Below are 116,700 nucleotides of genomic sequence, written 5' to 3'. Positions count from 1 at the left end.
ATTGAAACACAAATGGGTGAAGTAAGTTGCCCTAAAAGACATTCTAATAAGAGGTAGGGCAGGATCTAATCTCAGATTGGAGGTTTCTCAGGGTCAGAGACCTTAACCACAGTGATTATTACAATTCAAAAAATTCTTTATAGTTTTCAAAATGTGTACAGCATTTATTTGTGGACAATATCCTGTTAATCCTGAGAGCAGGGAGAGTAGACATGACTTCCTCATCTTACAAATGTGAATCTAGAAGTTTGAGGAGTAAAGAGACTTGCCAAAGGTCATGGAATCAGAACTCAGATTGAGGCCAAATTCTATTAAACAGTCTTGCTCCAAAGATTAGACATATAGTTAGCAGGGCAATGTAACAGCAGGCAGAGGGAATTCTAAGTAGAATAAAGACAAATGCTGTCAATCTTGCAACTTTACTGACTATTTAAAACCTGAACAGCCTTTGGTCAAGGGGAAGTGATGGTAGTTAGAATCATTAAAATCTGCATGACTTGATTTAATTAATTCTTATATTATTTAATTGCATATGCTTTGGACTCTCAAATACATTAATTTGTGCAAATCTGGATTCTTGTAGGCACACCTGATTACCTATGTAATCATCTTTATGCCCGAGAACTGCCTATTCATCCACAGCGATTGGATTAACCTCCTGTTATGGTTTAGCTATTAGGTTTCTTCCATCCCTCCACCTGAAGCTCATCTGTTAAACAATGCAAGAATGTTCAGAGGTGACCCAATTATGAGAACTGTGATCCCATCACTGGATTAATTCATTTGATGTATTAATAGTTTGAATGGTTTACTAGGTGATAACTGTCAGCAGATGGGTATTACTGGAGGGAGTAGAACACTGGGGGTGTGGCCTTGGACTCTATCTCGTTCCTGACTCCTTGAGCTCTCTCTTTCTCACTACTTCCTGTCCATCATCAGCTGAGCAGCTTTGCTTTGTCATGGCCTTCCACCATGATGTTCTATCTCATCTTAGGCCCAAAGCCATGTAGTCAATGGACCATGAACTAAACCATGAAACTGTGAGCCCCAAATAAACTTCTGCTCCTTTAAGTATTTTGTCATAGTGACACACTCCTACATGTGATGCTCTCTCATCCTCTCCCAACCAGAATTGAAGAGAACAGGATCCATGACCAATTCAATTAATTTCTATGTATGGATAAAATGGCAGACCATGTAAAAATGGAGGATCATTGGAAATGTGTGAGTTAGAGACTGAATTGAGAAACAGAAAAAATAGATATTAGAAAATTTTAAAAAATGAATCAATGAGGCAAGCAGAGATGAAAAATAAAAAAGAACACTTTTCTGGACTCCTAATGCATTTTCAGTTTCTGGTCTCACTTCCATCAGGATGCCTAATCCTTTTCTGGCCATTTGGCCAGAGATGGGTTTGGCTATTTATGTAGCAAGGTGTACTGAGCCAACTTCCCATTTCAGTTGGTTATTGTCTCTGTTTCTCCCTTTGGAGTTTGCCATGGTTTGAATGTTTTTTGTCCATCCCCCAATTCAATGTTGAGACCTAATCCTCGATGAGAAAAAATTTAAAAGGTGGGCCTTTGTGATGGTGATTAAATTATGAGGCCTTATGAATGGAATTAATATCCTTGTAACAGAGACCCTAGAGAAGTAGCTATTGCCTTTCACCATGCAAGGCACAGTGAAGGTACAATATATGAGAAGATGTGTCCTCACTGGTCAACAAATCTGTTGGTGCATTGATCTTTGACTTTCTAGCCTCAAGAACTTTCAGATAAATTTTGTTGATTCTAAGATATTCAGTTTATAGTATTTTGTTATAGCAACTTCAGAGAGAAGGGGGGTGGGGAGTGGAAAGAGCAGGCCCAGAGAAGATGTATGGTGGTTATAACTGAAGTCACAGCCTTGCAGTTGATGGTCATTGTACAAATACAAAAAAAACAGGCAATTCCTTGGGATAACTATGGATATAAAAATGAATAGAAGTCATGACAGGACTCACTTGGCTGGATTGTTTAGTGTCTCAAGCCCAGAAAGATGAATTGTTTCTTGAATCAAATAACTTAGACCTGTTTCTAATTAAACTGATGTGATCCTACAAGCAAAAAAAGCAAAAAAACAGGATGTCAGAAAAATATCTATGTTGTTTAAGAAGGGTTACTTGAGCAGCTGAAGAATAAGGTTCAAAAGCTGTCCACCTACAGATAAAATTTCTCAGGTTATCAAACCAATTTGTGCCATTTTAATGAAGCAACTAAGGACTTCTAATTTAAAAAGAAAAAAGAGAAAGAAAGAAAGAAAGAAAGAAAGAAAGAAAGAAAGAAAGAAAGAAAGAAAGAAAGAAAGAAAGAAAGATAGATAAGGGAGAACTCAGGAGTCTCTTCATACACACAGTGTGTGCTTCCTGGGACCAGCTGTTAGGTTCAAATTGACTGTGTCACTTTCATCACACATGACCAAGTCTGGAGCTGCCCATCTTAAAACTTCACAACAGTAGCAGCAGAATTAATGTAGTAAAATAAGTTAGAAGTAGGTGTATATTGTCATCACTTATGTGATATAACATAGCTTCAAAGAAAACCAGTTTTTTTCCCAATTTTTCTAGATACTTAATATAAATAAAATATTGATAAATTGATGTTTGATATAATGTTGAAAGACAAGTAGATAATATTTTGAAATTTCAAAATATTGCACAATCATCCACACACAGCTCTGAGCTTCTTCAGGTGAGCTTCTTGAATGGGCAGAGTCTGCACACTGAGCTTAAACCTTTTGGGACATTAAGACGCATAGTTTGTAGTGGGACACTTGGTGGCCAGTACACTATAGTGAAGAGTTGCAGAAAAATTTGTAGCTGTTGGTGTCTGCTCTTATATAAAGTATGGTAAGATGAGTGTCTGCTGCTCAGTATTTTCGTGTTTCACCTGGGCGTCATCATGTTGTTGAGCTTGGCAGAGCCAGGTTCTGTGCCTGTTACCAGACAACTTCAACCAGTCCACCACTGCTGCTCTTTACTCTAACTCCACAGGATTATCTTCCCTTTGCCACAATGGGTGGGTTTCTTCCAGCACCATAGACTGTGGCTACAGGGTTTAGTCTTTATATTATTATCCTGAGTTATTTCTAAATAGCACAGAATGATAGAAATGCTATGCAAAGAAGTGAGTTTTCTCCTCTATTATCTTCTATGAGACCAAGTAGGTGGAACAGTCAATGACAGTTAATTAAGTTAAAACTGGAATCCTGAGAAGTCCCGGTATGCTAGCCCTCAGGTGCACACCCTGGACCCATTTAACTGCCCTGTCAAAACTGGGCATGGTGGAGTATAACAAAGCCAGTTAATGGAAATAATGAGGCAGAGAATGCAGAAAAAGAGCTGCATTTTATTTAGATTGAGCTGGCTCTTGGGTGGATTGCAGCCCTGGGCCTTTCAGAGAGCTGTAGGCACGGCATGACCCCACTAACCCTGGGAAAGGGAAGGCTCCAGGCATCCAGGATGGGAACACTGCCTGGGTTGGGAGGACTGAAGACATTAGATTCCAGGGTCTGAAGCCCTCTCTCTAGATCTTGTGGTAGCCACAGAGCCTATTCAGGGAGTCTGGCATTAAAGTGAAACCACCTCATCACAAAAGACTTAAAGGGAAAGTGAGGGTTAGGTTTGGGTAGGCTTAAGGGTAAGGATTGCAGGGTTTGTCTAGGACTAGAGAATTAACATGATATTATTAGAGTTTGAGTTACTGTTGGTGCCAGAGAGGGTAAAGCTCTATGTGTGGAGAGTGGCAGTGTTAGAATTAGGGCTTGGGCTAAGGTGTATGTTTGGGGAAGGTTTGGGGTAGATGATTCTATACACCACTAAACCACTGAGTGTTAACTTTACCCATAAGGTCCTTGGAGAGGAGCAGAACTTTTCCTGGGCCCCTGTCTCTGTAGAAGCTGTTGTAGCTCAGAACTGAGGTCAGCCTGAAACAAAGGAAGAAAGATGGAGAAAACAGCTGTGTAACCTGCCTGTGGGCAGGGAAGGAAGCTGGCGGTGTTTTAGACTGCCTTAGGTTATATTTTCACAGGGCTTATTATTGAATCCCTAAGGTTCATTATCAGAGTATTTTGTTGTTGTTAATTGTGTGTTTCCAGAGAGAAATCCAGGAAATAGAAAGGGAAAAACTCTGAGACACACTCTCAGAATGGTACAGAGAATGCCCCAGGGTTCCCAGGCCCTGAGCCACACTGGGTCCTTAGGGGGATTGTCTAATGCCACCTTATCACTTGTGTTTATTCATGCTTCAGTTGCTTATTTTCTAAGTGTTAATATATTTAAACAGTATTGAGAACTGCATGTAGTAAACTCTTACATGACTCAGATGCAAATACGACATTTCTATAGAAGAGGAAACACAGGTGACTACAGTGCAGTTGAAAATGTTTTCTTCACCTCAACTGTTTTTCATGTGCTGGTATTTATCTTTTCTTAAAACCCATGGTCTAGAGACCATTCCCCGGCTGTCAGTCTACCTTAAAGATAATATTTACAGGAGGCTTTTGGTGGCTTCTGTTTTGGCCTTTTGGCCCAAGGGCACATGTATGACCAGTCAAGTTCTCTGTGCAGGTGTAAATGGCCACCCAGGACCTGGTATTTTATGACTTTGCTGTTTTCTGTCCCTGGGCCACAGCAGTGCTTGGCCTGCTCAAGTATTAGCATCTTAAGAAGGACCCCAAACTCAAATTTTCTCCTGTCTTTAATTTACTTTCTCTTCTGTTTTTTTCTGAATTTCCACTTTCAGTGATGTCAAAGATAAATAGCCAGACAAAAGATTATGGAGTGGGAAGAGATTTTATTCAGTAACTATATATACTAGAAGAAGGAGGTGAGCTTTCTTTTCACCTGCGAAGAGGTGATTTGGGATTTTTCAAAGGGAGAATGAGGGAGATCAAGCATATGACTTTGGAAGTCAGTGATGTACAAAAAGATAAAATGATCATTGGTGTGGGTGTGTCCAGACCAGTGGTGCTGGTAGTAGGGTCTATGGCTCTGCCTGCATAGACTGCAGATGGTTTTTTCTTCTGAATGGTTGTATTTGAGAGGAGTTACTCTCAGCTCTGAGCAGGACCTTCCTGAATCACATATATTCCAGTCTAAGTCCACTTAATATGGTCTTAAAAGGGAGGTCAGAGGGTCATGGACAGGGGTGGGTTAGGGCATAGTTGGTTCTCTGTCAGCCCTTAGTTTTCCTCAGGCAGACAATAAGAGAAATTGTGGAGGTAGTGTCCTTCTGGGGTCACCCCAAGGATACAGCATCAAAGCTATGTTAGATTAGCTTGGTTGGATTTATGGAGATGTGGAAGTGGGTAGATGGGGTGCTGTTGGCATCAACCTAAGGACAGCTTCAAAGCTTGGCAAGATAAGATTGGTGGCCCCTCTTAGTGGAAAGGTTTAGATGAAAATATTATGACCAGAGTTCTGCATTTCTCAGTGAGTTTCTTTCTGACTGTGTGTTCATGTATTCAAGTGTATGTTCTTATTAATTTGTTTGTGTTACTGTGAATATTTCATTTGCATGTGTCCGTGTGTGCGTGAATTTATATGATTGTGTTCAAATGTTCATATATCTGTGTTCATAAGTGTGTTTGTGAGTGTGCATGTTCATGACTGTTTGCATGGGTTGTGCATAAGTTCAAGAGTGTGTATGGTGGTCTGTGCATGTGTTCATGTACCTGTGTTTATGAATGTGTGTGCTACTTACTCAATACAAATTTTAGAAAGGACGCTAAATGTGCCTGAGTAGTATGGCACAGCTTTCTTTAATCATCTAAAACAATAAAATAATAATAATATTAAAAGACAGAAGTATATTTCTTTTTTTTCAAATTTAAATGACACCTTTATAAAAAATGGAAAAAACTTAAATGCAAGTTACATTTATGATATCATACCATTAAAGAGTACAATCTTAAGTAAAAACTTGGAAAAAATAATTTCCTCACATATGACAAAATGTATGCCTCACATATGAAAAAGGAGGAAAAGAAGCTAAGGCAAGAAGATTCCAAGTTTAAAGCTAGTCTTAGCAACTCATCCAGATGATAAGCAAATTAGAGACCCTGTCCCCCAAAAAATAAAATATAAAGAGCAGGGAATGTTGCAGAGTAGTTAAGCATCCCTGATTTTAAAACTGGTCACCAAAAAAGTAGAAAAAAATAAAAAGAATGTCAAAAACAGAAACTCCTAATAAAAAGAAGGTAAGGGCTATTCATGGTGGCACAATCTTATATTCCAAGCAGCTCAGGATATTCGGGAAGGAGAATTGTGAGTTCGTAGACAGTCACAGAAATTTAGTGAGGCCCTAAGCAATTAAGTGAAACCATGTATCAAAAGAAAATGTTAAAAAAAGAAGATGGAGTATGTTGTTCAGTGGTTAAATGCCTCTGATTTTATTCTGCATACCAATAAAAGGGAGAAGACTTCAATAGCCACCTTTTAAAGGGAAACATAAGTATTCAATAATTATAAAATATCTCAAAAGCTTTTGAAATTGGAAAATGGCAAATAAAATTATATCTGTGAGACAGAATTAAAAAGTATCAGTAAACACATGAAGCAAATAAATTATCAAGAACAAAACAGAGAGTAAAATTTGTTAATTCTATAAAGAAACTGGCTATCGAAAACACACCTTCATTTCCCAGAAGAAGCATATGCTTATGAAAATTACTGCATATCTGAAACATAATAACATATAAGTATATGGCAGTATTTGTTCAAACAGATAAAATTCAGGACATGCAGAAAAGGCAAATTACATTGAGAAAGATATAAGGAGGATAGGTTGAGAAAGACAAAAAGATTAGGGTGAGAAAAATAATTTCCAGATGCATTTTTATCATAATACATCCAGTTTGACAAATACGTAAGTCATCACATAAGTTTATGTAGATGTAACAAACATGTGATATTTTGCGTACATGCATATTTAAATATAGGTAGTTTGATAAAATAAAAATAGAAAAAAGAACCTAAAAGACTTGACCAAACACATCATTGTTTAGATGATAACAGTCATCATTAACAAGATGCAAAATTTCCTCTAAATCTACAACATCACCTCATTTAAAGGGTAATATATTTTACTTTTAATGGAAGAAGTGGCCAGAGAAAAAATTTTAAAATTCATATGGAATGTTATACATAAAATCATCCAAAAAATTTTAAAGTAAAAGAAAAACTTATTTTACAATAATAAAACCCAAGGAATCATAATACAAACCAAAGTCCATAGATTAATGTATAAGTATGTAAAACTTTATGTATAGTTAATAGAAATTGAAAGGCCAAAATAAATTTAAACACCTCAAGAAAAATATCACATGTGAATGGTTGACCTGGTCAAATCTAAAGAATGATCAACTAGGGGACAGAATTCACTGGAATATTTTGTGTAAACAACCTGCAAAGCACTGGGTTAAAATTTCAGCCCAACTATAGAACACATATCTTAAGTGAGGTCAATGTTTGGAATATAAATGAATAAGAGTTTCTGACTCTCCATTCATGGATATATTAAAAGAAAATATTGTTTTAAGTTCCTCAAAAGTAAAAAAAAAATAGTTCAGAGATTTATATAAACTGCAAAGCTATGAAAATATCTGCCACTTGATGATTTTAAAAAGCTATGCTAGACTTGGGTCTCAGTCCAGCCTTAGGCAATGTGCTATGTAATTGGAAAATAATTACCAACAGCCAGTGTCACCCTGAGAAGGGGAAGATTGAGACTCTCTCTCTCTCTCTCTCTCTCTCTCTCTCTCTCTCTATATATATATATATATATATATATATATATATATATATAACCCTCCCTTTAAATAGTTTTCTCAGCTTTAGATCTTAATTTTGCTCATGCTGAAAAAGGATCTTCACATTCATAAGTCCTAACAATACAAAAAATTTGATAGTTATCCATGAGCCTGCAAGGTCATCCTTGGTCTTAAAAACCCTGGGATAAGGACAGAGAAGTTAAATCACAAATAATTTGGTTTATGCATTTATGGGTGTTAAGCACACAAAGAGCTCCAGTCTCCCACTTGCCCTTCTAAAAATTCCATGACAGCCAATTTTGTCCCAGCAGGAAAATTTTTCTTCATTTACTGCTTTAATCACTTAACATCTTCCATTCAATGGAAGAAACTAATTACCTCAAATATATTAAAAAAAGAAATGAAAAATAAAACACTCTTTGAAAGAAAGATAGGAGGCTTAGGCAAAAGCACCCCAAAAAGAAAGTCATTACAAATGCTGAAGTTCTGGGAATAAAGATTTCTGATCTTAGAAAAATCTCCCCCAGATCACAAACTATTGGTTTTCAATTAGTTTGCAAATATCTCAATGGGCTGCTAAAATTCCAAGAAGTAGTTCATAGAAAAGGTTAGAAAGAACATATCTTTTTTAATTCCCCAAAATGATTTCCACACATTCTCTCTGTGGCTACTTGACAGAATGGACTCTTTAAACTTCCATGACAGATTTTATGCACAAGTCAAACAGTGGACACTTGTATACTGAGCACAGGTGTTACAGTGGCTTTTGTCACCAGGCATGGTTGCAATATGCCTATAATCCCAGTAGCTTGGAAAGTTGGGGCAGGAGAACCTTGAGAACTTTGAGCCTTAGAAAAAGCGAGGCATTAAGCAACTCTGTGAGACCTTGTCTCTAAATAAAATACAACATAGCACTGGGGATGTGGCTCAATGGTTGAGTGCCCCTGAGTTAAATCCCCAGTGCCTACCCCCCAAAAGAGATATAATAGTTTTGTCAATAATCTAATAAGTGCTAACAACTTATTAGAATCAAGAAACCATAGATATGAGAAAAATGAAACCCTTGCACACTATTAGTGAAAAATGTAAGTTTAGGAAAGTCATCTGGAAATTAATGTAAACTCCTTGAACTATTTGAAACAGAACTAACATATAACATGGTTAAATTAATTCTGAGTATATATTCAAGGAGTTCACATGAGTAAGTCAAAGAAATGACTGCATTCCCATTATCATGTAGCAGTATTGCCAATAGTTAAAGAAAAAATAATGACTTAAATTCAGGGTGTCTCAGGAGATTTCTTTCAGTTCAGGGCATCCAACTACTCCCCAGATAATCTTTATATTATATTTTAGACTGCTTCATCTTGGGAAGAGAGGACAAAGAGATTCAAATGGGCTATACACTCCAAAACTATAAAGACATGATAGCTGTAGATACCTCAGAAACCACTGACCCAGGAGAAAGTATGTGACATGAGGACCTAACATCCTGTGAAGTTTCCAATGGGGAATTCCTGCTTAAGTATATTCCAGTAAGGGATCTGTTTCTATGGAAGAAAAAGAGAGAACAAAAATGAGCATATTAAAACAAAGTATCAAGTCATTCTGTCTCTGTCTCTGTCTCTCTCTCTCTCCTCTTCTCATATTAAATTCTCACAAATCAGATGATAAAAATCACATATACCATGCCACCTAAGACTTGGGTTATGGTTCAGAGGTAGCATGTTCACCTAGTGTATGTGAGGCACAGGGTTTGATCTTCAGCACCACATAAAAGTAAAATAGAGATATTGTGTCCACCTATAACTAAAAATTAAAATGAATATTATATAAACAGTGCCATATAGTGTTACAAAATTATAGTTATGAAATAATGAGTCTATTTGAAGTATGAGAAACAGTTTTTTATGTTTTGCCATAATAAAGTTGTCATTGGGAATGTGAACAGAAAAATAAAAATAGAGGATTACATTGTAAGACCTTCAAAAGATATCACTAAAGAAATGTCCAGCATTCTGAATTTAAGGTCCTGCTTCCCAGAAATGTAGAAAGCTCAGGAGAAAAAAGACATTCAGTCACCTATATGTCAGCAACACTTTAATGCAGAGAAAAAAAAAACATTACATCTGAATTTTGAATTCTCTCCTGAAGATCATGCCAATTAGTACCACAAAGTCTGAGATGTCAGGCTTCCAGATCAAAGCTGTACACATATGCTTCAGGCCATACCTGAAGATGCCAGGATTGGATAGGACAGAATGTCTGGATTTACAGCTGCTGCTGTATTTCCCACTAAATTGGCCAGAGGAGACTTGAGAATGAACTTTTTCATAGAAGGATTTATTTTTGCATGTACAGGAGACTTTGCTCAGCTGTTCACATCTACCAAAACCACTCCCAGCCATAGAAATTGAGGTTTGAAATTATTTCAAGTGGTCTTCCTTTCTAGTGTACAGATACAGTCTCAAAATCATGCACAGTCACTATTGTCAGGCTTTCAGGGTGCTTTGCATTCTCCCTATAGATTTTTAATCATCTGGGTGAAAGCAGAACCTGAGTTAACTGAGCATTGATTAGGAAGCCTAGAAATAGATCTGAAAGAACAGCAAGCTCCAGAAAACTCGATCAGATAGTTTAAGCCATACCTTTTATAGTGATCATAGGTTATACTGAACAATTATCACCCACGAGCACCTGATTGGAAACCGCTGCCCTCATAGTCTGTATCCACTTAGCCTTCTATCCAAATGATAGTAGATGGTATCAACTTCAGGAATGAATGAGGCTGTAATTAGTAAAGATAGGCAGGTTCTTAGGTGCATTTACTCTACATTTTTTTTTAGGTGATGACAATTGAGTACAGAAGCAGCTTTTTTTAAAGTCAAGTTTTTCCTAAAGTGTTGGAGTCTAGCCTGGCAGTAGGATCTTTAAATTTAGCCTTTTATATAGGATATTATCACTGTATGAATTACATGCATACATATTGTTCATTATTGGAAACCTTACAATGGGCATTTTTTGTTTTTATTTTAACTTTTCTGATCTATTTTCTAAAAAGGAAGTTTGAGCTCTCAACTAGGAAGCATTCACTTAATGTCCAATAAAAATAATATGTTAGCCACAGGGGTAGTTTTAACTATTTTAGTATATACAATAAAAAGGTAAAAGACATAGTTGAAATTTATTATTATCACAAAACTGAATATATCAAAAGTACTATTATTATGTGACAAATATAAAATTTCTGATGAAGAATATATAAGTATTTCGAAGTAGATCCTCACAACTTCTTCTATTTTAAGCCACCAGTACATCTTAGTTAATAGTGGTCACATTTCATTTTGAGAGCTATGGCTCCTCTAGCCTTTGGGAGTCAAAGCGCCTGGACACCTGCATCCCATATAAGAGGTGTGCAATAAACTTTTTAATCAATGCTTTTCAACAAAACAAAACAGAAAGCGTGCCACTTCCCTGAGAAAGAGAAGGAAGATCAAACAAGACAGGGTCCAAAATATAATGATTTTTTTCTATTAGGTGCTAGAAAGAGATTTATTCTGATTTCAGATGTAAGACAGCAGAAAAGGGTAGAAAGAATCTCAAAAGTTTGAGATCTCATTTCAGTATATCTTTTCATAGCCTTGATTCTAAAACTTAAATATATGAAAGACAAACATATTATTTTGAAACTTAGCCTTTGACCTAATGCCTTGGCTGTGATATTGTTTCATCACTTGATATGAGGTACTGTGACAGTTTTAGTTAATCTAATATATACATGTCTCCATAAGTTAATAGCATCTCAATAAATGTCCAAATTTAACTTAGGGGAAAATAGAAAAGAAAAAACAGTACCAATAAGGCAACTGCTGTTTTCCACAGAATTTGATAAAAATATATGACAGAATCCTGATTTCCAATTATAATTGGTGGATGAGTCATTCTACATCTTATTAGATCATGATTGGGCAGGTTTAGTAATTCATGCTGGGCACATCTGGGTTTTTCTGCTATAAAAAGTTTTAGCTGATGACTGCTGAACTTTAGAGGGTTAGCTATCATCCTCACCAGGAACACCTTGATTCTCTGCTTTGATGACTCGTTCTCTAATGTGGGCTTGGTATTTTGTACATAGAAGGGTTTGAAAAGCAAAATCAAAATAAATCAAGACCTTTTTTGATTGTAGATACCATAGCATTCACTTTCATTTTTACAGGTTCATATGAGCCACAATAAATTTAAAAAAAATGTCAGGCACAGTGGTGCATGACTGTAATCCAAATGGCTCAGGATTCTTAGGCAGAAGGCTTGTTAAATATGAACCTCACCAATGTTGAGGAATTAAGAAACTCAGTGAGACCTTGTCTATAATGAAAGACAAAATATGGCTGGGGATGTTGCTCAGTAGCCAAGTGCTACTGACTTCAATCCCTGGTACTCCAATGCCCCAAAGAAGAAAAGAAAGAAATATTAGATATAAGGACTTGGAAACTGATTCTGCATTTTAATAGGTAAAGATAAAAAAAATCTTGTTTATAAATACAGAAAGGAAGGAAGAATTGATGATATCATGCACTCTATTTCATTCTATCTTATTTTATACAAGAAACATAAATAATGGTTTGAAAAAACAAAATATGTTCAAATATCCACAGCTATTAACCAGACAAGGTAGAATTCAGAATCAATTATACATGATTCCAAATTCCAAATATTTCCACCAGACCACATACTACATGTAAATTTTCTTACTCTTTGAGATTTTGAATAAAAACATACCAAAAAAGCAGGATCTGTGTCCATATTGTGTATATCACCAGTGAAAATATAATACTCAAGAGTGTACTTCTGAAGCTTTTAGAAAGGACTTGGGATAATTTTGAATAATGGCGGATGTCTCAATTTAGAAAACACTTAATCAACAATACATTTTTAATTTTTTGCCATGTGAGAATATGAAAATACTAAAATGCATTCCAGAGGCATGGTGATAAAATATTCTATGAAAATGTTAGAAAGAAAACACTTCATCTGCATCCCAAAAGTCCTAAAAATGAAAACTCAAAAACCCATAATAGACAGTGTACTCTCACTTCTGTACAAACCACTTTTAAACAACATACCAAAAAATTCATTAGAACTCTCTTATGAGGTTGTTATCTGGGCTTTTCTATATAAGAACATGAAGCTACATGGAATTTGTGTCAATACAAAATGATTTCTAATAGACATTAATGGAAAATATGTTCATGATTATGATATATATGCATTGATAAAGCACCATGTTACATTTAATTTCAAGAATTATTCTAAATATCTAATAGAGAGAAATCCAAATATGAGTTATAGTGAAAAAACATGAATATAAAAGAATGGAAAACAAATAATAATTTAAATAAAAATCAATTCTAAGAGCAACCTGATGTAATCCTAATGTATCCTGATTACTAACACTTATGTTAATAAGTGAGAATAATTACTAATAATGCAGGAGAACAATATTTCATCTTTATAAAGTATTTAAACTAACCAAGCATGGTTACACAAACTTTAAATTATAGTGGCTCAAGAGGATGAGGAGAAAAATAATAAGTTCAAAAAAAGCATCAGCAACTAAGTGAGGTTGTAAACAATGTTGAGAAATTTTGTCTCTATATAATATAAAAAGATATGGGGATGTGGATCAGTGATGCTGTGCTCCTTGGTTCTATCTCAGGTACAAGAAAAAAAAAGGGGGTTTTGTTTCGTTTTGTTTTCTTTTGTTTTATTTTATTTTCCTTAAAAATTTGTGCTTCAATTTTTCTCATTAGTTGTTCTTGTTCATGTCTCATAAAATTAAGTAAAAGTTTTCTGTTGCTACATAGTGTACCTTACTGAAATTGACAATCCTAGCAAACTAAGCATACTAATTATTTAAATATTTAGATAGCATGCATACACATAAAATCAGACAACATAACAATGAAAAAAATGGAAGTCTATAAGTAAACTCCACACCTCTGATAAATTTAATTTTGACAATATTTTCAGAAAAATTGAATAGAGAATAAGTAGTCTCTTCCTTAAGCAAGATTGATATAAATGCATATTTATATTTCAAGTAATGTTATTGAATTTTACATGAGATTATGTTCAATATTTAACATGAAATGTATCCTTACACTAGAATATAAGAGTTAAAACTTTAATAAATTAAGAAAAATTCAATTACATATTTATAAATCAAATTTAGCTGTGGAGTTTTAGTTATGCTTCCAAAAAAAAAAAAAAAAAAGAAATTGGACTTGAAAAAAACTTCTGTACAAAAAACAACCTCACCATGAAAGTGAAGATATAAAGTTTTCCCGCCCCAAAAAACTATCTGTCCCTGTTTTTACCTTGGCTAGAGGGCAGTTAATTCTCCTTATTGAGAAGCTGATTGACACCACACCCCAAACAATTTTCTTGTTTGGCTCTCTCACACCAGTGCCAAAATGCACCATTCATAATTACTCTACAAAAGGAACTAAACCATTAAAAATGTTTTACATCCAAGAGACCCCCAAATTTTTCAAGCTGTCAATGATAAGCTCTAAAATGTAAATGATTTCATAGTACTTGACATTTAAAAATTCCTGCCTCAGTTCTAAATTGTTTTTGTTATGCCTTTGAATAAACCATTATGTCTTTATTTTTGTCAGTATTCTTTTGTTTCTTTTGCCTATCCAAATGCATCTCTCCTATATTATGTAAACATTTGCAAAAAATACCCTAAAATGAATGAACACAGAAAATAAAAAATATATCAAATATGAATAAAATTGAAAAATTTATGCCTCTTTGATACAAAAGTAAAGTTACCTTTGTGTTTTTTATTTCTTTTGGTAAAAAAAAAGAATTTCTAGATGAACAGTCACCTCTAAAATTTACATAAAGTACCTGGAAATATGTTGAGACTGTAATTCACATAGGAATATTTACTGCAGAACTATTCATAAGAACCAAAAAGTAAAATCGATGCAAGGTAAGTAGATAAATAAAAACCTGTAAAGCCAAAAAGTAGAATATTACTCAGCTTGGCTGGGGATGTTGCTCAAGAGGTAGCGCACTCGCCTGGCAAGCGTGCGGCCCGAGTTCGATCCTCAGCACCACATACAAACAAAGATGTTGTGTCTGCCAAAAAATAAAAAATAAATAAATATCAAAAGTTCTCTCTCTCTCTCTCACCTCTCTCTTTTTTAAAAAAAGAATATTACTCAGCAATATTATCTTTGTTTCTCACACATGCTAGGAGAGCACTCTACCTCTGAGTTATAATCCTAGCCATATTGAGAAAGTAATTTTATGAGAGCACTAAATGTTACAAACCATCAACTAAGTGAGAGTAAGAAGAAAAAATATAATATGTTTTAAAATTAATATTATATGAAATTTTCTGGACAAGTAGATTCATGAAGTCAAAAAACAGATTAGTCATTGCCAAAAGCTGTGTGAAAAAGAAACAAAGGAAAAACTGCTAGTGAGCACTAATTTCTTTCCTTCTCAAATAGTTTCTGGAACTAAATTTTGGGGATTTAGTATATTTAAATAATAAATAATTACACCCTGAAAATATTTATGAAGTTAATTTTAAGTTCACATGTGCTTTGCAGGAATGAATAGATAAGTAATTTAAACAATGCATAAAGTATCCAAACTCCCAGCCAGTAAAATAGGAAAATAAAAATGTCACTGCTTACTCTTCAAAAAAAAATCACTGAGTTTTTACTATGAGATCCACTTACATTTATGTGAATATACTGTTTTTTTTTCCTTTTTGCTTTATAATTCCTGGAAAATATAAAAGAAAACTTTGTCTATACATCAATGATTATTGTAAAGTTGTCAAGTTTTTTATATACTTATGTAAATAAATATGCCTTTTGTGTGTGTGTGTGTGTGTGTGTGTGTGTGTTCATTGATTGAGATCAAACCCAAGATTTGCACAAGCATGGCAATTATTTCACTGTTTTGCCAAAATCTATGTACAAAAGTGCATTTTTAATCTTGGTTCTCTCTCTCTCTCTCTCTCTCTCTCTCCCCCTCCCTCTCTCTCATTTCTTCTCTCTCTCCCTGTCTCTCTTTCTCTCTCTGTTTCTCTCTCTCTTTGTCCCTAACTCACTCTTTATCTTTCTCTCACTCTCTCTCTCTCTCTCTCTCTCTCTCTCTCTCTCTCTCTCTCTCTCTCTCTCTCTCTGTTTTGTAGTTTTGAAACACAGGTGAAACCCAGTTTTTTTTTTTTTTTTTTAACCACTGAAGTACATCCCTAGTTCTTTTAATTTTTTTTTAATAGTTAAAGAGGGTTTTTTAAGTTGATTAGGCTGGTCTCAAATTTAAGATCCTCCTGTCTCAGGCCCCTGTCCTGGTATTACAAGCATGACTTATCATATCTGTCTATTTATCTCTTTTTGGAAAGATATCTAATGCCAATTTTTAACTTTTTATTGTTAAAATGAACTTTTATCATGTTCTAATTAACATTCTCTTACTAGTCTACTGCTTGTTGTTTCTGTTTTATGAGAGAACAAAAATTCCACATGATTAACCACTATCATCTATGACCTCACCATGTGATTTTTTGTATTACACATTTATTTTAGAGGGAGAGTCTGATCTATACCTTCTCCTACCTTCTGGTGGCTTGCTGCCAATCTTTGTTATTTCTTGACTTGTGGATTCACTATTCTTATTTCTGCCTCTGTCTTCAGATGGTATTTATCTTGTTGGAGTCTCTGTGTCCAAATTTTCCTTTTGTAAAAGAAAACAGTCATATTGGATAAATAGTCCACTCTAGTGTGTCCTTATCTCAACTGATGACATCTGCATCTACCCACTTCCCAGATAAATTTATATCTAGGTGTGGACTTTAACACATGAATTTTAAGGAAACAATATCTTGATGCATAACATCAAGAATGACATCTACCGCTTCTTACGAACAACCTGAAACAGGGCCTGGCACACAGTGCTTGGTACTTAATACAAATAAAAAAATAGATAAATGAATAACTCTTTGTGAGTTCCAACAAAGAAGTACATGGTTTGGGGTATTTTGGTTTTGATGGTCACTACTGAACATGAAACACTACTGAAAAGAAAAGTTGATGTTTTGAAAAGCTTTCTGAAGCTGTTTCCTGAAAGATCACGGCCCCCTTGCTTTCTGATCACAGCAGAAAGCTATGCATTTGAAGTTGAAATACTATAAATTGCATTTTGTTTCATCTTTCAAAATGTCACATGTACTTAAAAAAAAGATCTTACTGTCATATAAGAGTCCCTGAGTAATTTGATTTATAGGAAAGGGAGACCAGAGAGAACCAACTATATTATAATTAATTACATATGCAATGGTAGAATAAATTTAGGTACACAATTACATGTCTAATCACACTCTGCAAAGGTTGTAAACTGTATGCCTGGACTGAGGAATGAGACCTCTGCTCAGCTCAGGTGCTCAGATACTGTCAGTGGACTCCTCAAGACATCCAAGCCTTGCATGCAGAGAAAACCTGAGAACACTGTCCTAGAAGCATGCAGTATTCCTTCCCAGGAGCTAGGTTATGCCACTCAGCCTCTCCAGGACTCAGCCACCCTGCAGGGAGCATGAACATGACACCATAGGATAGCTGTGTGGAAAAGATGGGCAGCATGTGCAGAACCAGCAAGCACTTGCATCATAAAGCAAGGGACATAAAAACAACTTTGTTGTCACTTCAACAAGCCAAATATAACTGTGTTGGGTTGTCATTGCTACTTAAATGTAAGTGAGATCTGGAAATTAGTGGATTTTGGGAACTTTCTATGTACTTGAGTCAAATAACAGATGCCGGGTTCTTTTGGCAGTTCTGAGACAATTAGCTCTATGGACATATGATGGATAGCCACTGCCCATTTTCTGTAGGATAATAAGGGCACTAGCTGAAGATAGGTATTGATATATAAATGATGATGGTAAAGATATAAAGATATTTAGATGAGCTATAGAGAGATATAGATATATATGATAAATATTTCACATATGCATATGTGTTTGCATATGTATATGGGTGAGTGTATGTGTCTCTATATAAATAGAATAACAGAAGCCACATTGCTTATATCTCCAATTCCCACTGGAATGCAACTTCCAAGTGTATGAAGCAGATTGCTGGGGTTGTTATGAAGTGTATATAGCAAAGTTCATCAACACACACACACACACACACACACACACACTGTATCATTTCCATTTTCAAAATGTATGCATGTGCCTGTGTGTGTGCACATGCACATACTACCTACAAAGCTATAGAGCAGTGCAAAGAATAATGGCTGGGGGGTTCATCAGAAGTCCTTGGTTTGAGATCTAGTCATGCCATTAATGAAAAATGGATGGAATAATTTCTACTACCCAAAGTTTGAGCACAAAATGAATGGGTTCATGGGGAAGCACCATATAAAACTATTAAAAAAATAGAATAAAACTCATGAGCCTCACAGGTCAGCAAAGGCAACAAACAACTGAGGGGAAATGTTGCAGGCCACCTGTGTTCATCCAGGTGGAGATGTGACTGAGGCCCAGATCCTGCAGACACTCTGCACAGATCCTCAGCATACATTCAGCTGCTGCTGCTCTGCAGCTGTATTGAAATTGTGTTATTGGCTGTGGTCTACAGCATTTTCCTACAGAAAATGTGACTAGATTAAGTTCCTCTTCAGTGGCTCACACTAAGTCTTTCTATACCATTTCCTCTTCATAGGACACTCATTCTCTCACACAATCTTCAAGGAAAGAAACTTGGTTTGTTTATTCACAATTAGAGGTTGGAGAAAGAACAGAAAGTGCCTTTGTCAGGCACAATGATCTTCAAAATTAAATCTGCAAGTAAGAGTGCAAGGACTCTCTCACCAGCATCTTTTAAACACCCACTTGTCCCATGCTCATATAATCACATCTCTTCCCCTGAAATGGGACTAACAATGGTTCCTGTTATATGGAAATCTGGAAATCAGCAATTTATAATATGAAAAAAGGAACTTGGTGACTGCTTATCTTGAGACCCTTAAGGTGCAAGGCCTCCTCTCCTGTTCCCTTTGTCCACCCCTCCCCCCCTACACACTCACCTTTAGCACTAAATTCTTCACCAACACTACATAAAGTAGACTCCCCATGGAACCATTATGGCTACCTTGTAAAAAGTCTTTATAGAGCAGGGGCTCAATTTGTAATCTGGGTAGTTATAGAGAAACTGTAAGTCACTCAAAAATGTTAGCATTTCTAATTTCTGCTCCACACACTGTAGACCTAGGGCCACATATTTTCCAACTTAGGAGATAAAACTACAGTCTCTCCTTGAGTGCCAAACAGCTCCATGGCTGTGGAAAAAACTCTTATTGGTGTGGATCACAGTTTCTTTTTTTTTCTTAGAGAGAGAGAGAGAGAGAGAGAGAGAGAGAGAGAGAGTTTTATATTTATTTTTTAGTTTTCAGTGGACACAACATCTTTATTTGTATGTGGTGCTGAGGATCGAACCCAGGCTGCACGCACGCCAGTCGAGCACGCTACCGCTTGAACCACATCTTCAGCCCCTCACAGTTTTTATCAATAAGTGACTGATTTGAAATATGTGTAGATATGTATATACATAAACATATATGAGAGGGAAAGAATGTGGAATTTTGAGTTTTCCAAACAATGTTAATTCCATAGTATCAGATATATAAGGTGTATAGTTTTATGGCTAACACAGAATTACCATAGAACTACACATATTGTGCTACATATAATTATCTACTTTACAAGAATTATGTAAGAAAACCCAGATTTTAAAAATGCAAATACACAGAATGACATTTTAATGAATTTAAAATGCAATACCCCTCAAGGTCATTATAAACTAATTTTTAAAATTTATTAATGAATCTTAAAGTACCAGTAAGTGGAAATCTGAATCATTTTTGTTATTAGGCTTTTTGATACTTTTTAAAAAGTGTATGCATGCATGTGGGATTACAAATTCAGGCAGTTGAACATCTGAACGTTGCCCAATTATGCTTACATTTCACTGATTTTGACCTTAACATGTCTTCTAAACTTTGGTAGGGCATATAAACGCCACAAAATTAAAGTCCACATCTGTTTCACAACTAGTAGCATTAAGTTTATAAATATTCTTTAAATCTCCAGTGAATAGTCATTATAAAACTAATATAGAATTATGGTTCGTCTGATTAATGGGTTCAGATTCATTTACAGCCCCCCAATAACAACCTTATATTTTAATTGTTTTCAAACTCAAAAGTTAAAAGTGACCTTTACATTTTTTCAGCCAAGACTTCTCAAGAAATAGGCCACATTTCCTATGGCAACCTAGGTAAGACAGGTCGAACCCAAACAGGTGTAAGGAGGACAGGACCACAGAGGTGCTCTCAAACATTAGAACACAACAGGATGGAAGCACCCTTCCGTTAGCACACACTGGACTGAAGACTTCATGGGTTTGAGATGTGACTTATGGGAGAACTAAAAAGTACTTTATGAACACAGATATCCATTTCTCTGTAAAGGTCATGCCAAGATGTTCAGAGCATTGCCACAAACTCCTGGAGCAATTATTTCAGCAGCTTAATGCCTGCAACTTAGTGAAGTTAATATTTAAATATATTAAAAAATACTAAAAATTTTTGTTCCACATCAGTTTGAGACCATTTAATTTCATTAGTCACAGATTTTCCTAAGAATACCTGGAAATCTGAGTCAAATTAAACCAAGATAGTATATAGCTAAGAATTATAAAAACATATTTCCATATCCACTAACCCTTTTCTTTTGCTATCATGTTTTTGCTGTTGATGAATCAAGTAATTGGTATCCCAGGCCTGGGAATATAGGGTAAGCACCCCTGGGTTTGATCCCCAGCAAAAAATTGCTGCAATTTCAATTTGTAAATTTTTGTTAAAATTGCATGAAGGGGTTGGGATATAGCTCAGTTGGTAGAGTGGTTTTTCACAGGCACAAGGCTCTGGGTTCAATCCCCAGCACCACAAAAAGATTTAATAAAACTTGCATTAACATTTGACATATTTCAATATAATAAGAAATACTAAAAAAAATGTTCCACATCAGTTTGAGACCATTTTAATTGCATTAGTCACAGATTTTCCTAAGAATACCTGGAAATTGGAGTCAAATTAACCAAGATATTATGTAGCTAAGAAGTTTAAGAACATATTTCCATGTTCAATAACGCTTTTCTTTTGCTATCATGTTTTTGCTGTTGATGAATCAAGTAATTGTTATTACCAAAATCCTTTTTATTCATTTTCTTGTTATCCAACAAATAAATATATCAAAAGCTGGTTTCACCATGCAAAAGTCATTGACATGATATTATTAAGGTAATAAAAAAGAGAGTCTAGATGAAATCATATCACTAATATATTAATCAGATAAAATTTTCCAGGAGTCTTTTTTTTAAACCCTTTATTGACTTCTTTGTAAATAAAAACGATAATGTCTGAAAGGTTTTACTCTATTCTTTTTAACTTTTGAGCATCTAAAAAGATACATAATTTACAATTACAAATATTCTATCAATCAGGAAAAAAATAACCTCCTATGAGTAATAAGTTGCCATACCCTAGTGGGATTTGAACACTTGTTCTGAGATTAACTGGCTTTCCTCTCACTTGTTTGATAAACTAATGGAATTATATTTAACTCAGATCACAAATTATTTCACTAAGCCTCAAACTGCTGCTTAATAGGATCCAAAGAAAGATAAAAATCAGATGCATCTTCTTAAGATCCCAGTGTGCAGCATGTATGTATGTATATGTGTGTCAGTGTGCATTTGATATGAACTGGAGCATACACATATGCTTTATTTTTTGCTGTGTGTTCCCTTTTCTGATGTTGTGGGGAAAGATGAGACATGACAATGTTTGTCCAACCAGGGACAATAATAACAACATGAGACTTAAGTGTACCTTCACTGTCAGACAAAAGTGTAGAGAAAGAGCTATGAAAATGAGGGATGGAGGCAGGAGGCCCTCTCTCTAGAACCTCCCCCACAACAGAGATAGCAGCCTGCCAGTGTGGAGATTAAGAGCCTTAGGGTAAGATTGCCTGGGTTCAATTCTACTCCACCATTTATTGGACACATCCCCTTGGGTCATTTATATATCTCACCAAGCCTGCATTTCTTCATCTGAAAAATGGGCATTTAAATCCACTCATTAAACAAATGTGCACTCAGTACCTAACACATTCTCAGCACTACACTCCATGCTAGCTTATGACTGTAAACCAAACTGAGATTCATTTTCCTGTAGGTGTTCAAGCAAGTGGTCCTTTTGAGGATCAGATCAGATGACGCTGGGTTTACGCCTCTGGCACAGAGGCTGGGACAGAAGCGGCCCTCAAGCAATGTCAGACCATTGCTATTTCTGGATCTGGCACCATGAAGAATGAATATTCACAGGACCTCCAATCCTCTGGACAACTGCATACACTAGCTATCCACCCTGTGTTACCAGTGAGAAAGCTGAGGCTAACCTGGTATAAGCATCTCGCCCACTCATTATCTATTAAAGACACACATTGCATTTTAATATAAAGAACTATGTGTTCTAAGCACTGGACAAACATCAACACATTAAAATAATAACTCATTAAAACTCGTCCTCTTTTCATTTTATCATACCACTTGCCTAACCACTAACTGATATTTTTCACTTCTGTTGGTTACTACAGAAATGTTAAAGATGAATTTTTTTTGAAACTTTACTGTGATTCTCAATCTAGTATAGTAAACACAGAAACACAGAATAGCACAGTCATAAGACTAAAAAGTTATAAAAGGAAAACATTCTTGAAACTTCTTAGTATATCAAGGAGAAAATGCTCAAAGGAAATGGAAGAAATTTGAAAGTAAAAAATAGGGTCAGACCTCCACAAACAGCTACCAATCACTGCACAGGAGCAAGCAAAAAAGGACCCCAAGGAAAAATTAAAAATATTATACTGATTATAACCAACTCTGGAGGTACCTATATATATTCTTCTCTAATACACTCCTGTATTTTAGTTTTGTCTGTTTCCCCTTGTCTACCCAGATTGAATACTAACTCAATGAAGCTGTAGATTGTTTTGGTATTATTAATCTATTCATTGATGTAACCTGAGAGATCAAGAATAGATTCATTGCTCTCTCTCTCTCTCTCTCTCTCTCTCTCTCTCTCTCTCTCACACACACACACACACACACACACACACACACACACACACATACTTTAAAAACAACAGGTAGCATAAAGGGAATTGAAAAGATAAACCAAATTACTTAGAACAAATACTTGAAAGTGATCTGACACTCTGTAGACCAAGGGGAGCTCCTCTTCACTACTGTGAAAAAAATGAAGAAAGAGAACTAAATTTTTTCAGTCTCTACATTAATATGTTTAATTGGAGAAAAAGTGTTCTCCTCTCCTCTGTTCTTCCTTCTGGAATCAAAAGTAGTGAAGTTCAATTATTCTTTTTTGTACTTAAATTTTAACATGAATAAAAATGTCTGCAACATAATCAATCCAGTTAATAATCTTGAAGATATAAGTATTTTATAGATGAATTTATTATTTGTTCATCCATCTATTTATTAATCACTTTTTTAGGATACATTATGTATAAACTGTGTGCTAAGTGGCATATAACTTCCCAGAAATCCAATTCTTCACAGCTGACTGTAAAATTCTGTTAATTTTTTGGCTAAAATGTGCAAATTTTGTCCCCTTGATAGAATATTCTATCTACCATGTTGGAAGAAAACTAACCCCAGCTCCTCTCTTCTTCTCCCTTACCCCCATCCCCAAAACCCCCAGGTCCTCAGTACTGTCTGTGAATAGACCATTCTTACTGCCTTAAAACCCATCACTGACCTGCCATTTATTGCAATTATAGTACCAATCACAGGCTTCTATTTTCCTTATAGGTATTTGTTGGTATGTTTCCCTACCCCTCTAGGCAATAAAATCCTTTAAACAAGGACTCTATCCATTTAAGCACTCCCTTCTACTCCCTCATTTAAAGCACCAGTGTGCTGCCTGATACATTATTGATTCTCAGATGGTCTGCACAGTGTGATACATAAAGGTGCAGCAATAACACACTGGTAAGAGGGGAAATCCCCAGTTCCATAGCTGAGCATTCTCATAAAGAAAAGAGATGAGTTTCTAGGTAAAAATATCTTGTATAATTTAAGAAGTGACACTACTCACATTACAGGAGTAAGAAGAGTCTTGCAGATACCTTGGAATTCCTGGAGAAAGAGACACCATCATATGCAGGAAGGAAAATCTGGAAATCTTTATGCTCTTGAAAAAACTCCCACCCTCTTCTGCCCTCAGGACACCCAGCTTTACCACCACTCTCTGCCTGGAAATTTTTGACACTAAGCTTACTTACCATCTTTAAGAAGCCCTAGAGTTCCAATTCATTCCTTCTTTCTCAGATTATCAGACCACAAGTCTCCACACATCCTCTTCTTTGGCCCTGTCTCCATCACAGCCTAACCCTGCTGCTCCTACACTGTTTTCATCAAAGCTCATGAGCTTCTTTCTCCAAGATTGAGACCTACATGGCTCTCCTTTGAGAACTCAGCCCTTCTTTAAGTGAAGGCTACTGTTTCTCCCTAGACTACACAAACTGCATCCTTCTCCCTGTCCAATGTCCTCCTCATTGCTCTGTGCCAGACCATTCTCCCTTCTCCTTCAGGAAAGAACCCCTGCTCTCAGTCCTGCCTGTGAGCCATACTCACAGGAGAAGATCATTCCTGTTCCTTTAAAACCCACCTCCAACTTGCTGCTCATTAAAATCCCCTCCTGATCCCTCCTCTCCCTCATGGAGCTTACTTAATTCACCATCACCCTCCACACGAGCACTCAAAATAATTTTTAGTGACTTCCCTTTCCTATTAAAAGTGGCCTTTTAGCTCCATGGCCCCTTCTTCTTGTCAAAAAATCAGGGGGAGAAGAAGATGTTAAAGTGGTGAAGAACAGGAATTTCTGGCATGGTGAATCCACTCTGTAAGATTCCATCATGGAGAAAATTGACATTACTCTTTTTCACTGATTAAAAAAATGTAAAATTAGTGTTTTAATAAATAATTAAACTATTTATTGCTATTAATAATTACTTAATACCATCACTATTGGCAAAACATTTTGATTTTGTGCTTATGTAAAATGTTTCTCAGTAATGCACAAAGCAGAGAAAGTAGTTAGACCATGCCCAGAGTCCTGATCCACAGAAACTGCAAGATGATAAATGTGCATGAGCTTGCTCAATTTCTGGTAATATTGTTACAAAGCAATAAACAAAATACAGATTTAATCATTAGGTCCTACTATTTACTAGTCAGAGCACAGGTGGATTCTTGTGCCAGTACCAGGTGCTGTACATGAAAAGAGTCTAGTTAATAAGTCAGTGCTCTATGGAAGATACCCAGAAAGACCAGAGGGTTCTGGGCCATGAAGCTGACCAGTAATGTTCATTCTTGTTGAGAAAGAAATGTTTTAGAACAACACTTCAAATAGATGAATTACTGCACTGTCAGCCGGAGACTGACTTAATGCTGTACGGAGTGACAGGAAAATAAGGACCCATGGGGTAAGATACTAGTATACAAGAAAGAAAGGCGTTCTAATGGCAATGGCTGTTTGAAATGGAATGAATGTTCTTATGAGACTCTGCTTAAGCAAAGTCATGGGTTGGGCTGCACCACAGTTTGCATTGTGATGAGGATTAAATTCTACCTCCAGAAACACAATGATCACATGCACTGATACAATAATTCTGATTATAATTCTGATGTAATTCTACAATATATAATTTGAATGATATGACGAGGTCATGTATATAGGTTTACTTTTGTTTTTATTTGATTTCAATTACAACTAATAGCACAGGCATGGAGAAGTGAGTTGATTAGGACATTAGATGAATTAGATGAGGGAAGGTAGAGAAAGTACACATGAAAACTTTCCTTCCCCATTTTCTATCCAGGGGCAATATTTTTGCAGGTACTAAAGGAAAGAATTGGAGTTTTATGACACTAATTTTTTGACAATGGCTTGAAAGTTTTATGTAGACTTAAAAAAACTGCTTTAAAATGCTACAATTCTGGGGATTCTGGGTTGCTTTGCAGAGAGCCCCGGAACCCACAGAGACATGATACAGCAGCGAGCACTACCTGAGAACGGCCAGCAGAGGGAGCTCCTGGACTGAGAAAGTGAAAGTGATTGGGGCTTCAGAAAGGGGCTTGAATATTGGCTCCTCAGCTGAAGGTACAGGATGGAAGGAGATGCTGTTTCCAAAATATTATGCAGTGTTTTTAACACAGTCAAGGTTTAGAGGAAGAAAACAAAATAATTAAAGGACAGATTTTATTATCTTGTTGAATGTAAGTTCAATTTACCAGCCAGACAGCAAAGGTCTGACTTAGTGGTGTTGGCCAGATATGGGAACTATCTAGGGATCATCAAAAAGTACTCATTAAAAAGAAAAAAGAAAAAAGAGACCCACCCCAAATATTCTGCTCTAACTAGCCTAAGAAGCAGCCTAAATATGTGAAATTTTCTAAGCCACCCCAATGATTCTAATATCACTCTGGGTTAGACCACCGGCTGGCTCAGTGGTGATCTATCAGAGGCTGTTGTTTAAGTGGCTTTGGGATTTATCATTATTATTATTATTAATATTAATTAGTTTGTTTGTTTATTCATTCATTCATTCATTCATTCATTCATTCCAGTTTCTCGCCTGGATCCAGAGAGCAACAAAAGATTCATAGGTGATGAATAAACAAAAGAAGCAGGTGATTGTTAGGGAAATTAGAAAAAGTAAATTTAAAATAATCCAGTGGGGCATGGTGATGCACACCTGCAATCCTAGCAGCTCAGGAGGATTAGGCAGGATTGCAAGTTCAAAGCCAACCTCAGCAATTTAAGGAGACCCTGTCTCAAAATAAAATAAAAAAATATATATATATAAAGGGCTGGGAATATAGCTCAGTGGCAAAGCACCCTTGGTTCAATCCCTGGTACCAAAAAAAACCAAAAACCAAAAACAAAAAACAAAAAAGGTGCAGAAAATGTTCTTAAAAGCACAGTAAAAGCAACTCATTTCAAATATTTTACCCTGACTACATTTTCTTTCTTTTTGCTCTCTCTTTTTCTCTTATTGTCTCTATCCCCTTTCTCCCTAAACTCTGATTCCCTCATCAATTTCACTCGCATCTTAATGACTGTTCTTTTCAGACTGAGTGAAGTTATTGTGACAGGGTCTCAGACTGTCGGTCTCCAGCTGTGCGCTGTAGGAGCTGCAGCCTTGTAATGTACAAACACTCAGCAGCCTGAGGGTGGAGACACAGAGGCTGGAGGGGGTGATGCTGCCAAGCAAGGGCAGAAGAACCAGACCAGCTGCCTGAGCAGCACCTCCCAACCGAAAAATAGGATCAGGGAGAGGGACCTGAGGCAGGAGCCAGAGCCCTGTTACCCAAAGTGTGGTCCCTCGACTAGAAGCATCAGCACCACCCGTGAAGCTGCCAAGCTTCTGGATCTGAAGCTACAGTGCAGCAAGAGCCCCAGGTGATTCAGAGCCCACTGAAGCATGGCTTTGCAAGATTCTGTCTATCTGGACTTTTCAACCTCAAAGCACAAGTGGTGGAGAGGAAGTCTTGAGGTCCACCTTCATTTGAGGACTTATGTAAAATGACTTGTTAAAACAGCATCTGGAAGGAGGGGCTGGGGATCAGCTCAGTCCAGTGGTGTGGCGCCTCAGATCAGGAGCTGCCTCACATGTCGGATGCAGAGAGACGCTCTGTGCTCTGTAGATCAGAGCTCAACATGCCTGTTCCCCTCCACTTACTTGGACAGTCTTGTAGCCTGTGTGTCTTTTATGGCAAATTATTTCTGGAAATGGTAGCAAACAAATAATAATAAAAGAGCATCATCCTCTGATGCTCCTTTCTTCAGCTGCAAGTGGAAGCCAACTGAAATTTTGATACAACATATGTATCATGTATAACATGTAAACATTCCAAATTGATCATCATCTTATTTTTTTTAATGAAAATAGTTGTCCTTAGTAATATCTGTGTACCGAATATCAGGAGACACAAAAGTATTATATTTTTTCGCTCAAAAATATCACACTTAAGGGGCTGGGGTTGTGGCTCAGCACTAGAACGCTGGCCTAGCATGTATGAGGTGCTGGGTTCGATCCTCAACATCATACAAAAATAAATAAATAAAATAAAGATATAAAAAATGTCACACTTAAAATAAAGTATGACAAAGCCATCAAACTTTTGATCAAACTATGAAACCTTGATCTCCTCAAGTCTGATTTTTAAAATTATATTCAAAAACATATTTTGTGAATGTATTAGCTTCCTGTGACTGCTGTAACAACACAAACTTGTTAGCTTAAAACAAGAGAAATGCATTCTACTACAGTTCTGGTGTCAAAAGTCCAATATTGCTTTCAATGTGCTGAATCCAAGATGTCAGCAGGGCCTTGCTCCCTCTGAGGCTCTGTGGTGATTCCTGGATTCCTTGGTGTGGGGCCGCAGCACTCCAATCTCTGTCTCCATTTTCACAATACCTTCTCTTTTGTGTTAAATCTCCATCCGTCCATCTTCCGAGGACACTGATAACTGAATTTATGGCCTTTCTGGACACTCAAAGATAATCTCCCCATCTCAAGATCCTTAATGTCATTTGCAACACCCATTTTCCAAATAAGGTAAAATAAGGTTCTGAGTATGAGAACATAATTTCTCTGGGGAGCCAACATTTAGTCTATGAAGTAAATAAACATTTATAAGATGTTATGTAGAAATGATACTCAAAATGGGTAATTTATACACCTAAAACATATGAAGCAAACAGAAAAGGCTATGGAAGCATGTCTCCTTGCAGTGATAACTTCACATAAGCTACTTTACTGTTTGCAATTTTATTCTTACTATATCGTGAGTTGTGCATCATCCCAAAGAAATAGGACAATGATGGTGAGTGCAAAGAGGGGACCCTGCTGAAGTCCCGTAGAAGAGACGAACAGAACCAGAACATTGGGATTTATAATCCCTCATCTTGTGCCCTTCCCACCTCAGCACACAGACAGATCTGTGAGACATTATTAGTAGGACTGTAATTCGTCTCAGTAGACTTGTACAACAGCTTATGTATGCAAGACCAGCACTCAGATGAAGCTCACTGGTCAGCCAGGTGACCTCACTAGCTAAGTGACTCTCTTCCTCCCAGCAGGTGCTGCTGTGTTTCTGCTGACCTCCTGGACATTCCTTGTTTAGTTTCAAAGTCAAGGAGTGACACTACCATATGGCTATCTCCTATGAAAACCAGGCTAATTCATTACTATTTGACCCTGGAAAAGTTAAGAGACTCTTAAACCAAAGGAAAAAGAATGCATTTCGTATTCTTTTCCTTCTTCAGACCTGGTGCACAGGATTTTATTTCAATTAGCACTCATGAGTTCACCATCCCAGACAAGGGCTAGGTCATCTGAGGACTTATATCCAATCTTACCCTCCCTAATTTGAAGTAAGTTCCATCTTGATTTACTTTTATTATTTTTGGTCTCTTCTTTTTTATTTAACTTTATTTGTCCTTATGAAGATCATCTAATATTTTATATTAATTATAAAAAAATTTATGTTAATTATATGTTTCATTTACAACTTGATTATTCTATAAAATATATAACTTTGATGTTTGTGTACAGGATAAAAAATTATTTTAAATTTTATGTATTGGATATAATGATGTCATTAATCTTTTAAGGTTTTTAAAAATTTAACATTATACTGCTAAGATTCATCCAAATTCCTGTGCAACTATTATGTGAATAGAAAAGTTCATCTGCTTTCCTAATAATGGGCATTTGTATTTATAGTTTTATGCCCATGTTACAGGAAGGGGAAAAAAATGGCAATTTGAAAGCTTATCAGTGTTTTTATTAACCTATTACCATGATACAATTCCACAGTGTAAATATAACTTACTGGTGCTGAAAATGGAGTTGTGTTCCAACAGTTTCAGAGTTGTGTAAGACTCACAATATATTTCAAAGAAACAAAAACAATATAATTTTATACTTCTCTACCAAGTAGTGAGTCTCCTGGTTGATGCACAAGAGACCAATTAATTCATAGTAAATTGAAAAGAACAACAGAGACAAACCACCCTGGCATTTGTGATAAAATGCACTTACCTTGGAAATTACAACAGTCCCCAGATGGAGGCAGCCCAGGGAGCAGAACAGGGCTCCTGGTCTCTCTTCCCCATGTTGTGACCTGGGGGAGCAACTCCAGCCAAAGAAGGAAAAACAGGCTGGCCTGAGGCTTCCAGGTTGTAAAAGCTAGGATGGAGACTTTAAGACCAAGACCAAAATGGGAACTGAGACTTGGGAGAAGGAGCAAGAACTATAGTGGAAGGGTAAAGGGTGGTCAAAAGTGAATAGTTTTTCTGCATTTTTAGCACTGGTTCACTGGGGAGCAACAGCAAGGTGGGACCAGAAAGCTGCCAACAGGTGAAAGGCTTGGGTTTTCCTTTTCTTGTTCATCTTTCTTTACTCCTTCTTTTATGGAGGCATCTATTGCACATGGGTTGGGGCATTTGAAAGGCAGAATATGGTGCTCTTTTTAGAGGTGGAAAGTATGGCAAGAGGGTGTTCCTCCCCTGTGCTGTTATGTCAGCAGGAGAGGGGAGGAAGGATAACCAAACAGAGCCCCCAGTACTATGCAGGAATAAGTATACAGTGGGACTATGTAGGTCAAGGCATGCCCATGGAAAGAAAATCTATACCTTTATCTGTTCTAAAAAAGATTGGGTTATTTTTTGAGCTTTGAATGGGATATGCAGGAATGTGATTTACAACCAAACCTCTGATAAGTATACTGGCAGAAAATCTGTTAGGAATTTAGGTCAAAATAGTTTTACAAACATGGACTGCATTGCAACATTTTGTCATAGCTTTTGCAACTGTATATATGTCATTTAGATATATACAATTTTAATATATGTAGCTATGGTTACATATTTATTCATAAAAAGTTATCAAGAGCCTATTTTTCCCAAGATGGTGCTAAAAGCTAGGATTCAATTATGGAAAATAAGAATTCATGACAAAGGATGATGTCCTTCATAGACTACACCACCCATAAGCTGACTCATGGACAAGAACTGACTCCCACCCCCAACACATGCTCTCTTTGCTACTGACTTGCTGTCCTGCAGCCCTACAAGGAGGATACCTTATTTCTAACAGCCTCAGTGGTCAGGGATTGTTATTCAGAATCCCAACACCAAAAATAGGGGTTTGTAACCTAAAATTAGTAAACTCAGAATTGAAAATAAAGCATTTTACCAAGAAGTAAGGCTGTGTGCCTGGCAACTTTTGAATGCTACATACAACCACATAGAAAGAGCTGGATTTCCATAGTTCTCTGGGCATCACTGAGGTGTAGGTTCATCTTTAGTGTCACAGTGAATTTGTTGTGACCTTCAGCGCTGTTATACTTAGTTTAAAATTATAAATTATTTTGCATCCTCAGCACCAGTCTCAATTGTTGTGAGCTATCTGATTAACTTCAAATTATATTTTAATGCATTTCTGCATCAATAACATGTTTGGCCAATTGTCTTACAATGACTAGAAATTAGAACAGTTCTGCATTGTGGATTAAAGTAGAATCAGTAAAGAGACTATGTTAAAGCAAACACACATCTAATTCTTCCTTAATTCTTGATCAACTTTTTTAAGCATTGATACCATAATCCACACAATTCAATGAGAGAGCAGGGGCAGGTAGGCCAATAGATCTTTTGCATATCTAAGTGTACCAAGGAAATGAAAGGGGGACCCTGTCCTGGAGCAGTTCCAGGTGACAAACACACACAGCTTTATGTTATCCTTCATGGTGATTGTTTGGATGGGGAGGGGGCTTCATCATATACACTATGAAACAATAAACACTAACCCTGATTTACATGGAGATATACAAATGATGTCTGAGACAGAATAAGTCACATAGCTGGTGGTGACTGGGGGTGGGGAAAGGGAGAAGAGATGGTATGAATACTGGTATATTCCCATTAGATTAGACCATAAAAGTAATTTGAACACATATATTGACTTTTGATAGAATTTCACCCTCATATGAAGGATGAAATGCAGATCAAAGAGTCTCAGATAAATCAAGAGCAGTACTTCTATCATACTTGTATAGGTCCATCCTGTCTGGTTATTTTTGCAAAAGTTGTTTGTTTTCACTCTGGATTATCAACACTCCACAAAACATTACCAGGATGGTTTATTATTTTCAGCAAAGGATAAAGTTTCCCCCCCATGTTAGGATCTAGACAGTTGACATGGCATGGCCTGCACACGGCTCAGCTGCTGGCAGCTGCTCTTCCTCTGATCTCTGTGGAAGGCAGGCAGCAGCTCATTGTTGACTCCACTGTGCCAAGTCTCCTGCTGACAGGTTCCAGGGAGAGAGGACTGCCTTACCTGACTACCTGTCAACATAGGGGAGGGAGCAAGCGTCAGTCCCACCAAGGCGCAGTCTTCTGATGACTACATTCACTGAAAAGCCAGGAAACTCGGTCCTCTAGAGGTGCTCATCCAGATTTTTAATTTTCAGTCATTTCTGTTTTTCTGTTTCTTATGATTAAACTAATTGGCTCACAGTGCAACAAGCTGAGGAATAGCGACGGGTGGTGGAGAGGGATTTTTGAAAGACAAAACATCAGGATTTTTGACAATCATCCTGTTACCCAAGAGTCCTGGGGACTCGTTCTTTAGCACATACAAACTTAAATTCAAAAAGGGAGAAGACCCTCCCTGCTGCTCCTGTTTTCCACACTGCTTTGGAGACAGAGCACAGACAGCTGGCTTCGAGTATTCTTTTCTAGGGCTGTCTTTGGTAGATGCGTTCTCAGACTACACTGACATTCGCAAGCAGTGCCACTTGTGTCTTTCTTTCTCCTACTAGTCTTGTCACATGGAGGCAGCAACCATATGATCAAGGCCACCCACGGTCCCTTAAAATACTAGACTGGAGTCGAGCACAACCACCACCATTTTCCTCGCTTTCTCATTCCATGCACCATGTTTGCTACATGCGATTTAATGAGACTTAAGTTATTAGCCCGACTATCTGCTCCTAAATGACTCACTGAGTAGGCCTTAAATCACCTCCTACTTCAACTGACCGGCAAGGTTCCCCAAGATGCCTCTTAAAATTTACATTTCTATATTTGAACAATTCCCTGGGAGAATTCTCTACCTCAGCAGGCTCTTCTACAGCTGTCTTTAGAATCAAGAGCTCTACACAGAGAGACAGTCGCAACCGCAGTACAGAGTAAGGCAGTGCAGGTTTGCTGTGGTGTATTAATAACACAAAGCACAAGCCAAACTTATTGACATGCTCTATGAAACACTCTGTTCCTAAATTAGAAATGAATGCTCTGAAAATACAGACCCTCCCACTTCTTACCAGAAAAGATCTCACATGTTTTAGTGGGTGCCAGCAGTTCAAATCAAACACAACACCTACAACATATACTGCTCTTTATTTTCTACAGGATCAAGTTCAAACTCACTGACCTAATTTAAAATCTGGACCCTGTCTATCTCTCTAGCTTCAGGTCTTGCTGTTCCCCCATCCCATCTCTTCATTTGATCTAATATTCAAGTTATTCCACATACATGGTCCTTACTATATATACACATTCATTTATCTAGTACTTAATAGATGCAGGAATTTTGAGTCATTTAATCCTCATCAATTCTATGAAGTAGATACTATTATGAAGCTCACTTTATACTTAAGGAAATTGAACTACATACAGGCTCATTGCCTTATTGAAGGTCAAGCAGCCCAGATGGGATTTGAACCTGGACGTTCTGTTCCTGAACCCGTAGTATTCCTCACTACAAGACTACTGCCTGTGGATGACCTGTCCCTACAATTTTCTCAGAAGAATTTCTCTTCCTCCTTCTAGACCTGGCTCAAATATCACCTCCCCTGGGAAGTTAGGAAAGTGGGTGACTTCTTTCTCTAGGACTGATGGCACTCTGAACATACATACAGTCATCCCTTGGTATTCAGAGGGGATTATTTTTATGACACTCCCCTCGCATGGATAGCAAACTCCTTAGATGCTGAAGTCCCTCATATAGAATGGTGTCATGTCTGCATATATCCTACTATCTTCCCATATGCTGTAAATCATCTCTAGATACTTACAAAAACTAACACAATGTAAATGCTATGCAAATGGTACTGGATGTATTGTTTAAGGAACAATGAGAATATCTTCAATCCACAGATACAGATAGTCGACTGTATTTGGCAGGATACTTCATATTGTGGGTGGCAGGCTGCTGAGTCTGGCTCCCTACTAGAGTGTGAGGCCTCTGAACACAAGGCCAGGTCTTATTTATCTTGAAGTCCTTGGGTGCTCACTGCATGTATGATGAATGAGTGGACGGGTGGATAATTAGGTGCATTTCTCTCCATTTTTCATTTTCCTTTAATAAATTACAAAATCTTACCTTCCCTCAGAAGTTCCTTCAGGGTCTTACACAGCCACTGATAATCACTTGCATTTTTCTGTGTATCTCATCAGGCAAAAATTCCTGCTTTTGCTTTCCCAATATTAATTCATAGTATATTATGGGTAGGTATGAATTAAAAATATGATTTTTCATGTTTTCCAACTTGAAATGCCTCCCGGGAAGAATATGATAATCTCTGTCCCTCTTTGAGATTTATTGGCCAGGATAAGGGGGGAAAGTGGATTAAGATTTGCAGAAGCAGGATATGTAGAAGCAAGAAAGAATGGGTGAATGGGTGGATGAATGAGAGGATGGATAAAATGATGGGTGGTTATGTTGATGGATGGCAGATGAGTGGAGGAATTCATACATGGGTGGATGATGGAGAAGAGGATGGTGGAGGGATGCAATTTCATGAAGAAATGTGGAAAAAGATGTATGGAATGATGGATAAGTTGTATGGTGGATGAGTGGAAGAACTAGTGGTTGGATAGATGGTTGGATGTGTGGTTGATCTAGTGGATGTTGGGAAGACGGATGAACATGGGTGGATACTGGATGGACAGAAGGATGGATGGGAGGATGTAAAGAAAGATGGTAGATTGGTGGATGGGTGGATGAAAAACTACTTGGGAAGATGAATGAGTGTGTAAGTGAGTGGAAGGACTGAGGTATCATCCTGGGACCTGAGGATGAACAACACATGGATTTGGGGAGGCAAATTCCAGCCCTGTGGCTGGCCATCAGTAGCTGCCCCTGACCCATCTGAGCACCACGGACTTCACTACTCTCTTAGGGGAAGAAGGACGAGCGCTCCCACAAGCTCTCCACCCCTCACTCTCCACTATGGCCCTGGAAGCGCCATCTGGGCAGGATTTCACCATTGCCCCAGCTTCTCTCCCAGGATCTCCAGCCCTTCGCCGGGGAAAACCAGAGAATCCTTCCCAGCCTGACTCAGAGAAATTTAGCGGGAAAGGAGAGGCCAGAGGCAGAACTCAGCGGAGAGGTTTTAGGACTCAGTCATCCTCCGGCGGGGGGCGAACTGGCGGGAGAACCGGGCGGTGCGTCCGGTGGGTGGGCGCCTCCAGGCGCTGACACGGTCCCTTCCCGGAAGCTCGGATTTACAACTTCCATTAAGAACCGGGCGGGGGCGGAGGGCCAGGGCCGAGGAGGGCTGGTATATCTTTAAACCGCTGCTGGCTGCTTAGTCACAGCCCCTCCTTTGGGTGTGTCCTTCACTCGCTCCCTCCCTCTTAGGTCACTCTCTCAACCCTGGAATAAAAACTGCAGCCAACTTCCGAGGTGGCCTCATTGCCCAGTGGCCCCCAGCCTCTGACAGGTTCGGTCCGCCCATGTAGCCGCGTCCTCAGCCCGCACCCCGCCCCGCGCCCCGGGAGCCCCCAGCTCCACTTGCTTGCTCTCGCGGTTCACGCACACACACCATGGACAAGCTCTGGTGGCGCGCAGCCTGGGGACTCTGCCTCGTGCAGCTGAGCCTGGCGCAGTTGCAGATCGGTGAGTGACCGCGGCCATCGGGGCCAGCGGAGTGGGAACCCAGGACGGCGCCACGGGAGCTCCGCTGGCAGAGTGGCCCTAGGGGACTGTAGTCCAGCGGAAGGCGAGCGACTTGGGTTGGATTCTGGAAAGCAGGGCTGGGATTGGCGCTGAACTGCCGGTAGACTCTGCTGGTGGGAAGCACCCTTGTGTTGAGAAGAACCGGGAAAGAGAGAGGAGGCTTCGCTGGGCAGGCTGCCCGCGCAGTTCTGGGTGAGGTCCTTAGGGCTGGAGCACGTGGCCGCAAGTGAACTGTATTCCTGGATGCTTTGCTGGTGTCTGGACTAGCAGGCTCCTGCGCCCAAGGGCTCTCTGAGCCCCGCAGTCTGTGGTTGACAGGGCAGAGCTAGGCAGGGCACGGGCAAGAGGAGCTGAGGCAGGTACTGGCACTGGGACAGGAGGAGTAGGTGCCCGGGTAAGGTGGCCACGCACTTAGAAGCCTGAGAGCCCTTGGCAATGAGCTTTCCAGAAAGACAACTGAGAAAGTAAGGGTGGCTCCCCCACTGAATCTGGTTTCCCAAGCCTTTATCACCCCTCCAGTCACTGACCACCATAACTCTTGTGGAAACTTGAACCAGCTCTGAGGCCAGGTTGGATGTCTATGAGGGACCAGCCCCGGCAGCTGGGCAGCGGCAGGGAGACTGTATAGGAGAGGCAATGACTGGGCCAGCTGCGACCTCCTGGTTCTGCCAATCAGTCAGGGAAAATCCAAACACTGATAGGGCTGCCTCGTAGCCTTGGAGCTGGAGGGAGCTTGGATATCAGGGTAACATCAGGGACCCAGAAGCTAAGGTTCCAGTATCCCATCCAGAGGAGGTTGGGGTATTTATTCCAGCATGGCTCAACTCCAAGTGTTCCCTCTCTTTGTCTATATATGAACAGATAATTTTTACTTGACGGATTTTCTTATCACTAGCAAAATTAATTTTTCTTTCAAGTAGTGCCAGCTGGGTCACAGAGACAGCTCAGCCTACAGTTAATTCTACTCAGCAAATACTTATTAAACCCAGTTCTTAGGAATACCAGGAAAGCAAAAGACAACCCAACCTGTGGGAACTAGAATTTTGATTCCTGGAACAGAAGCAATGCAAATAATGAATACAACAATAACAACAATAATAGCACTGTGATACCACTAGTCACTGTTGTATACTTTCACTGTGTTAAATCCTTTACATATGTTATCTCATTTTACCCTTGCAATAGGAGGAAAACAGAGGCTCAGAGAGGTTAGGTGACTTGCTGAGGTTACACTGCCACAGGTGGTACTGAATATGAATTCAGGTTCATTGAGTTCTGAAGCCTAGGCTTAGAATACGTTAGAATGTACTCCAGGATGGGCGAAGTTGGATAGGATTTGGGGCAGGACTAGACCAGAGGCCACAGGGAACTGGAGCTCCAAGGGGCCTTTGAAAGGCAGAAATGCTCTTATGGGAGGGGAACTGGCAGGAGCCCTGGGCCCAGCCTTAGAGAACAGAGGCCGGGGAGCTTCCCTGAGGCTTCCAGGGAAGGTTGCTGGCATGTTACCCACCGGTGGTGTCTTCTGCTTTGTCTCTGAGTATCTTGATTCTTCTTAGCCTGTCTCATTCTAAAGGGCCCCATCCTCAAATACTCTTGACCCTTGGGGTTCTCCCAGAGACCAGCAGGCTCACTCCTGCCTCGGGTTTCCTGGTCTCTTTGGGTGCATCATTCACAGAAGGCACGAGAAGTGCCAGGCCAGCTGCAGTGAGCACCTGGGTCCTGACTTCCATGTGCTTGTGAAGTTGTTTAAAAGGAACTGAGACTTGAAAAGGAGACAGGACTTAACGGCAGACCCAGGGCTGGGTAGGCAGAGGCGGAAGAAGAAGGAAGGGAGAGAAATGGAAAGGCACCACCATGGCCCATTCTTGGGTGTGGAAGACTCTGGAAGACCATGAAAATGGAAAGGGGCAAGGCTTTGAGCAGAGGAAAGAAAGGTCCAAACTCTGTATCAGAAATCAGAAAGCATAGCAATAGTCAAAGCTCCTTTAAGCACCTTTGAACCTAGAAACTCAGAGTTGGAGAACAGGTATCTTGAATGAGGTGTGGGGAGAAGAATGTGGCCTTAGAGGCAGAGGAGTCCTCTGTACACCCAACGCCTTCCTCTGTGGTGAAAGGTCAGTGCTAGGGAACTGTACCCCTGGTTTTGAGAAAGAGGGGTGCTTCTGAGAACCCTTCTGCCTGGGGATGGCCGGTACCTTTCTGCTCCCACTGGGGCTTAGAGATGCCTCCATCTCTGGGAGCCAGGGCTTTGGCTGTGTTCCCATGAAAGGAAACCAGGAAGCAGAGCTGCATCCCCTCGGGGGTTAACACTGATTAATTCAGTGATTCCCCTGGCACACATGTGGCATCCTGAACACGCTTGGTGTGAGTACGTGTGTTGGAGGTCGCAGCCGCAGGAGAAGGGTCTATTTTCTTCCAAATCTTCCCACGTGGGAGGTGATGCTGGACCACATGAAATTCCTAGTTTATGACACATCCCCTTCCATTCATTCAAGAAATATTCCCTGATTCATTGTCATAAACTCAGAGCGGGGGACTCTAAGTATCATTTAGGGAAACACATACATAACACACACACACACACACACACACACACACACACTCACATCAAAAAATCCCTTCTTTTTCCCAAGGAGGAAGTAGACCATAAAAGAGAGGGACTAGTGACTTGCCCTCTGAGACTGATTAGGGCAGGATACCTTTCATACATTTGGTCTCTAAAATACCTCTATCTTGGAGGTCTGTAGGAGGCTGCCCCAACCCTGCCGAACGCTTGTTTAACACTTTAAATACTGTCTTACCACTCATCCCAAGTCTGTAGTTTGCCCCCACAGTAGTTCTGTTTGAGCTTCATAAAGAATGATAATATGAAGGGAAGCTGGGGGAGGAGGGGGGAAACACTAGGGGAGAATAGTGACCAAATTTTATGGCCACAACATGTACATGTACAAATATGTAACAAAGAATTGAATCCATTATTATGTATGATCATAATGCACCAATAAAAATAGGAATGAATATATATGTTCCTATTCCATAATGTATGTATATAATATAGTCCATGATACACACACACACACACACACACACACACACACACACATTATGGTAAAGCAAGTTCATGCTCAAGAACAATTCAGAACAATTCCACCTTGTCCTGGGGCTTCTGTTGCCTCCTGAGACATCTGTGGATGCCGGTTTTAAAATCTGGCACTTTGCTATTGTACCAGATGGTTCTATGCAAAGCAGGGTCCTAAGTTTCTAGGAAAATAGCACTCACTAAGCACCAATTCTATGCTAAACATTGAGCTGATGGTTGCCATGAGTCCTTACATAAGCCTCACAGCAGCCCTATGCATGAGTGTGTTCTTCACTCTATTTTCTTGATAAAGAATTTGAGGCTCCAACTTCACCCATCCTGGAGTACATTCTAACATATCCTAATTTGACTTGCCCAAGGATACAGTGGTAGAGTTATGTTTTCCCCGTAGTCTCAAATCCCCCCAGGTTGAACCTCAGGGCCTCTGCTCCGTCCATTCATTACTTGCCTTTGGAGAACTTTGGGAACTGTGTGTGGTCTTCCCATCCTCCTGTCTTCCGAGGCCAGCACAGCCTGGCATGAATGGCTTTGCCCTCCACCCTCGGGCTGGTTGTGGATTGTTGAATACCCTGCCCTGCCCTGCCCTGTCCTGACTCGTCACTCTGCAGGCCTGGCCGCAGCTGTCAGAGATGTCAGCCTTCTTAGTTGTTGCTAAAATAATTCAGTCGATTCCCTTATCAGAGTCCAGCTGCGCTTCTAGACATGCTCTCATTTGCAAACTTAGAAAAAATGGAGAGGTTGCTCCCTAAGAGAAAAGTCAGGGCAAAGTCCTCTCCTGAAATTGAGAAAGAGGCCCTGCAGATGCTCTCACACTGACCTTGCAGGCGCTTCTTACGCAGCAACCCGCAGGGGCCCTTGGTCACATGCTCATTAGCAGGTTATACCTGCCCCTGGTAAGGGGAAGTCTTGGTTCCCCCTTGGGCTGACATGGTTCTCTGCAAAAGACAAGGATTTTGAGCCAAAACTAGTGTGGAATGCCAGGTGACATGGGGCCACCCAAGAGATGGTGAATCAGCCTGGAGTCTGCTGATGGTCAGGAGGTTGCAGGAGGCGAGCGAGGCCTCCCCAGCAGCCCAGCCAGGGGCTGAGGGAGAGATTAGCTGTGGTTGTTTCCCCAACACCTCTGTTTTAGTCAACTCTACCCAGACCCTGAAAGGGAAGTGATTCTTGTGAAAGAAGGAGCTGAAGCAGGTGGCGGAGTCTGCCTCCCACAGCGTCGTTTTCAAAGGGGATCTTTTGGACCCCAGAGAGAAATTCTGGGGGTTTGCACAGTGAGATGCCAATGACTCAATTTCCGTTGTGTCTCCGCTTAAAAGAGGACACGGGTGTTCTTTAGGGAGAACTGGTTCCTCCCATTTGAAATTTAAACCCTACTCTCCACTCATGGAGCAGATGAAATTTTTTCTTAAAACACTCCCCCAAACTGGGTCTGAGAAGCCAGCCCCATCCGCCAAGAGAAATAGAAGGGGTATTTCTCTTATCTGTCTTCTACAGCTCTGTGGAGCCCCCTGATATCAGGGATCATATCTCCTTCATTTTTTTGGAGTTCCAGACCCTAGAGCTGGTACACCTTTGTGACCAGAAACTGTTTGTTGAACTGAGTTGAAGTTCTAGAATATAGACCTACTTCTCCATAGGAATGCTAGCTGGCTGGCTGGTCTGCTTAAGAGGCCAGTGCATTCATGTGCTGAATGTACGTGCCATCGGGGGCGCTGGCTGGCTTGGCTCTGGGCAGGGCTGAGGGGCAACTGCCTGCCACAGGGCTCATGTTTGGTCAGCCCGAGCAGAGAGCTCACTCATCTGCTTGTGGCTTTAGTGGCTGCTTGCTGTGGCCGGGGAGGGCAGGGTTGTATAGATGGTTAGGCCAAGAAGGGAAAGGGAGAGGATGACACCAATCCCAAACTGAAGCCTCAAAATATAACACTCCCCAGCAGTGCCCAGTGTGGAGGTCTGGCCATTTGGGAGCCTCGATGTTGAGGGTGGAATCCACAGGTGAGAGGCCAACCTAACCACCATGCCTGCTTCTGAAAGGTGGTGGCTGAGAGAGAAGCTGGAGGGCTTCACAGAAGCTCCTGTGGGGCTCTCTGGGAGAGAGAATTATCAAGCTGCCTTCCAACATGATGGTGCTGCAGGAAAGAGGCCCATGTGCAGGGAAGCCTGACCTCTGGCAGAGAGCCACACTGACCTCCTCTTCCCAGTTTGCCAAGTGGGAAGTTGTCCACAACTGGGCCAAGTCCTGCCTTCCCGTGGGTCCCCTGCCCCATGAGACTCAGACTGGAATTCAGGCACAAAATGAGTGCATGGGTATTACAGGGGACAGAAACTCATGGAACCAGATCTCCCCGAGTTTGGGGTGCACTGGCAGCCTGGGTGTGTCCTCCTGAAGCAAGTGTCCTTCATAAGGGCAAGTGTGGGCAGATGGGTCTCGGGTGGGTGTGGAGGGGCTGAGTCACCAACCACTTTCCAAAACTCAGATCCCTAAAACCTGCCCTGGGGCTTCACCTTTTTAAAATTTTTCTTTCTTTCTTTTTTTTTTTTAACTAAAAATATTTTCTATTGGTTCTTTTTAGTTCTGCATGGCAGTAGAGTCCATTTTGACATAATTATACAAACATGGAATATATGTTGTTCTAATTCAGACCTCAGTAGGGTCTCGACCTTTTGAGAGTAAAAGTTAATTGCAAGACTTTGGTATGTGTGTGTGGGTGTGCTCATCACCAGTCATTTTGAGCATTTACTATGGTGTCACAGCAAGTCTTTTCTGGTGGTGGCTGAAATTTCATGTTGTTGTTTTAGAGTTCTTGTATCTTCTGCACTTGCTTTTTTTGTGGTTGGTTCTATGTTTCTGAGATACCATCATCACCGTTGGTAATAATAGCAAACACGGGGTGCTGACGATGTGCTAGCACATACCAGTTGCTTCCTGTATGCTAACTCACCACACACCAGCCTCATGAAGGTGATGCTGTTGTTATTCTTCTTATACATATGAGGAAACTGAGCACGGGGAATTTAAGTAACTGGGCCAAGATCACACAATTGGGATTTGATGGAGCTGGGATTCAGACCCAGCAGGTCTGGCTACAGAGTTCATGCTCTCGGTCAAAATGATGGTGATTTTCCTGGTATATTAAGATTTCAGGGCATCCCCCAAACCTAGATGATTTTACCTGGGAGTATTCTGGTTGTTTCCAAAAACTATTTGGGAATCTGGTTGTGTGTGGGATCATAATGCCCACAGAGCTGGTTTTGCTTTTCCTTTTCAAACACAATGTCAGAGGAGAGAATTGAATTGCAAAAATGAAGGGGGGAGAAGTCATCATGAAAACTCTTCCCATTCATACGATGAGTGGCTCATTCATTCCAATCCCTGCATGGAAGTTCTACACTCCTTTACTGATGGGATGTTGGGGAGGGTGTAGGACTGGAGAAGATGGTGAATTGAGTTCACTGTTACATCAGTATTTCTCACCAGGATGAAAAGTGAAGGCTCTTGATTGGTATTTCTCCATCAGCTAGGACCATGACTCAAGATTGGGCAAAATGGAAATGAACCAACTGAATAGCAGCAAAATGTTGGCCTGTTTAAAAGCCCCAGGTTCGAAGGTCTTCTTTCTATCACTTACAACTGTAGGGAGGGGGCTGTCAGGAGTCAGGCTTCCCACATCCAGGGCACAAAGAACTCAGCCCAAGCCAAGTTTGGCCCAGTAGGTGAACATCAGTCACATCATGGAGCAAGTGAATTTTCTCCGCATACCCCTGGATGAAAAACAAGCCACCCAGGAAGGCAGGAGGCAAAACCCCTTGGGGACATCTGATTTAGTTTGCAAGACAGAGTCCAGGCAGTTAGCCTGGGAATAGGGAAGTGTCCAGGGTTCCCCATCGGTTTTGGTTTTTGTGCACTCAAGCGGGTCTTTGTGCCTTCTGGGAGGACCCATGCACCAGTCAGAGAGTTAAGCAGCACCTTTTTGTACTTCATCTCCTTGAAGACATGGGTGATGACTGTAATGCCTCTTCACAGGTGTTCACACTATGCAAATTAAGGTGCCAGGGACTAATGAACAGTTCCATGCAGCCTCTGACCTAGAGTGTTGTTTTCACCCATACCTCTCGCCCCACACTTTGTAAACTATGAAAGTATTAAACGAGTGTCTCCTATATGTCAGCCACAAATGTTGCCAATGCTGAACGTTCCCAGTTCAAAACCCAGAGTCCAGCAGGCCTGAGCACCCATCTGGCAGCCTTCAGAAGACCAGCCCTGTAGCCACTAGGGAGCTGCAGGCTCCACACCTTGGAGGGAGGACAGGAGCCCCGAACATACAGATGCAGACAAGAGTTTGAAGAAGAAATCTCTTGCCCAGGAGACTGCCTTTGCACTGGATCCTCTGTGCTGGTACTAGCTGTTTTCATATGTCAGCCTTAGAGGTCAGGTTCATCCCTTTAGGCAACTTAAGTAACTTTCACTTTCCTTTATGATCTTCCAGTTGTTCCCCCTGATAATTTATAAAGACTCTGTGGTATGCCTTCAGTTAAAAAGAGGTTCTAAGGATGTATCTTAGCTGTGTAATGACTCTAAAGTCCCTTAGGGGAAAGCCCTTGCCTCGGGTACATTTTTGTACAACTAGAGCTCCCAGCTGTTGGCATATCCCCCCAATTGTAGTAAGTGCTAAATAAATACTTAGATGGTTGAATGAATAACATTTCTAGATTTGAATAGGAAAGCAATCCCCATCATTTACCATTTGTGATTTTTATAGGTTTGGTCTAATTCTTTTTCATGTTCTACAGGGGAAAAATATTTTTTCTAATGCCTCTTCTAATGACTCTTGAATCTTGAAATATCTTTTCTCAGCACTGTCTCAGGTTTTAGTGGATCCTTCTTGAGGTTTGACATATCAGGCAATATAGGGGAAGTTTAGAGCTCATTCGTTTCCTTTAAGTCTGGCTCCTTATATGCCTCAGTTTTTATTTTTTAGTCTGGTTTCATGTATTATGAACTCTGACTCTCATAATCATATTCTCAATATGCTCAGAGAGAGTATGTTGGCTTTTTGGTCACTACGTTAAAGGAAAATATAAAAAGTGTTGGTTCTTTCAATCCATGATTTAAAAATCTTCCAAACCAAGGATCACCTCCATATAACCACATAGCCCAAAGGAGGAGGCCGGGCCTTGTGGGAGGGTGCATGGAGGTGTTAGGGTTATAAAACAAGACAGACTTCAGTTTATTCCTCTCTCTCCTACATGGAAGCAGTATGAGCTCAGGCAGTCGCACCGTTAAGCTTCAAGAAAAATATTTTGTTCATCATTTTTAAAGCTATGTGTCTAGTTCATAGAAAGTACCCCAAGGGGCTGTGGTTTGGGCTCAGCGGTAGAGTGCTTGCCTTGCACATCTGAGGCCCTGGGTTTGATCCTCAGCACCACTTAAAAAAATAAGTAAACAAAATAAAGATATTGTGTTCATTTACAACTAAAAATAAAAGAAATTACCCAAAGAATAGAAATGATTGAGCTATTTTAGTTCTGAATATGATTAATTATGTGATGTTCAGAAAATCTTTTTTAACCCAACTTTACCACCATTTTTTCATGTTTAAAATGAGAGGGCTGGATTCTAATGGATCTCTCAAGTTCTTTCCAGGCCTTGTGTTCTATAAATTCACCATTCTGTGGGCCCACTAATACCTCAGTTTCATAAAACTTAATGGAAAGAATAACACTATTATAATGCAGTACCAAAAAATGTGATGTCTGGTTTATATTAAGTGTCAGAAGTGAATTATTGGTCCATGCCAGAAACAAGCATATGGACCCAGTTACCTATAAATGCCAATAAGCCAGAATGACTCCGAGGGAGAAGGCACGTTGCCCGGAGTCCTCCACTCTCATTGCCTGGGGAGTGGACAGCTGAAGAAGCTCAGGTCAGAAAAGTTGACATGTCCTACCCACATAGCTGACACTCCAGGAATCCAGCCCTAGAGTTACCTGTAGGTTCTAAATGCAAGGTCCTTTAAACTGTCCTTCCGAAACATTGCTCCAAGTCAGAACAGCCAGCTCATAAAGAAAAGAAAAGATGGTGTCTTCACTCTTAAAGCTCCAGGAACACCTTTGAATTCTCAGCTTCCCTAAAGGAACCTTGCAACATGAACCACAACACTCAGCCAAAGCCCAACTTAGAGGATGAGCTTTAGTATCTTATGGAAAAACAATATGAGAATCTTAAAGAAAAAACAGAAAAGAAAAACAAAAGTACAAACCCATGTATGTGCATATATACTACCTACATATAAAATTTAGTCAAGGCTCTGAGTTAGACAGGTCTGTGTGTTGGTGAGCTGCTGCTTCTACGGAGAGTCTCCCAGACTCCCTCTAAGTTTGTTTGTTTTCCCAGGAAGCCAGAGAAACTCTTGCTCTAAGTGGGAAGAGGAAAAAAAAAAGGAGCCTAAAGACTTTATTACTGAGGAGTTTGTCTAAATGGGTCAGAGGCTAAATCTTCTGTCTGGTTCCAGTCTTCTATCAGTCACTGAAAATCCTGGTCAGATTACAGCCTATTCTGTTTGTTCCCAATTCACACCCATCATGAATCCTTTGACCATGGTTTTGGGTTGAAATTAAATTCCAGATGGGTTCAGGTCTCATGTCACATACAATGCCCTCAATTAGGGTTGAATGTGGTTCAGCCATCTGGATCTCCAGCTCATCATTCAGACACAAGTATTATTTTAGGAGAATTGAGAACCCACACATACCCAGCCAAGGTCTAGCATTTCTCCCTTAGACACAGGATGACAAGGGCAAGGTCCTTCCCTTATTGGTTATTTCTCTTTCCCCAGTTGTAAAATGGTGACAAACAGACCCCTTTAGCTTATTAGAGTGTATGGTGTGATTGGTACTCTGGAAAGAAGTGGGGGAGGTAAAAGAGCTAGTTTCCTCAGAATTTTACAGTTTAGTAGAAGAGAAATTTAGTAGGTGAAAGAGTTGTACCTAAGAGCAAATAACCAAGTGTTGGTAGATCAGAAAACAAACAAACAAATAAACAAAAAAAAAACAGACATCTTCCTGAGCTGGGACTATATGGGAAGGCTTCAAGAATTTGAGGATGAGTTGAATGTGGAAAGAAGATGGATACAGAAGAGGAGAGAAACCCCAGGACAGGATAGAGCATGGACCAAAAGTTTAAAGCAGGAGAAATTAATATGACTGAATCAGGGACAGAAGAGGGGTCAGTCTGCCTGGATAAGAAAGTCCATGTTGGGGCTGGGGCTGGGGCTGGGGCTGAGTGGTAGAGCACTCACTTAGCATTTATGAGGCATTGGGTTCGATCCTCAGCACTGCATAAAGATAAATACAATAAAGGTATTGTGTCCATCCACAACTAAAAATATTAAAAAAAAAAAAGAAAGTCCACGTTGAAGAACAGTGAGGGATAGCGTTGGACTGATTCTAGGTAATTGGTTATTAGTGGCACTGCATTACTAACTTCCCTAGCGCAGAAGTCTGATGACTCATCTGTCAGTGCTAACAGAGTTTCAAAGCAAGACAGCTTCAGTATCGGTCGAGAGAGAACCCTGACAACTTGACCTGGGTTAGAAAGTGGCAGTTTAAGTGAATCCCAAACAGTCCTCAGCAGCCATAGCAAGTAGAATTCAGCTCTTGTGACATTTCCTACTTACTCCCAGAGGCTTTCTGAAGTGCTGTACTAAGAAGTCAAACCTTGACTCAGCTACAGAGAGTGCTGTGATCCATTAGTGATATCTGCCATGGACAAAAAAAAAAAAATGAAAGATTTGACCCCCAGGTGATATCACTGGGCTATCACCATAGTAGAGCAACAGCTTTCTCCAGCTTATGCTTCTGATTGTTAGTATAGAATGTTCTGGGAGTTCAGTCATTCCTGAAGGTAGCCAAGTAGCCACACTGTCAGCTCCACCTCCTTTCAGAGTAGTCTAAAAACAGTCTTACTGAGAGTTGCTTGGGCCTTCTCTTATGATTCACCCCCATTCTGTTTTCCCGTCACCGCAAGTGCAGTTAGTTGCTGGGAGTCAGGAATCTCCTCTGAACAAGGGCCAGGCTTCCTGGCAAAGGGTGCCATCTCTGCATCGCCTTCTCCATCTGCAAACCGAGAAGACAAAAAATGACGCCTCACCCATGGGGGTGATAGGAGGAATAACAAGCTAATGGGGAAAAAGCCTTTGAAGATGAAAGGGTTGTACGTTGCATGTTAATTACAACTTTTATCAGCCCTGGAGCTTCTGCATTCTCAGCTGCCACGGGAGCTCTGCTGTGCCTCCCAAATGCAAAAAAAATAGCAGCTTCCCGTGGACGGGCCCCACTGGGTCCTGCTTGTAGCATCCAAAGTCAAGAAATCTGGATTCTGAACTTAGGCTGGCCAGCCAGCTTTGGGCCACTCAAGTTTCCTACTACTCATCCCCAAGGGGAAAAAAAATAGTCTCCCTACCTGGACAGGTAAGATAAGATAGAACCAAGGTATAAACAAAAGGCTCCATCAAGAGTCTACTAGAAATAGCCCCTGGGTAAGTTTAGGACACTCTGCTCTAGTTCCCATCCTGTGAAAGCCTAATTGTGTGACCTTGGGCTATTGGCTCCAGTCTAATGCTTCAATATACTGTGTGAACCACCAGGGGATAATAATCCCTCTGCCTCCCCCAGACCTCTCCACCTTGGCCTCCTGGTGTGAAAGTGTTTTGTGCTGGTAGGCAGGAGCACGTGATGTAAAATTACAAGGTGCTATTATTACCTGAGGTGAATTTTGCCTTTATCTATGGCTCCTGTTGCTGGATGACCCCAATCATTGAAACTGTATTCTTCGGAATGCTCACCAACCTTCTGGGAGCTGCCTGCCATCCCCTGCTTATCTAGGAGGGCCCAGTCCTGGCTCAGACATCTTGGTTGTGGCCATTTCCTGAGGCATGAAAATTTATTCAGGCTGGCAGGGGACCAGGCACTCTGCCAAGATGAGTCTCAATGCATTTGCGGTGGTAACTCCATAGAAGCACAAGGTGGGATGCTTCTTAGATGCTTTGCTAGGGTTGATGGGTCAGCTCGGAGGCTCAGGTTGAATGGAGCCTACACAGTAGCACTCAGAAGTAGAGAAAGAGAGAAAGGGCTCTCTGTGCAAAGTTAGCCTGGCCTGGTGACCAAAAGTCAAAGATGATGGCATGTCAGAGTGGAAAGGGTGGTAAAAATAGTTTTATTGGACTAGACAAGGAAACAGAGCCTCAAGGACTTCAAGGGACTGGCTTGAGGTCATACAACTATTTAGTAGCAAAACAATCTGACTCCCGGACCTTTCCATTTTGTCCTCTGAAATGATAGAGGAGAAGGCATTGAGCAAGAGGACAATGGGCTGAAATTTCCCCAAGGAGACCTGAAGTTCAAAAACAGAGGAAGACTAAATAAACGGTGTTTTGGTGACACAATGGGAAACGGTGAGGTGATTCCCCTCTTCTGGAGCCCTCGCAGTGCTGGACCTGGTTTCCTGTGACTATCTTGCATGTCCTTATTTGGTATCTGTTTTGATCCTTTTTTGCCTTAATGAACCTTTGGATCCAAAGGGCCCAAGAGCAACCTGGCCTGGGTTCTGCTCAGCCTCTCTGAGCAGTTCTATGAGTTGGATCAACAAGCAGGGGTTTTCAAATGATTCTGTTTTTCACTCAGCATGTGTGCATGGAACACCAGTGTGTGTTCTGCTGTGCTAGGCATTGGGGTACAACTTGAAACCAGAGAGGCACGGCCGCTTCCGTGATAAGCTTACAGTCCATCGCCGAGACAGATGGTAAACAGCTAATAAGCCCCTATTTAATTATACCGTGTGAGTGTTATGAAGGAGAAGCCCAAGGTCTTGTGAAAGCGTGTAACAGGGAGCTCCCATCTGATCTAGGCCTCTTAGAACCTCCAGGTTGCCGGGTCCCCACAGTTCCTGGAGGACCCCGCTTGTTGGGTTTCTCAGAACCCTTCCTACTCTCAGTTTGAGGATGGGATCAAAGCTTCACACGGCAGCTCTAACTAGACTGTCCCCTCTCCTGACTGCCTCACAATTGGGTCCTCTGAGTAAGAAAGCAAGAAAAACATAGTTTCACTCCTCAAAAATTCTGAGAGCTACTGGTTTGCCCTACCTGCTCTGCCACAGACAACGATGGGTTGAGAACCATGGGACCCTCCAAGCTGACTCCGGATTTTAGAAGCAGATGGTGGAAGAGCATAGGAACCCAAATTCTAGAGAAAGAGAAAAAAAAGGGGGGCACAATGTGGCTTGGAGGTCATTTTAGGCAGGGAAAGGGGAGGGTGTTATAACTGACTTAGGATCTTGAGTGTTAAATTTTGGTTTAGGATTAAACCTCATCCATTTGCTTGACCCTTTCTTGGTCTTATAGCTGAAGCTTGGAACCAAGGTTTACTTAGCATATGTGTGCAGGCGGAGGGTGTTGCAGAATGACTTCTGGCTAAAAGGGCCTCCATGTTTTATCTCCTTTGCTTCTGGTGACTTCTTGGGAGATGACAAGGGCAGATTCTTTCAAAACAGTGATACGAATGTGGCATTATTTAAGATCCTGTCAAATGTATGCACAGTCAATGATAAAGATATGTAACAATTGGTGGAGTGTAGGCAACAACTAATCCAAATGATCAGTGGTCAACAGCTGTGTCTGGTAAATGAGAACAGATTCAAGGTTATCCCCCACTAACGGCACAAATATCTGTCTCACCACATTGAGTCAGATGTACTTTCTTGGATAGGAGAGTGAGGGTTATAACTCCCATGACTAAAGAGAAGCTGCAATCCATCTATGCATCAAACTATGAGATTGTTATCCATTGGGTCTTGGTTTGTAGCTATCAGTGCAGTGTAAGTAACAGAGCAATCAACTCTCCTAAAGTATTATCTTCCACAACAAGAAGTCTGGGATGAGACCATTCCAGGAGTTCAGTTATATTGATATTGATATTGGAGGAATGGTTTTTCCAGGAGTGCTTGATTGACTTCTATTTACTTCTCATTGGACAAGTGGGATCACATCCCTAACCAGTCCCTGATGAGGAGAAACTGGACCTTAATGCTTCACCAAGGTCAATCATAACCTGTCCACTGGAGCTAGGAGTCTGGGCTTCTGCCCCCACCCCAAAGCACAAGTTGAGGGTTTCCAGACAAAAGTTGGGTTAGTCAGAAGAAAACCATGTTGCAGTGATAACAATGTGCATTAGAGTCAGTAAGAGCCACTTGGTGGAGTTGTGGTTTGAAACTCTATCTGGGCCAAAGAAAAAAGGTACAACTAAGTTCTTGCTTTCCTGAGCCACATCCTCCACATTTTTTTTCTGAGAAGACTCACTTAATGGATAGAATCCACATGGAGACACAATATAATTTGAGGTTTACATGGTCTTTGGCTTATTCTCAGTCATAGTAGTCACAACTTTATCCTTTCTTCTCTCCCATAAAAGGAAATAACTTCAGGGAATAACCTTAAGTTTGATATAATTCCAAAAAATAGTCTATCTTTTGCATACTTGAGAACTTTATTATTAGAAACTCAGTATTTAATAGGCCATTTCAGCACTGTTGGAATAACACCACACCCCAGGACTGCTATCATGATCCATTAACAACCAATCACCATGGCCTTGGATGAGCATCTCATCCTGTAAATTATGAAATGACGACCCCCAAGAGATATGGCTGGCTTCTTTTTTCTATTACACTTTTCTACTGGAGTGTTTTAATGGGTGTGAAGTGTTTTCATCTCCATTATCTAATCTGGTCTTTACATTAATTTTGTGGTTGGCATTATCATCCTTTTGTATGGGAGGGAAACTTAATGACTTTCCCAAGGTCATTACAAGTCAAGGTCATAGCTAATTAGGACAGGATGGAGATCTGAACACCAGAGCTGATGTTCATGTCACCACACAACACTGGCTCCCCATGGATCTTACTTGGTTTTAGGAGTCTGGGATTGGCTATTGAATTTTGGATTAATTGGTCTTTCAAAGGCAGAATCCTTCCTAATAGTTTCTTTGCGTTCAAAACTCAAGGGCCCAACATCTTGGCCTTTTAACACACCCAAAAATGAACAGGAGGGTTTTCTGGGCCAGTTCCCTGCCTCTATACATTTAGCACATGAATGTAACATCCTGGGGGAGGCCTTCAGGAATTTTTTGTGTGATTTTCACTTTTTTTAACACTTAAACAAAGTTAAAGGATCTATGATGACTCTATTCACATGTGTTTATAGATGGTTCTCACAGATGTGGTTGTTTCTTGTACAGGAAGGAAGCCAGTTCTTCTTAGTATCTAACCATGAAGAGCTAGAAGAAATGGATTCTATTAAGCCAAAATGACTTATGCTTTATTTTGAGGCTGAATTTCCAGACTGGGAGCCTTGTTGAGCATTAGCCTGGCCAGCTAGTTCTAAATCCACCCCTCAGTCCTAAGCTGTAGTGCATTTCCTAAGGAAGGCTTCCCATGGGGACAGCAAGGGCCCTGGAGAGGAAAGGCTTCCAATTATAAGAAGCTTTCTACTTCAGCAGGCATTTCTGCTAGAATACTCGTCGTGCTATGGGGTTGAATTGTTTAACATCTGTCTTCCCCACTGAACTGTAACTTTATGTTACCGTGACCTTGTCTGCCTTATCTGAAGCCCTGGTCCTACTAGCAATGTCTAGTATATGAAGGCACTGGACAGAATCTTGCTTGCTTGGTTGGAATTGGGGTTCTCTTTTGGAAGGCCTGTATCCACTTTAGTGTTGGGGAGGTTTGGATGAGATTGTGTTTTACCATGATGGATTCAGGATAGGATTTCCAAATTCAACTTTTAATAATAACTTTATCGGCCAGGTGCAGTGGCACTCACCTGTAATCCCAGCAGCTCGGGAGGCTGAGGCAGGAGGATCACGAGTTCAAAGCCAGCCTCAGCAACAACAAGGCACTAAACAACTCAGTGAGACCCTGTCTCTAAATAATACAAAGTAGGGCTGGGGATGTGGCTCAGTGGTTGAGTGCCCTGAGTTCAGTCCCTGGTACGCCCCCCCCCATAAATAACTTTATATCTATTAATTTATATCATCTATTATCTATCTCTGTCTATCATCTCTATTACCCATTTCTCCATCATCTATCTTCTATTTATTCCTATTTCAATAAGAGACAAGTGTGTAAAGAGCGAGGGAGGGCCAGCCAGCAGGCCACCTCTCTCTCCTCCTTCATCCTCCGGGCTGTGTGCCTCCCCACTTCTCTCGCCAGCTTTGTTAAGTGGCACTGTCTAAGAGTAGCGTGGGAAGCCGAATAAATGCAACATCTCATCACGTAGGATGAATGTAAAGGACAAGGGGGAAAATCTCTTCCAAAAGGAGAAAGTTGGGACAAGGTTCGGGGACACAAACCAGGCTCCTTCTTTACTGGGGGCTGAGAGAGGAGCTCCCTGCAGGTCCCTCCTGGGACATGTGGCAGCTCCTTCTCCCTTCCAACAAGCACCATCAGGTAGCTCACAGGCTCCTCCATCCTTTTGAAGCCTATTGGAGCTTTCTGTTTTTATATTGTTTGGATGGTTAAAGTCAACAGCCACTTTTGTGTTCTGCATTGTTTGCATTGTTAAAAACTTTGAAAAACCCATCTGGTTTCTTCCCCAAAAGAGCTTCCCAGACCTCCTGGGATATGGTCAGAAACAGGCCCCTCTTTAAACAGGCACAGGAAACAGTGTTTCAAAACCAGGTCTCTATCTTCTTCTAAAGGCTAGACTGAGCACAATTACTCCAGCCTACATAGTTGAGTCTCTGGGCTATTGGGGATCCTCTGATGTCCTGGGTGCTCAGAAAGCACTGTGGACCCTGTAGTGACAGCCACATTCGAGTGCTGTCACTCAACAATTACGTCTCTTTAAGCAATTCATTTACCTGCTCAGTGCCCTGATTTTCTCATCTTTAAAACAGAATTATAGTACCTATAGCTTAGGATCGTATTAGGACTGATGTGAGGGGGTCCATGAAGCCCTTTGATAGAATTTCTGGCACAGAGTAAGCACTCAACAGTAATAATTATGATGGTTGTTATGATCATAGCAATCATAGGCCTCTCCCTTCACCATTCACCCCTGACTGTGCTCCCGCCACACTCCAGAAGGCTTCCAGCTGCCTTTGACAGATTTCCGTTCCATTTCTGGGCATAACATTTGCTAATAAAATCTCCTTTAATTTGGTGGGGCGGGCACCCCAGCGTGATGACACACACATGTGCTTACTGGAACCGCTGCAGCAGAGCAGAAAAGGTAGGCTGGGATGTTCCAGGAAGCTTTGCTGGAGCTGGTGAAGGCAGATGAAGGCGCACACTCCAGGTCCTGTCTTTACTTGCACAATTACAGTCAACTTCCCAGGCTGCTTGTCTCAGCAGGATCAAGCCTTTCCTGCCTTCTGTCTTGGCAGTTGGTGGTGGGGCTGAAGGAGGAGATAGCAGTTTCCTCCCTCTGGGGAGGAGGTGTTTCTTGACAGTGCTCTCCCTGGTCTCAGACGACAGAAGAGCCCTCAGAGGTGTTTTAACTTGGTAGCTTCCTTCTCATATGGGGAATTCTGGACTTTTCCAGAACCTACTTCCTCTCCTACAGCCCCAGCTTGGAATCTGTGGGTTGCCCACGGGGAGGGGGCAACTTCAGAGTACCTAAAAGTCCTGTCAATCATTAGGTTGTTCAGTTCTCTTATCTCCAAAAACACTTCATTTTTCTTTAACTGCTTAGTTCTGCTCCCCTCCAGAGGAAGGAGGGTCCGACCACTCTAGGCCACACCTCAGAAGTGAGTAAGACTTTTGCACTTTTTCATGGGAGTGTTTGCATCTAAGGCAGGTTCTCATCTTGCTTTTAATTTCATGAGTGTGGCTTTAGGCTGTTGCTTTTCACGAAACAGCAGATAATCAAAGTGTAAGTGATTTTTTGATGGCATAAATATATTATAAATTTAGAACCTATGGGTCCTCTCAGTATTTGAGAGAGCTAAGGCTGGTTGCTCAAAGTTTTATCTTCTGGGGGAAGAAGGAAAAGATTGATATCTATGGAGTACCTGTTAGGATACCTACTGCATACTGATTCTTAACATATATTATCTAACTCCCTTTCACTTGTTTTTTGAGCAAATATATCTGGAATGAATGAGTGACTGAATTTCATACAAACCACGTTTACAGGCTGAGCAACTTAGGCTCATAGAGGGGAAGTGCTTGCCTCAGATGGCTCAGCTCTTGTGTACAGGCCTGGAATTGAATTCAGAGTGACCTTCTCCTTGTTAACAATACACTACAAGTTCCTACTCAGCTTTATGGGGTTAAAACTCATCTTTCAATCCCAGAACTTGGAGGCCTTGAAAATTCAAGGATCTATTTTTCTAAGAATTTTGATTTCTTTTTTTTCTTGGCTCCTAGAGTATTAAGAGACTTGACGTAATGTAAACTGGCCAGCATCTTTGGGATAGGAGGTGATGGGAACTTCCCTCTCCAGACTCTTCCCAGGGCTGTGGGGCCTCCAAGACCACGAAAGATCAGGGAGTCATTGGAGGGGCCGTCTGCTCAGCAGCGCCGGAGGACTGTCTCAGGGAGGAAGAATGCTTTGAATTGGCCCAAAATGCTGAAATGCACCACAAGGAGCACTGGTGATGTTTGCGGTAATTGAGAAAGAGCCTCTCTAAGGAGATCAGTCACTGTGTGCCCACCTCTTAATAGAAACCACTCATTCCCTCCAGCATCCAGGAGGCCAGCAGTAGGCCTCTGTGCTCAGAGGCTTTGTTTGGTCTCATCTGAGAGCAGGGTGCTGTCTCTCTCTCTCTCTCTCTCTCTCTCTCTCTAGTTTTGTCTATTCTTTCTTTTTACTGGCCAGAATACCCAGCCTGGCTATCCTATGCACCATAGCCACCTTGATACAGTGAAATGCCACTGTCCCACAAGTAAGAGGGAGCCATTTGGGTTCCTGTAGTATTTGGAGGGTAAGTTAGGAGGAAACACAGGCTTCTCTCAGAGGCAGGGAGGTAGGTTGAGACCTAGAGGCCATCAAATCCAACCGCTTGCTTGTCTGATGAAGAAACTGATTCCCAGGGAGGCGAAGTGACTTCTCCAAGTGCTTGAAGCTTCTCAGTAAGCGGCTTGACACCAAACCCCGTGTCACTGTAATTTCAAATTAATATTTTTCCCACTTTAAAAAAAAAGACATTTATTGGGTATCATACTGTGTGTGGGACTCTAGGATGTGAAGGTGAATAAGCCTTTGTCTCAAGGGGACCTGCTTTAGTTCCATGGGTTAATACCACTTGTGGCAGGTCTTTCCTTGAGTTTTATAGGTAGACTATTTATGCATCTCCCTCTAAATTGTCGTATTGTCTCTATCAATCTGTCTCTTTCACATACTATATAGACTGCATCTGGAAAATTAGGCTCCTGAATTGCCGCAGTCTCTGGCTGGGCACAAATCACGAGTCTCCACACAGCTTGTAGATTCAAACAGCAATTCTTTATTCCCGAACTCACACCGGCCGTCTACAAACACGTTCTGGGGGAATCCACGTTCTCTGCCCCAATCCACCACTCCTGGGCTTCTGTCTCCCAAATATACTGTCTGACCCTAAGAACTCAAGAGGAACTCAGCAGCAGGATATGCCCTATTCTAAAGGGGGAACACCCTAATCTCCTATTATGCTAAACCGGGGACACCCTAAACATGGATCTGCCCTGGTCCTTGAGCAAGGTGACCTTTCAAGAGTCCTTCCACTAGATAGCATGGGAGTAGCTGGCAAGGAAATTGTCACACCTACTTGGCTGATGGCTCCCAGCACTGAATCCTAATTAGCTGGAGTGCTGGAGGTCTCCAAGGGCTGTGACCAAGGATATAGTAAGCAACCGACCAGTTAATCAAGAATTAAGTTAGCCTGAGAGGCACTCCCCATCCAGGCTGCCTTGAGTACCCTTTAATCTTTGAGATGGTTGGCTAATAGCTATCAAGTACCAAGTGCTTTTCTAAGATTCAGATACTTTGCCAAGGGCTTTAGATGCATTTCTTCATGTAATCCTTAAAAGCAACCCATGAGAAAAGCATTACTTTCCCTTTCCTGATGAAGAAACTTAAAGACTAAGAAATCACAGCATGCTTAACATCCCAGAGCTGAGTCTAGGACACATCTTTCCAAAGACGACCTCAGCTGTTATGATCTTACAATAAATACCATGTGGATAACACTGCAGTCTCCAGTTACTGTGAAATAATGAATGGCACAGATGCCTAGGGCCCAGGAGGTCCTTGGAAGGCGTTAGAGGGCTTAGGAGTGACACATCACAGGTTCACCCTGTTGGGCTCTTTGGGAACTCTGTGCCTGAATGGAATAGCCTTGACTTTCAGGCTAAGACCAGAAGGGGCAGACACAGCCCTCCTTTCACTCACTGTACTCAGCATGTGATTCAAATGAAACTCTTGTCCCCAAGGTCAGTCCATTTAGTTGTCATAGCCTTTTCCTTTCAATTCTTGCTTGTGTATCCTGCCGAGTTCAAACTCCAAGGACATCTTTTTATGTGCAAGGTAAAGGTGACTTCCAAATCTCATTTGATCTGTGTATGGGGGCGGGGCTCCTTTTACCAGATATCTGATCCACCCCAAACCCTATAATAAATAAATTAAAATATGCCCACAATTTCCCAGAAGAGTGAGCATCAGACCACACTGACCACCTGTCCATGCAGTCCCTGTCATTCTCTGTTACATCAGTACCAGAAATGACCTCATTCACAGATTGGCCACTTGTCTGTTTACCGTCTATGTCGTCACTCTTTGAGGGCAGGGATGGTATCTGTGTCCCCAGCATCTAGGGTCATAGCTGGCTCATAGCACACATATGGAAGATGGTGTGACTTGACACCTTATGTCACGCCTAGTGGGCTCCTGATGCTTCTAGAGGCACAGATTTCACAGGAAGAAGCCCATTTGTTCTCACCCAGAGATTTCTAGAACTCAGTTCCAGTGTGGTGAAAGAATGAGCCATTACTGGGTGTGGTCCCTTGTCATGTCCATGGCCATTTATTTAAAGGCAAATCAACACCTTATTTTCTTCAACAGCTTCACAGAAGTATCATTTGAAGTCATATTCCTTAAAATCAGGAAGTTATGTTTTGCCTACTCCAGCTGAGCATGCAATAAGCGGTAAAGACTTTGGTCCAAACCCCACAGCTAGAGCTGTATTTAAAAGCTTATCAGCAACAAGTTCTCTGAAGCTTGGCATTTGAGACTGGCATCTGCTGTTACAGATAGGATGTCCCAGATTGAAAGCTCAGGAAGAGGTATGAATTACATGCTCTTCATGCACAGGGCAATTGGAACTGTACTAATCCTGGAAATCTTTTGGCCCAGATTTTTGAACTATTCCCACAATACAGGCTCTCCTGCTTTGAAATGTTTGTGTATCTCTCAAAAGCATCTGAGCAATGAGCAACAGCAGAGTCATTGCACTGGGAATAGAGCTCTTGCTTCTCATGTGTGTGCACACATGTACACACGTGCTGCACACACACACACAAACACACACACACACATCCCTGTTCACTGAAGCACTCGACAGAAAATGAGAAGAGAGAGATTGGGTTATTAAAATATCACCTGGCACTTTCTGAGCTTCCAAGTTCAGAATCAATGAAAATCTAGAACTCTACTTAGCCACTTGAAATGCTCTGTTGTTGCAAGTCAAGAAAATATTTTTGTAGACACATCACTTCCCCATTGACCTAACTGAAGAGGAAAAGGGAAAACCCAAAAACATGAATTTTTTTCTTTTGTAACCCATCTGTAGCTCAGAATTGGTTATCAGTAAACTATAGATAAAGTCCTATTGGCAACCGAGTGTTAAGGTTTATGAATGACTTAGTTTTCTTATAACCTGAAACGAAATCATGGTTATTTCTATAAAAGTGTATCAACTCACTTGTGTTAGGATGAGCCTTTTTGAGTGACAGGCAAAGAGGCCACTTGGATGATAGGCATCTAGTACCCAATGGAGAATGACTGACATTGTCCTACCTATGAGTTGAAGTGATGGAAGTGGGGGGTAGAGGCTTAAAAAGCATCAGTCTGAGGAATATCTGAACTAGATCCCGTCTATCATGAGAAGAGCAGAGCCGTTGACTGGTCCACTACCCCAGCCAGACAGAAATCCAATCCATTCATCAAGCTCTTATCTAGGTCCCTAGAGAGTCAACCCTATTTGGGCACAGGCCTCAAGTCCCAATGCAGGGCTGACATTTTCTAGGAAAGTCTCCCTATCTCTTTTGGTCCCTTAGCTATCCACTGGAAGAAGAAGGTAGTAATCAGTTGTATTGTCTATTATTGGAATATTAACACTGTTCAAATTGCAGCAGCTAATAGAGGTGTTGACATGTGGTGGCTAAAAAGGAAGGGAGGAGTCTCCTGACCCCCTACAGTGCAACTGTGGACATTTTCTCAGCTTCTTTCAGCCTCAGTTTTGTCACCTGTAAAAATATTTAGTGACAGAATTGTGTTTACCTCATGCCACTATTATGGGATTTGAGTTAGATAATATGAGGTGTCCCTTGCCGAGAGCCTGATGTATAGTTGATGCTCCGTTAGTATGAACGTGACTGAGAAACCCAGCCAGGGGCTCACTGTAGGAGCTGTCAGGACCCCAGTGTCCCAACCATACCTTTTGCCCTGTAGTTCTCTTGGATTTCAAGTCCCTAGTGTGAGCTTCTGTGCTTGCCAAGCAGACAGCTGTGGCTTTGATAAACCAAGTCTTGACTGACTCCTGTCAGAGATCGTGTGTCGTTCTGGAGTCTGACTCCTGCCTTTGGCCACTTTCCTAGTGGGATCCTGGGCCAGTTGTGCTGTGAACCTCACTCAGTTCGTCTGTGAAGTGGGAATGATAATTGGCCCTCTCAAGGCTGCTCTGAGAATTATGTGGAATAACATCTGGTTAGCCGCCTGGACCACATTGCCACACAGGAGCAGCTCCATACATTTCAGAATCCTCTCTTTCTCACTGGAAAAGATACTAAAAGAAAGGCAAGAGGAAAGACAATCAAGATTGGAGATGCTGTGGACTGTGTGATAAAGCTAGGCCCCGTGGGAACTAGGGGTGGCCTTTCCCCCTCCACTGGCACGGCTCTGTCTTAAAGGACAAAATGGCTTAGTTGAGTTCCTGATTCTATAAATCTTGTCAAGCCCACTGTTCACCCAGGTCCAGCCCCCATAGAGTAGATTGGAAATTCAGACTTGGCTCTCTCCTTTCTGCCCAGTGAACGGAGGATAATCTTTATCTTTATAATTGTAAGTTGCAAAGTATTGGTGAGGAAAAATATAAAAATAATAATGCTAAGCCTACATCACCCCCACAGCATGTTTGCAGGATGCATTTCCTGTGAGCTGCTACCTTTGACCATAGAACCCTGTGCAAATTGCTTGACCATCTCTTTCATAGCCATGACATGGGTGACTGACCCTCCTGGTGCATTGCAGGACTTCCTGATAATCATCATCATGGCTATGGTTGGTCCCTACTGCACTGATTTCTAGATTGGTCCGTGTTGCATCCTAGGGAATAGCCAGACCTCGGTAGGTAATGTGGGCACTGGGGGAGAATGAGCAGCTGGTGGATCAGCCTGATACATCATGTAGTTCTGCCGGATACATCGTGGTGGGGAGGGGAAGAAAGTCTGAAAACTGTCACTGTCCTCTCTAAGTGCAGTTACTGCTCCCTTTAGCCTGTGGACAAATCAAGGCAAAAGGGCAGTAGCCCCAGGAGGTAATGGGGAAACCCAGGGGACCTGGGGAATCTGCATTGACACCTGGGTTCTTCAAACTCTGTAAGATATTAAGTCTCCTAATCCTGTTTCTTGATTTGTAAAATGAGACCATTGCTTCTATTCTCTGGATTTTATAGGGCTTCTTTTGGGTATGAAAGTGCTTCATAATTGGCAAAGGAAACTCCAAAATGGCAAGACTATCTGCCACACTTTGATTCATTCCATTCAGCAGAGGGTGAGACTTTAATGGGTCTCAATTCATATGTGATTTTTGAGAGGCTTTCTGAGATTTTCATACTGTCCCAAGCATGCATAGTTACCCTCCCCATTTTTTTCTACAAGCTCCAAGGATTTCCTAACTTATTATTTCATCCTGGGAGGCAGGAAGATTAGGTGTGCCCAGAGGAGCTACTGTGAGTTACTCGAGGTCATGTAGCTTATAATTAACAGGATTTAGGCTAGAATCAGTGCGTCCTACTTCCAGATAGAGCCCCTGGCTCATCAGCATGTTGGTGACCTATTAATCACCCCTGAAATGCAGTTATTACCTGTGAGTAATAGTTTCTCCTTTTTCTCGAATCTCACAAGGTACTTCTCTCCATCTAACTATTTCTTCAAAGTTCTGGCTGCAGACCTGAAAAGAAACTGGGTACAAATTAGATGATGTGGCAGTCACTGTAACTACCCAGAAAAAAATATATAATTATAAAAAAAGGGGAACGATCCTTTTTCTATGTAGAACAGGAAAACCCCTATGTGGTCCCTGAGATGCCTTCTGAGATTATTGACCACATCCTGGGTTTGTGCTAGTCAATTTGCTAAATCAATAAGATCCAAAAAAGAAGAAAACAAAGGTTTTGACAACAGTGGATTTCCTGATTGCCATGGAGACACACAAGGTACACACTGTGGTTTCTTTCCGTCATCTGTCTTCCTGGAGCTTTGCTCTGTATGGACTACTTAGCCTTACAGAATTCTTATGCACGGAGGCAACCATTCAGGGCATGCAATATCCTTTGCCAGGAAGACTGTGGACTCAGGCTCAGGAGTGGGGGCCTCAGCAGGCTTTCAGTATCCAAGTCCCATAAATGCACTTGAGGCGAGGAAAGCAACCCAATATTTTTCTAGATTGTGTGTTAGGTTGGTTATGTGGAGGCCTTGGCTGAAGAGCTAGAGGAACACTAGGAAAACAGTTGAGAGAACCCTTTGGAAAGTTCTCTGATTGATAGAGTGGAGATATGGTGGGCTCTACTGGTTCAGATTTGGCTGCCAAGACAGTTTCCATGCTCCATAGACAAGAGACCAAGAGACCTGGGGCTTTAGCCAAGAAGTTGGGGCAACTTTCTTCTCTAAGTACCAGGAGATGAATGGTTCAGTTGAAAGCAACCCAGAACACATTCTGGAGGAAATTCCCCTGGTATGATTGTGTATGACTGTTTTCTCTGCTCATTAAACCCTCATCCACCTCCAGGGCAATTCTGGGAGAGACTGAGTCACTCAAGAGTCATGGTCTGGACAGCCAAAGGTGACTCGGCCACCAAGTGTGATTTTGGCCTCATTTAAAAACAGATGCTGAACAATATCTCCTTTCACTAAGTGCCCATCACATGGGCATCAGGAAATGGGAGCAAGTGACATGGGGGCAGCAGAAAGGCTGTCAGCCTCCTGGACTGGCAGGCCTGGGTGGCAGCAGGGGCTGTAATAGCTTGAAAGAGTCAAAAGATTCTCAGAGGGAGACTTCTGGACTTTGAAGACATCAAACAGATGAAGAACAGAAAGACTTCTTCATGTCCTGTTAAGACAGCAGGGCTGTGACTTTATTGGGATCAGCTTGCTCGAACCTCTTATAACAGAGATTTTGGTGGCAAGAGTCCTGGACGAGGAGTCAGGAATCTGCAGCTATGGTCCCCTGAGGTTCTGCTTTTCTCACAACTGTGTGGGAAACCATGCTCAGTCATTCTTGATTTAATTTTCTCTTGTCTCTCTATTGTTCTTCCTGGCTCTAAACATGGAAGATCTAAATAGCAACAATGCTTTAAAACATATTTTGCCCTTTCCCTCCCCACGTCCAGTCAGAATCAGCTCACTTAGGTTTCTGAGTTGCATCATCTTCCATTTTGGACACAAGCTCAACAAATCAGAAGACAGAAACAGAATCCTGGCTTTTTAATGATCACTCCTATAAAAGTGAAAAACGTGGTGAGCTCACCAGTGCCTTGGGCTGCCACTGCCCAAGAGGTTGGTGTGGCTTGACTCCCAGGAGTCCCATCAAGTTGGATGCAGTCAGCCTAAAGTTGGGTGCCAGGTTCCAGCTCGATCAGCCTGGAGCCTAAATTTGACCTGTCTAGACCTTTGGGTTGGGGAGTAGACATCTCAAAATGTCACAAGGGTAACATGGTGTGGCAACCCAGCCCTGGGCTCACTCTGAATCCCAGGGTCCTCTCCCCACTTAGGCTGTAAATGGCAAGTGGCTTGAGGGCTGTAGCTAGGATTGGACTCTCAATTCCCAAAGACAGCATGGGAAGGGCAAAGGGCAGGAACAGAGCAAGGTAGCTGACTTACTGTCAGAAAGCCAGTGAACATTAGGACTGTAGAACTTCTCCCCCTGGGAGAGAGTGGATGTTCCATTAGTGAGGTTGTTTTCCACTGAAGCCTCACCAGGCCCTTGGGCGAGGGCCCTGCCCTTGAAGGCTTATGATCCAGAATCAAGGGAAGTCTGTTCTTAAATGATATTCAATAAGCTCAAGTTGTTCTCTCTTGAGCTCTCTTTTAATGATCACCTCCCAACACTTTAAAAACCACGTGGAGAATAGGTGGGGTTCTTCTAGTTTTAGAATCTGTCCCATGCATGAGCTGCCATTGAACACTGTGAAGGGATCAGCCAGACCAGCCTGGTCTGAAACCTGACTCACAGGGACCTAACTTGTGACTTCTCCATGAATAGGTTAACTCAAAAGAAAAATGGAGATAATAAAAGTGCCCATTGCGTCTTCACGGGAATAAAATGAGTTATTTAGTGTAAAATGTTGAAAACTTTCAAACCAGAATAGATAATGTCTACACCTGCTGATGTTATCACTCCTGGTCTGTGATAAGTGAGCGTGGGAATTAGACGAGTCATTGAGTCGCCAGAACGGGTCTGACTCTCACCTTCAAGATAAAGCACCACCTCATCTCCACACACATAGCTGATTCCACAACCAAATTAGGAGGAAGATACCTAATTCTACCTCATCCCTCCTGTGGAGATGACAGACAGGGACCAGGCCCATTTGGTTGACTCCTTAGAGAAAAAAAATTCTTCATTTAGGGCTACCAAGAGAGGTGAGGTTTGGAGAAGTCACCTTCTCTCTTTGGGCACAGTATGGTGGCATGTCTTCTTCCTGAGGTCTTCATAGGGCCTGCACTGTTGACATCCTCTTTTTTGGGAGGTCTGGCCTCAGCAACGGCCCTGTAATGGTACTTGAGCTGTACCCTTTGTGGAGAATATGGCTGGAAAGTTCAGACAGGTAAAGCCAGTTACAGAACTGAAAATGGGTGTTGGAAACATTTGCTTTCAAGGAAAAGAGCAAATGTTTCAGACTAAAGACATGTTTAGGGCCCAATAGGCAATTCTTATCAAAGCCCCACAAGTGAGTTTAGATATATGTGGGGAAGGGATCAGAGAGACAGCCTTCTTGTGCCTCCTGAGTCTGCTTGTCCTGTGTGTTTGTGGTGGGGGGGGCATTCATTCTTATCCATTCATTCACTCACTCATCTATTCATTCATTTGTTCTCATTTGCTTGCCCTAGACAGCTATATGGAGTACTGGGTAGATAACGGTAGAAAGAGAGAGATAGTCCTAGCTGTCATGAAGCCCACAGGGATTTGCAAAATTCCAGAATCCTTGAATTCCTGATGACCAAAGATAACAATTTGTTATACTCTTTACTGGGTTCTGTCACAGACTTTTTTGAGAAACTCCTGAGACCAAGGGTCAGTACGCCATCAAATCACCTGTGCCCATGAGTTCACACACACCCAGTCTTACACACAGTCCCACGGGTTCACAGAGTCCTTGAAGACCAGCCTCTGGATTCCTGGTGGAACACCTCTTGTCACCCAGCTCTGTCACTCTCCAGCTGTGTGAATACTTCCACTTGCCTCTTAAGCAAGTTTGGAAAGATGTAGATAACAGCAACCTGAGTGAAAATTACACAGTAATTTCCTCCTCGAAGATGTTGCTTGTGATTTTCTACCACTTGAAAAATGAATGGACGGGACCAAGAAGCTATTTCTCACAGGCTCCACAATGTAGGCAAAGTTTTGAAATGTGTGTGGGTGACTTTATTAGTGAGATTTATTTTTCTTGTTCTGAAGCTTAGGGGAAGCTATGGATAAGATTAGTGGTGTTACTGGTCTTCTGTGGCTTATCAAGTGATGATAAATTTAAACAGGAGCCAGGATAGAGATCCAGCTCTCCCACTTGGATGACTTTGGACGATTTACTTTACCACTTTGGGGCTCAATTTTCTCCTTTCCTAAAAACGGATTTGAGAGTAGTGCCTACCTCATAGAATTTTTATATTTGAGTTAGCTAAATTACTTAAGGCAGATAATAAGTTGCAATAACCATTGGCTCTGTTTATTAAGTGCCAAGCCCCATATCAAGTGTTTGACATGTGTCACAAAATAGTCCCTCAAACACTGAGAGGCTGGTATTGTCATCCCATCAAAGAGGAGGCTGAGTATCTGAGGCATTAAGTAATAAACTAGCTGTGAAGGAAAGATCTGAGCCCAAAGCAGCTTTGGCCAGGCCCCAAGTAAGCTGAACCATGAACCCTCAGTGGGTTCAGGGCTGGAATTGGGCTCTATAGGCTATGGAGTCTGGAAGAGCTCCTTCCCTTGGTCTTCCTGACAGGTCACAAGCCCACCTGGGTGGATGAGACTCCATGTAATGAGCATTCTGCAGGTTGGGTGACATCCTAGGGAGCCTTCCCCTCTGAATCTGAATGTGGTCTCAAAGAGTCAATGTTTTCCACTGGGCCTATTCCATCTCTCAGAATGTGTGTGGGGGAAGGGGGGCTTGGGACAGTTTATTCCTTACATGATACAAGAGATTTATTGGAGACTCGAGGGTTCAATGGAAAACCTAACTTTATTTCCAGTTGCAGAGGCTTGTTGGAGAGATGCAATCAGCCACTTAACATTCACTTCTTGAGTCAGAGTGGATTCTGAATCCACTCTTGGTTTCCCAGAAGACACATGAAAATATCTCAGGAGTCCTTCCTGCCGTGTTGGTAGCATGGCCAGCACCATTGCCGTGGCCACTGCCACGCTATGCAGAGATATTCTGTGGTCCATGAGGCTCAAATGTTACCCTTACTTTAATGCTACTTAAGTCTTGGGACTATTGTCAGCTATGCCTTGATGAGGTTAGAAGTTAAAAAAAATGGCCTAGCTCAAGTTTAGAGGACTGGGCAGTGGCAAAGTTTGTGGGCACCTGGAGCTCAGGCTGGTTAGATTTGGTCTTGGCTCCACTCTTATTACTTCTGTGAACTTAAGGTTTTTTTTTCTTTCTTTTTTAAAAAATAGCTTCCCTGCTCTGAGCCTTAGTTTCTGTATCTGAAAAGTGATGATGAAAATATCGACCACCTCATAGGGTTTTTAAGGATAAAATGAATTAGTATTTGTAAAATGCTCACAAAAGTGCCTAGTATGTATGTAATAAGTGAATAATAAGTATTAGCTATGATTATTGCTGTTGGTATTGTGAACATCCTTTAGGGTGATAATTTGGGTTTTCATAAGTGTTAAAGAAGCCTGTTGGAACATCTTCATAAATTGTCAGGGCTTGGGTGATACACAGCCCCGAAGGCTTGGGCCCTTTTTAAGGCAAGAGGGACTTACAGGAAAGGGACTGTGAATGTTCATGACAGTTGACTTCATTTTTACAATTCCTAAATGTTTGAATGCCATCAGAGTTAGGAATGAGTTAATATAAATGCAAGCTGTGGGATTTTTACTTTACCAAGAATTTCTTCCTCCATTCAGTAGCTCTCTATGGATACCTACAATGTATCAGGCCCTGTTTAAGCCTCATAGTCTTGTAGAATTGAAGGTTGAGGTTCTCTGTTTCATCCTGTCTGGGCTGGCCACAAGCCTACATACTCACTTACACACATATCAGCATGCTCGCCCAATGCATGATGGTACTGTCTATAAAGTTACATTGGGTGCTGCACATGGAACTCAAGGGATTTTACTCAAAAATCTCAGCCTGCATTGATTTCTCTTACATTCACATCTTCTGTCTGCCAGGTGGCAAGCTAGAATTGATTTTGATAAGCAAGAAATTGCCATTCGGCTCGAAACCACTGTCTAGCCTCAGACTTTATTTTTAACCTGGGAGTGACAGCAGCCACCTGGGCCAGGAGCAGCTAGTTTGTCTCTCCTGGCATCTGAGGGAGGCCTCACCTGGCAGCCTCCCCTCCAAAAGCTGATTGGGATGTTTTGTTTTTCTTTTGCATGCTGGACAAGGAAAGGCCCCGGAAAGGTTACAGAGTGACAGGTTCCCTTTGTGAGATTGGCCAACTGAGACTCAAGGTGAAAATGTCAGTAAAAACAAATAGTATTTCAAAAGGGCCTGTGCATTTTCTTCCTCCTGATTCTCATTGCCTCATGAGCCAAGTGTTGCAGGAGTGGTCTGGGAGGACACATCAGACCTGATAAGGAACACTCTGCACAAGAGCATATTTTGTATTTCGCGGATTCTGATTTTTTTTAAATACTTATTTTTTAGTTGTAGTTGGACACAATATCTTTATTTTATTTATTCATTTATTTTTTTATGTGGTGCTAAGGATCGAACTCAGGGTCTCGCACCTGCTAGGTGAGCACTCTACCACTGAGCCACAACTCCAGCCCTGATGTTTTTTTCCTTTAAGCACCCACTTCCTAATGACACAAACAAAAGAAAACACAGTTGACGTTGGCTTATGTCTTTTCAAGTGCCACTTCTTATTTCTTTTATTATTTTCAGAATAAGGGAAGATAAGGTAGAATTTTAATAGTTCTCCCATTTTTCATTTGCTGAACACTGATTTCTAGAGTTTGGAACCTCCTTTAGGCTCTAGCAGGGGAGAGCTGTTGGTTGTCACCTGTGCACTCCATAAGAATGACCCTATCCTTCTCATCATGAAGCAACCATTCACATGTGCCTCTCCCTTTCCTATAGCTGGTCTAGTGACATAAAAGGACCCCCACAAAGCAGTTCAAAGCATGCTTTTGGTGCTAAACACACCTGGGATTGTTTTCTAACTCTAACATTTAGTAGCTGGGTGATTTGGGGGAAGCTGTTCAATTTTTCTGAGCTTTGGTTTCTTCACCTGTAAATAATACATAAAACTCACCCCTTGGAGTTCTGCTGAACTTGAGGCAACACAGCCCCAAAGGGACTGGGTACCTAGGGACACTGCTGTGAAAGATCTCTCCCACAGCTGTCAGCTCAGAAAGGCAGGATAAAGCAACTGGGATTCAGGAGAAGCCTATGATTCTAGATGGAAATATTCATTTTGTTAGGCAACTCATTTCTCTGAACCTCAATTTTCTTATTGATAAATAAGTAGAATTTTCCCAACTTTCTTTGGACTTGCCCAAGGGAAAAGCCTGGAGTCTGGCTTGAAGCCAACCTTGTCATTCTGTGTCTTAACTAACAGAATGCTGCCCCATGTGGCACCTGGGCGTTTGTCCATTGTCTCCTAGAGAACCACAGGCCCTGAGTCTCAAGGAAGCGCTCAGAAGGAATGGAACCTCACCAGGCCAATTCCAATTACTTCATTTATCTGGGCAGAGTTTACTCACGTGCAGACTGGGGATAATAGACTTCCAAAAGAGTAATGAGTTTTCAATTAAGGCCTTTGAAGTCTTTTGAGATTGTTACACACCGAATCATGCAGAACCAGGATGATTTCCAGCTCCTGAGATTTCAGAGTAATGTCTACAAAAACTCACAGAATTCTTCATGTTAAATAGTCATTTACCCAGCTTCCTTTTCAATGCCATTAATTCTTGGGAACAAATAGCAGGACATGGATCTGTCGCTATATTAAAAATGTGTTTTTGAGGAAATTTCAAGGAGTCGTTCATTCATTTGACAGATAGCTGAGGAGCATCTGCTCTCTGTTGGGCACTGTTATAGATGCTACAGTGAAAACAAGTGAAAGGCCTTTGCTTTTTAGACTGTCACTTCAGGCAGACAAAGAGCCAAATATCCAAATGGATGAACATGTTCTTATGCAGACCCCAAAAGCCGGCGGAAGTAGAGGGAAAAGCTGGGGGCTGGTAAGAGTGATCAGGGAAGGACTCCAAAGGAAGGGGTCATAAAGTTGAAATTCTGAATGATGAACATGAGCCACCCAGGTGAATCACTGAGGATGGAACATTCCAGGCAGAGGGAAAGCAGGTGTGTGTTCTAAGGAGCCAAAGTACCTGAGGGAATTGATGGAAAGCTTTTTGCTTAGAGCACAGCAAACCATGTTGAGGCTGGAGAAGGAGACAGGAGCCAGAGGGCGTTGGTCTTGCCATGATGAGGACATTTGTTCTGGGTACAGCCAGAAGGTATTGGAGGTTATGGGTGAGGAGGCAATCACACTCGAGTGTGGAATAATGCTGTGAAGGTTAAGGTGAAGCAAGATTCCCAAATATAGGACTGTGTATCTAGTACTATTTCCACTATGCAGCCCTATGTGTGTACATATACATATGCATAGGTGTTCCATGTGGGGTGTGTATTCAGTAAACAAACTGGAAGAACATTCAGCAAAAGACTCTGGCTTTCTCAGTGGTACTCTTGTTTTTCTTCATTATTTTCCTCAATTTTGTAAGGTTTCCATGAGTTTGTGTTACTTTAAATCAGATGCTTAAAAAAAAAAAAAAAAAAAAAAAAAAAAAAAAAACTCTTTTGTGTAGTAACCCATGGGGACCGTAAGCATGATGTGCTTTATTTACCATGTCTCATCTCAAATTTGAGCTTATGGAATGTTCCTTTGATGTGCCTGAGTGAATCTTGAAGGCTCTGATCAGTGGAGTTGTTTATTTGAATATTTCCTGAGTCTTCCCTAAAATGATGCAAAGTCTGTCTGCAAAAGAGCTGACGTTTCTGTTTCATCCTACAGATCTGAATATAACCTGCCGCTACGCAGGTGTATTCCATGTGGAGAAAAACGGTCGCTACAGCATCTCTCGGATGGAGGCGCCTGACCTCTGCAAGGCTTTCAACAGTACCCTGCCCACCATGGCCCAGATGCAACAGGCTCTAGCCAAGGGATTTGAGACCTGCAGGTAAGGTACCAGCACCCACCACTGGGAAAGCCAGTGGTCTGGGTCCAGGGGACCGGACTTAGAACTGAAGGCTCCTCCCTGGCAGCTGAATGGATTATTACCTAACCAGTCAGCCCCTATTAATTTGGCCAAGTCCATGTGAAACCAGCCTGACAACTGGAATTTCAAGTCAGCTAAAGACACTTTTGTGAGTCATAGAGAGGGAGGCCTGAGGAAGACGTAAAGGGTCATATTGGTTGGAATCCTCTTGGGTAATGTGCTTCCACAGTGCTCTCCTGGCTTTGAAGAAGCATGCAATATCATTGTCGGAACCACAAGAAAACGTAAACCAAATAACAGTGTTTAAAATAAATATGTGGCTGGTTGAGTCTTGGCCCTGCAGACTTGGCCCAAAGCATGTTTTGCAAACGTGTGTGTGTGTGTGTGTGTGTGTGTGTGTGTGTGTGTGTGTTTATGTTGCTTTGGTTTGAAGAAGTCAATAAATAGCCATGAAATAGTTTAGCATGTGTTCCATTAAGATACATCATTATATGCCTCAGGGACCCCAGTGCTCGGTAGAGCTTTCCTCAAATCAGTTTGTTTGTTTGTTCTAAGGTAATCACAATGGCCAGGGGCCTTATTTTTTAAATTATTATGGCAAGGTTGTACACAAAGAGCAAGCCATGGTGACAACCACTGCGGAGTGCCTGGTTTTGGTTTAATTTCACTACAAGAGGTCAGAGTAGTGTTAGTAAACCCTCTGAAGTTTCCACTCTAGCTTGTGGCTCTGGAAAAGTGGGTCTCCTTTCTCTTCAATGCACACACACACACACACACACACACACACACACACACACACAGGCTGCTTTTGCAAAGTCAAGCTGCAGGACTTTTTATGAAAACTACTAAGTGTAAGTTAAATGCTGCTGTCCCCTGCCCTTGGGTACAGTCATGCATTTACCTCATGAGAGGTAGCTGAGATTCTTTTCCTAAAATGGAAGGGGAAAATCTTTAGTCTATGATGGTTCTCATATGGTAGCCATTAACCACATGTGCTGATTTCTACTTATATTAATTAAAATTAAAAATAATGAAAACTTGAGTGACTCTGGCTACATTTCAAATGCTCAACTAGCCACAAACGGCAAGTGGTTGTTGTATTGAATGACACAAATTATATGCAGAACATTTGCATCAGGGAAGAAAGTACTCTCAAGCAGTAACACTCTGAAACAAAGAGCAGATGTATTTGACATCTCTGTGTCTATATAGAGCTAAGTCTGGAGAGTGTAAAAGGAGCAGAGGGAGGAAGATTTCTCCTGTACCTACAGAAACTGAGATGAAAGAAGACCCATTAGCAAATCAATTTATTGGATACCCAAGGTTAATTGTTTAAATTTGGCCTTGACTAGCCCACTAGGCTAAGAAAGTGGATTTAGTAAGTTGCATTTTGACTGTGAAATACAGACAAGTCTTTTGAGAGACGGAGAGGTGGTCTCATATGCTGAAAACAAGAGGAGATCTTGTTGTCAGGGCCATCAGGGAGTGCTGAGGTGCTGAGAGCCCTTCTGGCCCCTTAGCTGCATCTTCCACTTAGTCTTTAAACCATGCTGTGGATTGATTTTACTACCCTGCTTTATGAATAAAGAACTGAGGCTTAGGTAAATTCCTCAGCTTTTCCTGAATCACACAGCTTGCACAGGAGTCAGGATTTGGTCTGCTTAGTCTGAGTCCAGGACAAGATTTTAGTGATCAAGCTTTCCTGAGGGGAAGAGGGAAGTTAAGCATGCTGTACTGATTTGCTGAACATTTCTTTCCTCCTTGTGCATCTCTCTCTCTCTCTCTCTCTCTCTCTCTCTCTCTCTCTCTCTTTCTCTCTCTCTCTCTCTCTCTCTCTCTCTCTCACACACACACAAACACACACACATCAATTTTAATATCCTCAGCTTGTATGTAGTGCACCACATAAAAATCACAGATAGCCAGGCATGGTGGTTCATGCCTGTAATCCCAGCAGCTCAGGAGGCTGAAGAAGGAGGATTGCAAGTTCAAAGTCAGCATCAGCAACTTAATCAATTTAGTGAGACCCTGTTTCTAAATAAAATACAAAAGGGGCTGGGGATGTGACTCAGTGGTTAAGCACCACTGAGTTCAATCCCCAATACCAAAAAAAAAAAAAAATCACAGACAACATGATATGAGATAATATCAGTAATAATTTACAAAGCAAGTGTGTGTGTTCTAGAACATTAGCGTTGTACTTCCTTGTCAATGTGACATGATGTGGTAATGTAAGGTGGGGAGGTAGGTTCACCAAGGAGTATTATTTAGCAAAAAGAAAAAAGTAAAACCAAGCCAAAGAAATAGATCATTTCACCCGTCACTGGTATTAAGTGTTGCAAAACTCCTTTCCATAATTTCACTCAGATAGCTCTGAATCAGACACCTGCCACAGGATAGATAGCAGAATCTCACGGGTGAGAATAAAACCTCAGCAGCTACTCTTCTTTCACTTGCCCTGCCCTGATCAGTAGCAACACTCAGAAACATGAAAACCTATTAACATTTAATTGTGACACTCCCCCTTGCCAGCTAAGAAAACTTTGGGAAAATCAGTCTCTTGGTTCAGAGGAAGGATTAGTCATGCGAGCTATCGTTGCAACATAGACATAATGAGCTCTGTGTGCTTAGAAACTTCCAACTCACACACATTTCCATGGATCTTGCAGGGCCATGCACTCTGTGCTGTTGCCCCTGGCAGGAAAGATTAAAGGCTCTGCACAGAGCCTTTTTTAGTCAGCGCTGCATTTTCAGAAACCTGCTGGATTTAGCTTCTCCCTCTCTGCCCTCTCGCTGCCATCATCCCCTCCCTTGAAAATGGCATGTTCTCATTTTTTGAGTCATTTTCTAATTGGGGAAAAAAAAAAAAAAAAAACTTCTGTCATGAGTATGTAGCCACTAGCATGTTGCTAGAAGAGGCTGGGCACTGCACGCTGTAATGAAAGGGCCTCCAGTGACACATAACATGCTTCCAGAGACACCTTGGAAGAGGGAGAAGGGCTAAACATCCCCTACCACCACCACCCCTTTGCTATGTCTGAAATGTTCTCTAACTAAATTAGCCATTGCTACCTACTTCCTTAATTGCTCGTTCTCTCATTTTAATGATGGTCAATTTATTTCCACTGGCAATGGAATTGTGCACAGGATCCTCAGGAGACCAAACATGCTATGCAACTGGCATATGAACAAGGGTTTATGTTCAGAATAATGGAGTGTGAAGTGAGGGACTCTCAGGATAAGGTCAAGCTGGGAAAGAAGAGTGGTGGAGAGGAAATAAGGCAGATATGAAATCTGTGCCCTGAAATGAAGAGCCAACCCTTCCTGTATCATAGGAGTAGTCTTTTTAGGTCTTTTCTGGAAAATATAATGGTCATCGAGTGCCAGAGTGAATCTCTCATCACTTTTCTGGGACTCAGTTTCCTTCTGCTTGTTCCAACCAACTTGACATGGTTGACTACAAGTTTTGTTTGGAACTACTGTTTTTTTTTCTTTCATGAATTTTATTTATTTGGAAAGAAAAAATAGCTGGGGATGGCACACATGCCTGTAATCTCAGAGGCTCAGGAGGCTGAGGCAGAAGGATTATGAGTTCAAAGCCAGTGTCAGCAACTTAGCAAGGCCCTAAGCAACTCAGTGAGACCCTGTCTTTAAATAAAATTTATAGAAGGGCTGGGGATGTGGCTCAGTGGTAAAGCATCCCTGGGTTCAATCCCTGGTACCAAAAAAAAAAAAATAAAGAAAGGAAGAAAACAGAAAAAGAAAAAGTAAAGGCTGTTCATGGATCTGTAAATAAGATAACTTTGTTTCTGTTAGTCTGGTTGATCTCTTTTACTCTCCTGTGATGTTATTATGGGATTTCACATAACTCAGTTGTTGAAACCTCTAACATCCCTAGGGTTGAAGTGAAAGAAATGCTACACTGCATTAAATGTCATTTGATGGGATATTATGAAATTTCCACGGCAGCCATGCAGGTCAGTAACCTCTTGCTTTTCCGTGGCAGGTACGGGTTCATACAAGGCCACGTGGTGATTCCCCGGATCCATCCCAATGCCATCTGTGCAGCAAACAACACAGGAGTGTACATCCTTACCTCCAACACCTCCCACTATGACACGTATTGCTTCAATGCTTCAGGTTGGTTCTACGTGCACCGTCTCTGTGTGGCCTGTGGCAGCATGGTTGGATGACAGCAGTTCAGTGTCACCATCTGTGGGGATTTATGTAGCTTCTATCATATAGCAGGTGCTCACTGAGTGTCTCTACAGCAGAGAGAAGGTGTCTCTACAGCAGAGAGAAGGTGTTAACTCATAAATATTAAATACTTACTATGAACGCAGAATGCTGTAAGTGCTCAAAAACAAAACAAAGTAAAAGAAAAGGTTAAAAAGTGATAGGATTTTTTTTAACTGAGTAGGTGCATTTAGGATCCCTGATCAAAGTAATGCATGAAGCCATTAGCAGAAGGGGCAGCCAGTGCAAAGCCAGGAATGCAGGAGCATCTTGTCCTGTTCCAAGGACATTGAGGAGGCCAAGGTGGCTAAAGTCCAGTGATCGGAAGGGTGAATGCCAGGGAATACAGTCAGAGGGGTCGGCAGGGGCCAGCTCACGAAGGGTGATTCATTCAGTGTAAAGGGAAAGTCATTGATCTAATAGTGGGGTACAAGCCAAATGGTTTCGCTGAGAATATTTATTATATATGGGATTGAGAGGAAGCTAAGAGAGTGCATGATTGACCATCCACCTTCTTGAATGTCACTTACCAACAGTTGACACAACTACACAACTAGAGAATAAGAAAGTTAAATGAAGGTGTAGATGCTGGATGGCTCCCCACCTATGCAACTCTTCCAACTCCTAGCCCAGAAATTCGTGCTCACACATCTAATTCAAGCCTTAGAAAAATCAAACAATTCTATGTACTATGAGTCTTCAGGTTCTTTTGAGAAGGATCATTTCCATAAATGTCAAATATTTCAATGCCAACAATCAGAAGTCTGACTTCTCAAACTGAGCTTTCTGTTCCACCTGAAAGTTTGAAGCTGCATTAAAGGGAAAGGTGAAGCTTCGAGGTAAACATGACACATCTTCATGAAGTGTCAGTTTTCCTTAAAGGTGAGAAGGGGATGCTAAATTAGCTCTAAAGTGATATCATCTACGGTAGTAGAATATAAAATCTGCATGAAATTTTAAGGGACATTGCAGTCATTGTGGAGTTGCATCAGGGGCTGGAATCAGGCTGTGCCACCCACCCGTTATTGCAGGCCCTTGAAGGATCTGCATGAGAATTCAGAGAGGAAATCTAGAATTTAGGGGAAAGGAAAAAATACAGAGTTGGTAGTATAAACAGAGTATGTGAAGTTGGTGAATTCTGCCAATATAGGTTATTACAACTACAGTATAGGTTACTACAACTATGGAGAGACACTCAAAACAATGAGAAGAAAGCTGTAGAACATTGACTCCTCTCTGTTGCATGGATAGGGGACCCAAAAAGAATTTGATCAAAAGGGGGAAAGTCCAATGAAGGCTAGACAGTATGTAGCCCATGCCTGGAATGTTTAAGGCTATCCTAATGAACACAACCACATGGGGATAAACAGGAGCTCCATGCCCAGCCAACGTGGGGACTGCTTGATCCATCTTGGCATGAGAAGTAAGATAAAGGGACTAGTCAGGTGCAAGGGCTGGCATGGGTCTGCAGACTCCAAGCCTCTGGGCACTGCTTGCTGCTTCTCCTTGCTGTGACCAGGAAATATATTTAGTGAAGTATGTAGTTGTGTTCTCATTTTCTCTTGCCTCTTTTACAAGTCCATGTAGCCTTGTTAAGGTATTGAGACTCTTCATTCAAAAAGGCAAAAGCTCATGCTGTTTTCTGGGTCTGGAATCAAAGCCCTGTAGGCAGAGATGGATGAGGCTTTTCTCCTTGCCTTTAATTTTGCCCATGATGTTGGGTTCATTCCCAAAGCCAGGGTCAATATCATTGATTAACTTTTCTCTCCTTAGAGAGGGGGATGTTAATTCACTTGAAAAACTTTATACTAGAGATGTATTTCATACCCAAATGGCTCTATTAAAGGAGCAAAATTAGAAGTAATGGTTTTCTTTTTCTCTATTTTCCTAATTAACTCAATGTGGTTTTGCTTTTTGCAGTATTGGGGATTGAACCCAGGGCTTGGCTCATGCCAAGGAAACACTCAACCACTGAGCTACATCCACAGCCCAACTGACTCAGTGTTGATAGGCTTCTAAGTTTTAAGAGAATATTTATTTATCAGCTGTCTGTACTCAGTACTGCTTGAGAGAGTGGGGATAGGAAGAACCAGAGGCTGTATTTCTGTCATGTTTCTCTTGGCCCTTTTTATGCAATGGAGCTCAAGTTTCTGAAAACACAGCCAACCAGGAAGCCCACCTTAGTGTCTAACAAATCCCTGGGTTCAGGGACACCTCAGCGGCTAACTCTCCCAGCCAAGCAGAGCTCATTAACCAGAATTAAAAGCTGTCTAATGAGGTCCCATGATCTGACATGGGAGCATGAATATATTAATTGGATATTTGGGTCACCATCCATCGCATTATACTTGCTAGAGTTGATGTTCTTTATCAAAGTTTAAGTGAAATGGAGCATGAAGGGGGTCTATGTGAGCACACGCTGTCACCATTCACAGAATGGTTAGTGTTCTTGACATGCCCCATCCCATTTCAATGTATCTCTTGGAGATTCTCAGTGTGCTCTTCTCATCTGCCATTGTGTCTGAATTGAGGGGAGGATGCTGCATCCCTGGCATAAAACATCCATAATCCAAAACCCATTTCTGGGCACCTGCAGCATATAAATACCAATATCATACCAAAGATGGAACCATTCTCTAGCAGCATCTCCAAGATAAACAGGATGGAAGCCCCACAAATCGCCCAAGTTGGCTACATGATTGTATTTTCAAATAAGAAAATTTTTGAGGATTTTTTTTTAATATTGTAAAGAGCTAAAGAAATAGTACTATCTTCTCCTATAACCTTGTGAATTGATCAGGAAAAGGGACAGAAATGTGTTTGTTCTTTTATCTCCATATTTTTTTAAATGACTTGGCATAGAAGTGTCAAGCAAATACTGACAAATAATTATTGAACACCTGTACCTGTAATTTCCTTTAACATTTCTTATGGCATGCCATTCAGAGTATATCTACATGCTTCTTGACCTGCTCATATTTGCAAACCATTTGGGGGAGTTACAATCTTTGGTATGCTTCCTGGGAGAATGGACCTTTGGGAAATTATATTGGTGTTTTTTGCCTTTTTTATTAATTGATCAAAAATTTATTAAGTGCTTTTCTGTTCCCATCACACATAACTATTTTGGCGAAGACACTCCTCAGGATGGGAGTGTGGCTCAGTAGTAAAGTACTTACCTAACATGTACGAGACCCTGGGTTCCATCTGCAGCGACGCTCCCCCCACCCCCACACTTACTAGTCATCTTTTGGAGCTTATAAATTGCTATGGGCAGTGGTAGAAGGAGATGGGGTCATGGTAAGATCTACCATGGACTGCCATCAGGTAAAATGAGAGAGATAATTTTAGACAATGGTGAACAAGAAGAATAAATTAAAGCAAGATGATACACATTGGGGTGTGTGGAAGTGACAAAAGGCTGGTTTAGATTAGTTGGTAGGGAATGACCCTACCAAGGAGGTGACCTTTCCCTTTGAAGAATTTGCTAGTTATTTTCACGATGAGACCAAAGATATGGTCAGGTAAAAGATATTCCCTTTTCTTGTGGGAAAAAAGATGTGGGAGGTACTGGGAAGCAACCAACTCCTGTATAGTCCAACTCTTGTTTTGCCTAATGCTGAGTATCCAACAACTTATGGCAAGATACTTACAATGCTTGTGATAGCAGCTCTCCTTGTGACAGCAGTCAGTCTACCTCCATTCCTCCATGCACAAATGCATGCATGCATGCATGCATCCCTCCCTCTCTCCCTTTTACTTCTTGTTTGTCAAGAAGCAACTCCGGAAGAAACCAACCATACAGATATACTGCCATATTACATTTAAGCAAATGCATGTATGCTCAAACACACACACACACACACACACACACACACACACACACACACACACATTACAAAAACTGTAATGCACAAGTAAATCCAAGCTTCCTTTAACAGCAAAACCAGTTCAAAGCTCTCTGAATTTTTAGGGCCCAATACAAGGTATGGCATGCCTGAGTGGGATGGTGGGTTAGGCTCTCTGCAGCCTGCTTATAGGACTCCAGGGAAGGCATTCAGGCAGAACTTCAATGTCTGTTTTCCAAAGGTTTCAGACAGTGCTGTTCAGGGGGTTTCCCAGCAACATCTGTGGATGATCAGACAGCCCAGAAATCTTGAAGAAGGGTTGGGAAAGGAGAAGATAAATGGAGAACAAAAGAAAAAGAATCCAGGGTTGCCCATGATGAGCTATGCCAAGACAATGTTCATAAGAGTTGTTCTGGGTGCCTATGTCCAAGATGGCCGACCTCAGCTGAGACACAGTCTATACCGATTAGGTACTTAGAAAGACCAGTTAAATTAATGAAGTAATAAAGTACTTAATTAATAAAGTAATTAGTATATTAATAACAATGAATACCATGACTATAAATTAATTGGTTTTAAGATATTTTGATCAGGCATTTTCCTTAGTGACTATTTTAATCTGCAGATCAACGTGGTGTTCATGCTAACCGTGTGTCTGCCATGTTTTTCCATCATTTTTATTGGTGCCTGGGATTACAAATAATTTTCTCATGATACTTTATATGTTTCTTTGTTTTTTAAATTTTTTTTTACAGGATCCTAAATTACTTTTACAGTAGAAAAAAATTAAAAATCTTCTTTAGTGTATATATCACTAGAGAAGGACCCATATCTATCTTGTTGACAATTAAACCCTCAGCCTTCCATAGTGGCTGATACAGAAAACACAGATTTTTTAATAAATAAAATTGTTGGAGAGAGGTAATAAGTATCCAGGACCTTATGAAATTAAACAAAAATGGAAAGTGCACCACAAAGGGCAGAGAACTTTCTAGCAAAATACCAAGTTTCATGAAAAGAAAATTACTTGGGATAAATTTAATAAAAATCCCATCCTTACTAACTTATAGAAATGGAGTCAATTTTGCTAGTGACTTTTTAGAATTTTCATGCTTTTTTCCCCCCCACCTCCCAGCTCCACTCGACGAAGAAGATTGTACATCAGTCACAGACCTGCCCAATTCCTTTGATGGCATAGTTACCATAAGTAAGTCTCTCTCTTCTCATCTTGAGTTTTCTCTTTCTTGGGAAGGGCATCCGGTGTGTTCTCTATGGTTTATATTTGAATAGAATATTAGTCATTTCCCTAGGGCTGGGGAAGGTTGGCTCTGATTCAGGGTTCCTTCCCCTTTTGATTTATTCTGAAGCAGTGTTCCTCAATCTTCAGTCATTTGGAAACCACTTTCACATTCTGGACGCATATCTCTAAATACTACACAGCACTGTCACTTTATCTGGTATATTTTTTTAATTTTTTTCACCTATTCTCTTCTATTTAAAATATATTTGTATTTATTTATTTAAAAATAAATTTACTTATTGAAAAAGAATAAAAGCTAGATAGCAAATGGAAAACCCACACTACTTGTCATAAATAGAAGATAACCTTAAAAATAAATTTAAACATAAGTAACATTAAATAATATTTTAAAGTTCCTGCTGCTTACACCCGAATCCTTCTCTTATAAAGAAGGATTAAGAAGTGTCAGGGACAGGAGCATTCGGGCTTCAAATGGAAATTTTATGTTTGCTATCGCTTAAGTTTTGAAAGATAAGTATAAAGGGTTAAAACTTCCTGATATGTGTTATGGCATTATTTATACCATGCCCACTCCCAATCATCTTGATTATCTGCAGAATTATGTATATGGGACTTTTAAAAGCAAAAAAAATCTTAAGCAGAACTTTTTAATATCTCAGCCTATTAACCCTGATCATACTGTACCTGGGATTCATTTCTTTGGTAAGTAGCACAGTGTTGAGGAAATCTGCTTTCTGCTTGCTCAGAACCACGGTGCTTGGGCTTGGTGGTAGTAGTGGTGGGTGATGGGCATCTTCCTGGACCATACAAATTCAGTCTCCCCTGTTATGTAAAGAATCTGTCCTTGGCCTGTGCCTAGCTGCCGGAAGGGTGACCTCACACAGCAATAGTACAATGTGAGATGTGTTAGATCAGTTGGGCCAGTTTGACATCTTACTTCCTTAACCACCTGGCTGACAATAGAGGAATGCCTTACTTTTTCTGAGCCTCAATTTTCTCTTATGTATAATCAAATGACATGTAAGAATTGTCATAAAACTTAAGAAATACATTTATTGTGTGCCTGGTCCATGGTAAATGCTCAATAAATGCCTTGATTCCCACAGATCCCTTTCAAAGCCCAGATTTGTACACGTTTGATCAGTGGTATATTTGAATATGTCAAAAGTTTACATGGGGGAAACAACCCCCAAATTTGTATTTTAATGGTTTTTGGAGATAGGGTCTTTGAGAAATAATTAGGATTAGATGGAGGGGGTCAAGAGAAGGAGGCCCCCATGAAGGTGAGGCCTCAATAGTTTTATAAGAACAGGAAGAGAGACCTAAGCTAGCACACTTGCTCTGAATCATTACTGGGTAATACTCTCTGCCATATTAGGATACAAGAAGAAGCCCCTCACAAGATACTGTGACCCATGTTCATATTCATGAACATGGACTTCCTAGCCTCTAGAACTGTGAGTGAAATAATCTTCTATTCTTTACAAATTACCTGTTCTGAAATATCTTGTTACAGTAACAAAAAATGGCCTTAGATGGTCTCCATATTTCCTCAGATCATCAACAGAGATTATCAAGGAGACTGAGATTTGGGATTTTTTTTTTTCATTTGTGTTTTTTTTCATAGTTCCACTTGAGCAAGCTAGATAGTGGACAAAAGGAAACTTCAGTCTCACTGATGCAATTCAGCAGAAAATAATTTCTGCTAAATGCACATGCGTGTAGTGAGTGGCCCAGACTTGAAGGCAGCAAATATTTTAAGCAAGAACAATGAATAAATTCATCTGAACTTTTCCCCCCTCTAGTCCATTCTAGCCATTTACTTGTTTAAACCAAAGATTTATATCTCTATGTACATCCGTGTTTCTTAACATCAAGGTCAAATTTCACAGAGGATGGCAGAGCCTCTGTCAATATTTAGACACACTGATTTCCTAGCTTAGAGTGGAGGTTTGCTTCAACTGACAAAATTTGCCCTTTAGAAAGAAAATCTTTTCCTTCATGGGTTTGCAACCATGCCTTCCTTGTGGAGGTCTGCTATTTCAAATCTTTTCTGGAAATGGATGGAGTTAATAACAACACACTTTACACATCCTTCAGAAGGCAGAGTCAGAAACCAGGTAGGGAATTATCATTTATAGAGCATTCATTTATTTTGAATACTGTGCTGAATGCTTTACTCACAATGTCATAAGGCTCGTGATTATTCTATCCAGAAGGTAACATGGCGCTTGCTTTTGAAATGAGGACTTAAGCTCACAATTGTGCCTCATCCAGAGCTACATGAAGCTGAGGGTTCCCGAGAACCTCTTCTTTCTCCTGCTCATTTCCAGGCTGTGTGGGATGGGGTGCAGGGAGAGCAGAGAAGAATGTACTTTCTGGGTGCCACCCCCCATGTCTCCTCACTAGATAGAAAGGTATCCTTCCTACTAAAGAAGAGTTTCAAAGCCACTGTGCTATATGACAATTCAGTCTTTCTTCAAGACTCAAAAAATATCAGCTGTGAAGTTCTCAAAGTGTCCTTCTCTCTCCCAAGCCATTGTCAACTGCGACGGGACCCGCTGCAGCAAGAAAGGCGAATACAGGATGCACGAGGAAGACATCAACCCGAGCCAACCTATGGATGAGGACATGAGCAGCGGCTCCTCCAGCAAAAGGAGCACTTCAGGGGGCTACACCATCTTCCACACCCACCTGCCCACTTCACAGCCGTCCACAGACCAAGAGGACGCTGGGGTCTCCGAGAACAACCCCACCACCAGTAAGGAGAAGGAGCCCTTCTGCTTCCCAGTAGCAATTCCTTGGCCACATGCCTGGGATCTCCTGAGCCACATTCCCTTGAGTTTTGATTTTCTTTTGTCTCAGGCATGGAGGCAGTGGTGACGTCATTGGGGCGGTGGGTGGCCATGCTGGTCCGTGCTCTATATGCCTCGACCACCACAGCCTGCAATTGTCTGTCTGTCTACAACTATGTGTTTCTTACCTTGGAGTAAGAAGTGCCCCGGGAAGTGTTTTAGAAGACACCCCCACACCACCCATCCTGATGTTCTGATCCCTGGGGATATAGTTAGGGTTCAAACCTGATACAGAAACAATTTTTGGTTTTGCTTCTTTATTCTTCTTACTCACTGTAGATACAATTGTTTCCACAAAGGTGGGAGTGCAGAATACGAATACCATTCCATAGGCTCCTTTATCAACCTAAATGTATATTTTTATATATTGTAATTGGGTTTAAGGAAGAGTTTTATGATCAAATTATATCAGCTTCAGAGTTTAGATGCCAGCCTGCGGGGAAGGTCCTTAATGCTTAGCTGGTGTGTGGTTCGTTCATTACTTAAGAGTGTAAGAGAGGACAGATGCAAATGCTGCATTTGGTGGCTCTGGTCTCATGCCACTGGCTGCACTTCTATTGCATGTCCTCCCTCTCCTTTGTCATCTTCCTCTGTCCCCCTGTGGTTTGTTTTCAACAGGTTTCCAGATGGGCTCTGCTCCTGTGGGGATTATTCATATTGAAGTAGTGCACCTGGGTCCTGGGTAGATTTCTTAATATGGTGCCGATTTCTCTTTTCCTGGCTTCAGTTCTTGAGGGTTGACACTCCAGCCTCCAGACAGTGTGGCAGAAATATACTTGTTGGTCAATACTCGAGATGAGGTCCTTTCTATCCCTTATCACCCCGAGGCCAGGGAAGTTTTCACATGGCTCTGGTTTAATTGAAGGTTATTTGCTCAATGGCATTTTAAATTTATGTTAGAAACTTGCTGAGAGAGTGATGCAAGTAGGTTTGGGGTTCTGGTAATTCCCGGCAGATTCTTTGAAGCATCTCAAAAAGTGCATCTATTCAAACTGCCCATGTGTTCCTGGGCCTGGGCTCTCTAAAGATGGCACCCCCGTTTTGTTTGTGGTTCCATGGGAAACACTTCTCAGGACAGACATCTGGAAACCATAGTGCCATGGGCTGCCTGCTGCTTCCTGGGTGCCTTGCCTTTATTTTAATATTTTTTTAGCACTGGAGATTGAACCCACGGACACTACACCAACCAAGCTACAACCCCACCTCTTTTAATTTTTTTTTCTTTTGAGACAGGATCTTGTTAAGTTGCTGAGGCTGGCCTTGAACTTGCGATCCTCCTGCTCCAGCTTCTGGAGTAGGTGGGATCACAGGCACATGCCCAGCACCAGGCTGGTTGCCGGCCTTTTAAACATCACTTTGTTGTTAAGGTGCACAGTTCTGTTAGACACTGGCAAATACAATAATTAGGGGTGTCAGCAGGAAGTAGAACAGTTCTAAAGTCTTATTTCCCACCAAAGAAGAAAATCCTGACAAAATACATCTTGTGGGGATGAGATGAGCCCCCCACCCCCTTGAGCTTTAGAAAAGGCAATTATCACATTTTTATTAGCATCTTTTCTAAGTTAGTCAGTCAGCAAATGTGTTTTGAGGACCTACTATGTGCAGTGTCTATTCTAATGCTTGGGATCCAATGGTAAAAACCCTAGAAAGTAATATTGAAAAGAATAAGTTTGAGTGAGATTTTCATTTATTCAACCAAGATTTGGAGTCTGTGCCAGACACTGCTTTGGTTACTGGGGCTCAATGTTAGTCCTTCCTTGATGGATGCAACATGCTAGTTCAGATATTAAGCAAAAGAAAAACATACTTAAGAGAATAATTATGTTTTCCTCCTTACAGAGCACTTAGCTGTTTCTTTTAATAGTTAAGGACAGAAGAGAAAAACTAATTTGTCCATATGGGTGAGTCCAGAGCTAAGTGGAGAATTATTGAAGTGTTCTAGGATTCACTAAGGCCAATGGCAGCTCCAAGAGATTAATCCATGCAAAGAAGGATATCAAAACAAAGACAAGAAAACAGAACAAACAAAAGCCGGGTGGAAACTTGAATGCAGCCTGTGGCATACTGGGAAGAGTTAGCAATGCTGAGCTCCTAAGTAGAATCAGATTTTCTGAGTCCAGGAAGGAGATTCCCTGGCCTTATCACGGTTGGACTGAGCTGGGCCATCGCCAGAGGCTGTGTCTGCAGATCCTCCCTAATGCATGCAGGGAGGCAGAGGTCAAGAAGAGGACTGGCTGGGGACATGGAAGCTGCCTGTCTTTGGCTTGACTGCTTCATTCCTTCTTAAGGGTCCTTAGTGGGTGGCAAAGGGAAAGCTAACAAGACCAACCATCAATTTAAAAAAAAAAAAAGACCAACCATTTACATGGCTCTGGACTTCCCCTGGGCTGTTTATCATAATTGTTATTTTTGGAAGAGCCCTCCTGGAGGTGTTAGTTCTGTTCTGAACTAATATGTCCTTTATAGCATGGACCATGTGGTGCCTGTTATAGGAATTTGGCATGTACAACGCCAAAGTTCATAATGAGAAACAATGCAGGAAGAGTCCATAAGTTGTATCACATTTTCACAGGAATGTATGTCTTCATAATCTCAGCTGGTTTATGTATTTGTCCTGATGATTTTTACCTTTCTGTTTTTATTGAGAAACATTTTGGACTCAAGTCCAAGTTGAGAGTCAAGTGAGAGATTTTTAAATTACAAAATGCTACTGTTGTCCTCTTTCTAATTTGAGTAGAGTTCAAAATCTTCAACTTTGACATTTTTGCTTCTTGTCTGGAAACACGGACTGAATTGAATCCAAAGTGACGAGTGGAACTTGAGAAAGTTTGATCTGATTTCAATACTTAGAACACACACCCTTCATGAAATTCTTGCTCAGGTATGAAGTGTGGTCTGAGTTTAATGTGTATGAGTAGAGCTTTGAAGTCCCAGTTGTTATTACAAGCTGGGTGTGTTGCTAGATAGATCCAAATGATATATGCAAGCATCTCCAAAGATACTCCAAAGGTGAATGAATGAAAGCAACTTTATGTCATGCTGCATATTGCATGGTCCAGTCACCCAGTCAAGAAAAGAACAAATCTCCTTCCATTGCAGTATTAAGCTGTGGCTTAATTTTTGCTCTAATCATTATTTTAGGAGGTTCAATTGGGAGATTTAGAAGCACTGGATTTGTACCCATACAAATTTGCATTTCTGATGTTGTTCTAAGATGTTGGGAGATGTTAGAATGAAGGGTGGAAATATTAAAAATAAAAATTAAAAAACACACCTCAATATCTCTTCTTTAATCTTCATTCTATAAGAGATACAAATGTTTGACATAGAATGGAGAGCCAACTCTGACAGAGAGAATCTCACTCAACAATGTTTTCATAATCGATCCAGTTACCTCCACTGTGCACTCAAACAGCCGTGCATCAGCTCAGAAGAGAAGTAATTGGATATGGTCCTGGTTTGGTAATTCACAGCCTAAGACTCAGGATCTCACAACAACAGCAGCCACAGGTATATCGCTATGTCTTTTGCTCATCGATAGTCTTGAATGCCAGGTCTTTTAATGATAAGAAAAAGAATATCCATTATCACACCCAAGTGTCCCACTGAGGGTCCCTCAGCATCGCTAGTGAGAGCAGGATCTGCTGCTGTTTCCCTTGTCACAGAAGCCAATAGCTCTGGGGATATGACAAGATCCCCTAAATACCTAATTTGTTCTTTTTATGGCAACAGGTATGTAGAATCAAAATTATTTTTCCTTCAGATGCTTTGATTATGCGATTCATTGAGAAAAATATCTTCTAGAAAAAAAGTCTATTGGAAGATGCACACCTTTATTTCCTGCTGACCCAGTTATCACAGTTAGTAGTAAAAGAGGGAACCATGATTTACACCTGGAAAGGGCAGGCCCTGGACACTTGTTTGGATACTTCAAACCTTTACTGTAAGGTAGAAAATGATGTGGTTCTACATCAGAGTCTAGGTCGCCTACAGGTTCCTGGAGGTTTGCCTATGATTTCTAAATTCCTGCAAAGTATTTTAAAGTGGGAGCTTCAGGGAGAAAGGTTTTGTCTATAACAATGGCGGGGGTTTAGAAGCATATCTCCATTTATTAGCTTTTGCTGATGGAGAATATGATCATATTTCAAAATAAGCAGGCATCCTTTCTGCAAAAGGGAAGAAATAAAAATAGAAAGTTGATGCTTCACATTTGCTTTTAAGACAGAATAAACTATATTCTTTACTTCTATAAATAATCACATATGACAACAGTACTATGTTATGTTATGGTTCTATGTCGCACTGATTAGGATATGTTGGGGTCAGGTGGGAGAGAGATTGCAGCACACTGAAAGGCCATTTTTAAATGTTTACAGTGTTGACCATTGCAGAAAAAAAATAGTGTGAAGGAAAAGGTCTTCTTTGGCTGTGTTTCTTTTGAGATCATTTCTGGGCTTTCTTGAAATCTGAAAAAAGAAATCTCACTTGTCTTTTGTAATTGGGATTTTAATGATGGTTTCAGCCTCTCTGCTTGAACTTGTTCTCAATTTTTTGTTGCCTCTTATCCGATATTCTTCCGTTGCACGTCATGGTGGCAGAAATGTCAGTCTTTGGAAATTTTCAAGTCAAGATTCTTGCTTCTGGTTTTATCAGTGGGTCACTTTGTCTCTTTTCCTGTGTTGCTATACTATTTTCAACTCAAACGGGATTAAAAATGGACTATTCTGCTTTGTAAAATAATAGTGTTGATATAAAATAAATGACTCTGGGCAAGGTTCCCAGGGGATTTGGAGTCTCCATGGAGAAAGTGGAAAGACATCTTCTTTAGTCTCCTACTTTACATGTTCTCTTTTCCTGTGTTTTGGATTCCTGGGATTATATCTGGCAGAAATATCATACCCTAAATTCTTGGAGAATGATATTGGTTAGCCAAGATAGAGTGTATGGAAGATTAAGGGGCTAGGACTCTAAAGACCTGGGGTGTAGAATCATAAATGCTCAGATTTGGAGAGGATCTTAAATAGTCTGGTTCAATCAGCATTTCTAATCATTTAATTACTTACACAAATTTCCTGCCAAGTGATCTTCCTTATCATGGGAAACAAAGCTCTCCTTGACGAAGTTCAATGTTGGATAGTTCAGATTATTCCATTAAATCTAAAGGAAGCTGTAGCATGGGTGTTGGAAGAACACCCATCTCCCTGAAATTCTTACCACTGGTCCTAGTTTGGCATCATGGCAGAGGAGACAAAATTTCCCTCCCCATTTCACATTGTAAACTTTTAGAATTCAGAGCTCTCATGCTCTGAGGTGTCTCTGTTGCTAATTAGCTTTCTGACTTCACACAAGTTGGCAAATTTTTCCAGCACTTTTATTTTTTCATCTTTAAGATGAAGAGCTTGAGCCAGATTATATTCAGGATCCTTCCATTTCTGACATTCTATGAATTCTAGTCTGGGCCTCTGAAAGAAATGGAATTGCTTGGCCTTTTCCCCCTTTCTTTCCACCTTTCCATCTATTGAGTATAGATGATTCTCTTGACTAGGGGAAAAAAATTAGTGAAAGCATACACAATGCTATTTCTTTGGAACTCACAATTCACTTTTCAACAATCCGTTCAGTCATGGTTACCACAGTTTTGATGAGCACTAGTGCTACGGCTCCTGAAACAGCAACCAAGAAGCAAGAGGCCCAGGACTGGCTTTCATGGTTGTTTCAACCATCAGAGTCCAGGAATCATCTTCTTACGACAACAATGTCTGGTAATGAGTTATGGTTATCTTATGCATTTTCTTGACCATCTTTAATGATTTTCATTGCCATATGGGATAATGTTCAAGTCTAAAGTCCATTCTGGTCACACAAATATTTGTGATGATTTTGGAAGGACTATGAGTTCTTAGATCAGTATCTTTGATTACATGGAACTAATATGCAGTTTTCTTTTTTTCTACTCTGTGGGATTTCTAACTCCTCGGAGGAGGATAGTAGAGGAGCTATGAACAGGGTCAGGTTTGTCTTGAGGATAGAACAAAATTATAACTTTGAAAGAATGCTTATGCCTACTCCAAAAATATTGAAGTCATAAAAAGCTTGTAACTTTTTTTATGAGAAAATGAAATAACCTAGCTGAGATAGGAAAATATAGAAAACCTCCATCAATTGCGTTATTGGGGTGGACACTAATGGTATGCAAAGCAAATGGTCATTTCATAAGACAGCCTGAGCCTCATTCAGAATGCAGAAAACCTCTTTTTAATAAAAAAGAGGTCTGCTGCAGTAACCACTGAGAAGCTGAAAGTTTCCATCTATTTTCTATGATTAATTCCAAAAGAAAAGAAGGAAAAGTTCTAAGAATTTAGACTGGAATCCACTTTCATCGTCTCTTCTGGTTGACTAATAAAATGCCAGACATTATTTCTCTGACTTTTTTTCCCCTCTCTGTCTGCCAAAGTACTGTTGGGAATTACAGCATTACTTCCATTTGCATTTAGAGAGATACCATAATCTGATGCTAAAGATTAAAAAAAATAAATTAGAAAATTATGAATGCCACTCTACCATTTTAGAAATGATTGACATGATTTCAAAGTTTTCTTGAAGGTGTCTTGATAAAGCAAATAGGCATATATGAAACCTTTCCACTCTTTTCTTGGAACTCAAACTTTTAAAGAATGTGAATAGTGAGTTATTAAGAACTGCATCTGAAAGCACAGGGGAGTTTTGACTATCCTTTCGATGTTTTTAGTTTGCTGTGTTCTGTTTTTACTTCTTTAGTGGAGCGGTGTCCATATTTATTCTTCCTTAAAGTGAAGGTTCTGATGTAAGGATCATAGCAATTGCTTTGAGATCTATAGATTAGATCCAGATGCAAGTCTGCAAGAACCCTCTCCCTTTCCTCTTGAAATCTTGGGAAATCCATTCCACCTGCTGTGCCTGACTTTCTTCCTCTGTGGAATGGGTTACTTGGCATCCAGCTCCACCACTAACGCAAGTCACCATAACAGGTACGGATTCAAATACCATCTCAACAGGCTGGGAGCCAAATGAAGAGAACGAAGATGAAAGAGACAAACACGTCAGTTTTTCTGGATCAGGCATTGATGATGATGAAGACTTTGTCTCCAGCACCAGTAAGAATGATCAATTCCAGTAGAACCACTTTTGCAAGTTTTACTAATTAACCTAAGTGACACCTGATAGTATTTCTCTTGGAAAACAGTCAATGTAAAAAATGGGTGGACTTATGATGATCCCTTAGTTATATCCCCATATGATTGTGGAGGAGGAAATAAGATGCAATTTCTTTTTTTTTTTAATGACAACCTAAACATATTTGGAGAAGTGAACCAAATGCCTTAGGTTCTTCCTATTTTGTTTATCGGTGAGATTGGCTACTATAGATTCTCTTTGAGTTATCGAGGTTTGTCAGAGAATGACATGTGAAAACAACAAAACAAATGCTCATTGTGTACCTGCTCTGCTGGGTGCTGGGAGCACACGGATGAAAAAAGCCCTTGCATTTGAAGAGTGATTAAGAGAGTATTAATTCAAAATTGCCAATGACCCTGAATTGAAGGCTTTTAGAAGGGCCTAGAAAGGCTTAAAACAGGGGAGTGAGAACTCAAGAGTTGTCTTAATCAAAACCTGGTTGAAGTCAAAGGAACAAATCCAGAATTTTAACAAACATGTAAGTAAAAGATGTTGAAAAGAAGGGTAAATATTAGCTCACTTAAACAAGGCAGTGCTAGTTATTAAAAGCAAATAGTGAAACTGCTTAATAGTATACAAATTTGTGACCATTATAAAACTTTTTGAGAACTATGACATGAAATTTTTTTTCAATTGAGTTGAAAAAAAAATATTCTTTTAAAATTAAAATATACCAAGTTTGGTCAAATATTCTGCCAGATGACTGAGTTTCTCACATGAACCTGTAATGACCTATAGTTTTGCTGGACAGAATGAGAATCTTGAAATTAACTCCATATCAGCTTTGCTTTTCCTTAGAGATAAGGCTCTTGGGGTGTTACATGGGCTCTCCCAGGTCACTGAATTTCTGTCTGTCCTGTTGAAACATGAGAGTTTCATCCCCAAATGAATACCACCCAGGGAGGAGGGGATCTAAAAGAATAGCCCAGATTTTGAAAGCACCTGAGCATATGGCAGCCACACAACAAATACTCAAAATGAACTCCATTCTTTATTTTACAGCTTTAAAATATATATTCTTTAGCCTGGACATCTCTACAGAGCTTAGTCTATACTCTTTCTTTTTTAATTTTTTAAAACTGTTTTTTGTAGTTGTAGATGGATACAATACCTTTATATAATTTATTTATCTTTATGTGGTGCTGAGGATCGAACCCAGGGCCTCACACATGCTAAGCAAGCGCTCTACCACTGAGCTACAACCCCAGCCCCTCTATGCTCTTTTTAATACCTTCAGAAAGAAAACCAAGTAACCAAAATCACTGGAGCTTTATGAGTACACTGTCTCCTGGGTTCAGGATGTGGCCCAGTCTTGGGTAGGTCCATCTGTAAAAAATATGATTTTGATACTTGAGAAACCAAAATCCCTTGGATGGTGACCCCAAAAGATCAACCTGCAAATAAACTGTATGATCAGGCTCCAGGGGAAAACTTCCTCCACTATTTCTTCATCTCTAGAGCATATTTTTAAATTTCCATTCACTTTTTTGTTGAGTGTCTATGCCTGTGATTCAACAGGATACCCTTTTCCTTTTGGAGGGGAAGGATAGCTACCATTTTTCATGCCTATTGAGAATGTGTTTCATGATTCTAGACATTATTCTCTTAACTTGTGAAATAGTTTTGGGTTATTTGGGTATCAAAAATAAGCTTTGAAAGAAGATGGATTTGCAAATATCCTTTTCATAAAAGACATTCTAATTTTATCATGATCCTTCTGTTGGATGTTTATGCTATTCTAACCCAAATATTTTTGTATGACAATATCAGGGAACTGTTATATGGATATATACCTCTTTTTTTTTTTTTTCAACGCACTTTTCTGATGGTGATGGGTTACTTCTGGACTTTTTCTATTGACTGTAATGCATCTTGTTTTTCTTTCATTGGCTATGAATGGCTTGCTCATGATATTTGTATTTGATGAGAATTACCATGCGTGTCTGAGAAACATTCAGAGTTATGTGGCTAAACCATATTGCTATTCTAGGTAGATGTTCTTTCTCAGAACCATCTACAGGAAAGTTCTGGATGCTCAGGGTATTTGTTTCTCCAGTAAAATTAACTAACAAAATAGTGATCATTGTGGTATAATTTTCAGACACCCGCCTCTTCCATCTGAGGTAGCAAACATGCCAGCGATACCAATTCTTTGGCCTTTCAAGTGCAGAGGGCCACCTACAAATCTGCATGGATGGGCAAAGCTCTGTCATCTCTGGTGATCCTCGGTGGAGGGCTGGTGTATTCCAAGCTGTTCTTCCTGCTACCACAGTTTCTTTGGCTGCTTTCTCCAAGAAGATCTCATGTTCTGAACCCCAACGTATTCTATGACAGAATGCAAAGGATATTGAGATGCTTCACAATATGGTGGATCAAGCTGAAGACTCTCTCCACTTTCTCTCTGTTTCCATGCAACCATCTATACAACCTGGTATAGATGCCTCATTGTATAGACTACAGAAGGAGTAAATGTGCAGTACAATTTGTGAAGGCTCAAGAAATAACATTTTCCTAATTGCTTCAATCATCATTATCACAGTTTCAACCACGCCACGGGTTTCTGACCACACAGAACAGAACCAGCACTGGAACCAATGGAGGCCAAGCCATTCAAACCCAGAAGCACCACTTGAGACAACCACAAGAATAACTGGTAATGGGTTATATGTAATTAACGAAAGATATTTTTCCTTCAAAGTCTATGATGCTGCAATCGTCAACCCTTAGGACACAGTGGAAAATTTAGTTAATGTCGCATTATAAATTCTCAGTGAACTTTCATAAGGATGCTCAATTCCATTTAGGAGTCAGATATCAGTCATATCATCTGGGCACAAAGTATTTTTGGGGGGGGGGCTTATTATAAAATGAATACATTTAAATGGTTTATGGCAGCATCTCTGACAAAGTGTTTATAGTGGAATACCAAGTAATCGTGAAGAAATTTCATGCCCATTCATTTTTTTCTTGGGACATATTAGTGAAATCATTCAAATTTTTGAGAGTGGTTGCTCCGAAGTAGTGTTCAGACATAACACCTTTAGATAGCATGTACATAAATGGAAGAAGAAAACCAATAAAAGTTGATTGATAAAAAAAAAAAATCACAGCATGTATAACCTCACCATAACAGATGTAGACAGAAATGGCCCCAGTGTTCATGGAGAAAACCGGACCCAGGAACCACAGCCTCCTCTCATTCACCATGAGCATCAGGATGTAGAGGAGGCCCCACATTCAACAAGCACAAGTAAGGATGGCGGTCGGCAGCTCTTGGTTACGGGAGTGAGTAAAGACATTCCGGGGGCTAGGGAAGACAATTTTTAGACACTGGCCACACTCTGTGTCTATGAACAGTCCTAATCTCTGCAGAGGCTGAAAAGGGGCCAAATCTGCACACAATTTTTAGAAACTGGAAGAAAAATGCTAACTTGTCAGGTTGCACGAAAGGCCAAAATGTTTATCTGAGATAAATTCTATATCTGAGAGAATTCTGTGTTAAAGATTCCCAGAGGTCCCATATGGGTGATTTGTGTGGGTTTATGGAAATGTATGCTGAAGAGTGCGTTCTTTGAGTGCTTAGTGGAGGATCTGGAAGGAAAGTTTGACAAACAGAAGGATCTTTGGAATTCTTCTTTCTGTGAGGATGTATGATAAACCCACTTTCTGTTTCATGTTCTCTTCCTCTGTTATAAAATGGCATCCCTTGAACTCTTGGAGAAAAGTCAGTAATATACATGGTCTGCATTTGAATTCTACAACTGCTCTTTTTCTGTTTCCAAACCCAGGGGAACTTGAGGGACACTTTGATACTCTCACTGTCATTCTCCTTATGCACAAACACCTCAGGTTTTCTAAAATAATCTCCAGGCTCACCGCTTGACTATCAAAATAGGATGAAAACAAAAAGAGAAAAAGTAAAAAAGTATGTTCTCTTCTTTCAGATTTGTAGCTCTGAGAGATGCCTACCTTATTTGGAATAAAGTAAGCTTTTTTTTTAGATAACAGTTTGTAGCATTTTTGAAACTGTGGTTCAACTATCACTCTCACAACCTTGAATACCCCTGTAGGGAACAGGTACTAAACAGTGACTTAGAAGCTAAAGGAGCTTTTGGGAATCACTCATCTGAGGGATCCCAGACAACCAAAGAAAAATTTAGGACACTGTTCAATAAGTCCTGCACATTGTACTGAATATGTCCAACAGGCAGGCCCACATGTGATTTCTTAGCCCAATATATTTGATATAAACATAATGATTGTGAGCTGGGTTAACAAAGAAGTGTTCTAATAGGAAAAGGAAGAGAGAGGAAGTCTATAGTCCCCTTTGGGCTCTAATAGTGTATCTTAGAAATTATTCTAAACATTTTGTCCTGAAGCAGAGCACATCCTAAGAGACCTGAAATTAATGAGCCTAATGTCAGAAGGTAGTGGTTTGGGGACATTGCCATAGGGTTGTAACCATGTTATAGGTCAGTGTTGTAACACCCTAGACATTGTAACAGCTTTCACAATGGGTAAAGCCATTGCTGGTACATTTTTGTTGAGTGTGCTATAGGGAACGTGACCCATGTGAGTTGTCCGACTATACTTATGTCATAAGTTGTTATACTCTTCCTCCAAAGTCAGCAAAGAGTTTATTCTTTGAACAGTTCTCTTAGGCAGGATATGTGAGGCCACTCACCACAGTAAGATAAGAATAGTACTGGAAATTCACAGGCTATGGCCTGGTCTTAACTTTGCACCAATCCAGCCACATGATTTTGAACCAATTAAAATTTCTTTGGTTCCTAGTTTTCTCAGCTGAAGAATTAAAGGATGGGGCCATTTCATTTCTAATATTCCATTCTGAATATTAGTGGTGTATCTCCTCATTGTCTTCCTTTTCTACTGTCTCTCCTCATGAGTCTGTGCCCTTAAAGTATAAGAGCTATTGATGAGGAAATGGGACCACAATGGCTCACAATTGACATCTTCTCACAGCCTGGGAAACTTCTAGTAGTACAACAGAAGAAACAGCCACCCAGAGAGAACAGTGGTTTGGGAATGGATGGCATGGCGGATATCACCAAACATCAAGAGAAGAATCTCATTCAACAGCAGGGACAATTGGTAATGGATGGTTTAATAAGCAACCTTGAGTGGGAACTTCCTTTTGAATTAAATACTGAGCACTGAGGACATGGGACAAAAGAATAATGAAGAAAAGGTCCTGTTAGGTTTCTGAAAAAGTCATGTTGTGGTGAACACAGAGGCAAACCCTAAAGGCTCCTAAAAATCACCTGAATAGGAATAGCTACAAGCACACAAAGGAAACACAGGGAATATTTCCTCGAGAATGTCACTTTCAGATCTAGCTTTGGGCATCCCCTAGTGAGATTATAAGAGAGACACTAAGCTTATAAAATGCTTCCTTTTGTAAAAAAATCTACTCTCTAATGTGGGCCCATCTTTATAATATGGCCGTGTGAAATACTAGGCTTCTGAGAAAGAATGTTGTTAGAACTCTAGAGTAAAAAGAAGCAGAACCTGATATTATGAGAAAAATGACACCTACCTGACATCATCTGGGCTTTTGTGCATATCTGTTTGGTGATTTCTCCTTGAGTGTACAATTGCTTTCCTCATATTTATAACCAAGTCACCTCCTCTAATTCTTGAATCGTGGGACTGTAGAAATTGGACTCAAGTCATATCATTCTCTCTAAGTGATGCCAAATCACTTAGTTCTGCAAGCTCTTGTGCATGACTCTTTGGTCTGTGTGACTGAAGTATTGAAATACATCCTGCTTTGTAAAGAATGTGAATTTCACATTCTTACTTGCTACCAGTGGGAAATAGTCCCATGTTTCCATTTGCAATATAGAATATAATGCAAAATATCTTTCCAGTGCATGGCAACTTTTGAATGAATTCCTAGTAGAGCAAGGGATTCAGTGACTGGCTATGTGGTTAGGTTGTTGCTGGGGAGATACTGTTGTGAGCTTTTTTTAAATCTGTCCTTCTCCATAGGTGAAGAATGAGGCAGAGGCATAAGGCACATTTTTATATGTCATTTGTGCCATGAGTCCCATTATTAAAAGGTTGTTTCTAATAGATTCCATTCATGCTTTGGTGATGAATGGTATTGACTTTCATGCTTAGCCCGTGGCAATCTGTTATCTACCTGATTCCTTCTCTAGATCACTAACAATCTTTTGTGTATTTCACTGGAATGTGGTTTTCTCTGCATGACATCATGCACTTGGGTACTTGTACTTTCCCCTTAAGGGGATTGACGCAGCACAGATCAAGAGCTGTTTCTTCATCTTCCCTTGATGCCTATAACTCATTCTGTATCCACTTCCACTGCAGAAATTTTTAATACTTTGTGTCCTCTAGTTCACATGCCAGTTGCCAAGAAAATGAGCATGAATGAACCCAAACCTGCTAAAACATTCTGTATATGAAATCTCTTTGCCCTGTGTACTAGAAAGAGAGTTGTAATGTTTGGTCTAGAGAATCTTTTGAAAAATATCAGTGTGTCCCTGGACAAATGTCAATTAACACTTTGACAATTGCTTGAACTGCATGGTCATAGAAGCTTCAGCCCACGACGGCCATCCAGATCAAAGAATGACAACACAGGGTCAAGAGGACGATTTCTGGACTGATTATTTGACCCAATCTCACATCCAATGGGATGAGGTCATCAGACAGAAAGAACCACGGGTAATAGTCTCTGAACATTTGAAATTTTTATATATATATATGTAGCAGCAGAGTGCATTACAATTCTTGTTACACAAATAGAGCACAATTTTTCGTATCTCTGGTTGTATACATAGTATATTCACACCAATTCATGTCTTCAAACCTGTACTTTAGATAATAATGATCGTCACATTCCACCATCATTAATGAATATATTATGTTTTTAAAATCATGCAGTTATTTCTCTTAGCAATGTGTCCTGGTTTTTAGGCCAATCTACTTTCCCTGGGAACTTGAAATTTCTTCAGAACTCAGTTTTCTTGGTAGGAGAAATAGACACATTCATCCAAATATGAAGTCCTGATATTAGAATAAATAATTTTGCAAGAGCATTAAAGGATTATTACTTATATATTGTGAAAATGGAAGTCTTTTCCCATGTGGAGGGGTTAGTTCCAAGATTGCTCTTCCATTTACTTTTTTTTTTTTAAGTTTTAGTTGTAGTTGGATACAATACTTTTATTTATTTATTTAAAATAGTGGTGCTGAGGATCGAACCCAGGGCCCCGCACGGGTTAGGCGAGCTCTCTACCGCTGAGCCACAATCCCAGCCCTCTTCTATTTACTTCTAACCCAAGGTTTTCAAATGAACAAGGTTATGGAGTCAGTGACTATTTCCATTGCAGTCTAAGAAATAACTTGTCTTTGGCAGAAAAATCAGAGAGGTTAAAGAGTTGATGAGTAGTTATACCAAAAAAGTAACTAAAAGGCTCAGAAAACTTGATTATTCTTGTCACATTTAGAGATAATATGGTATTTTGTGATTTGAAATTTAGACTCTTCTTGGCTTTTGGTGAAAGTTCATGAATTTAATGGGTGAACAACTTTTAAATGAGATGGAATTCCTGACTTCTTAGATACCCTTCTTTCTTATTTACCTATGAGCAATTCAAAAAGAGAGAGAAAAAGACAGTAGTTATCGTTCTGCAAGATTAGAATATTGTGAATTGATCCTATCAACTTGTATAAAGGAATTTCTCTTCATCATAACAGGTGACAGTTTGCTTTGGAGAAACTTCAAGAATTGATAGTATGTAGTGCTCCTCTTTTATCAATAGTAAATAAGTTGAATAATCCATAGCCCATGCTCTTTAAGAAACAAAATTAGCTGGCAAAAGAAAGCATTTAGCATCAAAATAGACCTAGCAATGTGAAGCAGAAAGAGATGTGAAATCACTATTGCCAACAGTAATTGCTCAATAAATTCAGAGCATCCCACACACTCCAGAGAGCATTAGAGGAAGATGGATAGGATCTGTTTTGGGGGAAATGGGAAAAAAAAAAACTTGGGTAGTTAGAGAAAGGAAGTAAAATATTTTCTTTTAACAAAAGGAGATTCACATAAGGAAGACCACAAAGGAAGAAAAACCAAGAAACAACTATGTCAGATTGGTGGATCCCTTGTCATAGGGAAGAAGAGTTGAATGGCTAGGTTGGGGCCATTGCGTTGAATTCCTGTAGTGCCTCATGCAGCCTCTGCACACATTTTAGTTCAACATGGCTCCTGGGGGCTCTGATGACATCCAACAGAAAACAAAGGAAGTAAGAGATCCTCAGAATCAAACTAAAGGGTCTTCAAACTGAGGCAGAGAAAGGGATCCCATTACATGGTGAGCAGGTAAGGACAATACAGCTGGCTTCAACTGAGGAGTAGCATACTACCTCTTGAAGGAGTCTATGAATAAAATGAAAATGAACAAGAGTGGCTTTTTTCTGGCAGAATATCTACTAGTAATTTTAATTTGAGTTAGTTGGCCTTTCCTCTTCTTTGAAATCTGAGAGAGTAGAGTCCGCCATACATTTCTATCCTGCAAAGATCTCGATGATCTTTTCTTTTAGATTGTGAAGACTTCCCTGCAGATGTGGGAGCCCAGTATTTCAGCACTCTCCTCTGGAGCTATTTGGAACTGATTACATTTCCCCAGAGGCAATAGTGTGGGTGGATTGACTCAACCTTTGGCCTCTCTTTCACTCAGGATTTGTTTCTTCAGCAGAATAGACCTGTGATAACTATTAAAAATAGGATCTCAAACACTTTAGTGCTAAGTCTCTGCACCACTCATCACTATAGAGAGTAAACTTCAAAGATACCTCGTATTTGTGCTTCTTGGGGAGGGACTTGGTGACATACACTGCTTCTTGTTTCTTGTCCCTGCTACTTTCTGTGGCCTCTGCCTAGGTAGTATTATATAATGATTGTTTTGTTTTGTTTTTTTCAGTTTTATTTACATGTTCACTATGTGAAACAAAAAAGGACTCAATGAGGGAAGAAGGGTGTTAAAAAGTCATTTTGCCTACTAGGTGGGAGGTGATTCTGCATGTCTAAGAAAGGCCATGGGCACGGAATGGGACTAACATGGGTTATGTTTCTGCCTCTGCAAGGCTCGGGAGTCCTGTCCTGTGCTCATGTAGCATCTTTCTAGACTCAGCAAAAACAAATCAAAATCACGATTTTGAGACCACTCCACCCTCCAGTGAAAGCTGGTTACTTCTTGTGACATTCTGAGAAACAATTGTCTCCACTCTGGAGCTCTGAAATCAGTTATGTGCTTTCTTTCCTCCAACCGGTTTCAAATATAAAACGAACTTGGCTACAGAACATAAATGACCCTTAAGCGGTGGTTTAGGAAATAAAGCAAGAACACTGATTTAATTCCTTCAGATGTGGACTCCAGTCATAGTACAATGCTTCAGCCTCCTGCCGATCCAAACACAGATTTGGTGGAAGACGTCAACGGGACAGGACCTATTTCAGTGACAACTCGTAAGGATGATGACACTCAGCCTTGTTGGTTGACCTCTCTTCCTGCTTCGGCTCTTTCCCATGTTGGTCAAGATGCAGTGTTTGGTGGTGGAATCGTGCATTTTTTGTTTTTTTGTTTTTGCTACGTGGCTCTGCTCACCCCGGGGTGTTATGCTATCTTCATTGTCTATATTTCTTGTGGGTCGTTGAAACCTGGCGTTACCTTCATTCTTGGTGACTTCCAGATTCAATGACTTTCTGAAGGCGGGGGGGAATAAAGGAAGGAAGGAAAAGAGGAAGAAAGAGGGAAAATAAGAAGGAAGGAGAGAAAGGGAGGAAGAAAGAACAAAGGAGAAAGGAAAGATCAGAAAGGAAGGAAGAAGATAAAAATGGATGTCCAAATGCATTCTAAGTACTCATATTAGGGATACCCAAGACCTCAGAGAGGACAGAGGTTTCTCTTTGTTTTAACTGACCACCTCCTTGAACTCCCAGCCTTGCTTCAGTAGAGGCAGACAGATTGCTTTCATGGTTGTGAAAAGACATTTTGGGGAACCAGATCGTCAGAGAGAGGCGGGGAATCACTTTAATCCACAGAGGAGAGCAAGGCACATTGTGGACAATTGACAAAGGTGGCAGGGTCCCCCGAGGACCTGGACAAAAGAAAGGAACATTTGCCAATTGCCCCCTTTTTTATCACTAAGCATTCGGTAGGAAGCAGCACTAAACTTCAAGTAGCCTTATTTTTCACCATATGTACAGGCAAATCCTAGAGATCAGGCTGAAGTCATTCATAATTTCTTGGCAGAATATGAAGGAAATCCAGAATTGAGAGGGTCTCATTTTACTGCTTGCTACTCATAATGGGGAGAGTCTTTTATATGAGCCCTTGAGACCCAGCAAAAGATCCGCAAGCATGTGTTTGATTGTCGGCTATATAAATAGCACAGTGTGAAGCATCAAAGGAGCTGGTAAATAAGCCTATGAACTGGCTTCTGCCAATGAAGAGCTTGTATTTCCATTTTATGTTTCTTCTGGCTTTTGTTCTAATGTTGGGTTTGGGATTTGGTGGATGTCTGTCTTTTGGTAATGTTTATTTGGTGGTGGTCACGGCTGATGGGTGTGTTTTATGGAGTGCTTGCACCTGCAACTCAAAGGTCAGTACCTTTCCTAGAAGAATGCAAATGAAATAAATTCAAAACACTCAAAGTGATTTCAGTTATGGGCAATGGTTCAACCTCAGAACACTGAGGGTCCTGTGTTTGCCCAGGGAACCATTTTCTTGGTGCAGTGATGAGAATCCCTGTCCACAGACGAGATCAAAAAAACAATAATAGAATGAAATGGTATCTTTCACTTAATGGTTTTTAGAAGGGAGTTATGTATTTCCTTGTATAAATTTGATTTGAGTTACTCAAGCAGGTCATCCTAAATGGGATCTTTTCTCTTCTGTGGTTACAGGTATCCTACACAGTGTTATTTTTTTCCTACAGTCATGTTTGTTGACCCTCAATTAGATGCTTTTGACTACTGATAGCAACACTAAAATTTAAATATTCCTTTTCCATGTCTCCGTGTTCTCTGGTTTTCTTGAGGGTCTGGGTGCCATGCTGTAGTGGGAACTGGGCTGATCCATGGTGGGTGGAGAGTTCTGGTTCAGGCTTCACCTTGGCACTTGACCTTGATGGACTGTACCCAGAGACAAAGGGGAAGAAGGTAGAGACAAAATGGAATTCTTCTGCATATTTCTCCATGCGGTGTGGCACATCTCGTCCTCGTACCTGTGCATAGATCCTTCCTGTTAGCAGATCTCAGAGGGCTTGTATTACGGTTCAAAATAACACTGGCTTCATCCCTCATTGAAACAGCACAGTCATTCCCAGAGCTTCTCTACGTCACATGGAGAACTGGAAGAAGATATAGAGCAAACAACCATTTCTACTATCACATCTAGCAGTAAGGATTATAAAGCTCAGCTGGCTTCAGCTATTGATAAAAATCACTATTTTAAGGGTGCTTTTTTCAATGTCTTTGGTGGAGGGACCTCAGCTGGCTGTTGCTACACTGCTTCTTTTGATCAAAAGGTGCATCTGGTGGTGGTCTCTGCATTTTCTGCTCTGTAGACCTCTTAGAAGCCATTGTACATTAAATGTAAACTGTGTTGCTTAATCTCTAAGGCCATACTTCTCAAGCTCTAGAGTTGGTGACTTGGTTTAAAAACAATGTATTGCTTCCTTACTATTTGCGATTGCTGTAAAAGTCTGATTCTATCACTTTACGTTCTTTACATTAACAACATTATTTTGCCATTTGACCTCTGGAATGCAACTCTGTGGTGCTGGTGACCAAGAAGCAGTGCCCTCCTGGAAAGGGAAGGAAGAGTTAAGTTAGTAGCCTTAGGTCTTTGAAACCTTGCATTTTCTATTTCACTTGAGGCAGCATAATTTTATCTTTCACACTTTGCTTTTCAATGCGGTGTTCCTTCTAGATCTTTGAAGGTGGATTCCACTGAGAAAGAGCGCAAAATTGTCTAGTACCTGAGCTGACTTCAAGGCCACAGCTGTCTCGGCCTAAGCCTTACCTTAACAGCTCAGGCAGATGTTTCAACAAATGCTTCTTCTGGGTATTAGAATCACTTCTGTTGAGTGCCGTCCAGGTGGCATCTATTGAGAAATATCAGTTTTGTTCAAGAGTGTGACCAACTTCCCTGTCTTTTGCTTTTGTTCTTGGATAACAAGAGGAAGGCTTTTGTAGCAATCGCATGCTCTGAAAAGAAGCACGTGGAGGGTGGTGATCTTACCCATGTGGGGTTTTCATCGATTCCACCTCCACACAGATAGGAATGATGGCAGAGGTGGAAGAAGAGGTGGAAATCCTCCTGAAGACTCAACTACCTAATTGGAAGGTAAAACCTCCCACTACCCAGACACAAGGGAAAAAAGGACCCGCATCCCAGTGACCCCTGCTCAGCCTGGGGTCTTTGGAGTTACTGAAGTTCCTGTTGGAGATTTCACCTCTAATGTTGATGGCTCTTTACCAGGTAATTTGGCCACTTGTTATCTGGTTTGCTTTCTTTACAGAGAGAAATCACATGCACTTTTTTCCTATTAAAGGGCTATTTTCTGCGTAGGCTGTGATTAGGCAACTTTGTAACTTTCATCCTGGAACATCAACTCTACCGTCAGTAAACTCAGGTTTATTTAGGATAAAAATAATGCTTCCATTTGCCAGTGCACTTTCCATTTTTGTGTGTGTGTGTGTGTGTGTGTGACTTGGTTGTTATGGTGAGATTTCTTTCTTTGTCTTCTTCTTCATCTGGTGATCTATCAAGTTGAACCATATGAAATTAATGGTTTTGTGGAAATAATTGAATATTGGCAATTTCATTTGATTCAACTAATATATGCTGCCTATTTAGTATAGTTTACCCAAACGTGTGAGTAATTTCCTTTATTATCTTTTATTGGTGATGGATTGATCAATTTTACCTTTGGTGATGGGCTGGTGGCTAATCTCTTCTAGTTATGATGCACTAAAAGCTTCATGATCCAATATACTATTAATGAATAGAAACCACTTCTTTTATTGTAATGGCATAGAAATGACTTATTCAATTAAGTCTGATATACACTTGGAATGAGACTCTTCTTCTCAAATAAGCAGTTCTCTAATTATTCTTTTGTTTGTTTCTCACTGTGCATTAAGAAATTCACAGTAAAAAGGGGGGAACTAGAAAACATTCACTCTAGCTAGGAAACTAAAAACAAATTCCCTCTTCCTAGTATCAGCCATTTGAGTACTTCTTACGGCTCATTAACACATTAAAAATTAGTGAATTTAAATATACTTTTTTTTAATAACAGAGACCCTCCCTCCACAACCCTTCCTCCCAAAAGAAGAAAAAAAATATGAAACCTAATACATAAAACAGGTGGCTGTGTGATGCTATGCCTGATGTAGGAAAAGAAATTCTAGAAGGTCACTTGTTTGGCCTGTCTTTTGGGCTGCCCAAGCCAGGATTTCAAAGAAAATAGTTTAAAAAATACTGACCTCAGCAATATTGGCAGGACAGAGCCCCCTCACATTTCTTGTTTTTTTTTTTTTTGTTTTTCCATTTAGCATGGTTCTATTCTTTCTTGCTAAAAACTCCAAGAACCATTGTTGGATTTCTTCTGGAGACGTGAATGTTATGAGTACTGCCAGCTGGGAGTACCCCTGTAATCTCAGCAGCTCTGTAGGCCGAAACAGGAGGATCATGAATTCAAAGTCAGCCTTGGCAAAAGCGAGGCACTAAGCAACTCAGTGAGACCCTGTCTCTAAATAAAATACAAAATAGGGCTGGGGATGTGGCTCAGTGGTTGAGTGCCCCTGAGTATAATCCCTAGTACAAAAAAAAATAGTACTGCTTAGTTTCTCTTGGCAAAATAAGACCTGTTGTGCAACCTAATGGATTTAAATTTTAAACAGCAATTTTAATAGTTACAGTATCCTATAAGGTTTACAAAACCTTGGTGATAAAAGGCCTTCTATACAATCTGTATTTCCAGGTACTAATCCCTTCTGTGGAGTGTACAAGTGTAACCATACGGACAGACTTTTCATGGTTCCCCGTGGAGTAAATGATTAGTGAATAGTCTGATTCCCATCCTTGGTTTTCATTCAAACACTCATCCAAGTGTATTTCTGCCCATACATTTTTCTCAGTATCTATGTTTATGGCTAGGAACTAACACATTCAGAACCGTGGTGGCAGTGCTGGTGATGGTTTTGGTGATAGTGGTGGTGCTTTTGGTATCTGGGATTACAATGGGGCATTTCAGCAAGTGCTGCCATCTGTTATTCTAACCATCAACCAAGGAGCAAAGCAATCTCTCTAATATAATTATGAGGGTGATCACCTTTCCTCATCAGCGAAATGAAGATGATCAGGTTACTGTTTTCTTTCCAGGTACCTTCTCAATGGATGACTACAGCCACTTTATGAAACCATGTTGTGATTTTTTAAAAAACAAGATTCTAGTATGATTAGTATTTTTTTTTTGAAATGTGGTGTTGTTGTGGGGTGGAGAAGACAGTGAATTACCATAGGCTAAATCCGGGATTCGACCTGTAGATACAGATTTTAACAATTCTTGAGTTGGTCTAAGATTAAGCTTCATAGTAATGGATGTTTGAGAAGATGGGATTATATCAACTATTGGTATTGAAAATATAGTCTTGATTTTTGGAAAATCATTAAGAAATAATTCTAATACCTGGATACACATTGTTCACATGTTATCATCTCACAATTTCTTTTTTCACTTTTTTTTACCCCCTTTCCCCTAAATAGGTGGTTGACTTTTCTTTTTGAATCTTTAAATCATTCCATCACAAGATTTTTTAATTTTAACTCATTTCCTGCCTTCAAGAAATCTCTTTAAGTGTTCCATGCCCTGAGCCAGAGTACACAGTGATCAGAAGTCTCATAATCCAATTTTTACTGTCTTTATTTAAAATACACAATGTCCAGTTCCAACCTCAGACCTGTGAGGGCATCGTATTTTTGTGGGAGAGTTCTTTGCCACCATTCTTGGATTTCTACCAAAAGCACATCTCCTAGGGTCATCCATGAGGACCTATGCTACATCAGCTCCCTTAATTCTGGGATTTGCAATGTTGGGGCAAGGATCGCCTACAGATTTAAAGCCAAAAAGTGACGGGTTGTATGAAAATGCAAGTACTCCATACTGACCTTCCATCATTGCCCATGACAGGAGACCAAGACGCAGGTGGGAGGTCCCATACCACACATGGATCTGGATCGGCTGGTGAGTTTGAAACTGCTGTAGTCATTTACTGTTATAATCATTGAACCTGAAGATTACCAATGAAGTGTGAGTCAGTGTCTCCAGAGAAGTTGTTCACACATTTTTAGCATGCATTACAATCGCGGGGAGGGTGAATGAAGTCACATTGCTCGGGCCCCACCCTGAAAGTTTCTGATTCAGTAGGTCTGGGGTGCAGCCCAAGTATTTGTACTTCTAATAAATTCCCTGGTAATGCTGATGCTTCTGGGACAGGGACCACACTTTGAGAACTACTGCTCTGGAGGCAAGTCTTCCATCTGAAAGGATCAGTGAGAATTCAACCAGGGCTGCTTGTTAACATTTGCCATCTGCCAGAATGACTAAGAGTGTGAGTCTGAAAGAGGAATATCCTGATCCCAGTTCCTCTACACATTAACCAAGAAAGATACACAAAGGGTTGGAGATTCAGTTTCCTAACTAATAAATTTTCGATAATTTGTCACAGGGCATTGATTTAAAGTCACATGATACAATGGCTAGCATTTAAGAGTTTACTGAGTGTTAGCAGCGTTGTTCAAAACACTTCAGAGGTTATACCATATGCGACTGCTATTTCTTCAATTTCTATAGGGCAATAATTATCAGTAATTATCAAATTCAAAGTTCATCTAATATTGATTCATTTAATTAGACTGCAAACCCTGTCGTATATAAGGACCATTTTTTATTCCCATGTTCCAGATGAGGAAACGAAGGTAAGTAAGTAACCTGGCCAAATTGGCATGTCCATTGAGTGACAGAGTCAGGTGTAAAACCCAGAGATGCACTGCCTCTCATAAGCACAATCTAGAGAAAGCAATCCATTACGACCATAGTTACTGCCAGGCACACATTATTAAATAGATTCCTGTTTGCTCTCAGATCTCATCCCTGAAAATAGTACTTCCGGCAGCAAAAGTTTGACATGGGGCAGCTGATCTCTCATGCTGGGGCTAGTGAGAGGCTCTGCCATTGCTGCCTACTGTGGTTCCCCGTTAGCACTGCAAATACAGGTGACCTCACACAAACCAGTTAATCCATGTAAATTATCATCCTCCCCTTCATGCCCAAGTTGGGGCAAGGATTGCCTACAGATTTAAAGCCAATCTGAAAATGGATAGTTACATGGTGGCTTTGATGATAACCCTTTATGGAAGAGCATGGGAATGTAGGGCTCATTTGAAATACTTCTGAAGTAGAGACAGAAGTTGAAGGTTTCTTGGGTAGGGCCCTTGACCTTTCCCAGCCTCAGATCCTTATTAGTAAAGAGCAGAGCAGACCAACCAGCCTCGGTTATCCCCTAGAGTTTTTATGAGGAGCACAAGGTGTCAGGAATGTGCAAGTATTTTGGAAACAGTAGGGAGTTATTATTAAAAGTCCTGCCCTTTGAAACCAAAAGACTCCAGCTACTCTGAAATGTGGTCCTTGGACCCGCAGCAGAGACACCACTGAGGAGCTGGCTAGAAATGCAGCATCTCTGGCCAATGCAGACAGATTGGATTAGCATTTGCATTTTAACACCCTCCAGGTGGTTTGTGTAGAAGTCAAAGTTTGAGAATCTCTCTCCTCCACTGCCTTTCTCACAGCTGAAGCCAAATGAAGGCTCTCTGCCCATGTCTCAGGTTGGGTCTCACCTCCCAACAAGGGTGCCCGGTGCCCCTCTTTGCAGAACTTGCTCTCCCTGCCAGTCCCAACCTTGATGGATTTGTGGACCTCTCTAGCTCAGGAGAGCCTGCTGTCTCTTGTCCATCCTCTTCAGCTTTTGCCTAAAGTGAGAATCTGGTGGGCGGGAGCTGGTCTTTTTGTTTGGCTCCTGTGCAGGTGTCTATTGTTCAAACAGGAGGTTTCATGTTGTTGTGTACACACCCAGATCTTTCCTTGCTGGGAGCACTTTTTGGAAAATCAAAATAAAGAGATTATCATCTATTAATGGTCTCCCTTTCAAATATCAAAGGCTGCTGTGAGTCAGAAAAAAAAATGACCAGAGAGAGTGACTGTACCTTAGGTGGTTTCCAAGGCCAAAGATCTCCAACTTAGATGGCCACTATCCCACGACTTGTGCAGGTGAAGACCTGCCAATGACCAAGGACCCTGGCAGGCACTTAGGGTAAGTGCTTTGGACACTTTTGAGGTTTGTGGAGTAAAAGGCCATTGTCAAAAATGGGCTGGAGTATGTTGAAACAGTAAGACATCTGGTAAGAATTTGCTCTATTATGAGTTTTAACAAAAACATCGAATTATATAAACAGGAGTCTTCCTACCCCAAATAATCATTGTAATCAAGATTTCAGGGTCTGTTCTGCAGATTCCAAAGTCTGGCTCTCTAAGAAAAGCTAAGACAGCAGTCCCCTGCTGTCTAAATCTGCTGACTGGCTAAACATCTGAGTTTTCTCTCCCCAGTGGCCTTCGGTAGACTATGGCAGGTTCCCATTTGCTAGAGAAAAAAGCTCATTGTAGTAGGACATTTCAAGTTTTGCTCTCAGGTAGTATAGGAAGCATCAAAAGGCAAAAACAAACACACAAAATTCATGAAGCTTTAATTTAGGTAAGTCTCTTAGCAAGGTGTCTTACAGGGGTTTGGTTGTTGTTGTTGTTTTAATTTTAATATGATACCGTTCTCATTTTGATAAGCCACCTATTGTTTTGACTTGTGGATTGTATGTCTTGCAAATGCTTCCCTCCCATTTGGGACTTTGGGATCATTTCCTTATTATTACAATATTTAGTAGTAGAAAATGTTCATTTTTTCCAACAAAGGTATGTTCCACCAATACATGGGTAAGGAATCTACTAGGGTGATTTTTCATTGACAGAAAAGGTCATTGCTCCCAAATCCTTATTATTTGGTGTTTGTTTTGGCTTCTGTGATGATATTAGAGGTGATCTTTAGATTCAGTTTGGACATTACATGTGTAAGCAGTGAGAGGGGTGGACATCTGACTTTTAAGAGTGTCAAGATTTGAGACATCTGAAGCCAATTCTTTATTTGGCTCAGGACCAGAACTGACCATTGCATCCCCTAGAGATCTTGTTAAAATGAAGACTCTGCTTCGGTAGGTTTGTAGGAAGGCCTGACATTCTGCATTCCTGGTGAGCTCCCAAGTGATGGCTATGCTGCCAGCCTAGGGGCCAAACTTGGAGGAGCAAGGTCCTAAATTAAACATAGAGATTAATAATTACACACAACTACCATGACTGCATAGTTCTTTAAGTCTCTGTGAAATGATGATTAAGTAGATTCTATTATTATCATGCCCATTTCATAAGTGAGAAAACCAAGACTTAAGGAGGGTAATTTGACCCAGCCCACATTGTTAGCAAGAGGCAGATGTAGGACTGGAATCCAAGGCTGCCCAGCTAGATCCCAAAGCCTTAACCACTGCACCACACAGCTTCTAAGAATTTTCACGTTCCTTGACACAAAATAACGTTTCTGAGCCTTCCCCTTAATTGCATGGAACTCTTGAGGGGGGTGGATTGTCTTGCAATGTTTTTTATATAACACCATAAATGTCTGTGGCTTCAATCTATAAATAGTTTCTTAGTGATGCAGACCTTGGAACTTGGCCCCACGTGTTGCTCTGGAAAGAACTCCTGGTTGTGCATTCCAAACTTGAGCTAAGAGATCTTGTTGCTTTTCCCCGTAGGACATTCAAGTGGGAGTCAAGAAGGTGGGGCAACCACGACTTCTGGGCCTATAAGGAAACCCCACATTCCAGGTGAGTTTCAAACTGTGAAGCAAAAAAAAAATTCAAAGAAAGTTTCTCAGAATGTTCCAGGAAGAAGAAGAAACCCAATCAAATGCCCATTCTCCTAAATTAAGGTCCCCTGAACCTGATGGCTTCTCTTTGAAAGTTTAAGAATGAATGAGAGTACCATGCTTCTTGGAAGAAAAGGATGGAACACTCTTGTTTCCTTGGTCCCCTGGGTCACCTAGGTGGGCTGAGCTCACATTCAGATCCCCTGGCCTGTCTCAGAGAAGTGCTATGTTATTTACTAAAGTTTTCTTCACAAATGAGTGATTACCTGAGCTCTCCTAGGACCTTCCTATTACCACCCACTGTCCCCTTTATTTCTTGGGCTGGATTTTTTTTGCATTGCAAATAAGGAGGAGACATAAAGACCATCTGTGTTGGGTGGAGAAAAAATATCTTTTCCCTTCATTACTTTTTTCATGAGGGTCAATCCACTGATCCAGTCCAAAAAAAAAAAAAAACTTTTCAGAAAATATTCCATGTGCAAGTAGTGAGGGGGGTGAACACTGACTTTTAAGAATGTCAAGATTTGAGACATCTGAAGCCAGTTCTTTATTTGGCTCAGGATCAGAACTGACCATTGGTAAAGGGTGATTACAGAAAGGAAGGGCTCTCCCAGCATAGTAAATTACCCTTTTAATTCTCCCCTCTTTGGAGGGCTCCAAACTGAGCCACCCATGGGGAAAGAGAAGAATGTGGTGTATGCCTGGCTCCTCTGCCTCAGCTTGTCTGAGCACACTTGAAGGCAGAGCCTCTGGAGAGAGGGGATGGGCTGCCAGGGAGGAAAGGGAAGGAGAAGGGAAATGCAGGAACTGTGATTGGCAGTAGGCATCTTCCCAGCTCAAGTGAGAGTGAATGTGGAACATCTCAGGACTGGAGACCAGGGCCAAGGTGCAGGGTAGGCTGGAGAAATAGTACACTCCCGTCAGCCTCCCCACTGCTTAAGATGAGCCAAAGGTGATACCCAGCAGGAAATAGGAGGAAACCAAGACTTCTCAAGAAAGTGGACAATGAATGACTTTACATCTTTCTTCTTTCTCAAACCCTGGTTCATTGCAAACATATAAAACTTCCACTTTCCAAGTCCTATCTTAATCCTATCAAAGACTGATCTTAAAACAAGTGTATAGTATTTCAATAGGGCACAGTCATACATAGTATCAAAGAGGTTTTCAAAAATATAACTAAACAAATGGATGAAAATATCTCACCATTCAGAAGCTCCATGGTTACTATTTTCATCTGTATTCTTCCTGTTGTCTTTCAATGTAATTTATGTACAAAAATAGAACTGTATGGTATGTGCAGTCTGGTCAACCATTCCTGGTGGTTGACCACAGCTTTTTCACATAGTTTACTATTTTCTTTTTAGATATATACAATGGATATATCCTAATTTATTTAACCAATCCCCTACCATTGGATATTGGGTTGTTCCCAACTTTTAATATTAGAAACAGCACAGTAAAGTGCATCTTTACAGCTAATTTTGAGATTCTATAAGTTCCAGGAAGTATAACTATGGGATTGAAAGCATGAATATTTTGAAAACTCTTGCAAATGGAGCCAAATGACCTTCATTACGTGTACACAGATTCACCCACTTTCTACCTCCTTAGCAGGGTCCTTTGCCACACTCACTAGAATGTGATCTTCATTTTGCTTAGAATGTTTCTTTCAAAAGAAGCATAAATTTCCTTTAACCTATTTAATAATACTGCACCAAAGGCATCTACAAGTGTCAACAAGTCACCCTAGGTGTTTTTTGGAAAGAGATTTCTCATGGTAGGACTTGAAAATGCTGACTGATGATTAAAGATTCATTCAGGAGGCCTGTTGGACAGCAGTACAAAAAAATTCTTATTTTACAATGACGTGCCTGGTGGCTGGACCTTTTGGTTGGAGGGCTCTCGGTGCTGACTGTGGTTCTTACTTGAAACAGGTTGATTTTTAAACTGCATTTTTGGTTTTACAAAGTACATTTCCAAAGCTCACGCGTGTCCTTTGGTTCCTTCACACCAGAGTGGCTCATCATCTTTGCCTCCCTCTTGGCCCTGGCTTTGATTCTTGCAGTCTGCATTGCTGTCAACAGTCGGAGAAGTTAAGAGGCTGCTCCTTGGGGCCTGCGACTTGGGGGAGGCATCATTTAAACTGAGGCTTTATGTTCTTGCTGCTTGGAGTGTAGTTCCTGTGACCAGCAGCCTTGGCTTCCTGGGAGCTTGTTAGAAATGCAGAATCTCAGTCCCACCTGTTTTACAGTTTGGGCTTTAACAAGATCCCAGGGCTTGGTGGGCATGGCACAGTTTAAGAAACCCTCCTGTCCCATTCTTTAGAGAAAGGAGGCATTTGTGATTAGTTGGACCCCCACTTTTAAATGGTGGTTGAATCTCATGGTTCTTAATTTTTGCAGAGTTAAACCCAATGAAGACTCTCTCTCATAAAAGTTATGAAATAGCTCATAGGGAATGCACAACGAAGTATAGATTCACTCATTGATTTGTTAAATAAACATTTATTAAGTGCTTTGAGGATCCATAAAATATGGAAAGATTTAGGGATCTTTAGCCTGAGGCCCATGGAACCTTCCAGAACCCTTGCCTGAAGGGTTTTGTGTGGATTGTGTTTTTTTTTTTTTTGTAATAATGTTTTCTATTTTCTGGAAGCTGCAGTTACAAGAATTCAGGTTATAGCCTAGGAAAACTTGCTAACATTGAGATCTATGGAACAATAAAGAACTTTCCTTAGGAGAGTGGGTAAAGACAGAGCACTCCAGTGGATAAAGATAGAGAAGACCTAGAGAGAATGGACAAGTGTTCTCTTTGCCTGTCCTTAGAGGCCCCCCTGTCTTCTTACCTCAACCAGGGCTTAGCAGTTTGAAGATTATTTGCATGGCACATACACATAGTTAAGCCACAAGCTGGACCAGAAACAACGCTACCCAGGGTGAACAGAAGGACAGTAATAATTCTCGCAACAGAGGAAATGAGCATTAACCAGACAGACTTTAAAATAAAGTTGTACTTTTATATAAGTGGAAATTTTCTGCCCAAGACTCTTTAAAGACTCATTATGAAACCTTTGTAACATTAAACCGTTCGTAGATGTCCCCCGGGATTGCTTCTAAAGTAAGAGAATCTTATTTTCATGTAGGGCTGCCTGTATTGTGCCTCTGAATCATCTCACAGGCCAGAAAATGCCCCTTAGTTTGGGAGAAGCCCTAGAGAGAAATTATAGACTCTTGGTTGTTCACTTTTAGAAAACAATAAACAACTAATATCATGTTGTGCATAACCTTTGTAGTCTCCAATTATCTGAGGAAATCAATAGTACCAAATTTATACTGGTACAAGTTAATAAAAGTAGTATATTTTGGTGCCCCTGGGTTCAATCCACAGCACCAAAAAGAAAAAAAAAAAAGTACTATATTAAAGTCAATAGCTGTGTTGCTCGCTATACCTTTGAGAGCATAAAAAAAAAAAATAGTCACACAAAGAACAAGAACCAGGGGTCTAAAAAACCTATGTGCTCCTATTAATAAAAAGGGATTTTTTAAAAAGATGAATCTAAATAATGTGACTTGGGGAAACCATTAAAAAAAAATCTTTATACTTCCCCCCCAGCTTCCTTGTCTTCCCTTGGATTACTGTTGCTCAATTAAATATGAATTTCCCATTGTTTGAAAATAGTCCTTTTGTCCCAGGCCCTAGAATGTACCCCTAATGCTCACATATACAGTCCATAAGTTTTGCACATGTCACCAAGGAGACCTTGGCCTGCATGCTGTCGACGTGGGGAGCCCTCCGAGAAGCAGCTCAGCTGTCCCCAAGAGCAGCTGGGGTCTGTACATCTTGGAGAGTTAGCTCCCTGTCTTGTCAGCAGCAACAGAGAGGACAGGGCCTCATGGTCCTGGGTCCCCTCCTCCCAAGACCAGCAGTCACCATAGCAACAGGCAAACAGGGACACACAGAACCCAGCAGAGCAAGTATCTCACTGGGAAAGTAGCTGCGTGGATGCCATAAATTACTGTGTCCCGATTTGATAATTGAAAACAGATTTGCCACTCAGCTAAAGGATGGTTAATGGCTGCACAGGCCCCGAATGTTTACTGCATTCCTAAAGCTAACAGCCCATTTCTAATCCTGTTAGAAGGCTGGGGCCTTTCTGCTTTGGGTGTTAACACTGAAGAATGATGCAGAATGCTATTTTCATCAAAGAAAGTTTGGTTGAAAATAGGACCTCAAAACAGACTTATTCATTCAGCAAGCATCTTTTTTAATTTTATTTTGGTACCGGGCATTGAACCCAGGGGCACTTTCTCACTGAGCTACACATCCCCAGCCCTTTTTTATATTTTATTTAGAGACAAAGTTTCGCTGAGTTGCTTAGGGCCTTGCTAAGTTGCTGAGGCTGGCTTTGAACTCTCGATCCTCCTGCCTCAGCATCCTGAGCTGCTGAGATTACAGGTGTGTGCCACCGTGACCAGCTCAGCAAATATCTTTTGGGTGGCTCCCGTGACCATCAGCACTGGTGAGAAGGAAGAGAAAAAATGAAGAGTGCTGTTCCTTCCTTAGAAGAATCTTGAGTTTTAGTGGCTGTATAAGCCTGTCAGATTTGAGTCACTTCTTATTTGTGGAGAACACCATCAGTGCCAGCCATTGTATAGGGATTATGGTTGAAAGAGGAAAGATGCTAGTGGCTGATGTTGACGTGCAGGATTGACCATGACAAAGTACTCTGTGAGACACTGACATAGGGTGTTCCATGACTTCTTCAATTTTCCCCACCCCCCGCCATCTTCCAAAATTGCTTTCATTGATGTTCTTTAGGAGACCAGCCTTGATGAATGACAGCTCCCCAAGGGGAAATGGACTTGATTCACCCCCACTAAGAGCACACCATTTCAGGAGTCAATTGGGGTGGGAGATATTGGATGAAGTCCAAGAGAAGCAGCCTGCAGGCATCTTTCCCTTAAAGAATTTTTCCAATGTGTCTGAAGAGGGGAAAAAGACCGAGGACATTGTCAGAGAAGACTTTCCAAGACAGGAGGGATTTAAGGACATTTCTAGGCTGATTGTGCAGAAAAGACCTCCGCAGGTCTCTGCTCTTATGGGAATAATCATATTTTCTGTGAACCCAGAAGGCAGTTACCCACCCTCTTCTTGGTAGGTCCCCTCCATAAATCTCTGTGATTTAGAAATGTCTTCCCGGTCTGTTTCCACTGTCTAGCTTGCTGGGATCCTGCTGTCTACAACAGTGCTGTTCAATAACCCTTTCTGAGTGATGAACACGTGCTGCATCTGTACTGTTTGTCCATAGCCACTAGCCACCTGTGGCTCATGAGCACTTAAAACATGGCTAGTTCCACCAAAGTAGTGAATTTTAATCCCAGTGGCTCAGGCGACTGAGGCAGGAGGATCGTGAGTTCAAAGCCAGCCTCAGCAAAAGCCAGGTGCTAAGCAACTCAGTGAGACCCTGTCGAGTGCCCCTGAGTTCAATCCTCAGTACCTCCCAAAAATAAAATAATAATTTTAAACTTTACTCATTTTCATTTAAATTCAGTTGACACTTACATAGCCACCTGTGACTGGTGGCTACTGTGTTAGATAGTACAGTTCTTAAACAACGCGAAATAAATTCCTAAATATCTTTTAAAGATTTTCAGGTAGAAGAGATGTGAATCAGTTAAGTTAGTTGCCGAAGAACTCTTTTGAGATAAATTCCACCATGTCCTAAAAGTTTGTTACCTGGATTTTAAAGCCCGTCCAGCCTGCCCTGCCCCCTCCTGGTGAGCCCTTCATCTGGTGGTCACTGTGCTCGGTCACAGCGGGACATTTCCATGAGAGAAGACAAAGGCAAAACACAAGTCAGCAAGGATCCCCAGCCTTGGGAGTCATAAGTCTAAGCTGTGACTCTGGCAATGTGACTCTAGACAATACCCGTGACCTCTAGACTCAGTGTCCAGTTTACATAAAAAGGAGTTGAGCTGGATGATCCCTAAGGTCTCTTCAGCTGCTGTTCTTCCTTCATTCCTATAACTAAGGAAAATGGAAAATTTAGCCCTTATCTTTTGAAACTATTTATTAAGCACCTAGATCACTCAATATTGGACTGAGTTATTAACAAGAATCATCTTACCCTCCTCCAAGAGCTCAGACAGATAGTGGAGTTATATAAATCCAAAGAGGAGAGGAGCCAGCCAGAGGTCAAGTGTAGAATTCCTGTGTTCTAAGGTCAAGTGTTATTTACTTCCAATATCAGCTTCATTTAGATTAATAACGTTCGTCCCCTCCACTGCGTGCAGAGACAGATTTTTGGTTTTTATGCTTACAAAGCACTTTGCCACTTCATTTCCCTGCTCACCCATCCACCGGCAGGCAAATAGAAATTACTTTAATTAGGCAACTTTCCTCCAAAGAACACCTGAGAATTTAGAATCATGCAAGTGGCAGTCTAGTTGTAGCCCTTTAAACCCTTTTAATAGTACACAAAACATGGTAGGAGGAGGCAGCCAGAGGAAATCAGTCTAGTCCATTTCACATGGCTCTCATTATGCCAGCAATTACAGCCAGCCACTTCTTGATCGCTTCCTGTATTCCGGATACCCGTCTAAGTGCTTAGTGTCCTCAACCCACATTGTTCATAAAAGCAATAAATAATATCCATAATAGACTCTTTTATTGAGTACCAGGATCTATGTCAAGGTCTCTCCATTCTCATGTGAGGCTGATAACTCTCAATTGCCTCATTTCACAAGTACCCAAAACTGAAGCTCAGAGAGGTTGAATAGCCCCAGGTCACACAGGTGCATGGTCTCACAGCCCAGCCTCCCAAACCCTGCTCTTGACCATGCACCCTACTCTGTGGGCTTTATCCACATTTCCTGTCCTCGTAAATGTGCTCCGTAGTTAAAGCATCTTTCCCTCCACCCTTCACCAAGCCTCATGCCAGAGGATATAAGATCCACCTCCTGTGGAGGAGGTATAATTTCTATTTCCCCAAACAAGAGATTAAAGTTTATAGCCTTGGCAGTCCTACAGGGAATGGCCTGTGATCATGAATAATAGAGGCTTTGTCTCTATAACTCAAATATCCAGCGGCAAAGTGAACAATTCCGACTTCATACTGTTTCCAGATATACAGATGGTTGGCAGCACTGATAAGAGCCAAGCAGGGCTGGGCTTTTGGTCATAAAAGTCTAGATCTGAATATTGACTTTGTCAGTCTTATCCCTTAGGTGACCTCAAGAAAGTTATTAAACTTCTCTGGGCCCCAGTTTCCACTGCTGTGTAATGGGGACGATTGCTGCTTTGTGGGACTATTATAAGGGTCATGGATAATTATTTGCAAAGAGTCTGGAGTTCAGAAAGTATTTAACAAATGCTAGTCCTTCTCTCCTCTTCCCCGCCCTCCTGGTAGTTGTGAAACTGTGCAACTTTGCTTCCGTTAATCACCATTTTCTAACTGCTCTGTGTGTAGCTGTGATCATGTTACAGGAAAGAGGAAGCCCTGCACCAGGTCGGGAGGGTGAGGCAACGCTATGACAATAGCAGGACAGTCTCATGCTCATTTGTAGAAAACCTTCTTCTGCATTTGAGTCTTAAGTAAGGTTATGAAGAAACCTTAAAGTAACAGCGAATAATTTATCTTCTACTCAGGGTTATACGTGAGTGAACCAATGTTAGGAAAATCAAAAATATGGCCTCTATTTCTAGAACAATGTTGTTTTATTCTTCTCTGTGCAAGCAGTAATAACACTGACAAAGCCAACGAAATGTTGATGGGGAGAGGAAGTGGTGCGACTTTCTTGAATACACAAATCAGAGTGATTTACAATCGTCATGTTGACGGTTCACCTGAGTCTTCAGGAACTGCTGCAGTGTCCCATTGCATGGTGTGGTGGGAGAAGAATTAGAGCTTGGGAGTCAGACCGACCAGGGTTTGAATCCTGACTCTTTTACCGCTTGTTGAATATTTTGGGAAAAATACTAAATATTCAGATCTCCAATTCTTTCTGTGACAGGATGATAATAATAGCACTGGCTTCCCAGAGTGGTGATCATGGATTCTCCAATGTGAATCCTTCTGTGCATCAGAAGCCCCCACAGACTGTTATACCTCAGGTCCTGGGCCCCAATCCTAGAGTTCTCTGATTCACTGAGAATTTCCATTTCTAACAAGTTCCAAAATGATGCTTTTGCTGTTGGTCCAGGGACCTCACTTTGAGAAATGCTGGTTGTTAAGAATTGATAAGATAAAGTAGATAAGGTATCAAGCTCAGTGCTTTTAGGTCATTATAAACTGTGATGATGGTCATGGTCATGACTGAACAGTGATGATGGTCATGAAGATGGTGATTGAGTCATTTGACCCTGTCTCCACTTTATCTTAGTCAAAAGGCCAGGAACCCATGCTCATTTTACCCTTTCTCTCGATGTTTTTTACAAATGATTAGGTTTGGGCAGAAGAAAAAGCTGGTGATCAACAATGGCAATGGGACCATGGATGACAGAAAGCCATGTGGACTCAACGGGGAAGCCAGCAAGTCTCAGAAAATGGTGCTTTTGTTGAACAAGGAGTCATCGGAGACCCCAGACCAATTTATGACAGCCGATGAGACACAGAACCTGCAGAATGTGGACATGAAGATGGGGGTGTAACATCTACACCATTAACTTGAAAAGAAACCACAGTTTGAAATATAACCATTACAGGGAGCTGGGACACTTCACAGATGCAATGTGCTACTGATTGTTTTATTGGGGACTTTTTTTAGCATAAAATTTTCTACTTTTTTGTGTTTTTTTGTGTTTTTTTTTTGTTGTTGTTGTTTTGTTTTGTTTTTAAAAGTCAGGTTCAAAATTTATAAAAACAGCATTGCTTTCTGACATTAGGACTCAGTTAATAATCCACAAGAATCTGACAGTTCCAGTTCCCCGCTAGAGGC

At 40.9% G+C, this 116,700-nt stretch overlaps 1 pseudogene; it reads left to right on the top strand.

The window, feature by feature from the left end:
* Positions 1–35,883: 35,883 nt before the first annotated feature.
* On the top strand, positions 35,884–116,413 carry LOC143388358 (CD44 antigen-like; annotated as a pseudogene).
* Positions 116,414–116,700: the final 287 nt, after the last annotated feature.

This window comes from Callospermophilus lateralis, unplaced genomic scaffold, assembly GCF_048772815.1.
Source record: "Callospermophilus lateralis isolate mCalLat2 unplaced genomic scaffold, mCalLat2.hap1 Scaffold_250, whole genome shotgun sequence".
NCBI lineage: Eukaryota > Metazoa > Chordata > Mammalia > Rodentia > Sciuridae > Callospermophilus > Callospermophilus lateralis.
This window is presented reverse-complemented; position numbering and strand designations above follow the sequence as displayed.